This window comes from Pseudophryne corroboree, chromosome 12, assembly GCF_028390025.1.
Source record: "Pseudophryne corroboree isolate aPseCor3 chromosome 12, aPseCor3.hap2, whole genome shotgun sequence".
NCBI classification, from domain to species: domain Eukaryota; kingdom Metazoa; phylum Chordata; class Amphibia; order Anura; family Myobatrachidae; genus Pseudophryne; species Pseudophryne corroboree.
The window spans coordinates 170749724-170893902 of NC_086455.1; the positions used below are offsets into that span (position 1 = coordinate 170749724).

The 144179-nt window shown below is 45.7% G+C and overlaps 1 protein-coding gene across 11 annotated transcripts; it reads right to left on the minus strand.

Moving 5' to 3' along the window:
* Nucleotides 1-12720: 12720 nt before the first annotated feature.
* MARK3 (microtubule affinity regulating kinase 3) lies at nt 12721-119435 on the minus strand. 11 transcript variants are annotated; one of them, XM_063948530.1, is made up of 19 exons: nt 118892-119435; nt 110073-110264; nt 106835-106888; nt 63363-63411; nt 61325-61390; nt 53446-53516; nt 52269-52325; nt 51522-51758; nt 49153-49272; nt 37178-37277; nt 35814-35926; nt 34526-34679; nt 34188-34405; nt 33506-33609; nt 27379-27540; nt 26284-26541; nt 18962-18988; nt 15137-15181; nt 12721-13745 (listed from the first exon to the last, which is right to left on the minus strand). In XM_063948530.1, exons 1-19 carry the CDS (start codon nt 118940-118942, stop codon nt 13400-13402), a joined length of 2424 nt encoding a protein of 807 aa, XP_063804600.1. In that variant the 5' UTR covers nt 118943-119435; the 3' UTR covers nt 12721-13399. The 11 variants fall into 11 exon arrangements, with proteins under 11 accessions (XP_063804600.1, XP_063804601.1, XP_063804602.1 ...); XM_063948531.1 differs by lacking the exon at nt 18962-18988; XM_063948532.1 differs by lacking the exon at nt 15137-15181.
* Nucleotides 119436-144179: the final 24744 nt, after the last annotated feature.

Consider the following 144179-nt stretch of genomic DNA (forward strand, 5'->3'; position numbering starts at 1 on the left):
ATATATGTCTCAGGAAAGTTCTCAGCCTGTGAGCCATTAGACGCGCTCTCTGGAGCCTCCTTGTGGCAGATTTATGTAATTCGCACATTCTCACCACTGATCTGCAGCAAGGGGAGACAATTAGTGGCACTGCAGATGTTGTGGAACTACACACCTCAGCATGCCCTGCCACAGATTTAGCATGGTCTAACAGCAAAACGGTGGCAAGGCATGCTGGGATGTGTGGTTCCACCACATCTACATATTGCCTAACCCTTCTGGACGATGCTGAAAGGTATAGGATACCCATACAAAGCTAGATTATATCTGCCAGATGCTCAGGGCCCTTATGGAGTAAAAAGAAGAGCGTGGCACCAGCATTCCTAATACAGCTACTAGGAGGGGGCAACTATTAAAAGGCAGTCAGACCAATTCCACCACAAGGAGGGTATGAACCCAACATATATCCATCGCTATACAGAGATAATACGTCAAACACACCGGTCACATGCACTGATCACTATCTATACACAAGCCACCATGCTTGCCCTGAGAGTAGGTGCCCATCCCACATCCCGCTGACCAGTGTCGGACTGGGGCATGTAGGGCCCACTGGGGGAATGTAGTGGTAGGGGCCTGTGTTAGGGGTGTGGCCAGTCTGCAGAGGGGGTGCGGCCTGCCACCTCATTGGTTTGACTAACCATTAGAGAGTGCAACATCTGGGCCCCTTCATAAATATATACAGTAATTCAGCTGCTGTATGCATGATAATGTACCAGATTAATAACAGAGTAATAACAGCAATGCACTGTAGAAAATACACCATAGTCCAGTATAAGGTAACATATGTATAATTCAAGTGCACAGTCTGGAACCTGATCCTTAAGTGGGGTACTGCCGGGAGAGATGTGTGCGGAGCGATCTTAACACAGACCGCTCAGCACACATCTCTCCCCCACTCAACACAGCGCGATGTACTGAGCGAGGGGACGGACGGACGGGAGGGGGGTGCTCACTTCACACAACGGTGAAGTGAGCGACCCGCTAGATTGAGCCTGCATGCAGCCTCAATCTAGCCCCGGTGATAGCTATCACTGGGGGGCATACACACGACAGATCCCGGCTTGAAATCTAAGCAATCTAGTCAGATTGCTTAAATTTTAAACACGGATCTCTTTAGAGCAGGAGGTGGGGCCCCAGGTAGTAGGGCCCACCGGTAGTTTCCCTTGTACCCCTGTGGGCCAGTCCAAGCCTGCCGCTGACTTCCTATTGAAATGGCTGCGGAGTATAGTACAGCGAATCACAGGTTCATGTGGTGACAATTCTATGAGAATAGCGTAATTTTAACCGCACCCCCTTATTCACAGACCCGCAATTTGCAGCATTATGTCAGAAGATGATAGGCCTAATGATAAGAGCCGACCTTGCCCCCTCAGTGATCAACTGTCCCTCCCCTCCGGGCGCTCTCCCAGAGCGAAGAAACAAAATCTGTAAGTATGCGCGATCAAACACCTGACGCACTGATCACGCCGGTACCGCACACCTGGCACGCCGGTACCGCACTGATAACGCCGACATCGTACCCCTGACACGCACTGATAACGCCGACATCGCACACCTGACACGCACTGGTCACGCCGATACTGCACACCTGACACGCACCGATCACGCCGGTACTGCACACCTGACACGCACCGGTCACGCCGATCCTGCACACCTGACACGCACCGGTCACGCCGATACTGCACACCTGACACGCACCAGTCACGCCGATCCTGCACACCCGACACGCAGTGATCAACAAACACAGATCACATGGATATTGCACGCTCGATGCGCACGGATAATGCAGAAATAAAACGCCCGATACACACTGATCACCACACACAGATCACGTGGTTATCACACTCAATACGCACTTATCACCACACAGGTCACATGGATATTACACACCTTATATGCACTGATCACACGGATATCACACGCCCGATACGCAATGATCACCACACAGGTCACGTGGATATCGCACACCCGATATGCTCTAAATCACTGCACAGGTCAAGTGGATATCGTGCACCCAATTTGCACTGGTCATGCGGAAATTGCACACCAGATATGCACTTATCACACACCAGATATGCACTTATCACACACCTGATATGCACTTATCACACACCTGATATGCACTTATCACACACCTGATATGCACTTATCACACACCTGATAGGCACTGATCACCACAAAGGTCACGTGGAAGTCTCACACCTGACACACACTGATTATGCGGATATCGCACGCCCGATAGGCACTGATCACCATACACGTCACGCAAATATCGCATACCAGACATGCATTGATCACCACACACAGGTCACGTGTATATAGCACGCCTGATACACACTGATCACATGGGTATCACACGCCCGATAGGCACTGATCACCACACACAGGTCACATGGATATCACATGCCTGGTACGCCCTGATCACCACACACTGGTCACACGGATATTGCACACCTGACACGCACTGATCATGCTGATATCGCACGCCCGATAGCCACTGATCACCACACACCGGTCATGCTGATATCGCACGCCCGATAGCCACTGATCACCACACACCGGTCATGCTGATATCGCACGCCCGATAGCCACTGATCACCACACACCGGTCATGCTGATATCGCACGCCCGATAGCCACTGATCACCACACACCGGTCATGCTGATATCGCACGCCCGATAGCCACTGATCACCACACACCGGTCATGCTGATATTGCACGCCCGATAGCCACTGATCACCACACACCGGTCATGCTGATATCGCACGCCCGATAGCCACTGATCACCACACACCGGTCATGCTGATATCGCACGCCCGATAGCCACTGATCACCACACACCGGTCATGCTGATATCGCACGCCCGATAGCCACTGATCACCACACACCGGTCATGCTGATATCGCACGCCCGATAGCCACTGATCACCACACACCGGTCATGCTGATATCGCACGCCCGATAGCCACTGATCACCACACACCGGTCATGCTGATATCGCACGCCCGATAGCCACTGATCACCACACACCGGTCATGCTGATATCGCACGCCCGATAGCCACTGATCACCACACACCGGTCATGCTGATATCGCACGCCCAATAGCCACTGATCACACGGATAATCATCAAAGTGCTCCTTTTTTGGAGGCGATGCAACCACCCAGCATAAGTGGAAAAAAGGACCAGTGCATGTTTCCCATTTATTAATAATGAATCCCTGTGATCAGCAACATTCGCTTGTTGCCCAAATATCTTTAAAATGAATCTTAAATTCTGAGTATCGCAACACTCATGGCAAAAGGGTCAACGGTCACCCGACCCGCGATTGTTTGCAATCGCAGGTCGTTTGCTGCAGTGTATCCGCGTCTGTGAGCGGACACGTGCGTATGCAACCACTTCCATTGAGAATGCATTGGTGTGTATGAACTTTTAGACTATTAGCGAGTACGTGCAAACAGTCACTACTACGATACATGCGCATGTGCGACCGCGTCACAGCAAGGATAAGAAAGGACCCATCTGTATTTAGCACACCGGTCAGAAGACGCAAAGTAGAGGTCCTTTTCAGATGTTGTGATATCCATCTACATTCATTATCCATCCATTACTCACACCAAAGACTTGAAGATGCTTCATCAACACTAAACCAGTGACGGCCATCCTGCATGGCACGCGAGGATTCAGAATCTTACTTATGGGTAAACCGGCTTCTGATGAAACATACGTGGGCACTAATTTAAACTGGAAGCTGAAATGGGACAGGTACTGATGTGATTCTATGGGGGTCATTCCAACCCCCATATGCATAGTCGCCGCCCACGGGGGAGTGTATTTTCGCTTTGCAAGTGTGCAAACGCATGTGCAGCTGAGCACAGCAAAAACATTTTGTGCAGTTTCAGAGTAGCTCTGAACTTACTCAGCCGCTGCGATCACTTCAGTGTTTTTGGTGCCGGAATTGACGTCACACACCCGCCCTCCAAACGCCTGGACAGGCCTGCGTTTTCCCAAACACTCCCAGAAAATGGTCAGTTGACACCCATAAACGCCCTCTTTCGGTCAATCACCTTGTATTCGGCTGTGCGAATGGAATCTGCGCTAAATCCATCGCCCAGCACCGATCCTCTTCGTACCCGTACGATGCGCCTGCGCATTGCGGTGCATACACATGTGCAGTTTTGCCATTTTTTTACCTGATCGCTGCGCTGCAAAAATCGGCAGCGAGCAATCAACTCGGAGTGACCCCCTATATCCTCTGTACTGCAATACATAATCTGACTCATGCTACATAAATCTCAGATGGGTGGGAGACTGGAAACATACTCCACGAGCCTCGCCCGACTATCTTGCTCTAAGGCACAGACAGTTTGTCATGCTTACGTACACTATATTTTGCCTTTGACTAAAATTCTGATGGGCATTGAAAGGGACACAGGTTCTAGGTGTCAGAAAAACATTGCATAACAATAAACATCAAAATGCTCTATTCTTCCAAAGAGCAGGTGATGTTGCTACAGGCAACCATTCCTTCCTGCAGTCCATATTTATACATGGTGGTCAACAGATTATTGCTAGCAGCACTGCACATCCCAGCATGCCTTGTCACATTCTTATGATCCATTAACAACAAAACTGTGGCTGAGATGTGTGGTTCCACGGTAGCTGTAGAGCCACAGGTTGCCTACCCCTGAAGTACACCATATCAGTGTCTTGTGTATGCATGGCTGATGAGACTAAGGAGGCGGACACTGTGACCCAGTGTTATATATTATTATATATATTTTTTTGGTTTTACATAGAGATTTTGGAAGGTTTATAGTTTAATACGTATAAGGAATGTTTTTATGCAGAAGAGACTTTTACATTCGAAAGGGGTGATTCAGCTTTAATATATCCCCACAAACTAGTTTCAGTGCAGTTTATAAAGCAGACACTAGAGGTCTCTCAAACTACTGCATAAGCACCCACTTGTATGAGAAAAACGTAAAACGACAATGGCTCAAACAGAGACAATGCCTGCAATAAACCTGTACTTTAAATAAGTCATTATATATTTGTGCATTGAGCTCAAGTCTTCTGACATTATCAATTTTAATTAATGTCCCAAGTGCAATATAACAAGGCTCCTCCTGTGCTTGAGTAAATGTCCCAACAAAATATAAAACATGTGAAACAACATGGGTGGAAAACCTGGACTGCAATGGAGTACTTTGAAGAAAACGAATGATCAAGGAACAGAATTTATTCTTTTCTCCTTCAGTACCTCTTAAATTGGGATCCAATCAGGATGCCTCCAATGACTTTTCTTCTTGTATCCCATTCCTACCCTGGGTTTACTCCCTTTCAAGTGTTATTAGAAGGTAGAATGATTGCATCCAGTCCTCCTTTATGAAAACAAGGCATTCAAATTTGGAAACAGGCTTCTGATAGGATAGGAATCCCTGGGCTGCACCTAGACACGGTCTGCATTAACTTTGTCAGTAAAATATTTCCTATCGACTCTTGTCCCCCATAAGTCTCTATCGTATTCATACTTGTGCTTGTTATCTTTCATCATACTGACTGTATATCTAGATGTAAAACTCTGTGGGATGCAGATTTAGCCCCTACTGATGAGTCTTGGCATGCGGCGTTGGAGTCTCCTCAGTATCTATTAAGTTTCAACAAATACAGCTATTTCTTCTGCACCGTACATACTGGATCTTACGCCGGTTTGCTTATTTAAACGTGAGGGTCATTTTACCGATCGCTGTCCTAAATTCTGTACAGAGGTCGGGTCATTTTGGCACTTGCTGTGAAACTATTCTCTAGTTGAATCAGCTTGGGGATCAGGTTAGATTGGTCTTATCCAAGCTGGACATTCCTCATGCCCAACTTACTCCAGCGGTGTTCCGACTGGGCATATTTAACGATGACTTGGTTAACAAAAATTGAAAAGTGTATTTTAACGTGTGCTTTAACAAAAGTCTATATTGCTTGCTCGTGGATGGCTTCTGCAGGACCCAAAATAGCAGCTTAGCTGTCTCTGATCCGAATTACTGCTCAACGTGAAAGATATGTATAATGCTCGTGCGGAGGAGCCTAAATTCAAATTGTATTTTGGGCCAATTGTTGGAATCCAGATTTGCCACTTCCCCTGGGCAGGGTAGAGACTCTCCCGAAGACAATACCATTTAATCTTATATGTCACCATGTATCCATGTCCTGGTAGGATATTTTATTATTCATTTTTTTTTAATATATATATTGTTTTGTTTTAGCAAGCTCTCAAATATTCCTTCTTTTCTTTCGCAAGGGCATATACTGTATCTTACATTGAACCATTGTATCCGCATCTTCATTGACATCAGTATGTGTGATTGGTTTTCTTTATATTACCATTATACTGTCTGTGGCTAATGCCTGCGAACATTTACAAACTCTCTATTCTGTTTTGTGTATTGTTGTGTGATTTTTGTCTTACCAGATCAATAAAAATGACTCAAAGAAAAAAAATGGTATCCAACCAAGTAATGTAATAGGGAGTGCCACAAGAAACAATATATACTTTCTAATCATTTATTTTCATGTATATGTGGAGAACTCACAAACTAAGAAGCAGCAGGACAAAAATCTCAAAGTGATAACTGCTGCCTTGCAAAGTTCTGTTATGAAGACCAGAGACATCTTTGCCCCTTGTGTTGCATCCGTTCAAGCAGACTGGGCTTTTAGTACTACCTATATACAGATAGATCCACAGTTATCTTGGCTTCTTGCTGCACCTAGGCACACCATGGCAATTGTTCTCAGCTGCAATACAATACAGAGAGCAATACAGCAGGGGGTTAAGTCCAACTGCCCAGTCTTAGTTAATCCTATTAAAGGCCAAGATAAACATGGACCCATCTGTATATGCCTGTTAAGATTGCTACCGAGCTATCTGCCACCAACTACTCACTAGTCTCTATGGGGGTAATTCCAAGTTGATCGCAGCAGGACATTTTTTAGCAGTTGGGCAAAACCATGTGCACTGCAGGGGGGGCAGATATAACATGTGCAGAAAGTTAGATTTGGGTGGGTTATTTTGTTTCTATGCAGGGTAAATACTGGCTGCTTTATTTTTACACTGCAATTTAGATTGCAGATTTAACTCACCACACCCAAATCTCTCTCTCTGCACATGTTACATCTGCCTCCCCTGCAGTGCACATGGTTTTGCCCAACTGCTAACAAAAATCCTGCTGCGATCAACTCAGAATTACCCCCTATGTTCTCTGTCCTGGATAAATACACAGTAAACGCTCTATCTAGTGAACTGTTGACAAACCAAGGTGTGGGACAACAATGGTAAAATAACCTCCTGGTTAATATGAAAATGTAAATACTTTTGCTAGGACGACTGTTGCTTAGAACTGCTTTATCCTTGCAGATGGTTAGAATATGGTCATTCCTGCAGCTCTCCAACTCTTCTGGGCTGAAACACCACTTTCAGGGTCATCCATATCGGTATCCGTTTGGATGGTCGACCACTATTGGTCGACACATGAAAAGGTCGACATGAGTTTTTCAAATTTTTTTTTCTTTTGGGGAACTTTTCCATACTTTATCCATCGTATCCAAATCCTCCATCAAGGTAGCCGACCACTTCACTATTGCCTTTACAACCCACGCACTAGCAATAGTGGGACGCAATATTTATTTATTTATTAAGTTTCTTATATAGCCCTGAAGCAATGTACACTGATTTCAGAGTATTATCTATTTTCCTATCTGCCGGCTCCTTTAAGGCGGTAGAACCCGGTACCGGTAAAACCACCTTCTTTGAGAGTCTGGATACAGATGCGTCAACAATTGGCAGGTTTCCCCACTTTTTTTCCTATCCTCCTCAGGGAAAGGAAAAGCCACCAGAATCCTCTTAGGAATCTGAAACTTCTTTTCAAGATTCACCCAGGCCTTTTCAAATATAGCATTCTGCTCTTTTGACGCAGGGAAGGTTAGCGAAGATTTCTTATTTTCAATGAAGAAAGCCTCCTCAACCTGCTCAGGTGTGGTATCATTAACATTTAACACATCCTCTATCAACAACTGTACCCCCCTAGCGAGAGATGCGGACCCCCGCAATACATCCCCGTCACCATCTCTAGTGTCAGACTCGGTATCCGTGTCGTCTTGTGTTACCTGCACAAGCGCACGTTTGTGGGGGTATATCGTGGGGTGACCCGAGGTACCCGACAAGGGTCACACAGCCACAGAGGACTGCAATACCTGGGTTGCCGACTCATTACTGGCAACCCTGTCAGAAATCCAAGTCTTGATAGAGGAAAAGCACTCTGGTTCCCTTGCTGGAATCTGTGCTAAACCCGTGCTAACCTGATTACATGTGACACTGTATCCCTGGACATTGCTGCTGGTGACCACCAAACATGGGATGGGGTAAGACAGAGCCCCCCCCCCCCCCCCCTCAAGAATGGCAAGAGAGAGAGATTGGAGCCAACCCACGCACAGCGCTTTACACAAGGAAAAAAAAACCCTATCAGCGCTGACTTGTGCTCCTTAATAGGACACACAAACAATCAGCCTCCCCTCCCTTCTACAACCTCCTGGTACCGTGTTACAGTAATCTGGAGCTGCTGTGGAGGGACCAGGATCTTCCTTCAGCTATCAGTATGCAGGAAAATGGCGCTGGAACGCTGCAGGGTCCGCTCTGAGAAGCTCCACCCCCTTCATGGCGCTGTCTTCCCGCTCTTCTGTATTTGAAACTGGTCTGAAGAGTTGTGCTGGCTGGGATCCCTGGGGCCCAACAGGCTTGCTGACCAGTGTGAGGGATAAGCGATGGCCCAGGGCGCCCCTCACAGCACGCCTCTGGTACCGTCCGGGAGCGTGGTTAATACTGCGCTCCATCCCCTGTTGCCATCTTCACACCGCCCCCCCGCTTGCTAGGGGGGGGGTCGGTGACTAACTCACCACTACTTCAGCTCTGTAAGAGGTCGGCGGCATGCTACTGGGGTGAGCGGTTCCCCTGCGGCGAAGACCGATCAGTCCCTCTGAAGCTCAGTGTCCAGTCAGCGGAGTCAGTGGCTCAGACCCCGCAGGGTGGACACTGCTTTACCCCTTAGTCCCATGCTGTTGCCAGCAGCCTCCCTGTAAAATAAAAAACTCTAAACTAAACTTCAATTAGGAAAGCTCAGGAAAGCTCCCCTAGCTGTGACCGGCTCCTCCGGGCACATTTTCTAAACTGAGTCTGGTAGGAGGGGCATAGAGGGAGGAACCAGCAACTCCTGGTGGACCCGTCTATACCCCATGGTACTAATGTGGACCCCAGCATCCTCTAGGACGTAAGAGAAAGGTCGACATGGCAATGGTTGACAAACGTTTTCAACCCAAAAAATTTTTTCATACTTTACCATGCACGTTGACTACAACTGGGAATAGTATCCTGTGCAGAGTACAGCCGCTCGGTATGCAAGGAGATGCGGTGCACTAATTGTGGTTCGCAGTAATTGTATGAAGAAAACACAGAAAAAAGAAAAGCCCAAGAAAAATCCATGTCAACATTTTGTCAATGTCCATCTTCTGGTGTTGACCTTTTCAAAGTCGACACATTGATCCATATCAAGGAGACTTTTGGAATTTAAACAAAGCATCAAGCAATACATTGAGGTTAAACTCTGGTATTCCCTTACTTGAAGTAGCAGCCACGTTTCCTCCTCAACCATCTCTCAAGCCACTGGGAACCACAGTAGGGACCAAAATTGCTGATACACGAGTGGAACTGAAGGGACGATATTAGCTAGCTGACAACTCCACGGAACACTTACATTAATAGATTTTGTCCCTGTATCTTCATAAAGAATTTTGAGCACTGTGGCGTCCTCAACTGTTGCCATAATGTCCATCTGAGGAAGATGAAACATTCCAGAGTAACTGGATTTCCTGACATAGCAACGATTCTCCTGGAAACACGTGCCTGGAGCTTATGTAGTTGGCCACTGTATTAGTCCTGTGGAAGATGTGCAATGCTAAAAGCTGTAGGATTCCATCTGCCCCAGGTATTCGTTCTTCTGCTTGCTAGGTGTATATGGCTCTGTCTGTAGCCTCTGATGACTTCTGAAGGTCACCACTGTTTTTTTCTGACAGCACTCCTGAGATGCTTCTCCAGCAATGGCTACTAAAACTTTTGGACTGGTTTCCATAGAGCTCTCACTTCCATTACATATGTATGGAGTTTCCTTTCTTTTTGTTACCAGGGCCCTTGTTTCATCATTGTGGTAAAAAAAAGTTCCAGAATCTGTAACATAATTTATTATGGATATTTGCGGTGTGCAATTCTACCGTAAGAAAGGGGTAGGCAACATGTAGGTGCAGCTAGCTGCTATGGAACTACATATCTCAGAATGCACTGCCAGAGTTTTGCTGTTGGGAATGCGGCGATGCTGGCATGCATACTTCCAACGCAGCCAGAGTGACATTTCCTACATTGGACGTAGAGGTTAAAAAGGCGTTGAAATGATTATAAAGTTCAGCAATACAAAGTGTGGCGCACAATCACTTGTTACCAGAACCTCTAGTGGAGGATAAACTAGGGTCTTACACCAGATGTAGAACATAGCTACAAGACCACCTAAGCAGATTTTCATAGCTTCTCATTTCTCTTCTACCGCTTTCAGTCCAAACCCAGGGCTCCGACCATGCTTTCTCCCAGATTTATTGAACACAGGTTGGACCCCTTTCACACTGCACCCTGGTGTCGGGGTTATTCCTACGTTGACCCCTTTTGCGTCTGCCCTGCATTTCACTGTAGACTCTCCCTTGAGGTGGACCTCTAGCTACACAGCCAATCAGCTGCTTTGAAACGAAACCTGGGTCACCTTTCACAAACCGGATCTTACCTTGGAATAATCCTGGTAGCAACCAGGGTTGAGGCCCTGGCAATTTAGAACCAGGTAGACCTTTCACATAGTGGATCAGTGCAGGTGATCCTTAACCTATTATACTAAGGACCTGGTCTCAACGTTTTAGCTTATTGAAGGTCTATTGTGTGTTGCTGAAGCAAGTTTTTTAACATAGATAAAAATGACTCACATAGGAAAAAAAGTAGACACTGAACGATTACTCTATAGCTTGTAAGGGCTGTAGAGAGGCAAGATGAGTCTTTTATAAGGTTCGATACAGACTGAAAACTTACCAGACATTCAGGAGCAAAGCAATCAGAGATCTGTGTAGCCACTGTACAATGGATTCAGGTTATTATACCGTACCACTAATCTGGCCATGTTCCAATCATCACTTCTTGCATAGACTACTGTAATCTACTTCCCTGTGGCCTCTCGCCTCACTACTCTTTAGTATATCGTTACGCTGCGTGACTCATCGCTGTAACTGTACAGCCCCCCTCTGCCAGTCTCTTCATTGGCGCCCTTTCCTTACAGGATCATATACAAACTTCTCTCCCTGTCAACAAAGCCCTCAACCCCACTACACCCCCCTACATCACCCTATTCGACTACTCCCTTATTACCTCTTCAGTGTTTCTCCTGCACTGAACCCAACCGCCTGGAATACACTGACACATAACGGACATCCAACCTCTTCATACAAACCTACCACCCTCCTCCTAACTCTCCAGCCTCTTTCCATTTATGTGTCCACCTATATTCCCTGAAGAATGTAAGCTCTCAAGAACCCTATCTCCTTGGTTTCACAAAATCTAAATTTCCGACTTAAAAATCAAACTACATTTGTGTACCTCTAGGTTTGTACGTAATGCCATGTTTGTTCTTACTCCTATTTAGAAAAGGTATTACAGTAACACTGCACAAGTTTAAAATAAATATATAAGCTCGTAACCCCACTTCACCGCAGTCTTACTCAAACATTGAGACTCAAATACCAGTAGAAGTCACACAAGATGGTGCAGGAATCCGGTGAATGGCAGCTATCTGCAAGAACACGTTTTGCCTTTCATGTCATGAACAGTCCAAATTAATGTGTACGTTGCAGCAGGAATAGATAACACATATATACCATTAGTAGTCACCACCGATGTAGGCTTCACAAATGCTGTACTAGACCACACAAAAATGAATGTCAACATTCAAGACTGCCAAAATTATCCAGGTGCACAAAGAAAATCCTCCCTCAGATAATTACAGGAGGGAGGGGAACGTTAGGATTAATGACATTATTCCATAGTGGTTTTACAAACCAAAGAACAAATGAAATGCAGTCCTCAGGAATTACCTGTGCAGCAGGTCACCTGAATCAAAACCAAGGCCAGAATAACATTCATTTACAGTTTTAGACCTTTTCCATTCTATACATTGAACAAGTGTTCTAGGGGAACACAAATACAAAGCACAAACCCACATATTAACTTTTTTTTATTATTATATTTAATTTGTTTGCCTGTAAGCTAAACTATGATACTACCCAGTTCTCTTCAATGCCTTACCAAAATCTAATGTATACAGTGGGAACATAATCCATAGCATGGTGCAAAGGGGAATAAGTGAGAGAATATATAAGTGAGGAATTTTTATAGATCAGGATAACAGACCGTGATACCAGTCAGCAGGAATAATTAAGGCAAGCAAAGATATTCTCTTCTAGATTAGTGTACAGTTTAACAACCCATTGTGCACTTCTTAGTATTCCGCACACCACCAGTGGGAAAATCCCCAAGAATAAGAGGAGACTCCAGTTTTGCGCTTCTTCAGCTGGGAAACTGTTTAATCGCTGGCCATGTGGCTTTCATTGTGTTACAATTCTCTCGCCCTTTTCTTACCCTCTAAACAGGACAATGAAAATACTGTCATAACAGAACACGTGGAATCAACATTTGTGCATTATAAAAAAAAAAAAAAATTGTAACAAAAGAAATTTCCTTCAGAAAAACATTATACAGAAAACAAGGGTATTTTCGGTGGTACAGTAGGGTCTGTTAAATAACAGACTTTTTTTTTTTTTTTTTTTTTTTTTTTTTTACACAATTCTGTGTGCCCAGCGCAAACTGAGAACATCCATACTTGCGCACACATACGGGATGGATATCATTAAGGAAATAGTAGGTGAATATCATTGCCATGAACAGAGCACAGAAAAAGCCAAAAGTAAATAATTTACATGGTAGGCAAATTTAATGCTGTAGTGCACTATATATATATATATATATATATATATATATATATATATATATATATAAACAAAAAAAAACAAAACTCTCCCTCCTATTCCAGCAGCATGTTCCGTCTGTTATATAATTCAGGAGATGCAGGAATTATTGCCTAAATAATTCTATACATTAAACCAGTGTTCTTGGGCAAACACTTAGAATTGCTACGTCATTTACAACTTGACCGTTCGCCTTTCCTCCCCCTATATTACAGTTTTAACTCATTGGCAATTTTGGAAGCAATGTTTTTGAAAGCTATTGATGTCCCAGATATCCGCTTAAAGCGGACGCCATTCAAAGAGAGTCTTGGCAGTTTGCACACTTCCATCTCCCACTGGACAAGGTTTTCTGCGTGCCCATCGCCGTGGACGCAGAAGAGTAAGAATCGCTCTCTCTGCTCATAGTCACAATTGTTGGCGTCTAGGACCTTGCGGATCTCGCGCATCATGTCATTGGGATCCATGGAACTCGTCGTTTTCATGCTCCAAGTAAATCTCAGCGACCGTGGTTTTGATTCCTTGTTTTCATCTTTCTGGTCCCCTGACACATTACGACTAGAAGAAAAGAGAAGTTACTCTATTGTAATCAGTCAGTCCAGGGTGATGATTTAGATGACCTAGTATATGATACAATAAAAGTATTTCTACCAATGGTGTCTTAACCTCATCGCTACTACATTTTAACTACAGCTTCCACTGCCAAAAATTAAGGGGTAGAAACCGCTATCCACATCAAAAGTACCCAATTTGACCAAATCTACAATTATAGATGACGCTCTTTCCTAAAACAGAATAGGGGTGATTCAATTCAATGAGATATACCACACAGAATTTGCGAAACGTACGTGATGATTTTTTGTGGCGATACCCAATAGGAGGTGCGCAGGGAAACGGGCAAAGACTTGTAGAATTGCCCAGTGGCATATCACGTAGAATTGAATTTCATCTACTAAGTCTATGCGGTGAATGCACTTAAACAGCTATCAGTGCTCACTGACCTCTACACACAGGATCTGGTATGAGTATGGGAGGATTCAGGCTGCCGTGTGAATCTCTTGCACGTTTCGCCTTTTTAAGCTCTAAGGAACGTTCATTGAAATATTAAATTTGAAATGTGGAAGGCACTTAATGTTTGAAGATAGAAATTGTGTAAAATCATAATCCGTTTAAAGATTATGGGGCAGATTCTAAATTGGGAGCAAAGCAAGTTTGCACCTGGAACAAACCATGTTGCACTGCTCGGGATGCACAACACATTTTTTGCATGCAGGGTAAATGCTGGCTGATTGTGCCTGGACAGCTTTATTTTTACATTGCACTTTAAATTTCATGGGGCGTGTCCAAATTTTAATCTAAATATCTGCTCACTTTGCATTTGCTCCTCCCCCTGCAGTGCAGCATGGTTTTACCAAGGTGCAAAGTTACTTTCTATTTTTGATTTTACTCCCAAGTCAGAATCCGCTCTGTAGGTGACTTTCTTAAGAGGGTAAAAACCAGTAAATTATAACACAACCACGCATGTAGAAATGTATGGCCAAATAATGTGTGTGGTCTAGCACAAAGGCTATAGATTGGCCATCCTTCCTCTAGGACCTAGTTTTGTTTTATTACGGTTTCCAATTGTAAAGCGCAACGGAATTTGCTGCGCTATATAAGATACTATTAATAAAGACTACTTCGGTTGGAGAAAGCTAAAAGGCAGTCAATTCCGCTGATAAGCGGTAACCCCCCCCTCCCCCTCCCTTGTATACTGCACTGCTGCATCATTCATATCTAGTTCTATGCACTATATTATGAAGAAACAAGGGGTGACATGCAAACATTCACAAACAAAAACTTCAGCATAAAACAATTTTAAGCTAGCAGGAGTGGCATGCAAGACATTTTCAGAGGGTTAACCGGATGCTTGTGGGTGGTGGTTAAGGTAAAAATATGTTTGCCCTCACCTTGAGCCCTCATATCTCCCGTTTCTCTCAGATTCAGTTGGGAGCCTCAATGAAAACAATGCGGAGAGCAAAAACAAGCAGAGAGAAGAGAAATCTTACACTGGTGCACTTCTAATGACAGCACTGAGCTTGCTAATCAGATTTACAAAGCTTTTGTTGCATCGCAATGTAACTATATCAAATATACTGTGATAATGCAGAGAGTGGCGACATCACAGACTAGTTTATGCCGGCCCATTTAGAATATTCAAACATGGCTATCAAATACATGTAACCCTTGAATGCACTTGTCTAATGTACACAGGGTTTTTATTAAGCCTAAACATTCCCGAATTTGTGACAACACTTAAGCCCTTGTAAGAGTAAAGGGGAGATACTGTATTATATACGGGCTATCTGAAGTAGAATAAGAGCTTCCACTCTTCCGGATAATGCAAAATTAATGGCAAAATGCAGTTTCAAGAGTATTTGTGCTGAAAACCTTGTACATACATGTTCTGTGCACATTTAGAACAATCAAGTTTGTTTTGGCTTTAAGTTTTTAATATTTCCAGAGTACGTTTCTGCCATTGCCTAGAACTTCTAAATGATATGAACTAGGAGAACAGATAGTCATGCATTTAATATCAGGTAAGGGAGAGTTTATTTTGATTTCTCTGGGATACAAAATATCTCTGCTGTGCTCTTTCCACTGGAAATAATAAACTACAGAGCAGCTTTGTACTGTATCCCAGGGCAACAAGTATAAACGTTTCATGCCGATCAAAAGTCATAGTTAAAAGCACAGAAACAGCATGGGAGGAGGTGGGATGTTTGTAGCCGGCATAAACATTGAACATTGCTACCTGTACTAGTTCACAATAAAAAGTCAGTTATAACCCTTCTCCACGCTGGTTATTCATTTTTCAATAATGTCAAAAATATTTTACTTTCTAGTAAAAAAAAAAAAGTGAAAAAAAAAAAAAAAGGATAATTCCTTGGCAGCCCCCGCTACTCCGGTCAGAGGTTTTTCCCATTCATCTTAAAGCCCGCACTGCCGCCATGTAAAGATGGTGACCTCTATTTGCTGGTTCTAATTTCAGAATTATAGAACCAATGGAATCCGATAACGGCTCTAGGAGGAGGGGGCAGAACAGCTTTAGCATGCAAGTTGAATCAATTCCCAAAATTCGATGCTCAGCTTATTCTGTATTTTAAGGCTCACTCAAACTTTAGGTCACAGATACTGCAAGGTAGGGTATATCTGGCAAAAAGTAACCAAACTGGCAGACTGTCCTCACCAGTCTGACCAGCAGTACCCACTTTGGGTTTCAGTTGGAAATGAGTCACATCTTCCTAAAGAGGATGATTAAATACATGTTAAATTGTAAAACTAATGTTCTAAACGCCTATAATTTGATGCTCTGAAAACAATATTTAATCCTATTATACTCTTATATGCCCATTATCTAACAAGAGGCATTTATATATAAGTAGTATTTTGAGAGTATCATTTCTATTAGAAACATTGAGTGTTTTGTGTAACTGGATAATTCAAATACAAGACCTCAAAATTCTTTCCTTTAAATCTGTTTGGTAGTGGATAGAATTTAACACTTACAACATATGACCACTAGAGGCACCATTTCATTGCAGAGTAAAAAGGAAAGTTCGGATTATTTGCTCCCAGTGTAGTGACTGACATTAAACACGTTTCATTATTTAAAAGGAATAACGTCGTTTAAGATGCCATATATACAGCTAATCTTCATAATTTACAAGTAAATAAAGTTATATGTAATGTTCATTGCATATATTAAATATTGTAATAGGTTTTAGCTTGGCTTATACTGAATATATCCATGATACAACACTGTTTGGGAATTGCTGGGCCAGACCAAATAACATTCTTCTGTTGTACCATGGGGGCGATAAGCTGTGACAGACTCTGTACAAATTAAGACTACTGGACACAACTATCCGATTGGTTAAGAACAACAAATTTGCACCATACCCATTACATAAATATTGCACTTTGCTCGCAGGGGTTATTTTTCAATTTAATAAACTTCTTTAAAAAGTAGATGGCAACACATGAACAATGCAGAAGGAGTACTTACTACAATAATAGATCAAATGATTCTCAAATAAGTGGAAACATTTTAGTATAACAATTTATATTCAGATTCTCCTCTTAAAAAGGTGCAATTCACAAGTGTTCAGTTAGGGCCAGTATACTTCCTGCTGCAAGTCTGCTTCTGTACACTCTCAACCATGTCTTTATACGAGCAGAGAACGGTGTAAGACGGTAACTCTGGAACATTACACCTCTCTGGGTTGCATTCAATAGCTGGCAGAAGCTGCAGTCTTGTCTGAAACAGCAGTTTCCGACACGTTTAGGTCGGAAGGGGTTCCGACCTACTCAATGCCAGTTGATATTCCCGACTTGTCGGAAAACACGTGGATTGTCGGATTAGCTGCGGATCCATGTGTACCGCGCCAAATCAGACAGGTTTTGGCCCCGGTTTAGACAATGTCAATTCAACTTTTTTTTTTTTTTTTTTTTAAAGTCAGATTGACACTGTCGGAACTGGAGAGATGAGACGGGGGAGCAGGGACGGCGAGCACGTGAGGAGCAGGGACGGGTGAGTATTGGCAGCAGCCCGGCAGTGGCGGCAGCAGCACGGGCACCAGCGCTCAGATGAGCCGGGGGAGTGGGGACAGCAAGCATGCGAGGAGAGGAGCGGAGCGGGGAAGGGCGAGAATTGGCAGCAGCAGCACGGACACCGGCGCTCAGATGAGCCGGGGGAGTGGGGACAGCAAGCATGCGAGGAGAGGAGTGGGGACGGGCTAGTATTGGCAGCAGCAGCACGGACACCGGCGCTCACCAGACCCGGCCGCCGGATGAGACAGCAAGGGGTTTGAGCAGCTCCCCACCCGCTTCCGTTGACAGTTGTTGGGAGCGGGCAAATCAGACAGTCGAATTTGTCTGCCCACTTGAATACTGATCTGTCGGGTTCTTTCCGTCGGATAGGACCCGACAAGTACACCCCTCTGTCTCAAACTACGTAAAAAGCAGTTTATACTTTTTGGGCAACCAAAAGGGTTATTATCTAGTGATGTAAATCCATGGATATAAATGCAGAGAAGGAAGCCCTACATAGTAATCAATACATTTAACAAACACTGTAGGTGGGTGTGAACAAGCGAATACATTTTCTGAAGCTTGAAAACCTTTCAAAAGCCACGGCTGGCCTAGCGTATATCCATGGAATTCGCTAGAGATATAGACGTGTTAGTAAGTATCATTTGGCTTTATTAGAGGGGGCAAGAATTGAGGGAGGGACACGACCATATGCTACATTGAAAGGAAGGGTTTCCCAAAAGCGGAATTTAAGTACACATCTTGTCTAATGTGCTCAATCAGTAGGAGGGGAGAAAACTTTTTTTTAAATATACTGTATACAATACATATATATAATAAAACAAAAAAGGAAACAAACTAAATAAGCAAAAAGAAAACCGAAAAACAAAAAACACACTTACCTTGACCAAAAAATAAATACAAAAATTAACACCACAAGCCTTCTGCTGTAAGCATGCCAAGTGTGTATTAGTAAAAATGAGACATGAAGTTTATGACTTATGGTTGCAGTGCACAGGGCATGCTCAGCTGACAAAGGTATAATTCAGTGAAGAGTATGGAAGTCTGTATACTGGACTAAAATTTAGTTTTCAGCAGAAAGTTTAGTATTCAGAATATAAAAATCAGATCCAGGAAGAATAAAATGCAGAGGCAACTATATAAAGAAAAAAAAATATATGCATAGACAACTTAAATCCTACCTTTTTATAAATCTGAATGACATGTTTCTAAAAACAAAACAAAAGTTCAAAGTAAAATATTAAAAATGTGCAAACTTACAGAAATAAAAACCAGTCTTGTGCATTTGTGTGCAAAACATAATAAAAAAATAAAAAAAACTGTCAAATGTCCCACTAGTGAATACGGACTTGCAGGATGAAACACCTATCTCCAATGACAGAGAAGGTACTTGGACAATCTGTTTGTTAATCATCTCACTAACATACATCTACAAACCCTTATTTACTCTGCTCTGGAGGGGGACAACCTTCTAACGCCTGATTTCAGTATGGTCTGATCCATGTCATCATTCAGAAATGGCTGACCACACGCTGCCTTGTGGGTCTCCATCCCAAATCAGTGACTGGGACAATGTAACTGCATGTGTACGTATCTTCTCCCAGGACTAGCACTGAGCATTCCTTATGGCAGAAAGTATCAGCATAGCTGGAGAGGCTAGAATACTACGGTAGGTATTCAATTGGGTGCGAAAAGTGGGGAAGGGGGTGCTTCGTGTTTTTTGGCTAATTAGATACTGCCCTTTATTATTATGAACACTCAGGAGGAGATGTACTATGCCTGGGCCGAATTTACCGCAGGTGGACTCCAATTAAGCTGCAGGAACGTCTCAAGGATGGTCAGTGGAAACAGGATGCACCTGAGCTCAATTGTGAGCTTCATGGCAAAGGCTGTGAATACTTTTGTACATGTGATTTCTTAGTTTGTTATTTTTAATAAATTTTGGGGGGGGGGGGGGGGGGGGGGGAGGACAAAAAAAACTTTACGTTGTCATTATGGGGCATTGTGCGTAGAATTTTGAGGGAAAATAAGAATTTATTCCATTTTGGAATAAGACTAACATAACAAAATGTAATAAAAAGTGAAGCGCTATGAATACTTTCCGGATGCACTGTACATACACACACTAGTGTGCAAAAGTCATTGGCCAAAGCTTATATGTTTACTTATATTGTACTCCCAATGAATATCAACTTTAATTGCTCCCCAAAATCATAATGATTAGGAATGAGACTTTAAGACGTTACTTCAAAATGTACTAAACTTAATTTACCATATTATTATTTAAACAACCATATTCCATTTTCATTGCAGTCCCAAGAGTTTATTTATGTGCTAAAGTACGTACTTTAGAGCTGGTCATTAATAAATCTGGTATATATGTAGATTCATTTTATTAAATAATATTTTTTTTATATAAAATACATTTTTATTAATTGAATAATTTAAATATTAAAATTTTAAATTAAAAATGTTTTCTGTAATGTGTTAAATGTCAATAACCATAACTTTTTAAAAATTAAAGGAGAGATGTGAATATTCAATTGAATTGTGTGGCAACATTCAAACCCTTTCTAAAGGAGGCTATACTCATCGACAAAGTGCTTAAAAAAAATAAAAAAATAAACCCAGACTACTGTGACGTATACATTAGCTCGATACAAATGTGACTAAAAAACGTTGTAGATGACCCAGGTGTAAATAAAAAGTGAAGATAAATACATTATCGTAATGAGTAAGAACTCAAAAAATTAGACCAACTCCAGTATCAGTTGATAGCTAAGTCTGTGTAATGTTGTTGAGGTCTGTACATAAAGTAAAATGCCTTTGATCTGCCAAAGAACACCGGTATTGGATACTGCATCAGTAGAAAAAGTATTTTGGCCAATGAGTAAAAATTTGAACTTTTTGGAACCAGAAGTCTTCCGTATGTTCAACGAATGGTTGGAGAATGTATTAGATAACTGTATAAAAGTCATACAGTTAAACATGGGGGTGGTTATGTCATGATTTGGGGTGGTCTTGGTGGAGAAAAGGGTGAAAATTTAGTTCAAACATCTATGGATAAGAAACAATACCACAGTATTTTACTACATCACGCTGTTCCAAGTGGAACTTGAAATATTGGAAAGGGGCAACAATACGACTCTAAACAGACATCTAAACCTTGTATCAATTATTTGAGAAGTAAAGGAAAGCAGAAAGTCTGAAAAATGATGACATGGCCTCCTCGGTCACCTAACATCAATCCCATGGAGAAACTCTGGGATGAATTAGACAATAGTGTGTAATGGCTCCAAATACTAAAAACTTATGGGAATTTCTGAATGAGGCCTGGAAAGGCATAACGTCCGAAAACTTTAGAAAAGGTGGTGTATGGGTGCCAAAGGAGGACACATTGAGGAAAGCCAAATTTAATCTGAAATTGATGCTACACTACAAAATTCTAAAATTTTTTGCTAATATCTAGCTCAGAGGTTCCCAAACTGTGTGCCGTGGCTCCCTGGAGTGCCTCGGGACACTTGCAGGGGTGCCCTGGGTTGGTGGTCCAGGACCAATTCAAATGATGCATGGTCAATGTAATAGGCAAAACTAGTTATATTGGCTGCCGGTCATAAAATATGTGGCCAAACAGAAGCAAATCCTGTCCCTCACCCCACAACTGACCCTAAGGATGGCATAAAAACGCGATCTACTTAATGTAATATTTCTTTCCAAATTTCTCAATAAGAAATTTTTGGCCTAGGGGTGCTGTGAAAAAAATTCTGATATTCTAGGGCACCGTGATTCAAAAAAGTTTGGAAACCACTGGTCTAGCTACAATATCATGTGAAACATTTCAAACAAATATTTTAATTATTTCACTACATTGTCTTTTATTAACAATTATTTTCCTTGGCCAAAGACTTTTGCATGCTAAAGTGTGTGTGTGTGTGTGTGTGTATACATATGTGAGTGGCACCAGAGTTGGCGAGTGTATTTTCGCCCGGCTGTCGCTACTTATACTATACTTATTTAAAGTGCACAAAATTTGCACAGCTATTTGAGAATAGAGCACAAGACTAATCACGCAGATCACTATTATATACATGATTTTTTTTTTCCAAGCCCCATTGCTAGAAATACAGACAGGCAGCAATATTGATTAGTCTGAACGCTCGTTACTACTTTTCCACTAACATACTACTCTATCATTCATTTAGTACAAATGTCACGCAACTGAAAGTGCTATTTTCTTGCATATTTCATAGAGGAACAGGCATGTTTTAATTAGAGATGAGCGGATTCGGTTTTACTCGGTTCTCAAAACGGCATCTAATTGGCTCACGGATGTCACGTGTTTTGGATAGCCAATAAGATTCGGTTTTGAGAACCGAGTAAAACCGAATCCGCTCATCTCTAGTTTTAATAGAACATTATGAACGGGCCACAACGTGGTTGTTACGTAATAGGCTACAAGTCTTCCTGATTATATTTAACAGAGTGCTATGCAAACTGATGGAAATGAGTGCAGCTTCCCAGGCGGGCTACTGCCGGGCAGTTACGTGCAGCTTCCCAGGCGGGCTACTGCCGGGCAGTTACGTGCAGCTTCCCAGGCGGGCTGCTGCCGGGCAGTTACGTGCAGCTTCCCAGGCGGGCTGCTGCCGGGCAGTCACGTGCAGCTTCCCAGGCGGGCTGCTGCCGGGCAGTCATGTGCAGCTTCCCAGGCGGGCTGCTGCCGGGCAGTCATGTGCAGCTTCCCAGGCGGGCTGCTGCCGGGCAGTCATGTGCAGCTTCCCAGGCGGGCTGCTGCCGGGCAGTCATGTGCAGCTTCCCAGGCGGGCTGCTGCCGGGCAGTCATGTGCAGCTTCCCAGGCGGGCTGCTGCCGGGCAGTCATGTGCAGCTTCCCAGGCGGGCTGCTGCCGGGCAGTTATGTGCAGCTTCCCAGGCGGGCTGCTGCCGGGCAGTTATGTGCAGCTTCCCAGGCGGGCTACTGCCGGGCAGTTATGTGCAGCTTCCCAGGCGGGCTGCTGCCGGGAAGTTATGTGCAGCTTCCCAGGCGGGCTGCTGCCGGGAAGTTATGTGCAGCTTCCCAGGCGGGCTACTGCCGGGCAGTTACGTGCAGCTTCACCCCATAGCCCGCTAGTAAGCACACGGTATGTCTGATGTAATGTATCAATGACAGGTCATGCATTCACATATTCTCCCAATGCAGATTTATAGCATCAGTGATCATTAAGCACCAAAAGCATATATTTGGGGACGTGGGAATATTTGTATCGGATCCTTCTGATACAATGCAAAACTATCAATCTTAATATAGTCCGTGTCTCTGCTCCCTACCGGAATACACAGGAGGATAGGAACAGTAGTTCAACAGCTGGAGAGTCACAGGTTCCAGATAACTCATCTTATACCCCCTAAGCCAAGGTCACATTAGGACCAAGCCGCCTGGAAGGACATGTATGTATGTATGTTATATTCAACTCCACTCAAAACCCCACATTTAAAAGAGAAAAAGGAAACTGGATATTGACGCAGTACTGGTGCGACTTAAACTTTTCCACTTACTTTCTATGTAACTGTGTAAGTATTTCACACAAACAGGGTATTTCTGAAAGTTTTATTTAACTTTTATACAAGCAAGTTAGGATGGAAACTAAGCCAAAAAAATGTACAGACATCTTCATTCAAGCTGGTTAATTGAACCTCAGCAGCAGCAGGAGCAGGATTAGGCGTTTCAATGACGATTTCTGGACCTGCCAGATGTCAGACCGCTCTGACCAAAGGGTCTTAATTTGGAACGTAATTTAGAGTTGATTATTTGGCCCTGAGAAGATTTGTCCTGTTAGAGAGTTCATGTAATTCAGTGAATACAACACAGAACATTAACATTATTGTATTGCTGTTAACAGATTGGTGTAAACTAGATTCACTAGAGACAATTTGCAGTATACAGTCCAAATTTAAAAAAACAAAAAACATTTCCTGTGGTTTCACACGCTTCCACAACTGGTTAAATGTTAGTCAAATCACTGTTTGCCAAGGGACTATGGAAAATATATATTTTTTTTAAACCAAAAATGAACATTAAGGCAGCATTAATACTTTCAAAACGGTGTACATACATTAAAGCATAACAATACAAGTTGTTCCTTGTTCAAGGTCTGGACACACAGCAAAACAGTCATTTCAGAAGTCCTAGCATTACAAAAGGCCGGTATTCTAAAAATGTTTTTTCTTTTTCTTTTTATAAAGTATAGCCATTAATTCCAGTGAATTACATAACCATAAGCATTCTTTTATATGTAAAAAGTAACTTGAATATAAACAACATTTTTGCTAAAGGGAAACCACTGTGAAACTTTAAAGTGTGACTGGAACCTACAAACACACACACTGGGGAGGAAGCCATTTTCTCTCAATATGAACAGAGCATAGAAAATGGCTGCCTCTGTGTGAAAGTTCCATGGGCATGTAACCTGTATGTGGCATGAGCTTTGTCAAATAGATCCTTGTGCTATTGTTTTGTGTGTGTTAAAATCGAAACTTTTTTATTTTCTTAATTGTTCTCAAGTCAATCGTTTCTGGGGACAAGCGTATTTATGTAGGTGAAGTGATTTTTGTCACCGTGAGTCTGTTGAGATAAGTATCAGGATCTTTAGCACACATTAAGTGAATCTTAAAAAAAAAAAAAAAAAAAAAAAAAAAAGGCAAAATAAGCTGAAAAATTCTAATTGACCCTCAGAATTTTTTATTTTTTTTGTCAGACCATTTATTTATTTTTAAAGGATCAGATTTGTTTCCCTAATACAAAAACTTTTCATGACGAGAATGTGCGTCATACCAGACTACATTAGAGCGAGACTTGGAGGTAGACTTAGTGTTGAACAATACAAAATAAAACTTTTCTATCAATAAGCCAAGCACTAGAATTTCTATTCTTAACGTAAACTACTATAAAGTAGTGAAAACAGCAAGGGATTTCTTGCAGACATTAAACCTTCGCATGGATGTGCCGCCCAAGATTTTAAATTAAACACATTGATTATATATATATATATATTTTTTAATCTAGCAAAGCTCTATTCTAGACATAGAGGAACAGTACAATGATACTTTACAGTGTCTCAGCAGGCAGCCCTTTCATGCCTGGTCCAGAATAGGAGGAGATAGAAGGCATCTGGTTTAATATTGCACTGTGATAAACACACTATCAGCAAAACAATTAACAAGCAGTAAGCATACAGGCCCAACATATATGAGAAGGCCGATTCACCTAGCTAGATGCACAACTGCCTTGGAGGTAAACACATGCACCACGCCTAACACATATCAATGGGGCAGCCTATCATAGGGGGTCATTTCGAGTTGATCGCTCGCTATTTTTCGCAGCGCTGAGATTAGATAGTCGCCGCCTATGGGGGAGTGTATTTTTGCTTTGCAAGTGTGCGAACGCCTGTGCAGCCGAGTGGTACAAAACAGTTTGTGCAGTTTCAGAGTAGCTCAGAACTTACTCAGCCACTGCGATCACATCAGCCTGTCCGGGGCCAGAATTGACGTCAGACACCCGCCCTGCAAACGCTTGGACACGCCTGCGTTTTTCCAACCACTCCCAGAAGACGGTCAGTTGCCACCCACAAACGTCCCCTCTTCCTGTCAATCTTCTTGCGATCGGCTGTGCGAATGGATTCTTCGTAAAATCCATCACCCAGCACCGTTCCGCTTTGTACTCGTACGACGCGCCTGCACATTGCGGTGCATACGCAGTTTTGCCGAGCTTTGACCTGATCGCAGCGCTGCAGGACACATGACCTTTCCGGGTACTAGAGGACTGCAGTTGAGAACCACTGGTCTACCCACATCGCAACATAGTTCGCTATCCTAGGCACTTCTGTGGGGGTATAAAGTAAAATTGCCAATACTGGAGCAGTCGTTCCAGCCATCCCACGGGCAATCTGTAGACATTACCTGCAACTGTTTAAGGCAAACCATACTTACTGCTTGTTAAGTGTAACCGGGCTATATACCCCCACATTTTGCTGGCAGCACACAATATCTTCTATGTATTACACTGCACATCCTAAGTACTGTAAACTTGTTCCCCTCTACTAAACATTGCTGTCAACTTTCACATAGAATTGTCGCCACCCCAGTATAAGAATTTGGTACATTACACCCTATCAAATGATGGATTAGAGGTTGAGACCTGTGACGCTCCAGCTGATTTTGATCTACAAGTCCCACATTGCCTTCCTAGTATAAAGGTTCCCTAGGACTTAGAGTCCAGCGCAGAGCTGCAAGTGGCCAATGGAAACTGCTCATTGACGTTTACATTTTCTATGAAGTACATTTACAGGGGGGGGGGGGGGGAGGGGAAGGGTGTAACCCAATAAATATGGCACAAAATACAGAGATACTGGGAGAAAACTGCAACAGGAGTGTAATTCCACAACTGGGTGTTTGGGAGTGATGGCAAGCAGCGAGTGACTGTTGAAGAAAGGCCAAACCACCAAAACTTACCTTCTAGTTAATTTTGAAGTTAATTTACTAAAAAGATTTGTGGAGCCTCTACTTCGAGTCTGTGACAGAGGTGTGGCTTCATGAGATAAGCTGGGCGAGGCGGGCGGGCCGTTGTAGGTAGCAGTTCGTCGCTCACGGAGTTGGCCATGGAAAGTGCTTCGGCTGGGGGTTCCTCTGGGGAAGCGCATGCGGTCTGGCGTAGTGGTGCTTGTTATGCTGTGCGTTGAGGCCACCGACGTCCTCTGATCAGGGATTGTGCTGCGATGAAAGAAACAGTTAAAAGGACTCTTGCATACAGTCCGTAATATACAAGGGAGCGGGGAGCTGCTACAGCTGTATACAGAAAGTCTACCAGCGACATTCACAAATGTATCAAATATACAAGCTTTCAGGAACTTGGAATTCAAGATAATGAGACGTGATTAACGGACAGACTGTTACTTTAGCACTGACGCCGTGTACCCTACCCAGCTCAATGGGAGCCTAACATGGCTGGAAACACTGCAATCCAAACTGTGGTGTTACCAACGCAAGATCCCTGATGCAAAGCATTTGCCCCACGTCAATCAGGATGAGAACTCAAAACTTCTCTAAAATCTTGGGGCGTCTACAAACATTTGTGAATATTCCCAGTAGCTCTTGTATAAAGCAATTAACACGTTAGGTTCAGCCGTCCACATCAGAGCTTGTTAAGACGGGTACTTTTTATGCACAATGGCATGAAAAGTGCCGTAAACGCAGAACACATTACTTTCATCGGTGCCAATCACACTCCATTGTGACATTTTAATGCTGCATTGACCATTTTAGAGCTTGGTTATGCGTCACTTTACCTTACTTTGCATTAAAATAACCGAAACACCATCAAGACGCACAGAACATCACATAGGATCAAGGAGATCATCTTACACGGGGAATCACAGATGACAAGACCATTAAGGACATAGATTTTAAAAAACACCTTTAGCAACAAGAAACAATGATTCCATGGACAACACAAATTGGTATTGTGTTACAACTGGTGGACAGTGAGAGGAGCATATTAGTGTGACGGTACTTTCCGAAAGTTATTTTTTTGTGTTAGAATGTTCTTACACAGGCCCGAAGTTAACGGCTTCAGTGGTAATTGGCGGTAACATCTCGGAGTGCCGGGAGGCTGACCTGGACATAGATTTCGGATGCCGCAGTCGAGCAAAGATGGAAGATATGGCGCATACTGAGGCGGGACTAGTTGCGTAAGTGAATATTCCTGTCAGGCTATGATGGGGGAAGAAAGGCGAGGGGGGAAAGGGATAGGTTTGGGCAGACAGAACGGTATAATGGACCAATAACACAGGCGCAAATGATAAAAGAGCAGAAAATGCTATAGGTTAAATTAAAAAAAGAAAGAATACTGCATTTCCATACATAATAGTCTAAAAAAATAATCCACAGGCTCTAAACAATAATAGCTCCAAAGTCGCTATGAATGCTTTAATTCACTCATTTTACACATATACTATAAAAAGACACTATCGCAGTAAGAGCAATTACAAGAAATAAGTATCATTGGTGCTAATAGTTAATAGATTAATTTTTTTTTATAAATACTAGTTAAAGAGAAGTTCTACTTTAAACACATTTAAGTATAGCGACAGTAGCAGGTTCTAAATGTCATTAGGTGAAAAAACCACGCGCAAGAAAAGAACAAGAAGAAATCTGGATCTGCGCTCATCAATAAATACGCAGAAACAACTCCGAGCAGTAAAGCGGCCCAGACACTACATTTTTTTTATGTAATATCAATTATGAAACATCATAATAGTTAAATATAAGGTTATACGGTCACAGATAAAAACATGGAGTGGTGGGTATTTATCAAAGCTCAGAGATGATTAAATTGTGCGAGATAAAGTACTAGCTGATCAGCTTCTACTTTACATGTTACCGGCGGTTTGAAACACGACAGTTGGAAGTGGATTGGTTGATACTTAATCTCTCACAATTGTATATCTCTCAAATCTTTGATAAATACCCTCTTTGGTGACAAAAAATAAATAAAATAATATACTACCATTACAGGATAGTCACGATAATATAGTTGATAAAATATCAACTAGTTACCAGCCCATCAAAATAACGGGTTATAACCGTAATGTCCGCACCAGCGCCTGTGAGGGCCTGAATGGAACAACACTTGAATTGATCTATTAGCCTATTGCTCTATTAGCCTATTATAAAGGATAAGCCGCTTGAAATTGTGATGTTAATAGCTCCTGAAGAATGCAGTACTGAGCTGAACTCTCAAATCGAAGTATGGCGTGTTGTGGAACCACAAGACCCAAACAAATGGATAAAGTCCGGGAAGAGGGAATAAAGGGAAGTGACCAATTACCAGATGGTCCGGATAACACGGATGTTCCCAGGTCCAGCCTACAGAAGAGTGGCCACCCGGTGAGCAGATCTCCACCGCCGCTCACCATGTGGATCTTCTACCTCAAACGGACAAGTGGTTAGAGTCTCGCCACCACTGATGAGCTACACACCGGGAGGAGTTCTTCCATGACAATGCGGCTCAGTATACATATGTAGCCATGCACATCTTTGCTGCGATGCAGCATGCTGCAACATGGCTTTCCAAGCTGCGACTATTTGCAATCTCCGGCTGAAAATACTGAGATGCTGCATGGCGTGCCAGGCTCTGACTAAGATAGACATGGCTACATCTGTAAGTATTATAGCACAGTTACATTGCCCGACGCATTTCACCAATAGAGATGGAGCCACGCTCACCTAGGCTTCTCTGCTGCACCAAGGTTTATTCGCATAAGCCTTTTATCTATTGTTCTCAGCTGCAATACAATACAGAGAGAACAATACAGCAGGGGATTAAGTCAGACTGCCCTGGCTCACTTAATCCTATTAAAGGCCAAGATAAAGATGGCTCCATCTGTACATTCCACAGGCTGTCTCAATTTCAAGCGGCTTATTAATATTCAATCAACTATATCAGCGTGACTACCTCGTATATCTGAGACCATGTTTTTATCTGTGACAACATATCCTTACATTTAAGGATTATTACTGTGGCCACGGTACAGAGCGTGTTAACACTCGTGCTTCGGCTTGATTTTTGTAGGAGGAATGAGGCGCCGCTGGTAAGGAGCAGTACTGCAGCCAGGCTGCGGTGAAGCTCTGGCCTCTGCATGATACCGAGACATGGCATAGACAAGTTCCAGTGCTACAATAAACCGGAATACCATATAAATTGCTGAAGAGCACTGCAGCTGATCTGCAACGCATTGCTGTAAAAAGCAGAGTATATTTAAGTAGTCTGACATGTTTAATAGAATTTATATTTAAGATGTATTTGTATATTAAAGGTAAAAAATGGACTTCTGATATTTATTCGGTATTTGACTTTAGAAGCCATCTTCTGTTTCCTCGCAGAAGGTCTGGTGATGCCTCTGATTTCAGTCAGTGCACAGCAGGTAAAGTGCAAGGATTTTGCAGTACCTGTGGGAAAGGTGTAAAAGACGGGGGACTTGTGTGTGATTCTATGTAAAGTGTCAAGTAGGTTTGGAATCAATGATTTCTTGCACATTTGTTACAGATATACTGTATGAAGGGAGGAACGACATTGGGTAGACTCTTTTGAAATGTAATCTGTATTTATTTAGGTGTTGTAAGATAGCTGGTCTGATTGATATACAAATCCTAAAAAAGGTATATGGGAGAGGATCTGACCAGGCTATTGTGTCCTCTGACTGTATAAAGAGGTCTGTGAGCCCCGGGTTGTGTGTAGAGCGTTATCTTCTGACAGCTTTCTGCTGAAAACATCTTGTATGCTATACCCTCCTCTGAGCAATGCTTATAAAGGAGAATGGTGTTTAAGACTTTGAGCAATAAACATCTTGCCTTCAAGACGACTGCCTTCATCTTGCAAGCAAGAATGCGATACACACAGTCACATTCTCTGCCTGTTCTGGTGAAGGTAGCAGCCTGGTGGTGGCAGCAAAGTACCTGCACAGTGGGTGGAATCCATATCATGTGGTTACTGACTGTTAGGGTGTGTACACACGGTGAGATTTTTTCTTAAGATTTTGACTATATAGTCAAAATCGTAAGAAAAGTTAGTGCAGATCGCAAGGTGAAAGTCACCTTGCGATCCCGATGCGCGGTCCCGCCAGGTCGGCATCACAAGAAAAGATAGGCTGTGCAGGCAAGTCAATCCTTGCTAGATCGGTGTCCTATCTAGTTCATCTCACATGTCAATGACATCTCACATAAGCCAAAATCTCACATAAGCCAAAATCGTAAGCACACATAGTCCATATCTCAAGAAAAGTTAGTCAAAATCTGTCCTATCTGGCCTCCGGGGAGTTCAAGGGAAATCGCAAGTAAAAATAGGACATAGCAAGGATCTCACCGTGTGTACACACCTTAAGAGAGAATTCCCTATTGGTCCAGGTCCCGTGAGACCCGAAAACCAATCTGTAATCGCTTGGCACAGGCAGCGAGGACACATCCGGTCACAATGATTATTCATAATTGATATTAAATGAAGACTTTTTATTAGCGTGTCACTTATTTTATTTACTGATGAGTGCAGCAACTAAGCTTCAAGCGTAAATACAGATTTCAGGAGAAAGCTCCTGGAAGTAATACACCGCCAATGCCGAATCCCAACCGGGAATTGGAAACGGGTCCTTTCCGGGTGGGATCCGGCATTGGCCGCTGCTGCAGGCTTTCCCGACACGGCAATATCCCTGGCGGGTTGCCATAGAGTGGGGGGGGGGGGGGGGGGGGGGGGGTGAGCTGCACTGGGAGACGCTTTTTTCTCTCTGCTGTAGTAAACGGGTCACCGGTGGCATCGACCCGGGAGCCCGCTTACGCAGCCACTGACCCGGTATTCAACCCTGGTATAATACGGCTTCATTCCCGGGTTGAATCAGGCGACCCGCGATTTTCGGCTATGCCCCTTTCACACCGCAATATGTCGGGTCGATACCGGGTTATTTGTGCGGTGTGAAAGGGGTATAAAAGGAACACGTGTGCCTGCTGATTGCTATAGGCTATGCAACACACTGCATCAATTCAGTGACACCTCTGTGCCACGCCACGTGACACTATGCAGACCTTCACTACAGCAGCGCTACCTATTTCAACCATTATATAACACTACGGTCTGGCTCATGGACAAGTACTATAACCTAAATACCTGCAACATCCTAGACTTACCGGCTTTTAAGAATCTTTCTGTCCAGAATACACATTATCCCTACAAATGGAATATCACTTATTGGGGAATCCGTTTTATCAAGTGGAACAGGACAGACATTGAAGAGTATACATTAACAGTGCACTGATGCGGGGAAAGGTGGCCGTATAAAGAACTGCCGACTGAGATCAAGTACAAGATAACACGTCGGCACTCATACGGTGTAAATGATATGCCCACCTCCGCCATACCCCACATCATTCTGTTCAAAAACTATTTTCTAGGCTCTTAAAAAAAAAAAAGCGGCGGCATAATATTTTAGATCAACATTAAAGACCACAACAACTATCAAAGTCACATTGAAAACCAAAATGTTCTAACGCAAAGCAGACTTCCAATTGCTGGCGCTAGGACCCGTCACAGCCTGTGATCCCGCTACTAGCTCATAGGGAAAGCATTAATTACGCGGGACACGCAATCATTTTACCAGCGTGTCCAGAACGCGCAGAGCAGAATAACCTACTAAATCTCTTACTCCTCCTAGACCTAAGGGTTCTCTCTCAGAACACAACAGTCATTTTACATGGACACATGAAATATAGCTAGGTAAGTGGTCACCAAGATAAATCTAAATTCTAATTTAAGACAACAACAAACAGCACTTAGCAAAATTCAGAGAAACCTGGCTAGAAGCCCCCTTACCATCCAATACAATATAGCAGCCAGCGTCAGGTTCTGGCAGACTGTATTTCACATACTTCTCACCAACTACTTTTAAAACTAATAAAATAGGTAAAACATTAAAATTGGATTATGATTTAGTAAAAATGTGCAAACACTGCCAGGCTATATTGTAGGTTTACTGCACTTTATAAAAGAATAATGTGAACAAACAAGACCAAACCACCAATTCTGTACTTTCCAATCATTTACAGGTGACATAAAACATTCAACTAATGAAGAATTCTAGCCAAAATGGACAATCCAATTTTTGGGAGGAATATCTTCAATAAACTAGGTTCCAAAAATTGGCTTACCTGGGGTACAGTGTTTAAGCAGCCCATTGGAGTCCCAGTGGTCTTGTGCACGTGTTGGAGACATCAGTCTCCTGACTGCTGCACAGTTGACCCCCACGCCTTAAAACGTGCTACTGTGACCTATAGGTGCTATGTATGCAAGCAGATATGCGAGGCACTATATTATCACTGCTCACAACTTTGTATCTTGGCAGTGGCCTCATAGCCAACACACCATCTGCAAATGTAGTACGAGGTTTCCCACATTGTCCGGTAGGAAAAAGCTCACCAGGCCTTCAAGTGCACTGTAAACCGAGCGAAAACCTGACCTGCCTGATGTAAGGCTCTGTTAGTCCTTATTAGATATAAGCGCTGCTTACCATACAGGGCCATATGATGCAGGAGGGGGGGGGGGACTGCTACGGTTAGATCTGCCAACCACTTACTGGATGGCTCATTCACTTGGGTGGATGAAGTGAACGGAAGACAGACAAATGTCTTTTTTATGAAACATTTCTAAAACATTCTTGGAGAAGAGAAGAAGAAAGCGGTCCCTTTAGCCGCACTTACTAAATGCTATGCAGTAGTAAGAAAGAATAATTCTGCCTTTTATAAAGTGACTTCACCTGTCGTTATCCCTTTCACCTGAACTGGGGGAACCCTGATCTGGGATCTAATCCTTTGTACTGTTCAGTGCCTTAAATAAAGTATCAATACAATGAGCTATATACATGGGAGGGGAACACATACGAGTTAGCGAGTATTTTAGCTGCATCCCGTTGGAGGCACTGCCATGATCACCCAGACACCTGGATTACAAATTACTCTATGTAGCTGTGCCTACAATAGGACTGACCCATGCTCTCTCACATCGGCAGAGGCTGGGCCCCTTATACCTGAGCAACCCTAACAACTGGAGGTGGAGATGAAATGTGAGCACTGCTCTCTCAAATAATACCTAGGTCTACAATAAGACTGTCACAACAAAACAAAGACCAAATGATACCTGTTCTCTTTGCCATTTTGAATGACTGAGTGCCGGTCAGTGGAGGCGCGCTCACTGCAGACGTAAGTATTTCGACGGGTCATCCCGCTGGACGTAGAATTATTCTGCAATGAGAGAAAGCAGCGAGATGAACTGCGGTTCTTGTGAAAGGAGATAGATCACACCTTTAACATTTATTAGTTTCTAAGAGGGCTTGTGGCCTCCCGATTACTGGACTCTCCACAGTTCTGTGACATTCCAAACCTACCAAGTCTCTAGCATGGGCAGTACAGTAATTCCATAGCAGCATAAAGATCAACATATTTCCAGCGACATGACACTGAACAAAGTGGCAAGTGACAGGGGATGCATTCAATTTCCCGGCTGTCGGGGTCCCGGAGGTCAGCATACCGGCACCGGGATCCCGACACCTATGCTCCTCTTGGGGTGTATTACTCCATGTTCTAGAGGGCTACATGTACATCTATTGTGTGAAGACCTCTTTAGGCTAAATAAGAGAATGAGCAAGTTCATTATATTGTCCTTACTACTTTATTATCCTATATTTATAGTGTCAGAAATGTTTTTATCGTATTACAATTGGAAAAGCAGTATTAAAAGGAGACTGGGTAATACACAAATCACCAATTATAATTAGTAAACATTAAACCATGGAACAAGATACTTAGTAACGTATACTTACACTGGGAACAACAGAACTCTTCTTCCGGTCGGGTATATCCGCCTTATTTGGGTTGTTTGCATTTCCAAGCATGGGGCTAGGAGGCGCTACTCCTCTCCCGCTAACCGCACTGCTACTAGATTTCCGCGACTGCACCCCCTCTTCTTTAAGATCATTATCCGTGGTGCTTGTCTGGCTTCGTTTTGGGTAAGCTGTAACTGCAGGTATGGCAGGGCCAGCTATAATAGAACATATGTACATTATTTTTCTTTCATTGCACAAAACACAAAAATAAACCCCGTAGGAAATCCAGAATGGTGCCCCATTTCCAGGCTGGACACAATGATGGATCTACTCACCGTGGTCACTGTACCGCCTCTGTTTTTGGCTGGAAGAGATGCTGCGTTGCACCTTGTGGTGCGGGGACTGTCCAGTGCTATTGTTGAGGTCGCTGCTCGGTCTGACTTTAGCAAGTGACAAATTGCTGCTAGAGCTGGAATCGCTGGCATCCAACTGTATACAGGAGAAAGAAAACTATTCACTGATCCAGAGAGCTACACTGCTATTTCCTTCTGTGAACCAACACCAGTACATGGAGGCTGGCAAACTCCAACAAGAACAGTCTGTGTCATTATAAGCAGAATGTCCTTGTCAGTAATTCCCGAGTCCTTACGCTCGGACATCAATAAGGTTGCCAAATAAAGTCTTTCAGGGCCCAAAACTTAGCTGAACAAGTGACGGGATAATTTTCTGGCATCTGTACGGGTAGTTGGCAGACGACTACTCAGGTGCAGTTAGCTTTAGAAGCATTGTAGACATATAAAGGCTGCCATAGAACTATAAATATACTAAATGAAATAATAGTCGCCTTCATGTTTTATCAGTTAATGCAGCCCACATTCAATAATGCTGTTCTAAAGCAGTGTTCCTCTAACTCAGTCCACATGGAACTCTAATGGTGCGTGTTTTCAAGGTTTCCTCTGGAATAATTAGTACCACCTGTAGATCCATTGTTAGTCAATTAACACACCAGTGCTCCAGCTAGATGATCTGGAACACAGCACTGTTAGGGTTCCATGAGGCCCAAGGGGCTAATTCAGACCTGATCGTAGCAGCAAATTTGTTAGCAGTTGGGCAAAACCATGTGCACTTCAGGGAGGGGGCAGATGTAACATGTGCAGAGAGAGTTAGATTTGGGTGGGTTAAATGGTTTCTGTGCAGGGTAAATACTGGCTGCTTTATTTTTACATTGCAATTTAGATTTCAATTTGAACACACCCGACCCACATCTAACTCTCTCTGCACATGTTACATCTGCCTCCCCTGCAGTGCACATGGTTTTGCCCCCCGCTCACTCTGCTATCAAAAGCCATAACCGTGCCCCATCCCCTGCAGGCACTGTAGCGCCCCACCCCCACCCACCACAGTTAGAACCCTTTATGATACAGAGATGTACTTTTGCATTACGGAAATAACACCTACACATTTTATGCTAACGCTCAAATACAGGCCCTTTAATCTGCTGAGCGCGGTAGGTAGTGCTGACTTTTGCAAGAACAATCAAACCAGACCCTTTAACTCTGTGACCTGAGATACGAGTCAATATACACAAAGCTTTTATAGAAGGTATGACGACATTTCTTTTACCTCTGTTGATTTTCTTCCAAGTAACAGGTATGTAGCGGTGATCTCATCGTATTTCATTTTGCTAAGGGATTCTTGTATCTCTTCCCTCGAATATCCCATTCCAACCATTATATCTAAAAGCAGACAAACACCAGATTGAAGCTATTCTCCTGGATTTACATTCCTATACAAAACCCCTTGACAAAAAAGAAACAAACATACACACACACACACATTATATACACACACATTTATTGGAGGCCCCGACACATAGTAATGCATATTAATCCGGAATTTCCGGGCTCAGTACGTGAAGACGGGACAATTTGGTCCAGACTGCCACTTGCATCGCCATCAGTTTCCCACTTTCCAGTAAGCCACCCTAACTGTTATTGTTGCGTTCTTGGCAAAATCTTGTCCCAGACCATATATGTATTAGAATATAAAGTTACCGCAGAGGTCATGTGACCAGCACAAACCCTTTCTATAGTCCACTGGTCACTGCTCACACAACTTGTGAAGCCTCTTCAACGTGTCCAGGGATCTGCAGCCGAAATATTGAACATAAGCAATTTACATATATTTGGATATAGTATTTATTTGTACCTAATAAAGATGTTTCACCCATGATTTACTCCAAAGGCCCCTTACCACCAATCCGCGGTACTGAGTGGGGTCCAATGTCTGGGGTCTACATAGAACTCAACTGTAAAAACTACACTGGGTTCTCTCTCTGGGATAGCGCCACAAGAAATGCCAAATTCTAACACCGCTGTCTCTTGCCGATCGCTGCCAACTGCACGGAGCTACCGTGAGAATTGCAAACACAGCGCTGCCTTCTGTTCGGGTGTGGATCATAGCATAGACAGTCACTAGGTCGACACCTGAAATAGGTCGACATGGTCACTAGGTCGAAAAGAGTTTTTTAAAGTTTTTTTGGTGTCGTTTTCTTCATAAAGTGACCGGGAATCCCAATTTGTGCACTGTGTAGTCCACGTGGATCGTAAAGTATGGAAATGCTCAAAAAATAAAAATGTGAAAAACGCATGCAGACCTTTTTACATGTAAATCTATAGACCATTTTGACATATGCAGGTCGACCAGTAGTACCGTCGACCTAAGTACCGGATACCCTTCAGTTCACCCTGCATACACGCATCACAGTGCAAGGCTAACGAGGCCGTGTGCTTCTGACCTGGGGACCCTACAGTTCTGCTCATTAAAGCTTTGTGTATAAAACGTTAGATCCGCTGTTCCATGTACTAGTAACAAGGCTTTTCTCTGCTCTTTCATCTTCTAATAAAAAAATAAATGAACGGATTTATACACAAAACACATTCTAGAAGCGCTTCTGACATTGGACTTGTCCCCATGCTATTGATTACCTATTCGTTTCTGGTCCGCAATATCAAGCTCTGGCTCCACAAATGGTTTCAGCTCATCCTCTTCGTGTCCCGCATTGATCCATCTGTCCTTCATTATTTGCTGGGTTAGAAACAGACAACAGGGTGGCAGGAGAGGAAACAACATGGCTCATTTAACACAGATAACAATGAAAAAAAATAAGAATTTACTTACCGATAATTCTATTTCTCGTAGTCCGTAGAGGATGCTGGGGACTCCGTAAGGACCATGGGGTATAGACTGGCTCCGCAGGAGACATGGGCACTCTAAAGACTTTAGATGGGTGTGCATTGGCTCCTCCTTCTATGGCCCTCCTCCAGACCTCAGTTAAAGAACTGTGCCCAGAGGAGACGGACAGTACGAGGAAAGAATTTTTGTTAATCTAAGGGTAAGATACATACCAGCCCACACCATACAACATGGAATATAGGAACCAGTCAACAGTATGAAACAAAACAGCATCAGCCAGAGACTGATCAAAACTGTAACATAACTTATGTAAGCAATAACTATATACAAGCCTTGCAGAATTTAGTCTGCACTGGGACGGGCGCCCAGCATCCTCTACGGACTAGGAGAAAAAGATTTACCAGTAGGTTTAAAATCTTATTTTCTCTTACGTCCTAGAGGATGCTGGGGACTCCGTAAGGACCATGGGGATTATACCAAAGCTCCAGACCGGGCGGGAGAGTGTGGACTACTCTGCAGCACAGATTGAGCAAACATGAGGTCCTCATCAGCCAAGGTATCAAACTTATAGAATTTAGCAAAAGTGTTTGAACCCGACCAAGTAGCTGCTCGGCAAGTTGTAATGCCGAGACACCTCGGGCAGCCGCCCAAGAAGAGCCCACCTTCCTAGTGGAATGGGCCTTTACCGAATTTGGTAACGGCAATCCAGCCGTAGAATGAGCCTGCTGAATCGTATTACAGATCCAGCGGGCGATAGTCTGCTTTGAAGCAGGAGCGCCAACCTTGTTGGCTGCATACAGGACAAACAGTGCCTCTGTTTTGCTAACCCGAGCCGTCCTGGCTACATTAACTTTTAAGGCCCTGACTACATCAAGAGACTTGGAATCCTCCAAGTCACCCGTAGCCACAGGCACCACAATAGGTTGGTTCATATGAAACGATGAAACCACCTTAGGCAGAAATTGAGGACGAGTCCTCAACTCTGCTCTATCCACATGGAAAATCAGATAGGGGCTTTTGTGAAACAAAGCCGCCAATTCGGACACCCGCCTTGCAGATGCCAAGGCTAACAACATGACCACTTTCCAAGTGAGAAATTTTAACTCAACTGTTTGAAGAGGTTCAAACCAGTGTGACTTAAGGAACTGTGACACCACGTTTAAGGTCCCATGGCACCACTGGGGGCACAAAAGGAGGCTGGATGTGCAGCACTCCCTTTACAAAAGTCTGGACTTCTGGGAGAGAAGCAAATTCCTTCTGAAAGAATATTGACAGGGCCGAAATCTGCACCTTAATGGAGCCTAACTTCATGCCCATATCCACTCCTGTCTGTAGAAAGTGGAGAAAACGGCCCAGATGGAAATCTTCCGTAGGAGCATTCTTGGCTTCACACCAAGATACATATTTCCTCCAGATACAGTGATAATGTTTTGCTGTCACCTCCTTCCTAGCTTTTATCAGAGTAGGGATGACATCCCCCGGAATACCTTTCCTAGCTAGGATTTGGCGTTCAACCACCATGCCGTCAAACGTAACCGCGGTAAGTCTTGGAACACGCAGGGCCCCTGCTGCAACAGGTCCTCCCTGGGAGGAAGAGGCCACGGATCTTCTGTGAGCATTTTCTGAAGATCTGAATACCAGGCCCTTCGAGGCCAATCCGGAACAATTAGTATTGTCTGGACTCTTTTTCGTCTTAGGATTCTCAGTATTTTTGAGATGAGTGGAAGAGGAGGGAAGACATAGACCGACGGAAACACCCACGGTGTCACCAGGGCGTCTACCGCTACAGCCTGAGGGTCCCTTGACCTGGAACAATACCTCCAAAGTTTCTTGTTGAGGCGTGACGCCATCATGTCTATTTGAGGAAGCCCCCAACGACTTGTCATCTCTGCAAAAGCTTCTTGATGAAGACCCCACTCTCCTGGATGGAGATTGTGTCTGCTGAGGAAGTCTGCTTCCCAGTTGTCCACTCCCGGAATGAAGACTGCTGACAGCGTGCTTACGTGATTTTCCGCCCAGCGAAGAATCCTAGTGGCTTCCGCCATTGCCACTCTGCTCCTTGTCCCGCCCTGGCGGTTTACATGAGCCACTGCTGTGACGTTGTCCGATTGAATCAGAACCCAGTCTTGAATGCCGAACCTGTGACCCTCTAGAAGGTGAGCACTCTGCAGCCACCACAGGAGAGACACCCTGGACCTGGGGGACAGGCTTATTTTCTGATGTATTTGTAGATGGGACCCCGACCACTTGTCCAGAAGGTCCCACTGAAATGTCCTCGCATGGAACCTGCCGAAGGGGATCGCCTCGTAGGCCGCCACCATCTTTCCCAGTACTCGAGTGCATTGATGAACTGACACTCTTTTTGGCTTTAACAGGTCTCTGACCATGCTCTGCAGTTCCAGGGCTTTTTCCGTTGGGAGAAAAACCCTCTTCTTTTCCGTGTCCAGAATCATGCCTAAAAATGATAGCCGAGTCGTTGGAATCAACTGCGACTTTGGCAGATTTAGGATCCAGCCGTGTTGCTGCAGCACTCTCAGGGAGAGTGACACGCTTTTCAGCAACTGATCTCTCGATCTCGCTTTTATCAGGAGATCGTCCAAGTATGGGATAATTGTGACTCCTTGCCTGCGTAGGAGCACCATAATTTCCGCCATTACCTTGGTGAAAATCCTCGGGGCTGTGGACAGCCCAAACGGCAACGTCTGAAACTGGTAATGACAATCCTGTACAGCGAATATCAGGTACGCCTGATGAGGAGGATAAATGGGGACATGAAGGTATGCATCCTTTATGTCTAGTGATACCATAAAATCCCCCCCTTCCAGGCTGGAGATCACTGCCCGGAGAGATTCCATCTTGAATTTGAACCTCTTTAGATACAGGTTTAGGGATTTTAGATTCAGAATGGGTCTGACCGAGCCATCCGGTTTCAGGACCACAAATAGGGTTGAATAGTACCCTTTCCCCTGTTGTATTAGGGGAACCTTGATAATCACCTGCTGTCGACACAGCTTTAGTATTGCAGCTAAAACTATTTCCCTCTGTGGGGTAGAAGCTGGCAAAGCAGACTTGAAAAATCGGTGAGGAGGCAATTCTTCGAATTCCAGTTTGTAGCCTTGGGATACAATTTCTATCGCTCAAGGATCTAAATCTGACAGAACCCAGACCTGGCTGAAGAGTCGAAGACGTGCCCCCACCGGCGCGGACTCCCGCAGTGGAGCCCCAGTGTCATGCGGTGGATTTTGTAGAAGCCGGGGATGACTTCTGTTCCTGGGAACTAGCCGTAGCAGGCATTCTTTTCCCTCTACCCCTACCTCTGGCGAGGAAGGACGAGCCCCGACCTCTTCTGGACTTATGCGACCGAAAGGGCTGCATCTGATATTGAGGTGTTTTCTTTTACTGTGGGGGAACATAAGGCAAAAAAGAAGATTTACCCGCGGTAGCTGTGGAAACCAGGTCCGCGAGGCCCTCACCAAATAAAACCTCACCCTTGTAAGGCAAAGTTTCCATATGTCTCTTTGAATCGGCATCCCCCGTCCATTGGCGGGTCCACAGGGCTCGCCTAGCAGAAATTGCCATGGCATTGGCTCTTGAACCAAACGTCTCTCGCAGCGTCTCTCATATATAACGCTGTGTCTTTAATATGACCCAAGGTCAATAAAATGCTATCCTTATCTAGGGTGTCAATGTCAGATGACAAGTTATCTGCCCATGCTGCTATTGCGCTACATAACCATGCAGACGCTACTGCCGGTCTGAGCAAGGCACCCGTATGTGTATAAATTTATTTTAAGGTAGTCTCCTGTCTGCGATCACCAGGATCCTTGAGGGCTGCCGTGTCTGGAGACGGTAGCGCCACCTTTTTGGACAAGCGCGTCAAAGCCTTGTTCACCCTGGGCGAGGATTCCCACCGTAACCTGTCCTGTGCGGGGAAAGGATACGCCATAATAATTCTCTTGGGAATCTGCAGTTTCTTGTCCGGAGTTTCCCAAGCTTTTTCAAATAATTCATTCAGTTCATGAGATGGAGGAAAGGTTACCTCAGGTTTCTTTTCCTTAAACATGCAGACCCTCGTGTCAGGCACCGAGGGGTCCTCTGTGATATGCAAAACATCTTTTATTGCAATAATCATATAATGAATACTTTTGGCCACCCTTGGGTGTAACTTCGCATCATCGTAGTCGACACTGGAGTCAGAATTCGTGTCGGTATCAGTGTCTGCTACCTGGGACAGGGGACGTTTATGAGAGCCCGAAGGGCCTTGTGACACAGTCAAAGCCATGGATTGACTCCCTGCTTTTTCTCTAGACTCTGCTTTGTCCAATCTTTTATGTAATAAAGACACATTTGCATTTAAAAACATTCCACATATCCAACCAACCAGGTGTCGGCGTCGCCGACGGAGACACCACAATCTGCTCTACCTCCTTCTTAGACAAGCCTTCCGCTTCAGACATGTCGACACACACGTACTGACACTCCCACACACACTGGGATATACAATTATGGGGACAGCCCCCCAATAAAGCCCTTTGGAGAGATAGAGAGAGTATGCCAGCACACACTCAGCGCCACTGGAATAAAATCCCAGACTGTACAGCGCTCTTTTATAGAATAAATAATACACTCACTGCGCCAATTAAATGTGCCCCCCCCTCCTCTTTTTTGCCCTCTGTACTTGCTCAGCATGGGAGAGTCCGGGGAGCAGCTTCTCTGCAGCTTGCTGTGGAGAAAAATGGCGCTGGTTAGTGCTGGAGGATCAAGCTCCGCCCCCTCAACAGCGGGCTTCGGTCCCGCTCAAATGCTTTATACTGGCGGGGGTTTTCAATATACTGCCTCCGCAGTATCTAATATATTAGCCAGTGTCCCTTGAGGTGAATATTGCTGCCCAGGGCGCCCCCCCTGCGCCCTGCACCCGTACAGTGAAGATCTGAAGTCTTCTGCCGCCTGTGAAGACTTCTTTCTTCTTATACTCACCCGGCTTCTATCTTCCGTCTCTGTGAGGAGGACGGTGGCGCGGCTCCGGGACGAACAGCGAGGACGACACCTGTGTTCCGACCCTATGGAGCTAATGGTGTCCAGTAGCCTAAGCAGCAGAGCCTATCAGTTAAGTAGGTCTGCTTCTCTCCCCTCAGTCCCACGATGCAGGGAGCCTGTTGCCAGCAGGGCTCCCTGAAAATAAAAAACCTAACAAGTCTTTTCAGAGAAACTCAGTAGAGCTCCCCTGCAGTGCACCCAGTCTCCTCTGGGCACAGGATCTAACTGAGGTCTGGAGGAGGGGCATAGAGGGAGGAGCCAGTGCACACCCATCTAAAGTCTTTAGAGTGCCCATGTCTCCTGCGGAGCCCATGTATACCCCATGGTCCTTACGGAGTCCCCAGCATCCTCTAGGACGTAAGAGAAAATAAGATTTTACTTACCGATAAATCTATTTCTCGTAGTCCGTAGTGGATGCTGGGACTCCGTAAGGACCATGGGGAATAGCGGCTCCGCAGGAGACAGGGCACAAAATAAAAGCTTAAGGATCAGGTGGTGTGCACTGGCTCCTCCCCCTATGACCCTCCTCCAAGCCTCAGTTAGGATACTGTGCCCGGACGAGCGTACATAATAAGGAAGGATATTGAATCCCGGGTAAGACTCATACCAGCCACACCAATCACACCGTACAACTTGTGATCTGAACCCAGTTAACAGTATGATAAACGCAAAGGAGCCTCTGAAAAGATGGCTCACAACAATAATAACCCGAATCTTTGTACCAATAACTATATACAAGTATTGCAGACAATCCGCACTAGGGATGGGCGCCCAGCATCCACTACGGACTACGAGAAATAGATTTATCGGTAAGTAAAATCTTATTTTCTCTGACGTCCTAGTGGATGCTGGGACTCCGTAAGGACCATGGGGATTATACCAAAGCTCCCAAACGGGCGGGAGAGTGCGGATGACTCTGCAGCACCGAATGAGAGAACTCCAGGTCCTCCTCAGCCAGGGTATCAAATTTGTAGAATTTAGCAAACGTGTTTGCCCCTGACCAAGTAGCTGCTCGGCAAAGTTGTAAAGCCGAGACCCCTCGGGCAGCCGCCCAAGATGAGCCCACTTTCCTTGTGGAATGGGCTTTTACTGATTTTGGCTGTGGCAATCCTGCCACAGAATGTGCAAGCTGAATTGTACTACAAATCCAACGAGCAATCGTCTGCTTAGAAGCAGGAGCACCCAGCTTGTTGGGTGCATACAGGATAAACAGCGAGTCAGATTTTCTGACTCCAGCCGTCCTGGAAACATATATTTTCAAGGCCCTGACAACGTCAAGCAACTTAGAGTCCTCTAAGTCCCTGGTAGCCGCAGGTACCACAATAGGTTGGTTCATGTGAAATGCAGAAACCACCTTAGGTAGAAATTGAGGACGAGTCCTCAATTCCGCCCTGTCAGAATGAAAAATTAAGTAAGGGCTTTTATATGATAAAGCCGCCAATTCTGACACACGCCTGGCTGAAGCCAAGGCTAACAGCATCGACACCTTCCATGTGAGATATTTTAAGTCCACAGTGGAAAGTGGTTCAAACCAATGTGACTTTAGAAAACTCAACACCACATTGAGATCCCAAGGTGCCACTGGAGGCACAAAAGGAGGCTGTATGTGCAGCACCCCTTTTACAAATGTCTGAACTTCAGGTACTGAAGCCAGTTCTTTCTGGAAGAAAATCGACAGGGCCGAAATTTGAACCTTAATGGACCCTAATTTTAGGCCCATAGACAGTCCTGTTTGCAGGAAATGAAGGAAACGACCCAGTTGAAATTCCTCTGTAGGGGCCTTCTTGGCCTCACACCACGCAACATATTTACGCCAAATGCGGTGATAATGTTTTGCGGTTACGTCCTTCCTGGCTTTGACCAGAGTAGGGATGACTTCTTCTGGAATGCCTTTTTCCCTCAGGATCCGGCGTTCAACCGCCATGCCGTCAAACGCAGCCGCGGTAAGTCCTGGAACAGGCAAGGCCCCTGCAGTAGCAGGTCCTTTCTTAGAGGTAGAGGCCACGGTTCGTCCGTGAGCATCTCTTGAAGTTCCGGGTACCAAGTCCGTCTTGGCCAATCCGGAACCACGAGTATAGTTCTTACTCCTCTCCTTCTTATGATTCTCAGTACTTTTGGTATGAGAGGCAGAGGAGGGAACACATACACTGACTGGTACACCCACGGCGTTACCAGAGCGTCCACTGCTATTGCCTGAGGGTCCCTTGACCTGGCGCAATATCTGTCCAGTTTTTTGTTTAGACGTGACGCCATCATGTCCACCTTTGGTTTTTCCCAACGGTTTACAATCAGGTGGAAGACTTCTGGGTGAAGTCCCCACTCTCCCGGGTGAAGGTCGTGTCTGCTGAGGAAGTCTGCTTCCCAGTTGTCCACTCCCGGAATGAATACTGCTGACAGTGCTATCACATGATTTTCCGCCCAGCGAAGAATCCTTGCAGCTTCTGCCATTGCCCTCCTGCTTCTCGTGCCGCCCTGTCTGTTTACGTGGGCGACTGACGTGATGTTGTCCGATTGGATCAACACCGCCTGACCCTGAAGCAGAGGTTTTGCTTGACTTAGGGCATTGTAAATGGCCCTTAGTTCCAGAATGTTTATATGAAGAGACGTTTCCAAGCTTGACCACAGGCCCTGGAAATTCCTTCCCTGTGTGACTGCTCCCCAGCCTCTCAGGCTGGCATCCGTGGTTACCAGGATCCAATCCTGAATGCCAAATCTGCGGCCCTCTAGTAGATGAGCACTCTGCAGCCACCACAGGAGAGACACCCTTGTCCTTGGCGACAGGGTTATCCGCTGATGCATCTGCAGATGCGATCCGGACCATTTGTCCAGTAGATCCCACTGAAATGTTCTTGCATGGAATCTTCCGAATGGAATCGCTTCGTAAGAAGCCACCATTTTCCCCAGGACCCTCGTGCACTGATGCACTGAGACCTGTCCTGGTTTTAGGAGGTTCCTGACTAGCTCGGATAACTCCCTGGCCTTCTCCTCCGGGAGAAACACCTTCTTCTGGACTGTGTCCAGAATCATTCCTAGGAACAGTAGACGTGTCGTTGGAATCAGCTGCGATTTTGGAATATTTAGAATCCACCCGTGCTGACGTAACACTACCTGAGATAGTGCTACTCCGACTTCTAACTGTTCCCTGGATCTTGCCCTTATCGGGAGATCGTCCAAGTAAGGGATAATTAAAATGCCTTTTCTTCGTAGAAGAATCATCATTTCGGCCATTACCTTGGTAAAGACCCGAGGTGCCGTGGACAATCCAAACGGCAGCGTCTGAAACTGATAATGACAGTTTTGTACTACAAACCTGAGGTACCCTTGGTGAGAAGGGTATATCGGGACGTGGAGATAAGCATCCTTGATGTCCAGAGACACCATATAGTCCCCTTCTTCCAGGTTTGCTATCACTGCTCTGAGTGACTCCATCTTGAATTTGAACCTTTTTATGTAAGTGTTCAAGGATTTCAGATTTAAAATTGGTCTCACCGAGCCGTCCGGCTTCGGTACCACAAACAGCGTGGAATAATACCCCTTTCCTTGTTGCAGGAGGGGTACCTTGATTATCACCTGCTGGGAATACAGCTTGTGAATGGCTTCCAAAACTGCCTCCCTGTCGGAGGGAGACTTTGGTAAAGCAGACTTCAGGAAACGACGAGGGGGAAACGCCTCGAATTCCAGTTTGTACCCCTGCGATACTACCTGTAGAATCCAGGGATCCACTTGCGAGTGAGCCCACTGCGCGTTGAAATTCTTGAGACGGGCCCCCACCATATCTGAGTCTGCTTGTAAAGCCCCAGCGTCATGCTGAAGACTTGGCAGAAGCAGGGGAGGGCTTCTGCTCCTGTGAAGCGGCTGCATGGTGCAGTCTTTTTCCTCTTCCTCTGCCCCGGGGCAGAAAAGAATGGCCTTTTGCTCGCTTGTACTCATGGGAACGAAAGGACTGAGTTTGAAAAGACGGTGTCTTTTTCTGCTGATGTGGAGTGACCTGGGGTAAAAAGGTGGATTTTCCAGCCGTTGCCGTGGCCACCAGGTCCGATAGACCAGCCCCAAATAACTCCTCCCCTTTATACGGCAATACTTCCATGTGCCGTTTGGAATCCGCATCCCCTGACCACTGTCGCGTCCATAACGCTCTTCTGGCAGAGATGGACATAGCACTTACTCTTGATGCCAGGGTGCAAATATCCCTCTGTGCATCACGCATATATAGTAATGCATCCTTTAAATGTTCTATAGTTAACAAAATATTGTCCCTATCCAGGGTATCAATATTCTCGGTCAGGGAATCCGACCATGCGACTCCAGCACTGCACATCCAGGCTGAGGCGATTGCTGGTCGCAGTATAACACCAGTATGTGTGTATATACTTTTTAGGATATTTTCCAGCCTTCTATCAGCTGGTTCTTTGAGGGTAGCCGTATCAGGAGACGGTAACGCTACTTGTTTTGATAAACGTGTGAGCGCCTTATCTACCCTAGGGGGTGTTTCCCAACGCGCCCTAACCTCTGGCGGGAAAGGATATAATGCTAATAATTTTTTAGAAATTAGCTGTTTTTTATCGGGGGAAACCCACGCTTTTTCACACACCTCATTTATTTCCTCTGACTCAGGAAAAAATATTGGTAGTTTTTTCTCACCCCACATAATACCCTTCTTTGTGGTACTTGTAGTGTCAGAAAGGTTCAATGCCTCTTTCATTGCCGTGATCATGTAACGTGTGGCCCTACTGGACATTACGTTTGTCTCGTCACCGTCGACACTAGACTCAGTATCTGTGTCAGGGTCTGTGTCGACCCACTGAGGTAACGGGCGTTTTAGCGCCCCTGACGGTGTCTGAGACGCCTGGACAGGCACTAATTGATTTGCCGGCTGTCTCATGTCGTCAACAGTTTTTTGCAAATTGCTGACATTATCACTTAATTGTTTAAATACAATCATCCAGTCAGGTGTCTACTCCCTAGGGGGTGACATCACCAACACAGGCAACTGCTCCGCCTCCACATCATTTTCCTCCTCATACATGTCGACACACGCGTACCGACAATGCTCTGATAGAGGACAGGACCCCACTTAGCCCTTTGGAGAGACAGAGGGAGAGTCTGCCAGCACACACCCAGCGCTATATATATATACAGGGATAACCTTATATAAGTGTTACTCCCTTATAGCTGCTGTTAATATATTTATTTGCTGCCAAACGTGCCCCCCCTTCTCTTTTTTACCCTGATTCTGAAGCAGGACTGCAGGGGAGAGTCAGGGAGCCGTCCTTCCAGCGGAGCTGTGAGGGAAAATGGCGCTTGTGTGCTGAGGAGATAGGCTCCGCCCCTTCACGACGTCCTTATCTCCCGCTTTTTTGTGTAAAATGGCAGGGGATTAAAATACATCCATATAGCCCAGGAGCTATATGTGATGTATTCTGTTTTGCCACCTAAGGTATTCTGTTATATTGCGTCTCAGGGCGCTCCCCCCCCAGCGCCCTGCACCCTCAGTGACCGGAGTGTGAAGTGTGCTGAGAGCAATGGCGCACAGCTGCGGTGCTGTGCGCTACCTTAGTCTGAAGACAGGATGTCTTCTGCCGCCGATTTCACCGGACCTCTTCGTCTCTTCTGGCTCTGTAAGGGGGACGGCGGCGCGGCTCCGGTGACCGATCCAGGCTGAACCTGTGATCGTCCCTCTGGAGCTAGTGTCCAGTAGCCTAAGAAACCCGATCCACTCTGCACTCAGGTGAGTCCGTTTCTTCTCCCCTTAGTCCCACGATGCAGTGAGCCTGTTGCCAGCAGGACTCACTGAAAATAAAAAAACCTAACTAAACTTTTATTCTAAGCAGCTCAGGAGAGCCACCTAGATTGCACCCTTCTCGGCCGGGCACAAAAATCTAACTGAGGCTTGGAGGAGGGTCATAGGGGGAGGAGCCAGTGCACACCACCTGATCCTTAAGCTTTTATTTTGTGCCCTGTCTCCTGCGGAGCCGCTATTCCCCATGGTCCTTACGGAGTCCCAGCATCCACTAGGACGTCAGAGAAACAAGGCTGTTCACATTCTCCTGGCATGTCATACACCTTCTCTTTACACACAGGCAGCACACACAAATTAGCAATGAGTACACAAACCATCAGTGGCCCCTTCTGCACTAAGCACGGGGGGTAGGTGTCCATGACGTTACTAGTGATAAATGCTGCTCTAGTGGCTGGAGGATGGGGAGTGATTTGATTTTAAATGTCTTCAGTTTATATTCTGAAGGATATACTATCAAATTGTACAGAACCATTATTCCCTTATGTGGTCGACCAGAAGTAACAACTCCTACTCCATACAGCAGTGATACACTAGCCACATGGGATCCTGCTTTGAAGTAATCCGTCTTCAGCACAGGAGTAGCAGGTTGTGGGCAATGCATGCGTGTCCCCCCAGTAGGTAAATCACGAATCTATAATGGTTACTCTGGCCGCACACAGCGCTGGCTTGTGCAGAAAACCGCGTGCTCAGTGCAGCTGCGGAGTAAGAACAGACGTGAGCCCCCGAATACCTGGCAACCCCTTCTTCTGCATATCAGATTAGGAGCGTGCATGCAATGAAAACTGCACGGTTAAAGATAAAACTAGGAGAAAGGCAGGCAAAAAAAACAACACGCAAGTAAGGAGAGGGTACACAGTAACTGGCAGGACATTTTGGAGCTTGGATAACGCACAAGGTGTGGCAGCTGGTACATACATTACAGCAGCTTACCTCTAGAGTGCCTCTCTTGGTTGGGTTTAGCACCAGGAAACGCTTGAGAAGATTTTCACAGTCTGTAGACATGTAGAAGGGAATTCTGTATTTCCCTCTCAGCACTCGTTCCCTTAATTCCTAGAGATAGGGGATTTTATTCCAAGATCAGGAAACAATGGGATGAAAGTTGAGGCAACAGGATAATAAGGAACGCTATTTGTATAGCGCTTTTCTCCAAAATGACAAAAAAAAAAACCCGCTTAAAATGTATTGTCTTTTACATGAATGGAGGCAGCCACTGTGCGCGGAATTAGTATATAGGTAAAGATGCCTTACACACTATGAGCCAGTGGTACCTAATGAAGGGATACGTTGCATCCTGGTGCAGTCTGGCTCAGCCCACAAACTAACTGTGCAATCATTCCCCACCTTCCATTATCAAGCAGCCAGCAAACCTTAAATCCCTCCATACATCAGCAAATCCATTGGGGCAATTTGCAGTTTTGCAGATGTTTATGCAAATAAATCTGCAATGTGTGTATGGGATTGGGGCTGAAATGCCGGCGGCCGGGCTCCTGGAGGGCAGTATACTGACCCCGACGCCAGAATGGCTTGCCACGGGTTTTATTCCCACTCAATGGGTGTGGTGGACACCCACGAGTGGAAATAACCAGTTAGCTGGCATTGTCAGTGGTCAGAATTCCGGCGTCGATATCCTTACCGCCGGCATATCAACCGCATCTCGTATGTATGGGGTCCACAGATTCAGACCAAAAATCAATTGGGATTGTTAAATCATGTTCTTCAATATGCTGGATTTTACAGATCAGTTGGGGCTGTAGATTGCTAGCGTATGGTAACAATCAGATCTGCAGACCGTTACTACTACACTGATGAGCCTTTCCAGATTGTCACATCTGTATTTGCTGAAAATTATCTGTAAATCACCGAACAATATCTGTCATGTATGGGAGCAGATTGGGGGATTGGCGACTCTTTACACCTGGGAAGAAATCAGGATCTGCACATTGTTATGTTGTGATTGCTGATGTATGCGGGCGCCGGATATCTACCGTGCTTGTAAACAGTCTATAACAAGCTTCATATCACACGTTTCCAGCTTTTACTGCCAAACCACTGATGAAAACCGAAACCAGCTACACTGAGCAGGTAACAGTCACCTCAGCCAGCGGTCTGGCAAACTCCCACATCTCAAGGACACAGCAAATGCCAAAGTACTGGAGAACAGCAGCAACAGATTACATCTGGCAGCCAAATTTACACTGGAACATTAACACAAGAGAGGACATTGTCAAGAAAGAGCTAGAGGGTCATCAGACGGCAGAGCTTTCCCGACTGGCAGACCGCAGCATTCTACACCGATGTGACATTATGAGGCCGGGCAATACCATCCGCACAATGTAAGAGGCTGGAGGATTATATAAACATAGTATGAAACGTGCTTCATTAAGAAACAAATGCATACAATCAGCATCGTAGCTACATTTTCTTAGTACTAGGTTCCAACGCCTGAATTCAGCCTGGCGCTACTGCGCTCCGTCTCTCTGAGGTACGTTATACGCCAAGTGACCGGTCTCTGCTAGGGCGCACATCACATACCGCGCTAGACCACCGGAGACATAGCAGGAGTAGGGCAACAGTGGGAGGGAAACGTTTTAATACATAGAAATGGCTACATACAACTTTTAAGTGGATTTGAACTGTGCAACAGTTTAATTTCCCTTTCACTACAAATGGCCCTTCCACAGAGTGGACCGCGGCAGGAGAGTCACGTGGAGCAGTGCACAAACCCAAATTGCTGAACATTCATTTATCTCTCGTTTTCTTCAGTATTCGTGTAAGCTAATAATCGTACAGAGGGACAAAGATCTAGAATTGCATTAAGCCATGGGGAACGTACAGTCCAGTCATTCTTGTAAAAAAATTATATATTTATATATATATATATATATATATATATATATATATATATATATATATATATATATATACACATATATACACATACATACATACACACGTAAATACACACACACACAAACATATCTATAGACACACATACATGTATATATGTGTGTACACAAGGAGTTCAGATAGCACGTGGATGCAGCATATTTCCAAGTACTCCAGGGGATGCAAATATTTTCCATCTCCTCAATAAAACAAATATCCCTTTTTATAGGTGCCCCATATACCCCTAATATCAGCATCCTTCCTTACTGCCAGGGATCACGTGCTGCACACTCCATATCTCATGTCATTTAGGACATTACGCAGGGAAGCAGTGACCGCGCATATCTAAGTCACGCTAGTCTCACATGCTAGGCAACTACATTAGCAGGATTTGGAAGGCGAGGTAAACGTACCTTTAAATTTTGACCATCGAAGGGTAAGGAACCACTGACAAGAGTGTAGAGAATAACCCCTAAGCTCCAAACGTCCACCTCGGGCCCGTCGTACTTCTTCCCCTGGAAGAGCTCCGGAGCAGCGTAGGGTGGGCTGCCGCAAAACGTGTCCAGTTTGTTGCCCACAGTAAATTCGTTGCTAAACCCGAAGTCTGCGATCTTAATGTTCATGTCTGCATCCAGTAGAAGGTTCTCTGCCTGTAAAATTGTGGAGTGCAGTTCCATAAAAGCTAAATCTTAAAAGCAGATCTCCCCTTGTTAGGGGAACCCATTCTGCAACGGAAGTCATACAAAAATAACCATACGTGAGACCATAAACATCTTGTTCTTAATATCTAAACCTCTCTCTCTCCAGCAAGTTCTGAATGACTTGTGTGTGATATCTGATGTGATGTCCCATGCCACAGATTCGTTCTAGAGTGTGTACAAAGACACACCACACGTTCTTGTGACAATCAGTCTGGCTAGACAGCACTTCTGTCATCTTTTATTGGGAAGAAGGGAGAGACGATACAAATCCCAGCATAACACAGAAGGTACCACAAAATAGCTATAAATACATATAGATACATAACTATTTATATTAGTCAGGTACTGGAGAATGCACTTGTAGAGCCATGTTCTATAATGTACGCACTTGAATAATGTTTGCAGTAAATGATACTAAAGTGATGTTGGTCCAATAAGGAGTTACATAATGTTACTTACCTTAAGGTCTCTATGCACAATGTGTTTCTGATGGCAATATTGCACTGCAGATACAATCTGATAATAAAACCAAACAAAACCGTTTTATCATTTAACCAATCACTGAGAGAAGAAAGCGATGTTTATCAATAGTTCCACGTAACAAACCATTATATAGTTATTTTATATGGAAATTGCAGCATGAACAGTTCCAAAGACATCAGACCAGTTCTAACGTATAAGCAGAGACGGCTGCTTGGTGAGGGTGAGCAAAGACCATGTGTAGCCTCCTATGTGGTCGTTCTACAACCAGGATAACCGTGTAGATGAGAAAGCAGGCGACATACCACAGTAATGGAATCGCAGTGCGCTATATAAGAAGTCAGCGGTAGTACACACTGCTTGTAACAGGGTAGATGATTTATACCTTTACCTACAGATATTTAAGGGATTGATTTTCAATTGCTTTCGTTTGACTTCTGCCCAGATGGTTCAACATGACATGATTGAAACTACAATACAGCACATTTCCATCCATATTACAACCTGAAGCACAAAGGAATATAACCTACAGAAACGTTACAAGTAAGGAAGAGGATTATGGGTACACCAGCGAGCCAATATCACCACCACTGTACAGCAGACCATGCACCAAATGACCAGATCACTGTGACGGGGTAGAACCTATAGTTTGTGGGTTGTATACACACTGTACAGTGAGAGGAAAATGTGGACATGAACAAAGCACATGGTTGGGTTCCCCTATTCTCCTATACATTATAACTACTTTTCATTTGCAAATATAATTGGAGGCGGCCATTTTGTAGGCTGAACCCACATTCACAAGGACGTTGCTCAATCGATTCATTAGGAACGCAACAAGTGCTCGAATATCCACAAGCTGAACATTAATGCAGCACAGCTTCCCAGTCCATGACAGAGGGGCATCTATCACATGAACACTGGGGGTATACAGTATATAAAAGGATGAACCCCAGTGTGCCTGGGATTTACAGCTGCTACAACCAGACTACAGGAGCTTGTCCTTCACGTTTTATCATTCACTTCAACATAAAAGTATAGGACTCTCGGTAGCGTATTTAACAAAAACACACAAATATTTCCAAACCCATTTTGGATAGCGTATGAATAAGATAATTTATTATGTTTTCTAAGGAATATGTCCCACATTACGCACCTGCCGGAATTTGGCTCTTGCTTCCTTTTCCTTCATTCTTCCATGTGCAACTAAATAGTCAAACACTTCCCCTGCAGAGGAAACCAGGAGGAAAGGAGAGAGATGAAATGTGAGAAGAGGAGGGTGATCAGACTCCATACCAGAACAACGCACATTAACACGGCCCACGTAGCTGCTTCAGGACGAAATAGAAATAAATGGTTTATCTGTACACATAACACACTTATACGTTACACTAGTTTCAGGACATTCTCAGCATGTTGTACAGAGTTCCAGTAGAACGTGGCGGGACTATCCCAAACCTGATACAATATTGTGCAGGGACCAGCAAGGTATGCATACAAGATAACGGCTGTACACTCAGCTAATCGTTACCATTTCCGTAAGGGAAGAGTCACGACATGTTGGGTACGCTAAAAAGGTATTGTACAGATTATTTCACTAAACCCCCCCCCCCAAAAAAAAAACAAAAACCACGAGCATGTAATAGTTTCTAACAATGATGAGGAGTAGAGTATATTGCATCACTGGATATGCAAGTGATTTTACTGTTCACAAGAACACACATGAGCGATTACATATTCTCTGTACAGTGCACTATGGATTAGGCCTGTACATGACAGTATCTGTAAGGATTTCCTCTGATTTATGCTCGTGGCCAGCAAGGCACCCTGCTGCACATATAGTGCACTTGCACTAAAATTCGCATCTGCTGGAAAAACATCCATGACCTCTGAGGAATTCTTGCTATCACCACCCATTGCTCAGATCTGGCAAATGGCTTTACAGTGGTAAGGGATGGAGTACCCCCTGTCACTTAGCACAAACTGTGACGTGGGAGGCATTACCATCTGCTCATACGACATCCTTGAACACAAGACTATGCATTGAGGTCGAACTGCCACCGGCTACAGCAGCCACACCTCACCTCCTTTTCCTACAGGACACATCGCTACCATCTAGATATTTCAGGATTCCGGTTTTCATTACATAACAGTGTCTCTACGTTCCAAATGGCGCTTGGTTTGCAGACATTTTTTTTTATAGTATGCGGTTATACTAGTACCGGTCACCCTTGTGTTTCTCTTTCCCACTCCTTTTTATAGATTCCAATTATCCTGTCTTTACTTTTAAGATTTTCTACATTGTATCTTCTCCCATGTCTAACATTTAAAATAAAAAAAATCTTTACAACCACTGGACTTAGGCTGGGTACACACTTGCTGATGTCAGTGACATTGCGCAAGATCCCCCCGCAAAGAATATCATTCATACACACTGAACGATATCGTCTGCGTCTCGTCAGTGACGGCATACACCCACATCCAGGCTAAGTGCACGCCGTCTCATACAATATCTTTAGATTTCAAGTTGAAAACTAAAGATATCGTACATCGTTAACGTCCCGCGGGAGTGAGCTTCTTTAACGATATAGCATTTGCCGATTTATACGATATATCTTCTAATCCGCCGGTTCGGACGATTTATCGGGTGCACATCGGCAAGTGTGTGCCCACCCAGCCTTAGACATCCCAACTAGTGTTAGGGCTCCACGCACTAATATCTGCAATCCATGAAGGTTAGAACATAGTACAACTGATTTCTACGTCTAATTTACAACGTCAATCTTTATTTATTTATCAACACAAAAATGTAACACTTCGGTATAATCCAGAAAGCAGTGTTCTAAGGATGTGCAGGGAATGCAATATTCATTTTATAAAGGGCAAGTGGGACTAAAGCGAAAATCTGACGCAAATTTAAAAAAGGTCAAAAGTATAAAATAAGAAAAGTATTAAGCTTAGAAACTGCTGCCGAGTTTTCAGTCACCAATGGATTGATATCCGTCCAGAAAGATGGAGGGTATTTTTACGTGCTGCACATTAGCCAAAAAGGGTCAAGTTCCTATTGGATCAGTATATACTATAGGTCATTCCTGTCACATCAACACACTGAACACGGAATGATCAGAACAAGCCATGAGTGTAAGTAAATCATGTTGCATAACGGTCAGCAACAAATAGATTACCAGACTAAACGTAGTAAAAGCCACTGTTCTAATCTTGCAGGCAATACTCTCATGCAATGCAAACAAAATTCACAGGAACCCCCCCCCCCCCCTTCCCTCCCCACCACACACCAAACCACCACCCTAGGTTTGTAACGTTAAGATCATTCGTCTGCAGTATGTCAACATATCAAACAAGACCATAATAAGAACATCTGAGGTTACGCCAAAAAAGCTCCACATGTAGAACATGAACTCTTGCTCTGGCACTTTCCTCTGTAAAATAAACTTCCCCTCCCTGTACTTCATTCACACCGCTGACCACACGCACACCGCGCTGCTGCCAAAATACTAACACTTGTTCTAGAATGACATTTTAAAAAGGGGCAGAGTACTTATTACCAGAGAGCACCAATGGAAATATAAAGGCTGCCTGCTGATACAGACGGGGCTTGTGGAGCAGACCTCACGGAACACGAGAGATGGACTTCCGGGAGCTGGGAAAACACTGCCCAAACTGAGCGGCCAGTCTCACACTGGCTCTATGGGGGTAATTCAGGTCTGATCGTGGATGTGCTAAATTTAGCACATTATCATCAGTTTCTCCGACGTGTGTGTGTGTGTGTGTGTGTGTGTGTGTGTGTGTGTGGGGGGGGGGGGGGGGGGGGGGGGCGCCCAGCTCAGGGCTAGTCCGCCCCAGTTGTCAGGTCCCCCACCCCACCGCACAACGGTGCAAAAGCATTTTGCACCCGGCGAGTAGCTCCCTGCCTGCGCAGCCTAGCTGCGCTGGCAGGCAGCTATCCGCCGTGTCGCGGGTCGCAGCTGCTGAATGTGACATCATGCAGGCGCCACAGCCCTCCCCTGGAATGGTCCGGACACGGCTGCGTTGTCCAGACTGCGCCCCACTAACGGCGTTCTAACACAGTTGGCACCCCCTCCCGCCTCTGCCTGTCAATCAGGCAGAGGCCATCGCAGCCCTGAGATGCTGCTGGGCTCTCGGGGTGCGCACCCGCACTCTGCAAAGGGCTTCAGACTGCGATCGCTGCCGCGATCCAGTCTGTATTAGGCCCCATGTTCACGCCCTACTCCAAACTTTGTTTTCTTCACAGATACTTGGCACTCAGATGTTCCCACATTCAGTGGGACAGGAGCGTCTCATCGCCGAGCTGTTACTGGGGATTCGGTAAGAAACACTGGCTGTCAGGAGATTGATGCCGGAATCCCGACATTGAGCGCAGGAAACCTGCTCGCCACACTTCGTGCCCGGAGGCAAGCTTTGCTTAGCCCTCCACACTACTATATTCCCCCTCAGGTGGCGACGTGGACCATCACCCGAGTGGTAATATGGGGGCTTGGTTCGGGACCCCGGGTGCCGGTACTTCAGCGGGATTCTGGCGTCTGGATACTGAACGTCGGTATCCTAACAGCCAGGTTATTAACCGCATCTCATTGCTGGGTATCCTGCTACTTCTATCATTACATCACATAAATGGACAGGTCACCGCCTCCTGGTAACACAGCGCACTCATCCATTGCTGGGTATCCTGCTACTTCTACCATTACATCACATAAATGGACAGGTCACCGCCTCCTGGTAACACAGCGCACTCATCCATTGCTGGGTATCCTGCTACTTCTATCATTACATCACAAATGGACAGGTCACCGCCTCCTGGTAACACAGCGCACTCATCCATTGCTGGGTATCCTGCTACTTCTATCATTACATCACATAAATGGACAGGTCACCGCCTCCTGGTAACACAGCGCACTCATCCATTGCTGGGTATCCTGCTACTTCTACCATTACATCACATAAATGGACAGGTCACCGCCTCCTGGTAACACAGCGCGCTCATCCATTGCTGGGTATCCTGCTACTTCTACCATTACATCACATAAATGGACAGGTCACCGCCTCCTGGTAACACAGCGCGCTCATCCATTGCTGGGTATCTTGCTACTTCTATCATTACATCACATAAATGGACAGGTCACCGCCTCCTGGTAACACAGCGCACTCATCCATTGCTGGGTATCCTGCTACTTCTATCATTACATCACATAAATGGACAGGTCACCGCCTCCTGGTAACACAGCGCACTCATCCATTGCTGGGTATCCTGCTACTTCTACCATTACATCACATAAATGGACAGGTCACCGCCTCCTGGTAACAGCGCACTCATCCATTGCTGGGTATCCTGCTACTTCTACCATTACATCACATAAATGGACAGGTCACCGCCTCCTGGTAACACAGCGCACTCATCCATTGCTGGGTATCCTGCTACTTCTATCATTACATCACATAAATGGACAGGTCACCGCCTCCTGGTAACACAGCGCACTCATCCATTGCTGGGTATTCTGCTACTTCTATCATTACATCACATAAATGGACAGGTCACCGCCTCCTGGTAACAGCGCACTCATCCATTGCTGGGTATCCTGCTACTTCTACCATTACATCTCATAAATGGACAGGTCACCGCCTCCTGGTAACACAGCGCACTCATCCATTGCTGGGTATCCTGCTACTTCTACCATTACATCACATAAATGGACAGGTCACCGCCTCCTGGTAACACAGCGCACTCATCCATTGCTGGGTATTCTGCTACTTCTATCATTACATCACATAAATGGACAGGTCACCGCCTCCTGGTAACACAGCGCACTCATCCATTGCTGGGTATCCTGCTACTTCTACCATTACATCACATAAATGGACAGGTCACCGCCTCCTGGTAACACAGCGCACTCATCCATTGCTGGGTATCCTGCTACTTCTATCATTACATCACATAAATGGACAGGTCACCACCTCCTGGTAACACAGCGCACTCATCCATTGCTGGGTATCCTGCTACTTCTATCATTACATCACATAAATGGACAGGTCACCGCCTCCTGGTAACACAGCGCACTCATCCATTGCTGGGTATCCTGCTACTTCTACGATTACATCACATAAATGGACAGGTCACCGCCTCCTGGTAACACAGCGCCCTCATCCATTGCTGGGTATCCTGCTACTTCTATCATTACATCACATAAATGGACAGGTCACCGCCTCCTGGTAACACAGCGCACTCATCCATTGCTGGGTATCCTGCTACTTCTATCATTACATCACATAAATGGACAGGTCACCGCCTCCTGGTAACACAGCGCACTCATCCATTGCTGGGTATCCTGCTACTTCTATCATTACATCACATAAATGGACAGGTCACCGCCTCCTGGTAACAGCGCACTCATCCATTGCTGGGTATCCTGCTACTTCTACCATTACATCACATAAATGGACAGGTCACCGCCTCCTGGTAACACAGCGCACTCATCCATTGCTGGGTATCCTGCTACTTCTATCATTACATCACATAAATGGACAGGTCACCGCCTCCTGGTAACAGCGCACTCATCCATTGCTGGGTATCCTGCTACTTCTATCATTACATCACATAAATGGACAGGTCACCGCCTCCTGGTAACACAGCGCGCTCATCCATTGCTGGGTATCCTGCTACTTCTATCATTACATCACATAAATGGACAGGTCACCGCCTCCTGGTAACACAGCGCACTCATCCATTGCTGGGTATCCTGCTACTTCTATCATTACATCACATAAATGGACAGGTCACCGCCTCCTGGTAACACAGCGCACTCATCCATTGCTGGGTATCCTGCTACTTCTATCATTACATCACATAAATGGACAGGTCACCGCCTCCTGGTAACACAACGCACTCATCCATTGCTGGGTATCCTGCTACTTCTATCATTACATCACATAAATGGACAGGTCACCGCCTCCTGGTAACACAGCGCACTCATCCATTGCTGGGTATCCTGCTACTTCTATCATTACATCACATAAATGGACAGGTCACCGCCTCCTGGTAACACAGCGCACTCATCCATTGCTGGGTATCCTGCTACTTCTATCATTATATCACATAAATGGACAGGTCACCGCCTCCTGGTAACATAGTGCGCTCATCCATTGCTGGGAACATTCCTGGTCTGATTAGCTATGCTCGGGGTAACACTGAATGAGATTAGCCCCAAAACTGCTCCCATACAGCCAATGTTTACAAGTGTCCCCCACCTAAAAATGCCCCAAAGTATTTACAGTATGTTTAAGGCAATTCGCTACCCTTTTTACTGGGCAAATATCAAAATTAAAGATTAACGTCTAACACAGGGGTGGGCAAAGTATGGCCCGCGAACTGAACCTGCCCGGCCCCCTACCTCCCATTAGTGTGCAATGACAAGCGGCCCGAATGGCTGAGCTGCTTGTCATTGCACTGCATTGCCTTCCAGCCGTCGGTGCCACTGAGGAAGCTTGGTCACGTTGGGTACCGCTGGCCGGATTACCGTGACCTCAGGTGCTGTTGGGGGTGGAGCCAAAGGTAAAACCTCAGCGTCTATGTGGGTGGCGTGCGGCGGGCAGTTTGAATACATGCAGCAGCACTGGCACAGCACCTTCTGTGCTCGGGAAAGTGCACCTAAGTAAGGTACATGCTTGGAGGGAGGGGATAAACGGGAGGGAAGATGATAACTGTTATATAGCCCATACACTTGTGTGATATCAGGTACAATCCTTCAATTTCGACTACATCTGTGAGATAAATCGAAGGATTGTATGCACATTTTAGGTACCATGCGACGCGATGCGTGGTCACGATATTTTCTGTGCGGCCCTCGAGTATTCGCTGGAAAGTGTAAGTGGCCCCCCAGCTGAAATAATTGCCCACCCCTGGTCTAACATGTCTACATAACTAGCTCAGGTGTTACATTAGTGTACCAGGAAGGCCTTCAAAATTACAGTTATATGCACGGAAATACTTCCAATTTCATAGCACATCACGGGTATTCAGGTGTGTGTGTGTATATATATATATATATATATATATATATATATATATATATATATATATATATATATATATATATATACATATATATATATATATATATATATATATATACATACATACATACACACTATATATATATATATATATATATATATATATATATATATATATATATATATATATATATATATATATATATATATATATATATACATATACACACACACATATATATATACAAAATGGGCGGCACTCAGAGTCTTATCTTCAATAGTAAAAGTGCAGTGACTTTATTGTCAACAGACTTCAACGTTTCAGGGTCGCATCCTGACAACGGGGCTGCGACCCCGAAACGTTGAAGTCTATGTTGACAATAAAGTCACTGCACTTTTACTATTGAAGATAAGACTGAGTGCCGCCCATTTTGTCTTTCTATATTACTGGGCTGCAACCCTGAGGGAAGGCACCGTGAGCACTATACTTTTCAACAAGGGACTAAGAGTGCCGGGTCGTTTTGCTATATTATATATATAATTTTTGAAAGTCATTACAGGGAGACCAGACTGGTTCAGTTTCCATTCCTTGGATAACACACCTCAGACACGCTTGGTGATTGCATTTGAACCAATGAGCAGATTAGTTTCAGTTCACAGAAATAACTCTAAGCCCCTACAACGCACAAGCAAACCAACTGCAGTTTCGCAGCATGAGCCGCATAATATCAGAGGACTCCGCAGAGCACAATGTGCATCACAAATCATCATTACAGAAACGTGGAGCCCCCACTTTATCTATGACAATGTCTCTGTATTATCCCTTCTACATCGCACAAATAACCCGGTATCGGCCCGGCATACTGCCGGGTCGGACGGCCAGCACTAGTCTCCAATGCCGGATCCCACCCTGGAAGGACCCGTTTCCAATCCCTGGGTGGGATCCAGCATTGGAGATGTGAAAGCGGTATAAGTAGAAAAGCACTTACCTCCACTCGCATATTCCATTATTAAGTAGAGAGTTTTTTCTGTTTCAATGACTTCAAATAATTTAACTACAAGGAAAAAAAAGCAGAAAAAGAAGGTTAAACACCAAAGCTGCATTTTCCTTATTATTCTGGTAATTACTTCCCATAAACACTTGTGCTCTACCAATCGAGCACAACGCGCAGGCCCCAGCGCGAGTATTAGGGGAGTATCTGTGCACCTATTCCGCATCATACCTATAGTACGGACACTTCTGGGGCAGGTTTGTCTACAGAAATACAGGACGCAAAATCCTGCAGCATCCGGGGGCTTAAAAAAAAGTAAGGGAAATTACGAGTGAGGGATTTCATTATTCCCCTGTGCTAGTAGAATGCGATTTCCAGGAAATGCTGTGAACACATGTAATGTCAGACGGACGATAAAGGGAAAGCACTAGTGTTATGACTACACGGCGTTGTTGAACTTCAGTTTATACAGATGTACACTCTATAGCGTTACGGGGATTTACATTAAAGGATTTTCCCAGGAAGAAATACATGGAGTCACCTCTTGTATCTAAGTATGTCCTGGATCATCATAAACAGTGGTGACCCAATTACAGGCAAAAGGCATTAAGCACGACAATTACTAACATGCTTATAGAGGAAACAACAGGAGCCCGGAAAGATCTCAGACAGGTGGCAGAATTAGGACAGTCATTTCACAAATCAGGAGCCTGGTAGGGGAAGGCGTGGAGTCTAGCGAGACACACACACACACACACACACAGGGTTCTGGCCTGACAGCGCTGGGGCTCCAACACACAAAGGTTCCTATAAAACGTGACAATATTTAAAGAAAAGGATCCTTTCATTAAGTGGCTTGCTCACACAGAATTATGAAAATCTGTTAAACTTAATACATAAAGCACTTACTGAAGAGATCCCTTCCCGTACACACAGTGATCTGTCCCTATGTACTGTACAGACATGAACATATACATTAAGCGCATACGATAAACATTATTGCTAAACGCACCATGATAACTGTAAAACAGAACCTCGTATGACTGCACTGCAAGGAAATCCTGTTTGCGGCCATGAAAACTGTATTTGTATTAAATGTCCACTAAAACCAAACTGTTCATTGTGTTATGACAACACAAAATAAAAGGGAAAAATGACCTTGAATATCCTCAAAGAGCGCTGGCAAGGACATTAGTCAGGTGGTTAATGTGGGGCTGTTGACGAACACCCCATGAGGTCATATTAACAAGGACGGGCTGTAATTGCGGTCACGGGGCTCTCCAGACCTGGCTTGTGGATTAAAGGAACTACGTTCAGAGAATGCTCACATAAAGACGACCTCAGAAACCCGGCAGGATTATAAAGCGTTATACTGGGAGTTCAGAAAGTCCCTCTGAGGTGACTGTGCGCTATACAAGTTCTCGCACAGATATTGTGTGCCAAGTAATAGGACAACCAACACTTTGCTAACATTCATTCCAAAATTTGTTACGTACTTAACCACATTATATGGGGGGGGGGATGATTCACTAGGGCGGCAGTAAATTGCAGCAGACAACTCAATCATGGGGGGTGTAACTCAATCATCCCTGACTGCTGGAGGCAGGAGAAACAAAATTCCCAATAAGTTGCGCATTTTCGCAGTGGCGGGGGGGAGGGGGGGGGGGGGGGATTGGGGTAATTTAATTACCCCAAAGAGATATCACGGTAGAAATATTTTACCACAAAAACAGATTGCGGGTAACCGATTTCCCCCCTTGAGTGGAAAAATCTTGTCCCTCTCTGGCATCTCACAGCTGCAGAAGAAATTTGCAGGCAGGGACCAAACTCACTGCGGAGGGACTTTTTGAACTCCCTGTATATGGTTTTCCCTTGAGTTACTAAATCTACCCAGGACATAATTAATGTAGCAAGCAACAAACGGATGTAAGCTGTAGAGGTATAGAAAGAAAACATTCTAATTACCTTACTTAGCAAATAGGGGCATACAATTCTTCAATACAACACAAAAAATATACACAACACTTTATTTTACCTATATTAGGATGATTTAAAATCTTCATTATTCGTACTTCCCTGAAAAGCTAAAAGAAAAAAAATGTTTGAAATACATAAATGCATTGGAAACGGTACAATGTTTAACGTAGTGTAATTTATGCAAATGATTTAATACATTAGTGCAGTGGTTCACAAACTGTGTGCCGTGTCAGAAACACTTGCAGGGGTGCCCTGGGTTGGTGGTCCAGGAACAATTACAATAATTTCTGGTCAATGTAATAGGCAAAACCAGCGCTGGTGGCTGCCAGTTATAAATATGTGGCCAAATAGAAGCAACTCCTGTCCCCCACCACACAACTGATCCCAAGGAAGACATACAGTACGGTATAAACACAATTTACTTCATTTAATATTACCTTCTACATTTCTCAATTAAAAAAAAAAAAACTTTTGGCCAAGGGGTGCCGTACAAAACATTCTGATACTCTAGGGTGCCGTGATTGAAATAAGTTGGAAGATAAGGTGAAATAAGTTGGTAGACTGGATTACAGTATTGTCGCGGAACATACAATGTATAATAATTCAGAAAGAAAAAAAGAAAATAAATAAATAATAATAAAATATATATATATATATATATATATATATATATATATATATATATATATATATATCTAAAATAATCAGGAAATAATTAAATATTGCACAAGTTCAGTGACCATATGTATATTCTATACAGATATAGTACCGGGGGCTGAAGGAGGATTACTGAACTCTGATTAGGTGACCAGGGTTTGGAATGTGGGAGAACCTACAAGTACAGTGTAAGTTGACAACCCAGAATTATACGGTACCAGGTCAGTCGGGCCAGAGCCCAAGTGTCAAGTGGAGCTCAGTGGAAATAGATTTTAGTTACTGGTTCTGACCTAACTGGGCATCCCCTGCAAAACCGCTCATGCAGAACAGGGGTCTGTGCAGCTCACAATACATTCCGTAAAGTTATCTGTAACATGAACTCAAGGAATAAGAAAGACATCCAAAGCCGGTCTTGGACTTCTGAAAATAATTTAGAACGTTAGGCACTGCGGCACAGATGATGGAACACAGCCCTTAACCACTTGCCTGGCATGGTGGCATCAGATGCGACCACACCTGACATGGTCACATCTGATGCGACCAGTCAGAAAGCTCACTGTGCAGCAACAGGAAGCAAAGTCTCCTGCAACTGCTGCTCTCACAGGGACCACGGTCCCTCTGCTCCCTGGTTCCCTCCCCTCCAGTCCCTGCCGTGCTGCCGATCACTCAGCCCGGCAGCACCCCCTATGCAGCGGCTGCAGACACTAGCAGCCGCTGGGGAAATGTAAAAAAATCACAGCCCCTCACCTACCTGAAGGGCTCCGAAAGCTGGATGCCAAAAAACGGGAAGTAGCGATGTCCCGATAATCGATGGTCGCGATGTTTCGATAAAAGTTTTTCCGATTTTTTTTTATTTTTTATTCCAGGCCCACCCACATAACCTTCAATGCTTCCCTATCCAGTTACACCCTCTCTGTACAGTCCACATAACATCACATCTTGTCTTCCAACATCGCAGGGTGATCAGATCATACAACCCATTAAGAACCTAGCAATCTGGTGGACCATTATGCAACAGGTAGCATCTATCCTTGTGTATCTATGCCTATTTCCCTATAGATTGTAAGCTTGCGAGCAGGCCCCTCCTACCTCTATGTCTGTGTCTTTGCCCAGTTTTGTTCTATAACTGTTGTTCTAATTGTAAAGTGCAACGGAATATGCTGCGCTATATAAGAAACTGCTAATAAAACTAAAACAATTATTTGATTATTAGGAATATCATTTTGAATAATTTAACTTAACTATTCTTTACCAAAATCTATCATTAAAAAAAACAAAAAAAAAAACACCCTGACAATTTTGGAGCGGTTTTTGGAGACAAAAATGTGTCAGTTAAGTGATTACACAGTATATCTGCAATTCCCAAGCATGGAGGACTGTTTTACAAAAAGTATTACCTAGAAATCCATGCAACAAATTGCTAATTTAGGACACAAAACATATGGATACTAGTATGCATTTATTAGGTCACTGTTAAACGACTGCCTCTTCCAAATGAAAACAAGATGCAATCTCAACATTACGCCAAATGGGGATCACAGCCACTACATTGTCTAGTAACCACGTGGGGAAATTTACTGAAACCTCCTACATACAACCTCTAATAGTGAACTGGAAAGACACAAACATATTGTCCCCTGCGTGTTCCTCACGCCTGACAATATTACATTCTCTCAGACTGGAAGGAAACAAGTCTTACAACATGACATTTGCATTGTGAAAGAACTAGGCTGCATCAGAATCCACATTTAGCACAAGAAGCATCATCTCCATTATCCGTCAGCTGATTGATGCAAGATATAAATTATAAATGGGATTCCGAGCTTCCTACTCCACCCAGGCAGTCTGAGAGCCTACAGTGCACACGGGGCTAACGTGTGATATATCAGAGGAAGCTAGCTCCAGCGAGGCACAGGAAGCACTGACACCAGGATGTTTTATCTCAGCATGTTAGCAAGGCCTCCTCATTAATAATACAAATAGTCCAGATAAAGATTTGTACATGACTACGATAAGATGCTGATCAGTCTGAGGGAGGATAACCGAGCAAACTTGCAGCTCATGTAAGAAATGCTTTATTCTAATCTATGCTGTAAGTCTACAGATAGGCTGAGTATATCCATTCACTAGGAACATCACTGAAAAGGTGACCAGCCCTAGTGATGACACTTAGGGGTATATTCAATAAGTGTCGGAAGCTGCAGTCTTGTCAGAATGACGGCAGCTTTCAAACAGATTTAGGTCGGAAGGGGTTCCGACCTATTCAATAGGGAGCCGTTTTTTCCGACAAATCGGGAATTCGATAATGTTAATCCGACTTTTAAAAAAGTGGGATTGGCAGTGTAGGAACGGGCCAAACCTGTCGGGACAAATCCCAGGGGCCAAGTCGCCATGGCCCCTAGATTTTGCTGTCTGGCTACCAAATTATGAAGGGGAGTGGGAACAGGTCATCATCAGCCCCAACGGAGAATTGTAAGCGTGCCTGTACTGTGGCGGCCATTTCATGTAAAGGGGTGCATGTGCTGCCTGCCCGTCCCAGCCTGCGCTGGCTGCAGTGCCTGCCCGTCCCAGCCTGCGCTGGCTGCAGTGCCTGCCCGTCCAAGCCTGCGCTGGCTGCAGTGCCTGTACCTGGTATCTCCCCCAGATGTTGGCTTGTAATAAAAATGATAAACGTCCTATGAGAAAAATGGACAATGTCATACGAGATCCTATGGACATCATACATTTTCTAATAGAGTCCTGAATGATTGGGGGAGGGTATCGTCAGGAAATTGGGTGGGCAAGGCATGCCTGAATTCTAGAGACCTGAAGAAGTGGACAGATGAAAAAACTAAACACCTGTCACAGTTGAATAAAAGATTTGAGAACCCCAATTCTTACAAATACGTAATTCTCACTCATCTGTAAAGCAGAGGCTTTGCTTCAGACCCATCACTATTTCTGAAACGCCATGTCTCAGATAATCCTACACTAGGGGCCTAGTGTCCACTTTGCATGGGGAGTTCTGCTTGCTTACTTCTGCAGACAGAGAGCCACATAAGAGGGCGTGAGGGACGTTGGGGAAGATCCCCTCACAACATCCAAAGACTTTGAAGTAGCAGATGGGTCGGTAAAAACCGGAATAGGCTGGTTGATGTGAAACGCAGACACTACTTTAGGAAGAAATGGCTGACGAGTTCAGAGTTCAGCTCTGTCCTCATGGAAAATTAAAGAGGGACTTTTGTGAGACAAAGCCATCAGCTCCGACACACGTCTTGCTGAAGCCAAGGCCAACAGCGTGACGGTCTTCTACGTAAGATATCTTACGTCCACCGCCTATGAAGGCTCAAACCAGTCAGATTGGAGGAACTGCAATACCACAATGAGAGCCCAAGGTGCCGTGGGAGGCAGAAAGGGCGGTTGGATGTGCAGAACACCTTTCAAGAACGTCTGGACCTCAGGGAGAGAAGCCAATTGTTTCTGAAAGAAAATGGACAAAGCCGACATCTGGACTTTTATGGAGCCCAGACGCAGGCCCACATCCACGCCTGCCGAAAAAGCAGGAAACGTCCCAGATGAAATTCCACTGCAGAATAATTTCTGCTCTCACACCAAGAGACGTATTTCTTCCAAATACAATTGTAATGCTTAGACGTTACCCCCTTCCTGGTTTGGATCATAGATGGGATAACCTTGTTAGGGATCCCTTTCCTGGGTAGAATTAGCTGTTCAACTTCCATGCCGTCAAACGTAGCCGCGGTAAGTCCCGATAGACGAACGGGCCCTATTGCCGAAGATCCTCACGAAGAGGTAGAGGCCATGGATCTTCGAGGAGCATCTCCAGGAGGTCCGCGTACCAGGCCCTTCTTGGCCAGTCCGAAGCAATGAGTATTGCTTGAACCTTTACCCATTTTATTAGTTTTAGAATTCTTGGGATCAGAGGAAATAGAGGAAACACACCATCTGATAAACCCATGGAGTTGTCAGGGCATCTATCGCCACCTCCAGAATGTTGAGTGGAAGGATGACTTCCTGACTTGATCATGTTCCCTGAAACTGCACCCCCCCCGAGTGACTGCTCCCCAACCTCTCAGGCTTGCGTCTGGTTAACAGAATCCAGTTCTTAATTCTGAACCTCTGTCCTGTGACGAGGTGAGAAGATTGTAGCCACCACAGAAGGGAGATCCTGGCCTTTGGCTATAGATGGATCCTCTGGTGCATGTAAAGATGTGATCCAGACCATTTGTCCAACAGATTGAGCTGGAGGGGTCTTGCGTGAAAGCTTTAAGCTCCAAAAACGAAAGAAATGCGTTAGAGGACACCGGTGACATTGCCACCAGCAGCTGTGGACATCTTTACATAGGCACCACATCGAGCAGCAGATGCCAGCCTTCTATACAGCGATTACTGGACACGTGCCGTTCATCTTGGAGGACGGAGACGTCCGGCGCCTCCTAGCCGCATCTTTCCACTCCAGCACGGGATGCCCACAGCCGGACTCGCCTACTAAACACAATTGGATGGTAAGCTTGCTACTACATATAGGCAACTGCCTACCAGTTTTTGTGAATATACCACAAACGGGCTGATTATTGGTACGGGAGACTAACATTCCATAAATACAATTGTGGCCGTCAGGTCTAGCACCATAAATATACCCAGCAACAGAACTGCATCAGGAATACAATTACTCCAGCCTTACGCAAACAAAAGACAGTGGCTATTTAGCATATTGTTTGCACATAATTAACTGAATTTGGTTTGGTATATATTTTTTAATATTTGACAATTGAATATATATATATATATATATATATATATATATATATATATATATATATATATATATATATATATAGTGTGATATAAGTAAATTTATCTGCATAGACATATCCGAGTCAATTTTATAAGGTACCTTGATTCTATTTGCGCACTGTTCAAAGTGATTTATATAAAACACACACACACATATATATATATATATATATTTGTGTTTTTTTTATTAGTATATATATATATATATATGTGTTATAAAACCCCTGATAATGTGTTGCTTTGGGAAAAGATAAATATAAAAATGAGTCTTGTGATTAATTAGAATATAGCCCGTTGTAACACTATAAGAGGATAACACTATCCAATAAGAGGAAATTGGTTCTATATTTAGGTCGTTTTCTTCTTTTATATGGTATTCTTGCTTTAAAATGTATATATTATATCAACTTCAACTGTCACTAGTAAAGGTAGAATCTGATTTTGTGAAGTGAAAGGTGTCAATCCCGCTTTCTGCTTTCGGATGAATAGCTGTGGTTAATTGTTTCTACTAGCATGCAGCTAGATTGTGGGAGACCGTTTTTAACTATTTAGTAAATCTGGATACTTGTAATATAATAAAATATGAATTAAATTATGTGGATTGAATGGGATAGACACCTCTTGCTGAAAATCCTGTATAGATATTCTGTCTCTGGTGAGTTTTATCTTTGTTATATTATCACCAAGTGTGAATGCATTACTAATTAGTATAAGTAATGAGTAACAGCTGTTTTGAATCGGAATGGGTATATAACTCCTCGCCTATGCACATCAACCACATCCCCTGACGAAGACTGATTGGTCGAAACGCGTTGGGCGTGGCTACTTGCTGAGGACGTTGTGACGTCACCCGCCGGGTCCGGAGCCGACGAGACAGTTCCAGCTCGACTGAGCACAACACTGACAGTCTTGTGAATTTCACAGAGCTTGGAAGTTTTAACTGCAATGTATGTGGATATTGCTTTTTTCTATATAAAGTGAATGATTTTACATTTACCAGTGCGCTCTCCTGATTTGTTTCTAGCACCAATACAGTTTGCTCCCTGGCTGTGAGCTGGATTGAGCAGCACTGGGACAATAGTTTCAAAGAGACTCTGGAAAACACGGACATGCAGCGCAGGTATTGAATATATATATACATAACATACATACATACATACATATGACATCACTCATTTGAAAACCTGAGATAAAATATCAATAAGAGCAGAGAGACCTTGAATTTATAGAACAATCTAAGGGCCTAATTCAGACTTGATCGTAGATGTGCGTAAAAATGCAATTCTACGATCAATGGGGTATATTCAATAAGTGTCGGAAGCTTCCGACAGATTTAGGTCCGAAGGGGTTCCGACCTATTCAATAGGGGGCTGTTTTTTCAACAAGTCGGGAATTTGACAATGTCAATCCGACTTTTAAAAAAGTGGGATTGGCAGTGTTGGAACGGGCGAAACCTGTCGGGTTTGGCTGCGGCACTGCTGGGGACCAGCTGAGACTTTTGTGGAGAGGTGGTGTGCACAGGCTGTCCAGCTAGTGACCAGCAGTCTGCAGCTGACAGGCAGGAAAATGGCAGCTCCCCGCTCCGGCGCCAACACTAAAGCATCTGCAGAGACACTGGGCTCAGTCTTAGCAGCACGGCGAGATGACAGGAGCACCGGGAGGAGGTCAGAAGAAGCCGGTGACGTGCTGATTGCTCCGTCCCGCCCCCCAACTCTGGCCGTGGGGTCGCAGACTTTCAGATCCTTTCAGACTGTCAATCCGACAGAAAAGACGGATTGGCATTGTCGGGAATAGTGCTTTTAAATGGGTGGTATTCAGTATGCCGGCTGTTGGGATCCTGGCGCTCAGTATACCGGCGCCGGAATCCCGACACCCCAATAACTATTCTCTCTTGGGGGTCCATGAACCCCCATGGAGAGAAGAAAGCGTGGCGCGACACCGTGCCCGCAGCGTGGCGTGCGGAGCGAGCCCACAAGGGGCTCATTGCGCTTGCCCTACTGCCGGCATGCTGTCCATCAGGATCCCGATCGCCGGCCACTCATACTACACCCTTTTCGAATAGTGCTTTGTCGGATCCTTTACGACAGGGATGGGGAACCTTCGGTCTTCCAGCTGTTGTTAAACTACACATACCAGCATGCCTTGCTACAGTTTGCTATTTGGCCATGCTAAAACTGTTGCAGGGGATGTTGGGATGTGTAGTTCAACAACAGCTGGAGGGCCGAAAGGTTCCCCATACCTGTTTTACGACAATGCCTATTGGAAAGGATCCAACTCTTAATGAATATACCCCTTAATCATACCAGAGGCTTGCTCAACTGGAAACCAGGGGCTGATATACAGCTGACTCCATTAGAATTTAGGTCTGGATATACAGACTGAACCACTGGAATCCAGGGGCAGATATATAGCAGACTCTATTGGAACCCAGAGGCGGATCTATAGCTTGCTCCATTGGAATCCGTGTGTGTGTGTGTGTGTGTGTGTGTGTGTGTGTGTGTGTGTGTGTGTGTGTGTGTGTGTGTGTGTGTGTGTATGTATATATATATATATATATATATATATATATACACATACACACATATATATATATATATATATATATATATATATATATACACACACACACATATACATATATATATATATATATATATATATATATATATATATATATATATATATATATACACACACACACATATATATATATATATATATATATATATATATACACATACATACATACATATGGCTGGCATTCCTGTTAAATATGAAGCAACTGCCCCGGTGCCATCCAGAAAAGCTATGCCATACACTTTTGTGATTTCTCACTAAAATTTGCCTTTTTGCACAAGTCCTCTGAGTGCCGCCTGGTTCTTTTTGCCATTGGGAGAGTGCCATATCCTCCCTAGGAACCATTAGTGCATATATATATATATATATATATATATATATATATATATATATATATATATATATATATATATATGTATGATTTTAGTCAACTGTAAATCTATTTCTCGTAGTCCGTAGTGGATGCTGGGGACTCTGTAAGGACCATGGGGAATAGACGGGCTCCGCAGGAGACTGGGCACTCTAAGAAAGATTTAGTACTACTGGTGTGCACTGGCTCCTCCCTCTATGCCCCTCCTCCAGACCTCAGTTAAGGAAACTGTGCCCGGAAGAGCTGACATTATAAGGAAAGGATTTTGGAATCCAGGGTAAAACTCATACCAGCCACACCAATCACACCGTATAACTTGTGATAACTTACCCAGTTAACAGTATGAACCACAACAGAGCATCAACAATGGATGCCCACATAACATAACCCTTTATTAAGCAATAACTATGTACACGTATTGCAGAAAGTCCGCACTTGGGACGGGCGCCCAGCATCCACTACGGACTACGAGAAAATAAGAATTTACTTACCGATAATTCTATTTCTCATAGTCCGTAGTGGATGCTGGGAACTCCGTAAGGACCATGGGGAATAGCGGCTCCGCAGGAGACTGGGCACAAAAGTAAAGCTTTAGGACTACCTGGTGTGCACTGGCTCCTCCCCCTATGACCCTCCTCCAAGCCTCAGTTAGGATACTGTGCCCGGACGAGCGTACACAATAAGGAAGGATTTATGAATCCCGGGTAAGACTCATACCAGCCACACCGATCACACCGTACAACCTGTGATCTGAATCCAGTTAACAGCATGATAACAGAGGAGCCTCTGGAAAGATGGCTCACAACCACAATAACCCGATTTTTGTAACAATAACTATGTACAAGTATTGCAGACAATCCGCACTTGGGATGGGCGCCCAGCATCCACTACGGACTATGAGAAATAGAATTATCGGTAAGTAAATTCTTATTTTCTCTGACGTCCTAGTGGATGCTGGGAACTCCGTAAGGACCATGGGGATTATACCAAAGCTCCCAAACGGGCGGGAGAGTGCGGATGACTCTGCAGCACCGAATGAGAGAACTCCAGGTCCTCCTCAGCCAGGGTATCAAATTTGTAGAATTTAGCAAACGTGTTTGCCCCTGACCAAGTAGCTGCTCGGCAAAGTTGTAAAGCCGAGACCCCTCGGGCAGTCGCCCAAGATGAGCCCACTTTCCGTGTGGAATGGGCTTTTACAGATTTTGGCTGTGGCAGGCCTGCCACAGAATGTGCAAGCTGAATTGTGCTACAAATCCAACGAGCAATAGTCTGCTTAGAAGCAGGAGCACCCAGCTTGTTGGGTGCATACAGGATAAACAGCGAGTCAGATTTTCTGACTCCAGCCGTCCTGGAAACATATATTTTCAGGGCCCTGACTACGTCCAGCAACTTGGAGTCCTCCAAGTCCCTAGTAGCCGCAGGTACCACAATAGGCTGGTTCACGTGAAACTCTGAAAACACCTTAGGGAGAAATTGAGGATGAGTCCTCAATTCCGCCCTGTCTGGAAGATCAGATAAGGGCCTTTACAGGATAAAGCCCCCAATTCTGACACGCGCCTGGCCGAGGCCAGGGCCAACAACATGACCACTTTCCATGTGAGATATTTTAACTCCACAGATTCAAGTGGTTTAAACCAATGTGACTTTAGGAACCCCAAAACTACATTGAGATCCCAAGGTGCCACTGGAGGCACAAAAGGAGGCTGTATATGCAGTACCCCCTTCACAAAACGTCTGAACTTCAGGAACTGAAGTTAGTTCTTTCTGGAAGAAAATCGACAGGGCCGAAATTTGAACCTTAATGGACCCCAATTTTAGGCACATAGACACTCCTGTTTACAGGAAATGCAGGAATCGACCTAGTTGAAAATTCCTCCATCGGGGCCTTACTGGCCTCGCACCCCGCAACATATTTTCGCCAAATGCGGTGATAATGCTTTGCGGTTACATCCTTCCTGGCTTGATCAGGGTAGGGATGACTTCATCCGGAATGCCTTTTTCCTTCAGGATCCGGCGTTCAACCGCCCTGCCGTTAAACGCAGCCGCGGTAAGTCTTGGAATAGACAGGGTCCTTGCTGGAGCAGGTTCCTTCTTAGAGGTAGAGGCCACGGGTCCTCCGTGAGCATCTCTTGAAGTTCCGGGTACCAAGTCCTTCTTGGCCAATCCGGAGCCACGAGTATAGTTCTTACTCCCTTCCGTCTTATAATTCTCAGTACTTTTGGTATGAGAGGAAGAAGGGGGAACACATACACTGACTGGTACACCCACGGTGTTACCAGAGCGTCCACAGCTATTGCCTGAGGGTCCCTCGACCTGGCGCATTACCTGTCCAATTTTTTGTTTAGGCGGGACGCCATCATGTCCACCTTTGGTTTTTCCCAATGGTTTACAATCATGTGGAAGACTTCTGGGTGAAGTCCCCACTCTCCCGGGTGGAGGCCGTGCCTGCTGAGGAAGTCTGCTTCCCAGTTGTCCACTCCCGGAATGAATACTGCTGACAGTGCTATCCCATGATTTTCCGCCCAGCGAAGAATCCTTGCAGCTTCTGCCATTGACTGCTTCTTGTGCCACCCTGTCTGTTTACATGGGTGACTGCCGCGATGTTGTCCGACTGGATCAACACCGGCTGACCTTGAAGCAGAGGTCTTGCTAAGCTGAGAGCATTGTAAATGGCCCTTAGCTCCAGGATATTTATGTGAAATGATGTCTCCAGGCTTGACCATAAGCCCTGGAAATTTCTTCCCTGTGTGACTGCTCCCCAGCCTCGCAGGCTGGCATCCGTGGTCACCAGGACCCAGTCCTGAATGCAGACTCTGCGGCCCTCTATGCAACTACCACAGGAGGGACACCCTTGTCCTTGGTGACCGGGTTATCCGCTGATGCATCTTAAGATGCGACCCGGACCATTTGTCCAGCAGGTCCCACTGGAAAGTTCTTGCGTGGAATCTGCCGAATGGCTTTGCTTCGTAGGAAGCTACCATTTTTCCCAGAACCCTTGTGCATTGATGCACTGAGACTTGGCTCGGTTTTAGGAGGTTCCTGACTAGCTCGGATAACTCCCTGGCTCTCTCCTCTGGGAGAAACACCTTTTTCTGAACTGTGTCCAGAATCATCCCTAGGAACAGAAGACGAGTCGTCGGAACCAGCTGCGATTTTGGAATATTGAGAATCCAATCGTGCTGTCGCAACACTACCTGAGATAGTGCTACACCGACCTCCAACTGTTCCCAGGATCTTACCCTTATCAGGAGATCGTCCAAGTAAGGGATAACTAAAACTCCCTTCCTTCGAAGGAGTATCATCATTTCGGCCATTACCTTGGTAAAGACCCGGGGTGCCGTGGACCATCCAAACGGCAGCGTCTGAAACTGATAGTGACAGTTCTGTACCACAAACCTGAGGTACCCTTGGTGAGAAGGGTAATTTTGGACATGAAGGTAAGCATCCTTGATGTCCAGAGACACCATGTAGTCCCCTTCTCTTGAATTTGAACCTCTGTATGTAAGTGTTCAAAGATTTTAGATTTAAAATCGGTCTCACCGAGCCGTCCGGCTTCGGTACCACAACAGTGTGGAGTAATACCCCTTTCCCTGTTGCAGGAGGGGTACCTTAATTATCACCTGCTGGGAATACAGCTTGTGAATGGCTTCCAACACTGCCTCCCTGTCTGCTTGTAAAGCCCCAGCGTCATGCTGAGGGCTTGGCAGAGGCGGGAGAGGGCTTCTGTTCCTGGGAACTGGCTGATTTCTGCAGCCGTTTCCCTCTCCCTCTGTCACGGGGCAGAAATGAGGAACCTTTTGCCCACGTGCCCTTATGGGAACGAAAGGACTGCGCCTGATAATACGGCGTCTTCTTATGTTGAGAGGCGACCTGGGGTAAAAACGTGGATTTCCCAGCTGTTGCCGTGGCCACCAGGTCTGAAAGACCGACCCCAAATAACTCCTCCCCTTTATAAGGCAATACTTCCATATGCCATTTGGAATCCGCATCACCTGACCACTGTCGTGTCCATAACCCTCTTCTGGCAGAAATGGACAGCGCACTTACTCTTGATGCCAGTCGGCAAATATCCCGCTGTGCATCACACATATATAGAAATGCATCTTTTAAATGCTCTACAGGCAATAATATACTGTCCCTATCTAGGGTATCAATATTTTCAGTCAGGGAATCCGACCACGCCAACCCAGCACTGCACATCCAGGCTGAGGCGATTGCTGGTCGCAGTATAACACCAGTATGTGTGTAAATACATTTTAGGATACCCTCCTGCTTTTTATCAGCAGGATCCTTAAGGGCGGCCATCTCAGGAGAGGGTAGAGCCCTTGTTTTGACAAGCGTGTGAGCGCTTTATCCCCCCTAGGGGGTGTTTCCCAACGCACCCTAACCTCTGGCGGGAAAGGATATATGCCAATAACTTTTTAGAAATGATCAGTTTTTTATCGGGGGAAACCCACGCTTCATCACACACCTCATTTAATTTCTCAGATTCAGGAAAACTACAGGTAGTTTTTCCCTCACTGAACATAATACCCCTATTGGTGGTACTCGTATTATCAGAAATGTGTAAAACATTTTCCATTGCCTCAATCATGTAACGTGTGGCCCTACTGGAAGTCATATTTGTCTCTTCACCGTCGACACTGGAGTCAGTATCCGTGTCGGCGTCTGTATTTGCCATCTGAGGTAACGGGCGCTTTAGAGCCCCTGATGGCCTATGAGACGTCTGGACAGGCACAAGCTGAGTAGCCGGCTGTCTCATGTCAATCACTGTCTTTTGTAAAGAGCTGACACTGTCATGTAATTCCTTCCAGATGAACTGCTGGATGTCACCCTAGGGGGTGACATCCCTATTACAGGCAATTTGCTCCGCCTCCACATCATTTTCCTCCTCATACATGTCGACACAAACGTACCGACACACAGCACACACACAGGGAATGCTCTGATAGAGGACAGGACCCCACTAGCCCTTTGGGGAGACAGAGGGAGAGTTTGCCAGCACACACCAGAGCGCTATATATATACAGGGATAACCTTATATAAGTGTTTTTCCCCTTATAGCTGCTGTATTGTTTATACTGCGCCTAATTAGTGCCCCCCTCTCTTTTTTAACCCTTTCTGTAGTGTAGTGACTGCAGGGGAGAGCCAGGGAGCTTCCCTCCAACGGAGCTGTGAGGGAAAATGGCGCCAGTGTGCTGAGGAGATAGGCTCCGCCCCTTTCTCGGCGGCCTTTTCTCCCGTTTTTCAGTGTAATCTGGCAGGGGTTAAAATTCATCCATATAGCCCTGGGGGCTATATGTGATGTATTTTCGCCAGCCAAGGTGTTTTTATTGCTGCTCAGGGCGCCCCCCCCTAGCGCCCTGCACCCTCAGTGACCGAAGTGTGAAGTGTGCTGAGGAGCAATGGCGCACAGCTGCAGTGCTGTGCGCTACCTTGGTGAAGACAGGAGGTCTTCTGCCGCCGATTTTCCGGACCTCTTCTTGCTTCTGGCTCTGTAAGGGGGCCGGCGGCGCGGCTCTGGGACCGGACTCCATGGCTGGGCCTGTGTTCGATCCCTCTGGAGCTAATGGTGTCCAGTAGCCTAAGAAGCCCAATCCACTCTGCACGCAGGTGAGTTCGCTTCTTCTCCCCTTAGTCCCTCGATGCAGTGAGCCTGTTGCCAGCAGGTCTCACTGAAAATAAAAAACCTAAAACTAAACTTTTCACTAAGCAGCTCAGGAGAGCCCCTAGTGTGCACCCTTCTCGTTCGGGCACAAAAATCTAACTGAGGCTTGGAGGAGGGTCATAGGGGGGAGGAGCCAGTGCACACCAGGTAGTCCTAAAGCTTTACTTTTGTGCCCAGTCTCCTGCGGAGCCGCTATTCCCCATGGTCCTTATGGAGTTCCCAGCATCCACTAGGACGTCAGAGAAATAGATTTACTGGTGAGTAAAATCTTATTTTCTCTAACGTCCTAGTGGATGCTGGGGACTCCATAAGGACCATGGGGATTATACCAAAGCTCCCAAACGGGCGGGAGAGTGCGGATGACTCTGCAGCACCGAATGGGCAAACACAAGGTCCTCCTCAGCCAGGGTATCAAACTTGTAGAACTTAGCAAATGTGTTTGTACCCGACCAAGTAGCTGCTCGGCAAAGCTGTAATGCCGAGACCCCTCGGGCAGCCGCCCAAGAGCCCACTTTCCTTGTGGAATGGGCTTTCACTGATTTTGGATGCGGCAAACCAGCCGCAGAATGAGCCTGCTGAATCGTGCTACAGATCCAGCGAGCAATGGTTTGCTTTGAAGCAGGAGCACCCAGCTTGTTGGATGCATACAGGATAAACAGCGAGTCAGTCTTCCTGACTCCAGCCGTCCTGTCTACATAGATCTTCAAAGCCCTGACTACATCAAGCAACTTGGAATCCTCCAAGTCACGAGTAGCCGCAGGCACCACAATAGGTTGGTTCAAATGAAAAGATGACACCACCTTCGGCAGAAATTGCGGACGAGTCCGTAATTCTGCCCTGTCCATATGGAAAACCAGATAGGAGCTTTTACATGACAAAGCCGCCAATTCTGACACACGCCTAGCCGAAGCTAAGGCCAATAGCATGACCACCTTCCACGTGAGATACTTTAGCTCCACAGTCTTAAGTGGCTCAAACCAGTGGGATTTCAGGAAACCCAACACCACGTTGAGATCCCGAGGTGCCACTGGTGGCACAAAAGGGGGCTGAATATGCAGCACTCCCTTTACAAACGTCTGAACTTCAGGAAGAGAAGCCAGTTCCTTTTGAAAGAAAATGGATAGGGCCGAAATCTGAACCTTTATGGACCCCAACTTCAGGCCCATTGTCACTCCAGACTGTAGGAAGTGCAGGAACCGGCCCAGCTGGAATTCCTCTGTAGGGGCCTTCCTGGCCTCACACCAGGCAACATATTTTCGCCATATACGGTGATAGTGTCTTGCTGTCACGTCCTTCCTAGCCTTTATCAGCGTAGGAATAACTTCCTCCGGAATGCCTTTTTCCGCTAGGATCCTGCGTTCAACCGCCATGCCGTCAAACGCAGCCGCGGTAAGTCTTGGAACAGACAGGGCCCCTGTTGCAACAGGTCCTGTCTGAGAGGCAGAGGCCATGGGTCCTCTGTGAGCATTTCTTGCAGTTCCGGGTACAAAGTCATTCTTGGCCAATCCGGAACAATGAGTATTGTTCTGACTCCTCTTTTTCTTACGATTCTCAGCACCTTGGGTAGGAAGAGGAGGAAACACATAGACCGACTGGAACACCCACAGTGTTACCAGTGCGTCCACAGCTATCGCCTGAGGGTCTCTTGACCTGGCGCAATACCTTTGTAGCTTTTTGTTGAGACGGGACGCCATCATGTCTACTTGTGGCAGTTCCCATCGATTTGTAATCTGAGTGAAGACTTCGTGATGAAGTCCCCACTCTCCCGGGTGGAGGTCGTGCCTGCTGAGGAAGTCTGCTTCCCAGTTGTCCACGCCCGAAATGAACACTGCTGACAGTGCTTGCACGTGATTCTACGCCCAACGAAGAATCCTGGTGGCTTCCACCATCGCCACTCTGCTTCTTGTGCCGCCCTGGCAGTTTACATGAGCCACTGCGGTGATGTTGTCTGACTGAATCAGCACTGGTTGGTTGCGAAGCAGAGGCTCCGCTTGACTCAGGGCGTTGTATATGGCCCTTAGTTCCAGGATATTTATGTGCAGACAAGCCTCCTGACTTGACCACAACCCTTGGAAGTTTCTTCCCTGAGTGACTGCCCCCCACCCTCGGAGGCTCGCATCCGTGGTCACCAGGACCCAGTCCTGTATGCAGAACCTGCGGCCCTCGAGAAGGTGAGCACTCTGTAGCCACCACAGAAGAGACACCCTGGCCCTCGGGGACAGGGTGATCAGCCGATGCATCTGAAGATGCGATCCGGACCACTTGTCCAACAGATCCCACTGAAAGATCCTCGCATGGAACCTGCCTAAGGGAATGGCTTCGCATGATGCCACCATCTTTCCCAGGACTCGCGTGCAGCGATGCACCGACACCTGTTTCGGTTTTAAGAGGTCTCTGACTAGAGTCACGAGCTCTTGAGCCTTCTCCGCCGGGAGAAACACCTTCTTCTGGTCCGTGTCCAGAATCATGCCCAGAAAAGGCAGACGCGTTGTAGGAATCAACTGCGACTTTGGGATATTCAGAATCCAGCCGTGCTGTTGCAACACTTCCTGAGAGTGTGCTATGCTGATCAGCAACTGCTCTCTGGACCTCGCCTTTATGAGGAGATCGTCCAAGTATGGGATAATTGTGACTCCTTGCTTTCGAAGGAGCACCATCATTTCTGCCATTACCTTGGTAAATATTCTCGGTGCCGTGGAGAGCCCAAACGGCAACGTCTGGAATTGGTAATGACAGTCCTGTACCACAAATCTGAGGTACTCCTGATGAGGTGGATAAATGGGGGCATGCAAGTAAGCATCCTTGATGTCCAGAGACACCATAAAATCCCCCTCTTCCAGGCTTGCAATGACCGCTCTGAGCGATTCCATTTTGAACTTGAATCTTTTCAGATAAATGTAGACAAAAAAATGTAAAGATGGCGCTTAAGTTCAAAAGGTGCTGCAGTCCACCAGCCGGGATGGTCAACTAAATCCCAAAAAGTCACAGTTTATACAGTCAAATTTGCTGTGGTGCGCTCCCTGGGTTACTAGGGCAATATTCAATCTTCAGACGTGTTAGGCTCTGGTGAGTATATTCTTAGTTCGACAACGATTCCCCACTCCAATTCACACGATTTTACCCAAAAAATAGAAAAGAGAGCGATATAGTGAAGTATAGTCAGATTCAGTTATATTAATATGAATGGGATTATTCAAACGTATGGAGTCCTAATGAATGGGCGGACCCACGTACCAGATTTTTTGGGGATTTTGGAACCTTCCAACAGCAAATCAGTGATTGTCTTTTGGACAATCACTGATTTGCTGTTGGAAGGTTCCAAAATCCGTTTTTTCATAGATCATTTGTATGCATGAGCTCCATTTTTTAAGCTGACCTTTGAGGTTCTTTTGGGTTGGAATTAGCCGACTTCATCATCCTTTTTGAACCTGCTTTATTGATGGTTTGAATTTGGGTAGTCGACTCTAGAGGTTGGAGTGATATTACCACAATAGAAACATAGAAACATAGAATTTGACGGCAGATAAGAACCACTTGGCCCATCTAGTCTGCCCCTTTTTTATTTTATCCTTTAGGCAATCTCAACCCTTTTTTAACCTTGATTCTTTGTAAGGATATTCATATGCCTGTCCCAAGCATGTTTAAATTGCCCTACAGTCTTAGCCTCTACCACCTCTGATGGGAGGCTATTCCACTTATCCACTACCCTTTCTGTGAAGTAATTTTTCCTTAAATTTCCCCTGAACCTCCCCCCCTCCAGTCTCAATGTATGCCCTCGAGTTCTAATGCTTCTTTTCCTTTGAAGAATGTTTCCCTCCTGAACTTTGTTAAGACCCTTTATATATTTGAAAGTTTCTATCATGTCTCCCCTTTCCCTTCTCTCCTCCAAACTATACATGTTAAGATCTTTTAGCCTTTCCGGGTAAGTTTTGTGATGTAGGCCATGCACCATTTTAGTTGCCCTTCTTTGTACACTCTCTAATGTATTTATATCCTTCTGGAGATAGGGTCTCCAGAACTGGACACAGTATTCCAGATGGGGCCTTACCAATGACCGATACAGTGGCATTATCACTTCTTTTTTCCTGCTACTGATTCCTCTCCCTATGCAACCAAGCATCTGACTTGCCTTTCTCATTGCTTTGTTGCATTGCTTTCCTGCCTTCAAGTCACTTGAAATAGTGACTCCTAAATCTCTTTCCTCCTCAGTAGTTTCCATTATAGTACCCTTGATACTATACTTAGCCTTTGGGTTTTTGAGACCCAAGTGCATGATTTTGCATTTTTTAGCATTAAACTGTAGTTGCCACGTTCTTGACCATTTCACAAGCCTACCTAGGTCATCAATCATTTGTTTGACCCCTCCCGGTGTGTCTACCCTGTTGCATATCTTTGTATCATCTGCAAAAAGGCATATCTTCCCTTCAATACCATCTGCAATGTCACCAACAAAGATATTAAAGAGAACTGGACCAAGTACAGATCCCTGGGGTACTCCACTGGTAACATTTCCCTCCATAGATTGCACTCCATTAACTACAACTGTCTGTTTCCTATCCTGCAACAAGGTTCTTATCCATTTCACTAATTTATAATCCACCCCCAGGCTTTCAAGTTTATTTAGCAGTCTGTGATGTGGGACAGTGTCAAATGCCTTACTAAAGTCTAGATATGCTACATCTACAGCTCCCCCTTGATCTATTATTTTCATCACAGAGTCAAAAAAGTCAATAAGATTTGTTTGGCATGATCTCCCACCAGTAAATCCATGCTGTTTTGGATCCTGTAAGTTGTTTGATTTAAGATATTCCACTACTCTTTCTTTTAATAGTTTTTCCATTACTTTCCCTACTACTGATGTAAGGCTTACTGGTCTGTAGTTACTTGCTTCTTCCTTGCTTCCACTTTTGTGCAGTGGAACTACATTTGCTCTTTTCCAGTCCTCTGGAATATCACCTGTATTTAGTGACTGGTTAAATAATTCTGTTAAAGGTGTAACCAGGACATCTTTTAGCTCTTTGAGTATCCTTGGGTGTATTCCATCTGGTCCCATTGATTTATCCACTTTTAGTTTTGAAAGTTCTGTTAGGACCTTCTCCTCTGTAAATGTATTTTCATCTACCTTATTTTTATGAATGTCCTTGCAATTTAACTGTGGCCCCATCCCTTCTTCTGTAGTAAATACTGAGCAAAAATAATTATTTAGGTGATCTGCTATTGCCTTGTCTCCCTCCACCAAATGCCCACTCTCTGTCTTAAGTCTTATTATTCCTCCATTTGATTTTCTCCTTTCACTTATATACTTAAAAAAAGTTTTGCCCCCTTTATCTACTGACTGGGCCATTTTCTCCTCAGCTTCTGCCTTTGCACGTCTGATCACTTTCTTAGCATCCTTCCGTCTGTCCAGATACTCCTCTTTGTCGTTATTATTTTGAGTCTGTTTGTATTTCCTAAAAGCCATCTTTTTTGCTTTCACACTAGTTGATACTACTTTTGTGAACCACACTGGCTTCCTTTTCCTGGTGCTTTTCCTAACCATTTTGATACAAAAGGTCTGTTACACTTAGTAATGCACTTTTAATTTTTTTCCACCTCTCCTGCACCCCTTCCAAGTTCCTCCAGTCTGCCAATGAATCACTTAAACAACTCCCCATTTTTGCAAAGTCTGCATTTCTAAAATCCAACACCTTTGTTTTTGTGTGAGAGGAGTTGGATCCTGTCTTTATACTAAACCATACTGCTTGATGATCACTGGATCCCAGGTGCTCACCCACATATATATCAGATATTCTATCACCATTTGTAAGAATTAGATCTAATATTGAGTCTTTGCGAGTGGGCTCCCTCACCAATTGCTTGAGAGATGCTCCCTGTAAGGAATGTAGAAATTTGCCACTTGTAGCTGAACTTGCAAAAGACCCCTCCCAATTTACATCAGGTAAATTAAAGTCTCCCATGATTATGACTTCTCCCTTAAAAGCCATTTTAGAGATGTCCAACAATAGGTTCCTGTCCAAATCCTGCCCCTGGCCTGGTGGTCTATAGATCACCCCAATGCGAATAATGTCCTTCTTCCCAGTTTCTATGGTGACCCAAAGGGCCTCAGTTTTGGCTTCAATATTTTGTATTAAAGTGGCATTTATGCTTTTTTTCACATACATTGCTACCCCTCCTCCTATTCTTCCTATTCTATCTTTCCTAAATAAATTGTATCCTGGTATAGTTAAGTCCCAGTCATGATTCTCATTGCACCAAGACTCTGTAATAGCCACAAAATCCAGGTTATCCCTTGTCATTATCGCAATTAGCTCTGGAATTTTGTCCACAATGGTGGCTATCGAACTCTCCTTATGAATATCCTTGATTGATTGTCTGGGTTCATCAAAATAGTTCTTTTTTTGTCATTATTTACCAAAGATCAGAGGTGAATTGGTGAAGAATCCTTGAGGAAAACTACCAGAGAGCAGTGGAAGTAATACCACAGGCGTATTTGGGTGGGCACTATTGACACCCCAAAAAATCTGGTACGTGGGTCCGCCCATTCATTGGGACTCCATACGTTTGAATAATCCCATTCATATTAATATAACTGAATCTGACTATACTTCACTATATCGCTCTCTTTTCTATTTTTTGGGTAAAATCGTGTGAATTGGAGTGGGGAATCGTTGTCGAACTAAGAATATACTCACCAGAGCCTAACACGTCTGAAGATTGAATATTGCCCTAGTAACCAAGGGAGCGCACCACAGCAAATTTGACTGTATAAACTTTTCAGATAAATGTTCAGGGACTTTAAATTCAATATGGGTCTGACCGAACCGTCCGGTTTCGGTACCACAAACATTGTGGAATAGTATCCTCTTCCTTGTTGAAGGAGGGGAACCTTGACCATCACCTGCTGGAGATATAACTTGTGAATTGCCGCTAACACTACTTCCCGTTCCATGGGGGAAGCTGGCAGGGCCGATTTGAGGTAACGGTGAGGGGGCATCACTTCGAATTCCAGCTTGTATCCCTGAGACACAATCTGTATAGCCCAGGGATCCACCTGTGAGCGAACCCACTGGTGGCTGAAATTTCGGAGACGTGCCCCCACCGCTCCTGGCTCCACCCGTGGAGCCCCAGCGTCATGCGGTGGATTTAGTGGCAGCTGGGTAGGACTTCTGTTCCTGGGAACTAGCTGTATGGTGCAGCTTCTTTCCTCTACCCCTGCCTCTGGCAAGAAAGGACGCACCTCTGACTTTCTTGCTTCTTTGTGAACGAAAGGACTGCATTTGGTAATACGGTGCTTTCTTAGGTTGTGAGGGAATATATGGCAAAAAATTTGACTTCCCAGCCGTAGCTGTGGAAACTAGGTCCGAGAGACCGTCCCCAAACAATTCCTCACCCTTGTAAGGTAAAACCTCCATGTGCTTTTTGGAGTCGGCATCACCTGTCCATTGCCGAGTCCACAGGACCCTTCTGGCAGAAATTGACATTGCATTTATTCTAGAGCCCAGTAGGCAAATGTCCCTCTGGGCATCCCTCATATATAGGACAGCGTCTTTTATATGCCCCAGGGTCAGTAAAATGGTATCCTTGTCTAAGGTATCCATTTCCTCAGACAGATTATCTGTCCATGCTGCTACAGCACTACACATCCAGGCCGACGCAATTGCCGGCCTCAGTAGAGTACCTGAATGTGTATAAACAGACTTCAGGATACTTTCCTGCTTCCTATCTGCAGGATCCTTTAGGGCGGCCGTATCCTGTGACGGCAGGGCCACCTTCTTAGATAAGCGTGTCAGAGCTTTATCTACCCTAGGGGAGGATTCCCAGCACACCCTGTCCGTTGGCGGAAAAGGGTACACCAGAAGTAACCTTTTGGAAATCAGCACTTTCTTATCGGGGGAATCCCACGCTTTCTCACATAATTCATTTAACTCATGTGAAGGGGGAAAAGTCACCTCTTGCTTTTTCTCCCCATACATATAAACCCTCTTGTCAGGGACAGGGTTTACCTCTGATATGTGCAAAACATCCTTCATTGCTATAATCATGTAGCGGATGGCTTTAGCCATTTTAGGCTGCAATTTTGCATCATCCTCATCGACACTGGAGTCAGAATCCGTGTTGATATCTGTGTCAACAATTTTGGATAGTGGGCGCTTCTGAGACCCTGACGGCCTCTGCGCTGTAGGATCAGGCATGGGCTGAGACCCCGACTGTCCCAAGGCATCAGCTTTATCCAACCTTTTATGCAAGGAGTTTACATTATCATTTAACACTTTCCACATATCCATCCAATCAGGCGTCGGCGGAGACACGTCATTCATCTGCACTTGCTCTGCCTCCACATAGCCCTCTTCGTCAAACATGTCGACACACGCGTACCGACACCACACACACAGGGGATGCTCTATATGAGGACAGGACACCCACAAGGCCTTTTGGAGAGACAGAGAGAGAGTATGCCAGCACACACCCCAGCGCTATATGACCCAGGAATCACACAGTAACTTAGTGTTTACCCAGTAGCTGCTGTATATATGATTAATGCGCTAAATTTATGTGCCCACCCTCTCTTTTTACCCTTTCTACCGTGAGTCTGCAGGGGAGAGCCTGGGGAGCTTCCTCTCAGCGGAGCGGTGGAGAGAAAATGGCGCTGGTGAGTGCTGAGGAAGAAGACCCCGCCCCCTCAGCGGCAGGCTTCTGTCCCGCGATTTTGTGTGAAATTAATGGCGGGGGCTCATGCATATAACAGTGCCCAACTGTATATATGCTGCTTTTGCCAGGAGGTACTTAATTGCTGCCCAGGGCGCCCCCCCCCCCTGCGCCCTGCACCCTACAGTGACCGGAGTGTGTGGGTTAGTGTGGGTGCAATGGCGCACAGCTGCAGTGCTGTGCGCTACCTCATATGAAGACAGGAGTCTTCTGCCGCCGATTTTGACATCTTCTTGCTTCAACCCGCCGGCTTCTGTCTTCTGGCTCTGCGAGGGGGACGGCGGCGCGGCTCCGGGAACGGACGACCAAGGTTAGGTTCCTGTGTTCGATCCCTCTGGAGCTAATGGTGTCCAGTAGCCTAAGAAGCGCAACCTAGCCGCAGTTAGTAGGTTTGCTTCTCTCCCCTCAGTCCCACGTTGCCAGCAGAAACTCTGAAAATAAAAAAACCTAACTAAAATACTTTTGTTATTAGCAAGCTCAGGAGAGCTCACTAAAATGCACCCAGCTCTGTCCGGGCACAGATTCTAACTGAGGTCTGGAGGAGGGGCATAGAGGGAGGAGCCAGTGCACACCAGTAGTACTAAATCTTTCTTAGAGTGCCCAGTCTCCTGCGGAGCCCGTCTATTCCCCATGGTCCTTACGGAGTCCCCAGCATCCACTAGGACGTTAGAGAAATATTATATATATATATATATATATATATATATATATATATATAATAAGAATTTACTTACCGATAATTCTATTTCTCGGAGTCCGTAGTGGATGCTGGGGTTCCTGAAAGGACCATGGGGAATAGCGGCTCCGCAGGAGACAGGGCACAAAAAGTAAAGCTTTAGGATCAGGTGGTGTGCACTGGCTCCTCCCCCTATGACCCTCCTCCAAGCCAGTTAGATACTGTGCCCGGACGAGCGTACATAATAAGGAAGGATTTTGAATCCCGGGTAAGACTCATACCAGCCACACCAATCACACTGTACAACCTGTGATCTGAACCCAGTTAACAGTATGATAACAGCGGAGCCTCTGAAAAGATGGCTCACAACAATAATAACCCGATTTTTGTAACTATGTACAAGTATTGCAGATAATCCGCACTTGGGATGGGCGCCCAGCATCCACTACGGACTCAGAGAAATAGAATTATCGGTAAGTAAATTCTTATTTTCTCTATCGTCCTAGTGGATGCTGGGGTTCCTGAAAGGACCATGGGGATAATACCAAAGCTCCCAAACGGGCGGGAGAGTGCGGATGACTCTGCAGCACCGAATGAGAGAACTCCAGGTCCTCCTTAGCCAGGGTATCAAATTTGTAGGATTTTACAAACGTGTTTGCCCCTGACTAAATAACCGCTCAGCAAAGTTGTAAAAGCCGAGACCCCTCGGGCAGCCGCCCAAGATGAGCCCACCTTCCTTGTGGAATGGGCATTTACATATTTTGGCTGTGGCAGGCCTGCCACAGAATGTGCAAGCTGAATTGTATTACACATCCAACTAGCAATAGTCTGCTTAGAAGCAAAAGCACCCAGTTTGTTGGGTGCATACAGGATAACAGCAAGTCAGATTTCCTGACTCCAGCCGTCCTGGAAACATATATTTTCAGGGCCCTGACAACATCTAGCAACTTGGAGTCCTCCAAGTCCCTAGTAGGTGCAAGGCACCACAATAAGCTGGTTCAGGTGAAACACTGACACCACCTTAGGGAGAGAACTGGGGACGAGTCCGCAGCTCTGCCCTGTCCGAATGGACAAACAGATATGGGCTTTTTTGAGAAAAAACCACCAATTTGACACTCGCCTGGTCCAGGCCAGGGCCAAGATCATGGTCACTTTCATGTGAGATGCTTCAAATCCACAGATTTGACTGGTTTTAAACCAATGTGATTTGAGGAATCCCAGAACTACGTTGAGATCCCACAGTGCCACTGGAGGCACAAAAGGGGGTTGTATATGCAATACTCCCTTGACAAAATTCTGGACTTCAGGAACTGAAGCCAATTCTTTCTGGAAGAAAATCGACAGGGCCGAAATTTGAACCTTAATGGACCCCAATTTGAGGCCCATAGACACTCCTGTTTTCAGGAAATGCAGGAAACGACCGAGTTGAAATTTCTTTGTGGGGCCTTCCTGGCCTCACACCACGCAACATATTTTCGCCACATGTGGTGATAATGTTGTGCGGTCACCTCCTTTCTGGCTTTGACCAGGGTAGGAATGACCTCTTCCGGAATGCCTTTTTCCCTTAGGATCCGGCGTTCCACCGCCATGCCGACAAACGCAGCTGCGGTAAGTCTTTGAACAGACATGGTACTTGCTGAAGCAAGTCCCTTCTTAGCGGCAGAGGCCATAAAACCTCTGTAAGCATCTCTTGAAGTTCCGGGTACCAAGTCCTTCTTGGCCAATCCGGAGCCATGAGTATAGTTCTTACTCCTCTACGTCTTATAATTCTCAGCACCTTAGATATGAGAAGCAGAGGAGGGAACACATACACCGACTGGTACACCCACGGTGTTACCAGAACGTCCACAGCTATTGCCTGAGGGTCTCTTGACCTGGCGCAATACCTGTCCCGTTTTTTGTTCAGACGGGACGCCATCATGTCCACCTTTGGTATTTCCCAACGGTTTACAATCATGTGGAAAAAACTTCCCGATGAAGTTTCCACTCTCCCGGGTGGAGGTCGTGCCTGCTGAGGAAGTCTGCTTCCCAGTTTCCATTCCCGGGATGAAACACTGCTGACAGTGCTATCACATGATTTTCCGCCCAGCGAAAAGTCCTTGCAGTTTTTGCCATTGCCCTCCTGCTTCTTGTGTCGCCCTGTCTGTTTACGTGGGCGACTGCCGTGATGTTTTTCCCACTGGATCAATACCGGCTGACCTTGAAGCAGAGGTCTTGCTAAGCTTAGAGTATTATAAATTTACCCTTAGCTCCAGTATATTTATGTGGAGAAAAGTCTCCAGACTTGATCACACTCCCTGGAAATTTTTTCCTTGTGTGACTGCTCCCCAGCCTCTCGGGCTGGGCTCCGTGGTCACCAGCATCCAATCCTGAATGCCAAATCTGCGGCCCTCTAGAAGATGGGCACTCTATAACCACCACAGGAGAGACACCCTTGTCCTTGGATATAGGGTTATCCGCTGATGCATCTGAAGATGCGATCCGGACCATTTGTCCAGCAGATCCCACTGAAAAGTTCTTGCGTGAAATCTGCCGAATGGAATTGCTTCGTAGGAAGCCACCATTTTTACCAGGACCCTTGTGCAATGATGCACTGTTTTTAGGAGGTTCCTGACTAGCTCGGATAACTCCCTGGCTTTCTCTTCCGGGAGAAACACCTTTTTCTGGACTGTGTCCAGAATCATCCCTAGGCACAGCAGACGTGTCGTCTGGATCAGCTGCGATTTTGGAATATTTAGAATCCACCCGTGCTGTTGTAGCAGTATCCGAGATAGTGCTACTCCGACCTCCAACTGTTCCCTGGACTATGCCCTTATCAGGAGATCGTCCAAGTAAGGGATAATTAAGACGCCTTTTCTTCGAAGAAGAATCATCATTTCGGCCATTACCTTGGTAAAGACCCAGGGTGCCGTGGACAATCCAAACGGCAGCGTCTAAAACTGATAGTGACAGTTCTGCACCACGAACCTGAGGTACCCTTAGTGAGAAGGGCAAATTTGGGACATAGAGGTAAGCATCCCTGATGTCCCCGGACACTATATAGTCCCCTTCTTCCTGGTTCGTTATCACTGCTCTGAGTGACTCCATCTTGATTTGAACCTTTGTAAGTGTTCAAAAATTTTTTTAGAATAAGTCTCACCTAGCCTTCTGGCTTCAGTACCACAATATAGTGTGGAATAATACCCCTTTTCCTTGTAGTAGGAGGGGTAATTTAATTATCACCTGCTGGGAATACAGCTTGTGAAATTTTTTCCCATACTGCCTCCTTGTCGGAGGGAGACCTTGGTAAAGCAGACTTCAGGAGCCTGCGAAGAGGAAACGTCTCTACATTCCAATCTGTACCCCTGGGATACTACTTGTAGGATCCAGGGGTCCTGTACGGTCTCAGCGCCATGCTGAGAACTTGTCAGAAGCGGTGGAGCGCTTCTGTTCCTGGGAATGGGCTGCCTGCTGCAGTCTTCTTCCCTTTCCTCTATCCCTGGGCAGATATGATCTTATAGGGACGAAAAGACTGAGGTTGAAAAGACGGTGTCTTTTTCTGCAGAGATGTGACTTAGGGTAAAAACGGTGGATTTTCCAGCAGTTGCCGTGGCCACCAGGTCCGATGGACCGACCCCAAAAAACTCCTCTTCCTTTATACGGCAATACACCTTTTTGCCGTTTGGAATCTGCATCACCTGACCACTGTCGTGTCCATAACATCTTCTGGCAGATATGGACATCGCATTTACTCTTGCTGCCAGAGTGCAAATATCCCTCTGTGCATCTCGCATATATAGAAATGCATCCTTTAAATGCTCTATAGTCAATAAAATACTGTCCCTGTCAAGGGTATCAATATTTTTAGTCAGGGAATCCGACCAAGCCACCCCAGCTCTGCACATCCAGGCTGAGGCGATCGCTGGTCGCAGTATAACACCAGTATGTGTGTATATACTTTTTATGATATTTTCCAGCCTCCTGTCAGCTGGTCCTTGAGGACGGCCCTATCTATAGACGGTACCGCCACTTGTTTTGATAAGCGTGTGAGCGCCTTATCCACCCTAAGGGGTGTTTCCCAACGCGCCCTAACTTCTGGCGGGAAAGGGTATACCGCCCATAATTTTCTATCGGGGGGAACCCACGCATCATCACACACTTTATTTAATTTATCTGATTCAGGAAAAACTACTGTAGTTTTTTCACATCCCACATAATACCCTCTTTTGTGGTACTTGTAGTATCAGAAATATGTAACACCTCCTTCATTGCCTTTAACGTGTGGCCCTAATAAGGAATACGTTTGTTTATTCACCGTCGACACTGGATTCAGTGTCCCTGTCTGTGTCTGTGTCGACCGACTAAAGTAAACGGGCGTTTTAAAACCCCTGACGGTGTTTTTTGAGACGTCTGGACCGGTACTAATTGTTTGTCGGCCGTCTCATGTCGTCAACCGACCTTGCAGCGTGTTGACATTATCACGTAATTCCCTACATAAGCCATCCATTCCGGTGTCGACTCCCTAGAGAGTGACATCACCATTACAGGCAATTGCTCCGCCTCCTCACCAACATCGTCCTCATACATGTCGACACACACGTACCGACACACAGCACACACACAGGGAATGCTCTGATAGAGGACAGGACCCACTAGCCCTTTGGAGAGACAGAGGGAGAGTTTGCCAGCACACACCAAAAACGCTATAATTATATAGGGACAACCTTATATAAGTGTTTTCCCTTATAGCATCTGTTTTATATATTTCTAACGCCAAATTAGTGCCCCCCCTCTCTGTTTTAACCCTGTTTCTGTAGTGCAGTGCAGGGGAGAGCCTGGGAGCCTTCCCTCCAGCCTTTCTGTGAGGGAAAATGGCGCTGTGTGCTGAGGAGATAGGCCCCGCCCCTTTTTCGGCGGCCTCGTCTCCCGCTTTTAACGGATTCTGGCAGGGGTTAAATATCTCCATATAGCCTCCGGAGGCTATATGCGAGGTATTTTTAGCCAAAATAGGTTTTCATTTGCCTCCCAGGGCGCCCCCCTCCCAGCGCCCTGCACCCTCAGTGACTGCCGTGTGAAGTGTGCTGAGAGGAAAATGGCGCACAGCTGCAGTGCTGTGCGCTACCTTTAGAAGACTGAGGAGTCTTCTGCCGCCGATTCTGGACCTCTTCTTACTTCAGCATCTGCAAGGGGGCCGGCGGCAAGGCTCCGGTGACCATCCAGGCTGTACCTGTGATCGTCCCTCTGGAGCTGATGTCCAGTAGCCAAGAAGCCAATCCATCCTGCACGCAGGTGAGTTCACTTCTTCTCCCCTAAGTCCCTCGTTGCAGTGATCCTGTTGCCAGCAGGACTCACTGTAAAATAAAAAACCTAAGCTAAACTTTTCTAAGCAGCTCTTTAGGAGAGCCACCTAGATTGCACCCTTCTCGGCCGGGCACAAAAATCTAACTGGCTTGGAGGAGGGTCATAGGGGGAGGAGCCAGTGCACACCACCTGATCCTAAAGCTTTACTTTTTGTGCCCTGTCTCCTGCGGAGCCGCTATTCCCCATGGTCCTTTCAGGAACCCCAGCATCCACTAGGACGATAGAGAAATATATATATATATATATATATATATATATATATATATATATCTTGCGCCATTGCAACCCAGGGGCGGATATATAGCGGTCCTTACTGGAACCAAGTGGCGGATATACAGCTTGTTCCACTAAAAGGTTAGGGGCGTGCATAGCTTGACCAGCAAGTGCCATAACCTATACTATATTATATGCAGCGGGAATGTTCTCTGTGCAGATGTACTTCCATGTGCGTTATTGCAGATTAACACACACAAAACAAAAGGTAACTACTGTGATTATATCGCCCAATTTCCATTAAGCACTTTTTTATACAAAGCACATACGTGTGTGTGTGTGCGCGTGTGTGTGCGCGTGTGCGTGTGTGTGACACCATTTTTAAAAACCAGATGCCATTTACAAATCTAGAACACAAGACAATCCTTACATTATAAAAGGTGCATATTTATTCTCACATGACACATGCCGGAGCAGGGCTCACACCCAGCCTGACATGTAACGTGTATTCCGGCTTACCCATTACTCCTATGCAGCACAATGCCACGGAAAGACCGCGGCTGTACATGCCATAGATCAGGAACAATTACCTTAAGATCTACAGATCATTTTAGAATTAGTTTTTATATCTAGAACATTCATAGGATAAACAATGTTTACTGAAGAAAATACAGTTCAAGCTTCTTTCTACCGACTGGGGATATTTACTAAAGTGCGGGTTTAGAAGTTGAGATGTTGCCCGTAGTAACCAGATTCTAGCCATTATCTTCTCGAAGATGCTAGATAAATGATACGTACAATGCGATAGGTTGCTGTGGGCAATAGCTCCACTTCTAAAAACCCGCACTTTAGTAAATACACCCGAGACTTCACGGACAATGACCATCATCAACCCACAAGATGGCTGCTACTGTCTGCAGGCTACAGGTGCATGTCCCAGACTACAGTACTGCTGTGCACATGCATTCAGTCACTCCACCGCTGCTCACACAAGCCTGGCCAATCAGGTCATTAACATCAAACTACCAATAACACATGACCCTCCATACTAGAGTCATCAGTGACGGCAGTACTACTGTAACCCACTCATTGGCCGAGATGCCGGCAGCCAGTAGATAGCACCCAATGGAGTTATTCAATTGTTGCTCTGTTCGGGCGCGTTCAACTGTTGGCACCAGTATTTCAGCTTGCACCTCCCAGGGATTGAAATGAGCAAAGGAGTGACCCCGTTTGGACATCTAACCGTGGCTTTTCACGCTGCGCCCATCACTATGGTCGGGTTTAGTTTCTCTATGCGGCTAAACACAAATTCCTTTGGCACACTTAAACTCTTATATCCCCAGTCTCTCGTCACTTCGGGGGGTGATCTGGAACAATAAACAATTGAATCTCATCCATTGAGTTGCAACTGAGCAAGAAATGATAACAAGGTAATACAAAGTGCTATGATAGAGCTCTCAGCTCCCGTTATGCAGTAAGCCCCGAGGCTACATCCTCCTGAGGTGCAAACAGCAATCCGCTTGACTGCACCCGCCAGGCTTACCGCGGGCAGTAATGAAGTAGCTCCGGACTCTTAAGCAGGGAGTTAAAAGCAGGACCAAGTCCCACAACCTAGTATATTCCCCCCCAAGGAAAGGCCAGCGATTTCTATTCCGTGTGACAGGAGGGAAATTAAAACATTAAGTAAAATGAGATGGGAGGCTGCACTTACATTATTTCCTGCTAAAATAATTCACACTACACTAGTTACCAGCCCGTCGTCATGACGGAACATAACAGCAATGTCAGTACCAGCTGCTGTGCGCGAGTGAAGCAACACTTGAATTGCTCCATCAGGTCTGCCATCTAGTGGCCGCTGGCGTGCAAAACACTTGAATCCCCCCCCCCCATAGTGGCGAGGAGCAGCATTAGCCTTTTATTATATAAGATTTTCACATCCCCAACATACTCCTTGTAGTATTCACGCTCACCATTACACTGGACCCCAAGCAGGTTTAAAATGCAGTGGAAATAGTTGTATATTCAATTAAGGTCAAAACTGCCATCTTGTCGAAAAGATGGCAATTTTTCGACTTTTTCAGGTCAGAAGGGGTTCCGACCTATTGAGTCCCCAGCATTTTTATTCGACAAGTCGGGGAATTCAACCTGTCAAATAGTACGTGAATCGGCGGTATAGCTGCCTATTCACGTGCTTCTGATGGAAACAGGGCCAAATTTGAGAGGTTTTGGCCCCGTTTACGACCATCTCAGTTCGACTTAAAAGAAAATAAATCAAAAAAGTCGAACTGAGATGAGGGACCTGAGGAGGAGAGGGGGGGGGGGGGGGGGGGGGGGGGGGGGGAGCCGCGGGCAGACAGGGGGGAGAGCCGCGCTACAGCACAGTGCTGCAGGAGGATGTGTCATAGCCGCCGCTCACGACCGCGTCCACCCGGCTCCAGCAAGTGAGGTCCCACTTGCTGGAGCTGGGTGGACACTGCCGTGAGATCTGGCGGCTGTGCCACATCCTCCTGCAGCGCCGCTGTCCCCCGTCTGCCCGCGGCTCCCCCCCCCCTCCGGTCCCACATCTCAGTTCGACTTTTTTAAAGTCGAATAGAGATGGGCATTGAATAGCCCTTGTCGGATCCATTGCGACAAATGCATGTCAGAAAGAATGGATCCGACCCTAATTGAATATACCCCTATTTGAGCTCATGGATTAAAATTATTTTAAATGTTGTAAGATTTGAAACCGCAAGTAATGTGTCAATAACAGATCATTAAGAGACTATCTGAAATAACGGTGTTGCGTCATAATGTGCAAATATAAATAGTGTTAATTCAAAAATAAATATGCAACTGCATGCATACACCATGTTACAAAAATCGCAAAATGCGGCATACATCACATACTAGTTTTAACCATTTATTTTCCTTGCAAAATATACTCATTTACAACTCTGTTTCAATGAACCTAATAGCAACCTAAAATAGTGCAGCATGTACAACAATGTCTCTTGTAAGAAGAGAAATGTAAAAAATAAAATAAAATAGAAAAACAAAAAAAAATATATGCATGAGCAAGGAAGGAAGCCACTATGATCCTCAGAAAGATTTGCCATTCGACAGCAAACTGGGGGCTTTCAGAGGAGGCTTTAATGGGTTACTAATTAGAAGAGAGGAAATAAAGACTAACAAAAATAAGAATTTACTTACCGATAATTCTATTTCTCGGAGTCCGTAGTGGATGCTGGGGTTCCTGAAAGGACCATGGGGAATAGCGGCTCCGCAGGAGACAGGGCACAAAAAAGTAAAGCTTTACTAGGTCAGGTGGTGTGCACTGGCTCCTCCCCCTATGACCCTCCTCCAGACTCCAGTTAGGTACTGTGCCCGGACGAGCATACACAATAAGGGAGGCATTTTGAATCCCGGGTAAGACTCATACCAGCCACACCAATCACACCGTACAACCTGTGATCTAAACCCAGTTAACAGTATGACAACAGAAAGGGCCTCTTAAAGATGGCTCCTTAACAATAACCCGAATTAGTTAACAATAACTATGTACAAGTATTGCAGATAATCCGCACTTGGGATGGGCGCCCAGCATCCACTACGGACTCCGAGAAATAGAATTATCGGTAAGTAAATTCTTATTTTCTCTATCGTCCTAAGTGGATGCTGGGGTTCCTGAAAGGACCATGGGGATTATACCAAAGCTCCCAAACGGGCGGGAGAGTGCGGATGACTCTGCAGCACCGAATGAGAGAACTCCAGGTCCTCCTTTGCCAGGGTATCAAATTTGTAAAATTTTACAAACGTGTTCTCCCCCGACCACGTAGCTGCTCGGCAGAGTTGTAATGCCGAGACCCCTCGGGCAGCCGCCCAAGATGAGCCCACCTTCCTTGTGGAGTGGGCTTTTACAGTTTTAGGCTGTGGCAGGCCTGCCACAGAATGTGCAAGTTGAATTGTGTTACAAATCCAACGAGCAATCGACTGCTTAGAAGCAGGTGCGCCCAACTTGTTGGGTGCATACAATATAAACAGCGAGTCAGATTTTCTGACTCCAGCCGTCCTTGCAATGTATATTTTTAAGGCTCTGACAACGTCCAACAACTTGGAGTCCTCCAAGTCGCTAGTGGCCGCAGGCACCACAATAGGTTGGTTCAGATGAAATGCTGATACCACTTTAGGGAGAAAATGCGGACGAGTCCGCAGTTCTGCCCCTATCCGAATGGAAGATTAGATAAGGACTTTTATAAGATAAAGCCGCCAATTCAGATACTCTCCTGGCAGAGGCCAGGGCTAGTAACATAGTCACTTTCAATGTGAGATATTTCAAATCCACCTTTTTCAATGGTTCAAACCAATGGGATTTGAGGAAATCTAAAACTACATTTAGATCCCACGGTGCCACCGGAGGCACCACAGGAGGCTGTATATGCAGTACTCCCTTGACAAAAGTCTGGACCTCAGGGACAGAGGCCAATTCTTTTTGGAAGAATATTGACAGGGCCGAAATTTGAACCTTAATGGATCCCAATTTGAGACCCATAGATAATCCTGATTGCAGGAAATGTAGGAAACGACCCAGTTGGAATTCCTCCGTCGGAACCCTCCGATCCTCGCACCACGCTACATATTTTCGCCAAATGCGGTGATAATGTTTCACGGTGACTTCCTTCCGTGCCTTAATCAAGGTAGGAATGACTTCTTCTGGAATGCCTTTCCCTTTTAGGATCTGGCGTTCAACCGCCATGCCGTCAAACGCAGCCGCGGTAAGTCTTGAAAAAGACAGGGACCCTGCTGTAGCAGGTCCCTTCTCAGAGGTAGAGGCCACGGTTCGTCCGTGAGCATCTCTTGAAGTTCCGGATACCAAGTCCTTCTCGGCCAATCCGGAACCACTAGTATTGTTCTTACTCTTCTTTGCCGTATGATCTTCAATACCTTTGGTATGAGCGGCAGAGGAGGAAACACATACACTGACTGGTACACCCAAGGAGTTACCAGTGCGTCCACAGCTATTGCCTGTGGATCTCTTGACCTGGCGCAATATTTGTCCAGTTTCTTGTTGAGGCGAGACGCCATCATGTCTACAATTGGTCTTTCCCAACGGTCTATTAACATGTTGAAGACTTCTGGATGTAGACCCCACTCTCCCGGATGAAGATCGTGTCTGCTGAGGAAGTCTGCTTCCCAGTTGTCCACGCCCGGGATGAACACTGCTGACAGTGCTATCACGTGATTCTCCGCCCAGCGAAGAATCTTGGCAGCTTCTGCCATTGCACTCCTGCTTCTTGTGCCGCCCTGCCTGTTTACATGGGCGACCGCCGTGATGTTGTCCGACTGAATCAACACCGGCTTTCCTTGCAGGAGAAGTTCCGCCTGGCTTAGAGCATTGTAGATTGCTCTTAGTTCCAGAATGTTTATGTGAAGAGACTTTTCCAGACTCGTCCATACTCCCTGGAAGTTTCTTCCTTGTGTGACTGCTCCCCAGCCTCTCAGGCTGGCGTCCGTGGTCACCAGGATCCAATCCTGAATGCCGAATCTGCGGCCTTCTAATAGGTGAGCCTTCTGCAACCACCACAGAAGTGACACCCTTGTCTTTGGTGACATGGTTATTCGCAGGTGCATCTGCAGATGCGACCCTGACCATTTGTCCAACAGATCCCTTTGGAATATTCTTGCATGGAATCTGCCGAATGGAATTGCTTCGTAAGAAGCCACCATTTTTCCCAGGACTCTTGTGCATTGATGTACTGACACTTTTCCTGGTTTTAGGAGGTTCCTGACCAGATCGGATAACTCCTTGGCTTTTTCCTCTGGAAGGAAAACCTTTTTCTGAACCGTGTCCAGAATCATTCCTAGGAACAGCAGACGAGTTGTCGGGATTAAATGGGATTTTGGAATATTCAGAATCCACCCGTGTTGTCTTAGCACCTCTTGAGATAGTGCTAAAGCTGTCTCCAGCTGTTCTCTAGACCTTGCCCTTATTAGGAGATCGTCCAAGTATGGGATAACTAATACGCCTTTTCTTCGAAGAAGAATCATCATCTCGGCCATTACCTTGGTAAAGACCCGAGGCGCCGTGGACAATCCGAACGGCAGCGTCTGAAACTGATAGTGACAGTTTTGAACAATGAACCTGAGGTACCCCTGGTGTGCGGGGTAAATCGGAACGTGTAGATACGCATCCTTGATGTCCAAGGATACCATAAAGTCCCCTTCTTCCAGGTTCGCTATCACTGCTCTGAGTGACTCCATCTTGAACTTGAACTTTTTTATGTAGAGGTTCAAGGACTTCAGATTTAGAATAGGCCTTACCGAGCCATCCGGCTTCGGTACCACAAATAGAGTGGAATAATACCCCTTTCCTTGTTGTAATAGGGGTACTTTGACTATCACCTGCTGAGCGTACAGCTTGTGAATGGCTTCCAACACCCTCTCCCTTTCGGAAGAGACGGTTGGTAAGGCAGACTTCAGGAAACGATGAGGAGGATCCGTCTCTAATTCCAACCTGTACCCCTGAAATATTATCTGCAGGATCCAGGGGTCTACCTGCGAGTGAGCCCACTGCGCGCTGTAATTTTTGAGACGGCCCCCCACTGTCCCCGAGTCCGCTTGAGAGGCCCCAGCGTCATGCTGAGGTTTTTGCAGGAGCCGGGGAGGGCTTCTGTTCCTGGGAAGGAGCTGCCTGTTGGTGTCTCTTCCCTCTTCCTCTGCCTCGTGGCAGGTACGACAAGCCCTTTGCTCTCTTATTTTTGTAGGAGCGAAAAGGCTGCGGTTGAAAGGTCGGTGCCTTTCTCTGTTGGGGAGTGACTTGAGGTAAAAAAGTGGATTTCCCGGCAGTAGCCGTGGCCACCAAGTCTGATAGACCAACTCCAAATAACTCCTCCCCTTTATACGGCAAAACCTCCATGTGACGTTTTGAATCCGCATCGCCTGTCCACTGTCGTGTCCATAAGGCTCTTCTGGCTGAAATGGACATAGCACTCACCCGAGATGCCAGTGTGCAAATATCCCTCTGTGCATCACGCATATAGATAAATGCATCCTTTATTTGTTCTAACGACAGTAAAACATTGTCCCTATCTAGGGTATCAATATTTTCAATCAGGGATTCTGACCAAACTACTCCAGCACTGCACATCCAGGCAGTTGCTATAGCTGGTCGTAGTATAACACCTGCATGTGTGTATATATTCTTTTGAATAACTTCCATCTTTCTATCTGATGGATCCTTAAGTGCGGCCGTCTCAGGAGAGGGTAACGCCACTTGTTTGGATAAGCGTGTGAGCGCCTTGTCCACCTTAGGGGGTGTTTCCCAGCGCGCCCTAACCTCTGGCGGGAAAGGGTATAATGCCAATAACTTTTTTGAAATTATCAACTTTTTATCAGGAGCAACCCACGCTTCATCACACACGTCATTTAATTCTTCTGATTCAGGAAAAACTGTTTGTAGTTTTTTCACACCATACATAATACCCTGTTTTACGGTATCTGTAGTATCAGCTAAATGTAACGTCTCCTTCATTGCCAAAATCATATAACGTGTGGCCCTACTGGAAAATACGTTTGAATTTCTACCGTCGTCACTGGAATCAGTGCCCGTGTCTGGGTCTGTGTCGACCGACTGAGGCAAAGGGCGTTTTACAGCCCCTGACGGTGTTTGAGGCGCCTGGACAGGCATTAATTGATTTTCCGGCCGCCTCATGTCCTCAACTGACTGTTTAAGGGAAGATAAACCATCACGTAATTCCACAAATAAAGGCATCCTGTCGACCCCCTGGGGGGTGACATCTGCATATTTGGCAATTGCTCCGCCTCCACACCAATATCGTCCTCATACATGTCGACACCACGTACCGACACACACCGCAAACTCACAGGGAATGCTCTAATGAAGACAGGACCCACTAGCCCTTTTGGGGAGACAGAGGGAGAGTCTGCCAGCACACACCACAAAGCGCTATATATACAAGGGATATCCTTATATTAAGTGCTCCCTTATAGCTGCTTTAATATATATATATATAGCCATTAATGTGCCCCCCCTCTCTGTTTTACCCTGTTTCTGTAGTGCAGTGCAGGGGAGAGACCTGGGAGCCGTTCTGACCAGCGGAGCTGTGACAGAAAATGGCGCCGTGTGCTGAGGAGATAGGCCCCGCCCCTTTTTCGGCGGGTTCTTCTCCCGCTATTTTTCCAGTCAGGCAGGGGTTAAATATCTCCATATAGCCCCTATGGGCTATATGTGAGGTATTTTTAGCCTTGTATAAGGTTTATATTTGCCTCTCAGAGCGCCCCCCCCCAGCGCTCTGCACCCTCAGTGACTGCCCAGTGAAGTGTGCTGAGAGGAAAATGGCGCACAGCTGCAGTGCTGTGCGCTACCTTATGAAGACTGAGGAGTCTTCAGCCGCCGGTTTCCGGACCTCTTCACGCTTCAGCATCTGCAAGGGGGTCGGCGGCGCGGCTCCGGGACCGGACTCCACGGCTGGGCCTGTGTTCGATCCCTCTGGAGCTAATGGTGTCCAGTAGCCAAGCAGCAAATCCACTCTGCATGCAGGTGAGTTTACTACTTTCCCCCTAAGTCCCACGTTGCAGTGATCCTGTTGCCAGCAGGACTCACTGTAAAGAAAAAAACCTAAACTAAACTTTCTCTAAGCAGCTCTTTAGGAGAGCCACCTAGATTGCACCCTTCTCGTTCGGGCACAAAATCTAACTGGAGTCTGGAGGAGGGTCATAGGGGGAGGAGCCAGTGCACACCACCTGACCTAGTAAAGCTTTACTTTTTTGTGCCCTGTCTCCTGCGGAGCCGCTATTCCCCATGGTCCTTTCAGGAACCCCAGCATCCACTTAGGACGATAGAGAAATATGTGCTAGAAAGTGATCTAGAGAGATTTACAGGGCATATAAATTTACCCTCAAGGTTCCTAGTGCAGTTGCGATTTACATTCGCAGTACAAGCCACTAGGTTAATCTCGGTCTGTAAATCTTGCCTTCAGGGTTGTGGGGGTTACCTCAAGTGCTAATTCCGAAGCATCTTTTCCATATAAAACAATGATCCAGTGTCTGCTTGCAAGAATGGGTTCTGTATGTCAGGCTTTCACCAGTGAATCATCTCATCCTGCCTATACTGGTAGCTGCCAAATCACCTTCTGTTTCCTCACTCAGCGCAGAGATGAACAGTAGCTGCAGCATATGCTTACAATGGTGAATCAACAGCGCTTTGCAGACACTATATTCTGCTACTACTGCAGATGTAACACGCATCATACTGTTACATAGAAGTCGTCACAACAAAATTGGGGTTACAAAAAAGTAGGGAAGTAACCGTTATATTAGACTGTGTCTTACATTTTTGTAACACCAACCCTACCAGTAGCTGCAAATAAAGAAACCTTACAATGAGGTTCTCTGGCCTAAATAGTTGTTCCTCTAGTTTATCCAAGAGTAGAGATCATTAAGTGTTAAAAGGTATTTGTAGTCAGCTTCTGCTTGACATGCTATTAATTGTCGCTGCATAGTTAAATACAGGGTGAGGCAAAAACTTTAAAAAAAACTCCCAGATTTTAAAAGGGTAACATAAATACATGGTAAATACTACTCAAAATTTTAGTACATAATGTAAAAGTGCGTGGAATACAGTTTATTTTTAATTGGTATTGAAGGCATCGTCATCTTTTGCCGTTTAGCAGCCTTCGGTTCACTAATGGTTCTTGGTGGATGTCTGTAGACCTCAGCTGTCAGATAGCCCGGTTGGCTGTGTAGAGGCCTCTCATTAAGCTGGTGAGGATTGTTTTCTGCTCGTACCCCTTTCACATCGCCAATGCCGGATCCAATCCGGGAATTGGAAACCGTTCCTACCCGGGTGGGAATCGGCATTGGACGCTACTGCTGGCTTCTCCAATCCAGCAATATGCCGGGCTGGTTGCCATTGCAGCGGGCGGCGGAGGCGGCGCTGGGAGATGAGATCATCTGCACGCCGCCTCTCCCTGTTGTAGTGAACGGCCGGGAGCCCGTTTACGCTGCCACTGACCCGGTATTCAACCCGGGAATAACACTGCTTTATTCCCGGGCTTAATTACCGGGTCAGGCGAACTGGGATTTTGACTATGGCGCTTTCACACCACATGCCGACCCATGTCAACCCGGCAATACGCAGCGTCGATACCAGGTTATTTATGCGGTGTGAAAGGGGTATTCGTATCGAATACTCTGCTTGGTAACGTAGCCAGACAAATGACAGTGCGCTTCATCAGGAAATTACAGCGATAACTTTGGGAGTGACCCGCCAAGTGATACGGGACTTCAGAAACAGACTACACGTGTATGACGAATGAAGGCGCCATCTGGACAATATATTCACAACCAGCTGAAAATGAACCGTATTCCAGGCACTTTTACATTATGTACTAACATTCTGAATAGTATTTACCATGCCTTTTTTGTTAACCCTTTAAGATCCGGGACTTTTTCTGCCTCACTCTGTATAATAAAGTTTGCCCAATCCTACACACAACAGAGGCTGCAATTATGAGGGCTGGATACATAGAAAGTGAATCAACTGGTATTTGGGTGCTTGACGGCAACAATTAAATTGTTCTGCTGTCATGGTGTGGTCACTGCCGGTACCTGCATTTCTGTTCGCAGCCTCCTGAGGTGGCGACCAGAGACGTGATTAAAGTATCCTGCTTGGACGCCCAAACGGCATATTTTGTGGTGCAGGCAGAACTTTAGTGAAGGTTAGCCAGGTTGTGTGGCTAAACCTGGTGCTTTTGGGCATATTAGAAGTACCGGCCACCCAATCAGAGCAACAATTGAATTGCTCCGATCTGCACCCAACAGGCTGACAAAGATCCAGGGGGCTTTAAGACCCTTTTATGGACAATATTTGTGCGACAATGGTTCCTCATGATTAGATAATCTGCATTTTCAGGAATATCTGTTTAGCACACAAAATCCACTGCGTGTAAATGGACAACATAAAATGAACCAGTGCAATATGTCTGACATGCAACAGATTTCAGGTTACAAGAGCAGAATTGTCTAATAGATCTAAATCTTGATTTTCCACATTACCTCACATCCTGAAATAGCGTTCTTTATCTGCTCGGTCAGGCAATAGTAAATGGCCATCTTATCAAATATTAAAGAGGCAATAGAAGGAAGATTGCAAACTACAAATGAGTGCCTGCACTTTTATTCCCAAGTGTAGTCTAAAAGCTTCATGCGTCTCATTATTTTATTATTCCACACAACACATGTAATTCTGTTGCAATGTGTACGCCATATCCCAGTCTTCACTAGTGTAAAACTAGTGGCAGTCACCCTAAAGTCCTGTGGTTATTTTAGGTGCCTGAACATAAAAATAATAATGACATTTTTATATTATATATATATATATATATATATATATATATATACACACACACACACACACACACACATATACACACTTTTTTTTTCATTTTTTCATATTCAATTGCTAACTACAAGGAGACGTCTACAGAACGTTATACCTGTATTTAAATTGTCATATTTAAGGACATCTCTATTGGTGTTCATTTAGAAGATAGGGATTTTCAACTGCAATTAAAACATCAATGATTAGATCCTTTTTCCTTTCAAGTATCACAGTATTTCCCAAATAAGCATAAGGCTATCAGCCATTCAATATAATGCCATCACACACAAGAGACCTGCAATCACAACATGCTGCTTACTCCAACACCCCCCCCCCCCCCAACACAACTTCTGCAGAGCGCTCTGCAGGATCAGGCTGTTCACTTACATCCATTCCAACAGGAAACTGTTTTGCACTGTACCAAACACTACAGAAATATGAGCTTAATCCAGGGCACTGCTGACCGAGCAATCTGCAACCGTCCTGTAACGAGTCATGGGGGTGTGCAGATTTCATTACGCTGTCCAGCTACCACAGACTTACAGTAGGCGACATTAGGCTACCAGTAGTCAAGTGACAAGACAGATGGTCTTCGAACATCCAGGAAGGCAGAGCTAATTTGCAGACAAGTGTACGGATCTTGGAAAATACACAGTGGATACGAGAGGTTTATTTTCACAAAAACATATAGAATTCAATTGTTTGAAAAGTTGGTTGGGTGTCTGATTTTTCCTATTACAGAGGAAAAAAGACAGACTCTTAACTGACTTTCCAAACAATTGAATACCCCCCACTGGACTGCATTACCTGCATTTACTTTGGGAGGAATTTAATTCAGAGGAATGGCAGCGCAATGTGCTATTCCGGAACACCACATCACACCGGCCACCATCACAAATTTTCCCTCGCACCCTACTGTATGCGTGCAGCCACTGTGTATTGCACATAAGTCCCCCCTTAGAGTTGAAGCTTCCGTATTATTTGTATTGCATATGAAATATGAGATTCTTCAATTACACAATGGAGCAGTAGAACAGAGGTCAACCAACCATGTCACAATGTGAGTGTCTTTAGTAAAGAAAAACCATTAGAAAACCAGACCTTCATACACAGAAGTAACCCATTATATAGTGTATACGTATAATGCCCTCTGCCAATTCCGGATACATTTTCTACTAACAGGAAGGGGGATACATGAAAATACGTATATAGATACCACCCATATAAAGCTCTGAGTTGAGGCGTTCAGACAGTGCAGGCTAGATGGAAGATAACCGTCCTGGGGTCTGTGGCACGATGGCATGAACAGGACTTTTGTCTGAGTGGCATTCCTTTCCCCATCCCCCCTCTCCCATTCTTGAGGATTATGTGGCCGATAGCAGGACAACAGGAGCAGGGAGGAAACTGCTGCCTATGGGAAACGGTCTTCCTACCTTCCTTTATGGGGATGGAAAAGACAGCTGACCGATGACCCCACACTGCCTACTGTCATTTGCAATACGATACATGTCTGGGCCACAGTTACAATAAAAATGTATTTTAGAAAAACAGGTTAGAAAGTTTACGTTTGCACACGGATCATGTTTCACACTGAACACGCTGCTGGGAAATAGTCACCATCTGTTACACAGCAGTGTCGGGAAATGTGGCGTTTTATCCAACTCTTCGCCTCATTAAGTGCCATAATCATTGGCGCAATATAGCCGTTTGGGAACTTCAGATAACAATCTAGACGGAACAATTCAGTGGCCAGAGAATCAATGAGGATGTCATTGTCTCAGGGGACTGCGCAGGCGTTACCTTTCCTATATGTGCAAATGATGAGCAGGGACCCTTCACAACTACCAAGAAAAGTTTCAACTTGAGAACCAGGTGGCAGAGTCTGGTAGGGTGTGTGTGATCGGCGGTCTCACCATACCGACGCCGGGATTTTGACATCGAGACAGCCGGCGGGAAGGAGGGCGCAGACGCAACAAGCCCCTTGCAGGTTGGCCACGCTGTGGGTTCTATTCCCACTCTATGGGTGTAGCGGACACCCACGAGTGAGAATAGTCCCTGCTGGTCGGGATGGTACCTACATCCCGCAGAGTCATATATGGCACAAGTCTTCCCTTGTTTCTCCTTAGTGCGCACCAAGTTGCAATAAACCTTACACAGCATTATGTGGGCGAGATTCAAATCTCCGCGCCCCCCTATCGCACCCGCCAGCAGTATTCTAAAGCTGCTGCAGACGGGCACGATAAGTGCATTTCAGCTCGTTACACCAGGGGTAGCAAGCTGAAATCAGCGTAAAGAGACCCGTTTGGGTGCCCAGAGCAAAAAGTGGGGGCATTTGAATATCGCCCCACAATCTCCCATCACTTTAGACGGGAGATTGAGGGTGCGATAACGCTTGAATCCCCCCCTGTAAGCCTCCCCATGTTACGTATTATTCTATAGAACAAACGAGTTACTCTCCACCTAAAGCAAACCTTATTTTCTTCTTAGGGAATAGAACTGTAGTCTACGGAGGACAACTAATGAAATTCTAGTATGGCGTACCGTCTTTATTCCTTTACTGGCTCGTCATTTCTTTTATTTTCCCTTTAATATTAAACAGACTCTACTCACTTTCCAATATCAGGGTTAGTGGTTTTCCCAGAGTATATCTAATTAGTACTATAAAAGAACCTTCCAAAGGAACAGGAATAGCAGATTTCCATACGTCACCACTACTAAATTTAGTAACACAGTTGCTACTCTGCATTGACACAGATTCTACCCACCTATACAGCTACAGACATATACAGATCTGTAGCAGAGCTTAAGTCCTTACTGAACCTTTTACATCTGTGTGTAGTATTAGTGTGTGTTAGACGGCAACTTGTGTTTAAGACATAAGTGATATTCTTGTTATCACTCGTTACTAATCGTAAATGGTATTCCAAACAATCAGCTCCTGACGTGTTTGAAAAATAAGTTAGGAGCTAATTGGTTCAAGCAACATTTAATATTAACAACAAGTGATAAGAATATCACTTGTTAGTAAATATGTCCCTTAGTTGTCCTAGCAGAAACCACCTGCTCTGTATTATACAAACAGATGAGGCGGCTATTCTAGAGAATACATGAGCCAGCTTGCATGCAGGAATTATACACTTTAATCTTACCTTTTGCAGACTAGTTGGATTTAGCTGGGTTTTATCAATTATTTTTATTGCCACCTAAAGAGAAAAAATAAAATAAAAACGTAAGTCCTTGTGTGACATTGTGCGGAAGTGAGCATACGACGACAACCACAGATATGAAACGGGTAAACAAGGTGCTCCTGAATATTCGCACGTTTCCTGGGAATGTAACTAGATACCACAACAATTAGCAGGGCACACAATGACATTTCCCAGAACGCATTGTTATTGAGATGTTCTTCAAAGCAAACTGCACTCAAAGTAACTGGATCAGACAATGGTCTGTGCATCCAGGGACAGTCGTTGACTCCTTAGCAATCCCTGGCCTAGGTTGTTGACAGCAAAGACAAAATACAGGAGTCAGATCATTTATATTTCTCAGCTTCCCATGCAATTATACATTAGAGCAGTGGGCCTCAACCCTCAAGTTCACAACAGGTCATGTTTCAAGGATTTCTGCCTGTGGAAGCAGGTGGGGAAAGGACTGACCCAGCAAAGTAGAATAAGTCACCTGTGTTGGTTAAAGACATCCACAAAACATGGCTGGTTGGTGGCACTTAAGGACCGGAGTTGAGAACCGCTGCATTAAAGTTTTTAAGCTGGGTACACACATAACGTTGAGTGTTCCCAGCAGACGGCAGATAGAGCGATATCTTTCACGACTGCATTCACCTGTATCCCGTCATTTGCTGGATCGTCCTGTCAGGCCTGCAGCATCTCCTGACCCGGCAAACAACCCGCAGGAGCACGCAGTAGCGGGCACACACACTAAACAATGTTTCTGATAGGTCAGTCCGATCCGCCAGGTCGGAGTGTACTCGGGTTTAAGGGGAATAGTCATCTCGCAGGACTGAGGAGAAACATTTTCAAATGCACTCTTTTCAGAATGAGTGGGTGATAGTGACCCACAGTGTAACAGCTTATTAAACGGACTCCTCAGCATTTGCAATTTGAAGACGTGTTTACCCAAAATAATGCCTTAATAAATGAAACTGAGAGGTAGAAAGAAGCAGAAAAGAATGCACCCACTTTGCAGCAATGTAATAAAGATCACAGGTGTAAGCTATTACAGAGCAGCCGAGGTACAGCTTGCACTGACTACACCTGCAGGTCCTTACATCAGCTTCCTGCAGCAGATTCGTATCTATAGGACGCCGTGCACGTCATCTACTGCCCACAGGAGGGATTCCCAACCATGGTCACCAAGGCACACTAACAGTCCAGGTTTTAAGGATCACCATAATTGAGAACAGGCGACTTACCATTTGTGCTCAAGCATGATATCACTAAAACCTGTACTGTTAGGGCAGTATTCAATTCTCCTTCTCTACCCCCAACTGCTGGCAGCTATTCAATGGTTTCTGTCAACGGGGGTGATATAATTTTAGCTCGCCACACCCAGGTGCGGAGAGCTGAAATGCGGAAAGTGAGCACCCAAATAAGACTTTTTGCAATCGCGCCCATTAGTTTAGTTGAATTTATGTGCTTTACGCAGCTAAACCAGACTGCTGTAAGTGCGATAACTGGTATTAATTGAATATCGCCCCGCAATCTCCGGCCACTTAAGATGGCAAATCAGGCGCAATGTAACAACTGAATATTGCCCTAAGTGTGCCTTGAGGACTGTGGTTGGGAAACACTGCCTACCTCAAATCTGTCTGTAGCAAATTGCTGGTAACTGCATGTCAAGTGTAACGTTGGTGATCATTTATCTAGTCACTTTATCCTATACCCATTGACTTTTTAATTAGCGCTGAGTAATTATTCAGTCCTTACTGCAATTTCCTATTGACAATACTGAACTACATATTAACCAGCTTTTACCACAGATATGCTGATATAAAGGTTATTATTGCACGTGTAATAAACATGTTTATGTCAGTTTTGCTAGTGATTTATTATTGTCCACATGAGGGATTTCAATTTTTTGTCCGCTACTATAATTAATAGACACCTGACTGAGCAATTCAATTGTTAGGTACGCATATTAATTATTGCACCCATATAGATGGGGTTTACCAGATAGCGGCTACACCAATCTCTAGTCCTGGTTAGGGTGCCAAAACCACCGACTTATCTCACATTTCTGCTCGCCACCTCCGAAGGCGGCAAGAAGAAATGTGTCCCCCACTGCACTAATGCCCAATTGAATTGCTGTCAGGCGCCATCTAGCGGCAGCCATGGGGAAGACGTTTTGGCGCTGCTTTTAACTATATTAAAATAAAGCATTTGGTGTAAATAATTCAATTACATTACCAGCTAATAAGATACAGCAGTCACAACAGTTAATTATCAATATATTTGCACTTAGTGCCTTTCCTTTTCTTACTTACACTCATACTCTCTTTGATAGCACCTAACTCCGTGTTTTCTATACCGCTCCCAAAGTGTCTTGAACTGTAAGTGATGTTTCCTTGTTTGCTCACTTGATTATGTACTGTGTAATAGGCGCTGAGGATCCTTTGTGGCGCCATATAAATAAAGGATAATAATTAATGTGCGGTTCTCCAGGATGGAGAGAACAGCGACCACTAACAGAGGCAGCAATGAGCTTCATGTATAATGCTGACGGAACGCTCCAGCTCTGCAAGTTAAGGCGCTAAACAGCAATGTCGCCAACTCATTAAATCAAATCTAAATAAAAATTGCCTGTGTTCTGGTTTGTATGGTATTTCTGTATAGTTACTGGCTTAGAGTGATATACAAGATAGCAGAACTACAACGTAACATAATTCCAGACGCTGTTTGGCATGCAAGATCACATTTGGGTTTCTTTGATTACAGACGCCGCTAAGGAAGGTCAGATGCTCACAACACGTCAAATCACAGTAAGCGTGTTTCTACAATTTCAGCAGGCGACTTCAGGAAGAACCATTTCCAGCACCAAGATTTATTTTAGTACACTGTAATGCCTGCAGCAACATCATTTTAATGTGGAGTTACCCTATAATGACAAGACCGAGTCTACCCATGACCTTTAATGCAAAAATGCTCATTGTGAACTGGAGCGCGTTTAACATAGGGAAGGAAAGCTTTTCGCTAATGCGCAATGAGGACTCAGAGATACACGCTTCTATAACATCCCAGCACACACATGAAATATGCATGCAATCTGCTCCATGTTACGCAACACGCCATGCACTGGGGAGGAAGGCAAATTAAACATAAAGACTCCAACAAATTGGCGCCAATATTCTCCTTTTACATGCTGTAAGGTTACCTCTCTGCCGGTGAGAATATGCCGGGCCAGTTTCACTTTGGCAAAATTGCCTTTGCCGATAGTTTTGAGAAGTCGATAGTTTCCAATATGCGGCTGTTCATCAGCGCAAGAAGCTATTGAATTCCTGTTTCGAGCTCCAGAACGTCCGGAACGAGCAGGGACATCTTGCCGCCCGTCTCCGAGAGAAGTATGCTGAATAAGAGAGAAAAACCGAAATAAACAAACTTGCTGTACATTTAATGCTAAACAACAAACAAAACGATTCTATCATTAATGCTTCAACTGTATACAGGTTGCTTTTATCCTGGCACACGACCTCTGCTAGGGGAACAAATACAACTGGTAGAGCAACTCTAATTCAACGCACCTAAACATAAAACACCAGACCAGCCAATTCTTTATAAGAATTCACCAAGTTCACCCAAATATGGATTTTAATCACCTGATTTACACCAATTCATGAAATTCAGATGTTTGTTCTGTTTTTATGTTTTTTAAGCCTATTGTAATAAAAATTCAAGTTAAAATACAATAAAGGGCATGTGACAATGGGGTCGATTCAATTTGGCAACTTATGAATAGCGCCGGGAATTAGCTCCCGACGTTATGCAATTCAGCTGCTAGTTACCCGCAATTGTCGTGAATTCTTCTCTCATCCCCGGGGGATGAGAGAAGAAACCCGACAAAAGTGCTGCCTCGCGGCCGGCGCGAGGCTGATTCTGTTGGGAATCAGCCTCGCGCCGGGGAGTTAAGTCGGAGTATGCCCGTTCTCTCGACAAAACAACCTGTTTAGTCGGCGAGAACGGGCCATCGCCGACTTAATTGGAGCCAAATTGAATAGCGTCGGGAGCTAATTCCCGGCGCTATTCATAAGTTGCCAAATTGAATCGACCCCTATGTGACTAGTGTTTAGGACTTTGGAAAACAAATTGTTATTTGAGTACTATAATTGCAAATTACACATTAATACCCCTTTAAGACTGTATTTTTCGCAGGTAGCTGTACGCTGGTGATTCCCGGGTGCGACACGCTCAGGCTCCTTTCACACTGGCGTCCCCAGTCCGGCATATTACCGGGTTGGTGACGTCAGCAGTGATGCATGCGGAAGTGGCGTTTGGAGATCAGATGATCTCCACTTGCCGCCCGTACATACATTGTGAACAGGAAACGTGTTGCATCGACCTGGCAACCCGTTCACGCCGCACCCGGGTTGAAAAACCTGGGATATTTCCCATGGAACCTCACAGACGGCACAGCAAACTGGACTACTGCTAAGCAGTCAGGTTGTTGGGGAATAATGTATGACATTCATGATTGTATTCCCATAGAAAAAGCAGAGAGGACAGGGGGGGGGGTTATAGGAACTTTATTGCTCTATTTAAAGTAATGGTTGGTTTTCCATTCTCTAGTGTACGCGGATTTACCATGTTTGTTACTGCCCATTTCACTACCCGGACATTAAAAATCACTATTTAGAATCGTGCGCGCGCACGCACGCACGCACGCACGCACACACACACACACACACACACACACACACACACACACACACACACACAACACATTTCTATCAAGCATATTACGTAGTAAGAAGAATGGGAGAGAAGAGAAACTTCAGTCCTTTACTACACAACACAACGAAAGCATTTCTATGTAACTAAACCTGCAGAGCACACTCTCTCTCCCTGATACTGTCTCTGTCCCCGACACTCACTCTCTAACCTGCAGAGCACACTCTCTCTCCCCGATACTGTCTCTGTCCCCGACACTCACTCTCTAACCTGCAGAGCACACTCTCTCTCCCCGATACTGTCTCTGTCCCCGACACTCACTCTCTAACCTGCAGAGCACACTCTCTCTCCCCGATACTGTCTCTGTCCCCGACACTCACTCTAACCTGCAGAGCACACTCTCTCCCCGATACTGTCTCTGTCCCCGACACTCACTCTCTAACCTGCAGAGCACACTCTCTCTCCCCGATACTGTCTCTGTCCCCGACACTCACTCTCTAACCTGCAGAGCACACTCTCTCTCCCCGATACTGTCCCTGTCCCCGACACTCACTCTCTAACCTGCAGAGCACACTCTCTCTCCCTGATACGGTCTCTGTCCCCGACACTCTCTCTAACCTGCAGAGCACACTCTCTCCCTGATACTGTCTCTGTCCCCGACACTCACTCTCTAACCTGCAGAGCACACTCTCTCCCTGATACTGTCTCTGTCCCCGACACTCACTCTCTAACCTGCAGAGCAACTCTCTCTCCCTGATACTGTCTCTGTCCCCGACACTCACTCTCTAACCTGCAGAGCCTTGTATCCCACCGGAAAATGCTGATGCGCTATTCTGCCGCCTTAAAGTGGTTAGCTTACAATATCACATGTAACAAATGCTGTACGAATGTATAAACTCAAATTCAGGGGGGGTACGGGTCGTTGTGTCGACTCAACTTAGGTCGACACGGGCACTAGGTCGGCATGAGTTTTTTTTTTACTTTTTTTGATGTAATTTTCTTCATAAAGTGACGGGGAACCCCAATTAGTGCACCGTGTCCCCTCGCGTTGCGAGCGAAGGGCAAGGCCAGGGGTATGGGTCGTTGGGTCAACTCAACTTAGGTCAACTACCGATGGTCAACATGGGCATTAGGTCGACAGGTGAAAAGGTCGACATGAGTTTTTGGACCGTTTTTGGTGTCGTTTTCTTGATAAAGTGACGGGGAACCCGAATTAGTGCACCGTGTCCCCCCACATGGCGAGCAAACTTCGGGCAAGGATCCTCGCTTCGCTCGGCACAGATTACCGTTCCAATCGTAGTCCACAAGGAATAAAAAAAAAAAAAAAGTGAAAACCGCATGTTGACCTTCAGTGGTCGACCGAAGCTGTGTCGTCCTAACGACAGTATCCCATTCAGGGACACGGCCAAAGACATAAAAACAAGCATAGTTTAAACTTTTCTTCCGATGTGGTCCCCCTTAAATGTGAATATATTTTGCCATGTGCACGCGTGTAGTACACTGGCCTTTTAAACAGCGCCGCAAAGGAATTTCAGGGTAAGCCTGAAGGGTGAGCGCATGTTTTCACCTTTCTCCTTTATAGAGATTATCTGTATGCATAAAACGGACAAGCATTGTTTAACTCAATCTCAGCAGGACACAACCAACTCCTCATTATTGTAACTGTTTCAATTGCAGACAGGCGTTCAACACCTATTGATTCGGCCTATGAATCACTTATATTGGCAAGTTGAGACTGGTCAGTGGTAAGAGGACCACCGCTTGGGAATAGTGCAGGAAGCGACATCTGCTGTGATGCATCAAAATTAACGTCACTTCTTGTACTCTTACCGGAATCCTGTATTCCTTTATCAAAATGAGCTATGGTGTGACAGTCAGATCAGACATAGCGAGACCATGGGAAAAAATATCTAAAAAATGTCTAATGTGTAATATTCCAGCGTCCTCTTTAGGTGAACTCATTAGTTCTTTTGACTTCTTACAATATCATCTCTATGCTGAGGACACTAAAATCTACCTTTCTTCCCCTGACCTCTCCCCGGCTCTCCTCACTCGTACCTCCAACTGTCTCTCTGCTATCTCCTCCTGGATGTCCCAGCGCTTTCTTAAACTCAACATGTCTAAGACCGAGCTGATCATCTTCCCACCCTCCCGCATAACCTCACCTCCCACAATCTCATTATCCATTGATGGCACTACTGTCTCCTCTAGCCCCCAGGTACGCTGTCTTGGAGTAATACTTGACTCCTCCCTCTCCTTCAAATCACACATTCAGCACCTCTCACAAACCTGTCATTTTCACCTATAAAACATTTCCAGGATCAGACCCTCTCTCTCACCCATGATGCCACCAAGACCATTATTCACTCACTGATTATTTCCAGACTAGACTTACTCACCTCCTCACTGGCCTCCCTGACAATTACCTCTCTCCACTCCAATCTATCCTCAATGCTGCAGCCCGGCTGATCTTCCTCACAAAACGCACTACGTCCACCTCCCCTCTCCTACAAGCCCTTCACTGACTTCCCTTCCCTTTCAGAATCCAATTCAAACTTCTCACACTCACTTACAAAGCCCTCACTCACTCCTCTCCCATCTACATCTCTGACCTTATCTCCCTTTACTCTCCCACCCGTCCTCTTCACTCGGCTAATGCACGCCGACTCTCTTGTGTTCTGATTACTACCTCCCACTCCTATCTCCAAGATTTCTCACGTGCTGCTCCCTTTCTCTGGAATTCTCTACCTCTCCCCCTCAGACTCTCCACCTCTCTACAGAACTTCAAATGGGCTCTTAAGACCCACTTCCTACTCAAACCCAGCCAACTCTCCTCCTAACACACTGTCCCATGCTTGGTCTACCCCATCTGTGTCACCCCTGTCTGTCTACCCCTCCGCTTTAGAATGAAAGCTCTCACGAGTAGGGCCCTCTTCCCTCATGTGCTTATCCTTTTCTTAGGGTGTATACCATTATGCAATAGGTAGCATCTATCCTTGTGTATCTATGCCTATTTCCCTATAGATTGTAAGCTTGCGAGCAGGGCCTTCCTACCTCTGTCTGTCTGTTTTTACCCAGTTTTGTTCTATTACTGTTGTTCTAATTGTAAAGCGCAACGGAATATGCTGCGCTATATAAGAAACTGTTAATAAATAAATAAATAAATAAATAAATAAGTATACACACGGTGAGATCCTTGCTATGCCTGATTTTCACTTGCGATTTCTCTTGAACTCCCCAGAGCCCAGATAGCACAGACTTTGACTAACTTTTCTTGAGATATGGACTATAGGGGTCGATTCTATTCGGCAACTAATGAATAGCGCCGGGTATTAGCTCCCGACGCTATTCAATTCAGCAACTAGTTACGTCTGCGATGGCCCGTTCTCGCCGACAAAACAGGTTGAATTGTCGGGAGAACGGGCATTCTCCGACTTAACTCCCCGGCGCGAGGCTGATTCCCGACAGAATCAACCTCGCGCCGGCCGCGAGGCAGCACTTTTGTCGGGTTTCTCTTCTCATCCCCCGGGGATGAGAGAATTCCCGACAATTGCAGGTAATTAGTTGCTGAATTGAATAGCGTCGGGAGCTAATTCCCGGCGCTATTCATTAGTTGCCGAATAGAATCGACCCCTATGTGTGCTTACGATTTTGGCTTATGTGAGATGTCATTGACATGTGAGATGAACTAGATAGTACACCGATCTAGCAAGGATTGACTTGCCTGCACAGTCTCTCTTTTCTTGCGATGCCGACCTGGCAGGACCGCGCATCGGGATCGCAAGGTGACTTTCACCTTGCGTTCTGCACTAACTTTTCTTGCGATTTTGACTATATAGTCAAAAGTGAAAGAAAATCTCACCGTGTGCACACACCCTTACTTTAATAAACCTCAACTGCCCAAATCCTGCAGTTTTTTGGCCACCTTGGAAATTATCTCTATGTCGTTTACTGGTGTAGTTATGCTTAGTTACCCTGTACTTGTCCTATATTGTCTTCAACTGTAAGTCACCGTTTTCCTGTTTTGATTATGTGCATATGTACTCTGTAAATGGGCGCTGCAGAACCCTTGCGGCACCATAAATAAAGGATAATAATAATAATAATAATAATAATTATTATTATTATTATTAATAGTTCACAACCATCATTTTTGGTATATTGTACCTCATAAGGTCACAAAAACTAAGGTTTTTGAAAAGGATAACTTCAAAGATTTGTACATTAACAAGTGTTCAGCTCTCCATACAAGGCCATCTGAAAAGCGTTCCTGACTTCTAGACCTAAGTAACCCCCAATTCATCCCATACACGGCCCTGAAACAGACCTGCAGTACCAATTACTGATTTAGAGAACAGAATACAATGGTTCTTCTGGAAGTTTAGAACAAAAGTATAGAAGAAAGCATTTAGCAGTGATCTAAAGAAAACCATGGTTTTCAAAATATGTTACCCCCAAAACATACAAGGAAAGAACCCCCACTTTAGCTAGGAATTAGTTACCCAAGAGAGCCTAGAAAATATTTACATGGTCTCTAGTGCAAAACTAATTACTGTATGTTGCTGCATCAATGATGAACGAGCAATACCAACACCCTCCAATTAACTTCCAGGTCAGTCAATATCTGCCAAATGGCTATAACCACCAACTACTGCCTCTACCGATTCTACTTCTCTCCAGGGAACGCCAACCATTGGCTACCAGGGGCTCAGTATAAAGGGTTAAGTAGAGCCTACTCTATCACTGTGGCACTCTCTTATTGTTAACAGCCCCCGATACTACTGTGCCGCAGATTGCAAGCAGCATGCCATTGTTCAGTGCTCTATATCTTCACAACCACTGCTTGTCGGTGTGTATGAAACACAAGGTTACACAGAACAGAGGGAGAACGTTATGAAGGCAGTGCCCACTCCAGTCTGTGGGATGCATAACTGACATCGTCATCTGCCGGTCTCTCCCCACAAAGCACTGACGCATTTCCTGACAGGCATTGTAACCGGAGATTCTACAGCAGACCTAAACATGTACCCCACTGCCACTTATCAGTAATGCATATGGGATTTTTCCTCTCATTTTCATAAAGGCAATAAATGACCAGATGGATCCAAAACCGGCAACCAATAATAAAATGCTTCGCCAGTACCACAGGAGTCAGAAGTAACAACATTTTGCAGGACACCACAGTGACTATCACAGACCATGTCTAATTGTGACAATGACGCATTCATGTTTGTGACCACGGAAATGTATTTATCAAAATGTAAATATCTAATGAACTTTATATTCAGTAAACTGGATAAGGAAGAGTCCACATACCAATAATTGCTAACATGTCACATTCAGCAAAGCATTTTGTAACATTGATGCAATTATACATGTGGTGATGGAGCAGGTAGTTCTGTGGCTGAAATACGTACATACAGAAATGCGATTATACAACTACTATTAGTGGTGTCAAGCTATGGACGGGAAAACAGGGGTCTTCAGGCTCACCCCTTAAATTACCACTGTAGGTATAGAACTATACACCGGTGAAAGCACTAATTCAATAGGTAACAAAAACAAATCACAGCCACACAAATCAGATATAAATGCCATCGTAAGAGACGCCAAAAAATGCGTTTCCATTGATTTAAAGGACGGCATTCCAAACGACACAAGAGGATACACTTATCATATACAAAGCTCCATTGTCATTTACACAGAAAGCTTGGTACTGTGAAAATACATCTGGAACCAAAATGAAAGCACTTAATTGCTTATTAAACAAGTCATGATTATGCGAGAATATACGTACAGTGCCAATGCCGAAAGTGCCAATGAGACTGTAGGATTATCGGCGCGTCCGTGACCTCCAACATCGAACATTTGTCCTCACATACCATACATATGTAAAGGAAAATGTGTGATGTTGGGGTACAGCAAACTGTGCCATACGCACCACACTACATGGAAATCAGACATCACACAGTTCCCTTTCTACAGACTGGTCATCTCTCAGTGAGGTATGGATATAAGGGGGGGATTAAGCCTTGAAAAGTGATAAAGTACCAGACAACCAGCTCCTAACTGCCATGTCATAGGTTGTGTTTGAGAAGTGACAGTTAGGAGCTGATTGGATGGTAGTTCATCACTCTATACTTTCTCACTTTTTAAGGCTTAGTACATCTGGCCCAAAGTGTGTATAAATAGATCTCAAACTTACGCCGTAGTGCTTTAAAATTGTGACAAAGCTGTAATCAAACAAGACAAGGTACTGCGTTAGCAAGCATTCAGCGTTTATATTACAGAGAAGGAAGGTACAAGACTTTTGGGCGACAAACCTTTCAATAGCAACAAACATCCCAGAAAGATGAAACCAGCTTGCAAAACACCACACTGAAGCGAGAATGTAGCAACAACGCATAAAACAAGACCCTCGCCGCGCCACCCGGGTACCGGATATTCTCACAAAATTTCCCGTTCTCGCTTTTCTCACAACAGAAGGCGCACACAGTAGACAACAAAATGGTTTGTACAAAAAAACTTATTTAAAGATCTATCTGCAATTCAGATTAGTACATCAGTCTCTATGTATAAAGGGAGGCTGGCATGTAAAAGGTGGATGTTACAAAACAGATACAATGTGTGTGCAGGAAAAAGCTTATTACACTGTATTTCCCGACCTCAACAATATGAGGGGCACAGGGGGTCTGTGACACCCAGTCACATGAGCAACTGCTGACTATAGGGGGGGAGGGGGTCTGCTGTGGAACTACAGATCTCAGCATGACATGCCACAACTATGGCAGGGCATGATGGCACGTGTAGTGCCCCACTGGCTGAGCTAGATAATATACTGTGCAGCCAGGCAGGCACATGGGAGGAGGTGGGGTAGGGGGCAGATACCCGGGAGGAGGGCTGCAGACCCCTGCTACTACACAGGGCAGATGCCCGAGAGGAGGGTACAGGGGGGCAGATACCCGGGAGGAGGGCTGCAGACCCCCAGCTGCTACAGGAGGCAGATGCCCGGGAGGAGGGTACAGGGGGGCAGATGCCCGGGAGGAGGGTACAGGGGGGCAGATGCCCGGGAGGAGGGTACAGGGGGGCAGATGCCCAGGAGGAGGGTACAGGGGGGGGCAGATGCCCGGGAGGAGGGTACAGGGGGGGGCAGATGCCCGGGAGGAGGGTACAGGGGGGGGCAGATGCCCGGGAGGAGGGTACAGGGGGGGGCAGATGCCCGGGAGGAGGGTACAGGGGGAGCAGATGCCCGGGAGGAGGGTACAGGGGGAGCAGATGCCCGGGAGGAGGGCTGCATCATCCACTTACGTTCTCGGTGTCCCGCTCGTTCACCGTGGGCAGGGGAGTCCGGGTGGACATTGTGGCCCCTGTCTGGGCGCCCTGCAGCGCAGGGAGAAGTCGGGGCGCTGAGCCTGGGAGCGGGCGCTAGTGGTTACGGTCAGATCCTCCAATGTGCCGTCCTTCACTGACGCCCTCCGGCCTCCCGGGGGCTCATCATGTACAGGCGGCTGCGGAGGGTCAGACACCGGGCTCCATCGTCCGCGTACAGGGGGAGGAGGAGGGCCCGGGCACCGAGCAGCCAGTCACACAGGCCCCGAGTCACAGGAGATGTCACTGGGGCGAGGCTCATGGGTTACCGCGGCCTCACACGGGGCGGCTGGAAGGCTGCGCCGCCGACACTGCACACAGGGCCCGGCTCGCTCCCCGGACTCCCCCGGGCATTTGGGGGCGGTTTCTGCGATAATTTCCACCCCTCCACACAGGACCGCTCTGCCCCCTCCGTGCTGCTCCTACACCATCCAAGATGGCCGCCCCGCTTCCTCCGGACGGATCCTGATAGCCCAGCCCCGCCGCCGCCGCCGGAAGTGACGTCAGTGCCCGGCCGCGGCCGTGATTGGGCCGGGAGGGAGCGCAGGCTGCTTATTGTTGCTAAGGGCGACTCTGCGTGTTCCTATGGGGCCGGTGCTAGTACTGTCTGTCACTGTGTATAGTGGGGTGTCACTCTGTATAATGGGGTGTCACTCTGTATAGTGGGGTGTCACTGTGTATAGTGGGGTGTAGGCGCGTGTCACTCTGTATAGTGGGGTGTAGGTGCCTATCACTCTGTATAGTGGGGTGTTACTCTGTATAATGGGGTGTTACTCTGTATAGTGGGGTGTCACTCTGTATAGTAGGGTGTATTTGCCTGTCACTCTGTATAGTGGGGTGTCACTCTGTATAGTGGGGTGTATATGCCTGTCACTCTGTATAGTGGGGTGTTACTCTGTATAATGGGGTGTTACTCTGTATAGTGGGGTGTTACTCTGTATAGTGGGGTGTTACTCTGTATAGTGGGGTGTCACTCTGTATAGTGGGTGTATATGCCTGTCACTCTGTATAGTGGGGTGTTACTCTGTATAGTGGGGTGTTACTCTGTATAGTGGGGTGTTACTCTGTATAATGGGGTGTCACTCTGTATAGTGGGGTGTAGGTGCCTATCACTCTGTATAGTGGGGTGTTACTCTGTATAATGGGGTGTTACTCTGTATAGTGGGGTGTCACTCTGTATAGTAGGGTGTATATGCCTGTCACTCTGTATAGTGGGGTGTCACTCTGTATAGTGGGGTGTATATGCCTGTCACTCTGTATAGTGGGGTGTTACTCTGTATAATGGGGTGTTACTCTGTATAGTGGGGTGTTACTCTGTATAGTGGGGTGTCACTCTGTATAGTGGGGTGTATATGCCTGTCACTCTGTATAGTGGGGTGTTACTCTGTATAATGGGGTGTTACTCTGTATAGTGGGGTGTCACTCTGTATAGTAGGGTGTATATGCCTGTCACTCTGTATAGGTGTGTGTGTGTATATGCCTGTCACTCTGTATAGTGGGGTGTTACTCTGTATAATGGGGTGTTACTCTGTATAGTGGGGTGTTACTCTGTATAATGGGGTGTTACTCTGTATAGTGGGGTGTCACTCTGTATAGTGGGGTGTATATGCCTGTCACTCTGTATAGTGGGGTGTCACTCTGTATAGTGGGGTGTATATGCCTGTCACTCTGTATAGTAGGGTGTAGGCGCCTGTCACTCTGTATAGTGGGGTGTTACTCTGTATAATGGGGTGTTACTCTGTATAGTGGGGTGTCACTCTGTATAGTGGGGTGTTACTTTGTATAATGGGGTGTCACTCTGTATAGTGGGGTGTATATGCCTGTCACTCTGTATAGTGGGTTGTCACTCGGCATAGTGGGATGTCACTCTGTATAGTGGGGTGTATATGCCTGTCACTCTGTAAAGTGGGGTGTCACTCTGTATAGTGGGGTGTAGGCGCCTGTCACTCTGTATAGTGGGGTGTCACTCTGTATAGTGGGGTGTCACTATGTATATTGGGGTGTAGGCGCCTGTCACTCTGTATAGTGGGGTGTCACTCTGTATAGTGGAGTGTAGGCGCGTGTCACTCTGTATAGTGGGGTGTTACTCTGTATAATGGGGTGTTACTCTGTATAGTGGGGTGTCACTCTGTATAGTGGGGTGTTACTTTGTATAATGGGGTGTCACTCTGTATAGTGGGGTGTATATGCCTGTCACTCTGTATAGTGGGTTGTCACTCGGCATAGTGGGATGTCACTCTGTATAGTGGGGTGTATATGCCTGTCACTCTGTATAGTGGGGTGTCACTCTGTATAGTGGGGTGTCACTCTGTATAGTGGGGTGTAGGCGCCTGTCACTCTGTATAGTGGGGTGTCACTCTGTATAGTTGGGTGTAGGCGCCTGTCACTCTGTATAGTGGGGTGTCACTCTGTATAGTGGGGTGTATATGCCTGTCACTCTGTATAGTGGGGTGTAGGTGCCTGTCACTCTGTATAGTAGGGTTTCACTATGTATAGTGGGGTGTCACTCTGCATAGTGGGGTGTAGGCGCCTGTCACTCTGTATAGTGGGGTGTCACTTTGTATAGTGGGGTGTTTACGTCTGTCACTCTATATAGTGGGGTGTCACTGTATAGTGGGGTGTAGGTGCCTATCACTCTGTACAGTAGGGTGTCACTCTGTATAGTGGGGTGTATATGCCTGTCACTCTGGATAGTAGGGTGTCACTCTGTATAGTGTGGTGTATATGCCTGTCACTCTGTATAGTGGGGTGTCACTCTGTATAGTGGGGTGTATATGCCTGTCACTCTGTATAGTAGGGTGTCACTCTGTATAGTGGGGTGTTTAGGCCTGTCACTCTATATAGTGGGGTGTAGGTGCCTATCACTCTGTATAGAGGGGTGTTACTCTGTATAGTGGGGTGTAGGCCCCTGTCACTTTGTATAGTGGGGTGTCACTCTGTATAATGGGGTGTCACTCTGTATAGTGGGGTGTAGATGCCTGTAACTCTGTATAGTGGGGTGTCACTCTGTATAGTGGGGTGTATATGCCTGTCACTCTGTATAGTAGGGTGTCACTCTGTATAGTGGGGTGTAGGTGCCTGTCACTCTGTATAGTGGGGTGTATATGCCTCTCACTCTGTATAGTAGGGTGTCACTCTGTATAGTGTGGTGTAGACGCCTGTCACTCTGTATAGTGGGGTGTCACTCTGTATAGTGAGGTGTAGACGCCTGTCACTCTGTATAGCGGGGTGTATATGCCTGTCACTCTTTATAATGGGGTGTCACTCTGTATAGTGGGGTGTAGGCGCCTTTCACTCTGTATAGTAGGGTGTCACTCTTTATAATGGGGTGACACTCTGTATAGTGGGGTGTAAGCGCCTGTCACTTTGTATAGTGGGGTGTCACTCTGTATAGCGGGGTGTATATGCCTGTCACTCTGTATAGTGGGGTGTCACTCTGTATAGCGGGGTGTATATGCCTGTCACTCTGTATAGTGGGGTGTCACTCTGTATAGAGGGGTGCAGGTGCCTATCACTCTGTATAGTGGGGTGTAGATGCCTGTCCCTCTATATAGTGGGGTGTTACTCTGTATAGTGGGGTGTCACTCTGTATAGTGGGGTGTAGGCGCCTGTCACTCTGTATAGTGGGGTGTCACTCTGTATAGTGGGGTGTCACTATGTATATTGGGGTGTAGGCGCCTGTCACTCTGTATAGTGGGGTGTCACTCTGTATAGTGGGGTGTCACTATGTATATTGGGGTGTAGGCGCCTGTCACTCTGTATAGTGGGGTGTCACTCTGTATAGTGGAGTGTAGGCACCGGTCACTCTATATAGTGGAATGTTACTCTGTATAGTGCGGTGTAGACACCTGTCCCTCTATATAGTGGGGTGTTACTCTGTATAGTGAGGTGTCATTCTGTATAGTAGGGTGTTACTCTGTATTGTGGAGTGTCTGTATAGTGGGGTGTAGGCGCCTGTCACTGTATAGTAGGGTGTTACTGTGTATAGTGGGGTGTAGGCACCTGGCACTCTGTATAGTGGGGTTTCACTCTCTGTGATGGGGTGTTACTCTCTATAGACTCTATACATTGTAACACATTGTTGCAACAAAGTAAAACTTCACATCTTTCAGGGGTGTAGGTGCCTATCACTCTGTATTGTGGGGTGTTACTCTGTTTTATGGGGTGTTACTCTGTATAGTGGGGTGTCACTCTGTATAGTGGGGTGTATATGCCTGTCACTCTGTATAGTGGGGTGTCACTCTGTATAGCGGGGTGTATATGCCTGTCACTCTGTATAGTGGGGTGTCACTCTGTATAGAGGGGTGTAGGTGCCTATCACTCTGTATAGTGGGGTGTAGATGCCTGTCCCTCTATATAGTGGGGTGTTACTCTGTATAGTGGGGTGTAACTCTGTAGTGGGGTGTAGGCACCGGTCACTCTATATAGTGGAATGTTACTCTGTATAGTGCGGTGTAGACACCTGTCCCTCTATATAGTGGGGTGTTACTCTGTATAGTGAGGTGTCATTCTGTATAGTAGGGTGTTACTCTGTATTGTGGAGTGTCTGTATAGTGGGGTGTAGGCGCCTGTCACTGTATAGTAGGGTGTTACTGTGTATAGTGGGGTGTAGGCACCTGGCACTCTGTATAGTGGGGTTTCACTCTCTGTGATGGGGTGTTACTCTCTATAGACTCTATACATTGTAACACATTGTTGCAACAAAGTAAAACTTCACATCTTTCAGGGGTGTAGGTGCCTATCACTCTGTATTGTGGGGTGTTACTCTGTATTATGGGGTGTTACTCTGTATAGTGGGGTGTCACTCTGTATAGTGGGGTGTATATGCCTGTGACTCTGTATAGTGGGGTGTTTCTCTGTATAGTGGGGTGTAGGCGTCTGTCACTCTGTATAGTGGGGTGTTACTCTCTATAGTGGGGTGTTACTCTCTATAGTGGGGTGTAGGCGTCTGTCACTCTGTATAGTGGGGTATATCTGCAGACTGCCCGGACACTGGCTGCAGAGGTTACCGGTGACTGACAGCTAAACTGGACGGGCACATGTAAATGCTCGCCCACTTTGACGTCAGGCATGACGCATCAGGCAGACGATTGGTAAGTGTGTATGCACTTACCAATTGTCAGATAGATCTGCCGATCCGTCGTTCTAGTGTGTACCAAGAATTACCCCACGCCACACCTTGTTCATATACTAAAGCTGTAAGAGGTAAACAAAATGTGATAATGAAAAAATACATTGTAACACATTGTTGCAACAAAGTAAAACTAAACATCTTTCAGTATTCTGTTATTAGTGGGAGATCTGTTATTAGAGGGGCATAGAGGGAGATCTGTTATTAGAGGGGCATAGAGGGAGATCTGTTATTAGAGGGGCATAGAGGGAGATCTGTTATTAGAGGGGCATAGAGGGAGATCTGTTATTAGAGGGGTGTAGTGGGAGATCTGTTATTAGAGGGGCATAGAGGGAGATCTGTTATTAGAGGGGCATAGAGGGAGATCTGTTATTAGAGGGGCATAGAGGGAGATCTGTTATTAGAGGGGCATAGAGGGAGATCTGTTATTAGAGGAGTGTAGTGGGAGATCTGTTATTAGAGGGGCATAGAGGGAGATCTGTTATTAGAGGGGCATCTGTTATTAGAGGGGCATAGAGGGAGATCTGTTATTAGAGGGGCATAGAGGGAGATCTGTTATTAGAGGGGTGTAGAGGGAGATCTGTTATTAGAGGGGCATAGAGGGAGATTTGTTATTAGAGAGGCATAGAGGGAGATCTGTTATTAGAGAGGCATAGAGGGAGATCTGTTATTAGAGGGGTGTAGAGGGAGATCTGTTATTAGAGGGGCATAGAGGGAGATCTGTTATTAGAGGAGTGTAGTGGGAGATCTGTTATTAGAGGGGCATAGAGGGAGATCTGTTATTAGAGGGGCATAGAGGGAGATCTGTTATTAGAGGGGCATAGAGGGAGATCTGTTATTAGAGGGGTGTAGAGGGAGATCTGTTATTAGAGGGGCATAGAGGGAGATTTGTTATTAGAGAGGCATAGAGGGAGATCTGTTATTAGAGAGGCATAGAGGGAGATCTGTTATTAGAGGGGTGTAGAGGGAGATCTCTTATTAGACGGGCATAGAGGGAGATTTGTTATTAGAGAGGCATAGAGGGAGATCTGTTATTAGAGGGGTGTAGAGGGAGATCTGATATCAGAGGGCCATAGATGGAGATCTGTTATTAGAGGGGCATAGAGGGAGATCTGATATCAGAGGGCCATAGAGGGAGATCTAATTGCCCACACAACTGTGTTTTTAAACTCATGTAGGTCACAATCTCCAGTAAAAAAAAGTTAATAGGTTAGAAGCTGCTTAAACAAGTATTTTTGTTTTCTGCCAAGTTAGCAACGATCATTTGTAAACACTTATATTACATAATAGAGGAGTTTTAATCAAAACTAATTGAAGCCAGGATCTCAGTCAAATAGCACCGCAGTACCTGATACATATATGAAAGGGCAGATACAGAGATGAATACAATAATGCAGCTGCTGTGCATATGTAAAAGCAGCAGATGTGTTGAGTAGAATTACGCCCAATGACGGCTTTTGTGATCTGGTGCCGCGTTACACAGAATCGGGTTATCTGAGGACACAGGATTGCCATGATATTCACGCTTACAGGGACAGTAAAGCTGCCTCGGAACAGTGGCGGCACCAGAGTTGGTGACACCCGGTGCGGCCAACGGCCCCACCCCCGCATAACATTTCCCTCATGGGAATAGGCTTGGTCTCATGGAAGTCCCACTGACATCACTACAGGGGCGTGGCCTAACTGGAAGTCTACCCTGCCCAACATTGCTGGAGCCTTCTCAGTGTCAATAGCCAGGCGCTGCAGGATAATGTCACACAGCAGCACCCGGTCACAGCAGAGGAGCTGGCATTGTGGTTTCACCCCCTGCGAGGGTGACACCCGGGTGAGGTCCGCACCTCACTTGTGACGCCTCTATGTCAGAAGATGCAGACGCTGGCCTTTAAGAACGCTACCTGTTGCCGCCCCATCCACGCCCCCAAATGGCCACCGTATGTCAATTATCAACCATGCTACATCCTATGGGGCACTGCGACCATCACTGCATCCTCAGATCATAAATCATTGGAGATGTGCACACAGTAAACATCATATTTATGTACAACTCAGACTCAGGCCCCATGTTCAGTATTATCAGTAAAGGAGCTTGCGCGTGATATTGTGATGAAAGCTAGTAATTCAGCTATAAACCAAAAGGTACAATGGTTGAAATGTCATTTACTAAACGTAAAGTCAAATGTAAAAATTTATAGCACATCCCCTTAAGTCATTTCACAGTTTCGTGTTTGCAAACATTTTGCAACATTGTGTTTTAAGTGCTTTAGACTTGGGCCACACATAGCGTTTGCGCCAGACCCGTTTCGCAGGACCTGGGTCTGGCGAAAGCGCTATGTGGATTCACACATAGTCTTTTCGCCAGATGCCGCAGAATGGCATCCGGCCAGTGCCATGACCGGATTTCAAGGAGAACACTGGGGGACCATTCCGAGATGATCGTAGCTGTGCTAAATTTAGCACAGCTACGATCATTCACACTGACATGCGGGGGACAGGGCTATCCCACCCCACATGTCAGTGCCGACCCCCCCCCCCCCCCCCTGCAGAAGTGCAAAGGCATCGCACAGCGGCGATGCCTTTGCACTTCAAAGGTAGCTCCCGACCAGTGCAGCTTTAGCGTGCTGGCCGGGAGCTACTCATTGCTCCCTTGCCCACAGCGGCTGCGTGTGACGTCACGCAGCCGCCGTGGCCTGCCCCCCCGTTCGGTCCGGCCAAACCGTGCCCACGAAACGGCGGCCAAACGCACTGTGGCGCCGGCGCATACGCAGTTCTGATCCGATCGCACCGCTGCAATAAACTGCAGCGTGCGATCGGGTCAGAATGACCCCCACAGTGCGGCACAGCAGCACTGTGTGAACACACACATTCATATGTATGTGTTCTCCTTGAAATCCAGTCGTCCTGTCATCCGGCTCAACCTCGTGGATGCAGCGCCACCGCCACCGCATATGTGTTGGTGTCCTCATAGGAGCCCGTGTGCAGGCTCCTTCTTGCCAAGCAGGTCCCGCTGTACCGCTATGTGTGGCCCCAGCCTTGTGTTATTTTGTTTATGTTTTATACAAAAATATATAATAAACATGATTCAGATGAGTAATTAAAAATCTATATCAAGGTAACTATTTGCCTCTGGAGGGAATAACCGCTATACTCCTAAAATAAGTCCATGGCACCAACTCTTTTTTCCTGTGACTTTAGGATACTTCCCAGTCTCCACCCTGACCTCCCATGGATTGCACAAGCCATCTCAAGTAATAGCGATGTTGTATACAAATGCCTATGCCATCAGACTCTGTTTTTCACACGTGCGCAGTAAAGATTTCTATGGGACTGTGCATGTGCAATTTTCTGATGATCACTTCTACCCTGCATTCTCTCAACTGCGTCCACTTCTGTGTCCGGACTTTAATGTTTGATTACTGAATGGAGAACACGTGTCCTGTTAGGTGAGCCATTATTAAATCTAATTAGACCAGGGGTGTCAAATTCGCGACCCCTACTGCATGATTTTGCGGGCCGCAGGCAGGGGTCCTTTTGCGGCCCATTGGCGGGTCGGAACGGAGCAGTACAGCGTCCCCAGCATTCTGCCTCCGTCCACTTAACGGTGACGTTGCCCTGTTGCCTTCACCACCCACCGGCGCCCATGCGGTGGTGTGAAGCGGTCAGCAGGGAGCCGGGAAGCCCTGACAGGCAGCTGCAGCCCTGACCGCCAGAGCCCTTAAAGCCACAGCCCTTACAGCCGGAGCCCTGACCCCTGAAGCAGCATCCTGCTAATGTGTATGGGGCATAATCTAATGATCATAAGGGAAATGATCTAATAGGTATTCTCAATCTAAGGGATGACAATCCGGAGTGAGTGGACAACCTGTCTTTTTAAAAGAAAAGGGATCTATCAAAGTCTGATGTCACAACACATGTTTGTGGAGGTGTATTAGGCCACGAACAATGGAGTTTTCTGATGACCTTAGACGAAGAGTTGTTGATGCTCATCGGGATGGAAAAGGTTACAAAACCATCTCTAAAGAGTTTGTACTTTACCAATCAACAGTTAGATTGTGTACAAATGGAAGAAATTCCAGACCATTATTACCCTCCCCAAGAGTGGTTGACCCACAAAGATAATGCCAAGAGCAAGGCGCCTAATAGCTTGCAAGGTCACAAAGGAACCCAAGGTAACCTCTAAGCAACTGAAGGCCTTTCTCACATTAGTTAATGTTCATGAGTCCACCATCAGGAGGACACTGAACAATGGTGTGCATGGCAGGATTGCAAGGAGAAAGCCGCTGCTCTCCAAAAAGAACATTGCTGCCCATCTGCAGTTTGGTAGAGATCACCTGGACAAGCCAGAAGGCTATTGGAACAATGTTTCGAAGACAGATGAGTCCAAAATTGAGGTTTTTGGATTAAATGAGAAGCGCTATGTTTGGAGAAAGGAGAACACTGCATTCCAGCATAAAAACCTCATACCACCTGTGGAACACCGTGCTGGTGGTGTCATGGTTTGGGCCTGTTTTGCTGCATCTGGCCCAGGACAACTTGCTATCCCCCTCCCCTTTAGAATGTAAGCTCTCACAAGCAGGGCCCTCTTCCCTCATGTGCTTATCCTTTTTCTTACTTTAATAATCTTCAACTGCACCAAATCCAGCAGTCTTCTGCCACCTGATACTTATTCCAGTGTCATCTCCTGACGTAGCTATGTTTAGTTACTCTGTACTTGTCCTATATTGTCGTCAACTGTAAGTTGCTGTTTTCTTGTTTTGATTATTTGTTTATGTACTCTGTAATTGGGCGCTGCGGAACCCCATGTGGCATTATATAAATAAATATCCCTGATACTGTCTCTGTCCCCCTGACACTCTCTCTCCCTGATACTGTCTCTCTACCCCTGACACTTTTGGTCTACCCCCTGACACTTTCCGTCTACTTTCAAGATTTTGCTATGGGGCCTACTAACTTCTAGTTACGTCCCTGCTTTAACAGTTCCCATCTCATCACAGAAATTAATATTTTGGCATTTATATATAGCCATTTGTCAGTGCAAGAAATAGCACCGGCGTGCCCCCCCATATATACAAAACAGGGTCAATGCGCATGCCAAAAATATAGGCGCGTGGCTTCATGGGGAAGGGATTTGGCCACAGAGCTCCCTTTTACAGATTACGTTAGGCAGAGCCCCTTTTACACAGTACGGCAGGTATAGTCCGCTTTTTTTTACACATTAGGCAGGCAGAGTCCCCCTTTTTTACTCATTACAGTAACAGAGTCCCCCTTTTTACACATTAAGCAGGTAGAGTCCACCTTTTATTTAACACATTCCATCAGCAGAGTATCCATTTTTTACACATTAGGCAGAGTCCCCCTTTTTTACTCATTACAGTAACAGAGTCCCCCTTTTTACACATTAAGCAGGCAGAGTCCACCTTTTTTTTTTAACACATTCCATCAGCAGAGTCTCCATTTTTTACACATTAGGCAGCATAGTCCCCCTTTTATTACATATTACATCAGCAGGGACCCCCTTCTTATATTTTTACATATTACATGAGCAGAGTCCCCCTTTTTTTACACATTAGGTATTGTGTGCATTACAAATTAGGGGTGTGTGTGTGTCTCTCTTACTCACCAGGCCAGGTCTACACGATCCGGCATAGAGAGGAGGGAGAGACGCAGGTCATCAGGTCCGGCCGGCTGCGGAAACACTACAGATCCCTTTACTGAGGAGACAGCACTCAGGAATGGACGGAGTGGAGGGATGGCTGCTGTCAGATGGCGCCTCCAGCACAAAGCCAGCGGGACTTAGGGACAGTGGCGCAGAGACTCACGGGGGCGGCAGATGCAGAACTCAAGGATGGCAGGGACGGCGTGCCACGGGACTCAGGGACGGAGCAACGGGACAGGGGGAAGGTGTGTGCTGCCAGATGGCGGCTACACCAGCGCTCCCGTCCCTTGCAGAGGCTGAAGACAAGCGGCGCCAGCGGCACTTTCCGAAATGACTGACTGGAGATGTCTGCCGTGCGAGGGGGTGTGCTGCCAATGGTGCGCCTTCAGTGCATTTGCGCTGTGGGCAAGGCACCATCGGCACACACCTAGTTACGGAGCGATCACTGCTTAAAATCTAAACAATCTGACTAAATTGCTTAGATTTTAAGCAGCGATCACTCCGTGTGTACCCCCCACAGCGATAGCGATGCGCAGCCCTGCGCATCGCTATCACTAGATTGGCCTGCATGCAGGCCAATCTAGCATTTCGCTCACTTCACCCACTGGGTGAAATGAGCGCCCATCCCCCGTCTTCCCCCGCACGCTCAGCACACATCGCGCTGTGCTGAGCGGGAGGAGAGATGTGTGCTGAGCGGTTCGCTGAGCACACATCTCTCCCCAAATTGGGCCGTCAATACGGCCCTTAAGTTACATATAATCTAGATGTTCTTGATTTATGATTTTGATGCAGCAAAGGAATATAGAAATACATAGTTATTCTTTTTTTTTTTTTATAATCTGACTTTTATTGAAAGAAAACAAAGTACATTGAAATCACCGTGCACAAATACAATATTCACAGTAACCTAGACCGGAATGACACTATACTAATTGTGAAGAAGTTGAGTTGAGCACTGCCAGTTGAATATCCAGCAAATTTTAAACAATTGTCATTCAATACCAGAACACATCGCAAATTACACCATAAAACTTTATATAGAAAATAAAAAAAAAAAAGGAAAAAGAGAAATAAGGGAGAGAGAGGAAGGAAAGGAAAGAAAGAGAAAGGGAGCACACTGGGAAGGGTACTAATGTCAAGACGTAAACAGTGTCAGGAAACCTCTATTGCAACAGTGTTACGAGATGTAAAGTTTATAAACATCTGTAGTTTTAAAATCAAGCCAGGGAGCCCAGGTGGTCCTAAAATCTGATGATCGGAGAGTGGAGGCAAGGAGTAAATCTTCCATAATCATATAGCTATCTACTCTGCGGAACCAATCCCTCCGAGTAGGTGGGAACGAGGACTTCCACAGCACAGGTATAACTGCACGAGCTGCGTTACAAAGATGTTTCAGCAGAGATTTCTTGTAACTGGAAACAGAAATCAAGGAATGACCCAATAGCCAGAACGCTGAGTCTTCTGGCAGTTGAACACATAAGATCTCGGTGGAGATCTTTATTACCTCATTCCAAAAGGGTCTCAGGCGTGGGCAATCCCACCATATATGAATCATCGTACCTATTGTTGAAGAGCAACGCCAATATTTGTTTGAGGAAGCAGGGAACATTGTGTGAAGAATGGAAGGGTATCTATACCATCGGGTAAGTATTTTATATTGGGTCTCTCTAATCTGAATACATATAGAGCTAGCGTGCGTTTTGAGAAAGATAGATTCCCATTCTTTCTGTGAAAATGTTAAACCAAGATCTTTTTCCCACGCGAGGGCAAAAGACGGTTTGGTGTCAGATTGGGAGTTCTGTAGCATTTTATATAGAATAGAAACCGAATGGTCTAGGGATTGGGGGGACGCGCACAGCTTTTCAAATGGAGTTAGTTCGCGGGAAAATGCCAATCGTGCAGAATTAGTTAATATAAAATGTCTGACTTGCAGAAACTTCCAAAAGTCCGTCTGTGGGATGTCCCAAGTTTGCCTAATCTCGGAGAACTGTTTCACCTGAGACGCTGCGATCAGCTGAAGACCCTAAAGAGCCCCGCCTCAGTCCAATGAGAAAAATTATTAGGATTAAAGCATGATGGAAACTCATTATTAGCTAAAAAAGAGGTCAGTGGGCAAGAAGGGGAAGAAATGGAGGGCAGACGTCGTCAATTTTTCCAGACAGCTATCGTTGGAGAGATCGTCGGGTGAGGAGGGGAGAGCTTTGCAATTCGGGGTAACCAAGGGAAAATCTCAGGATGTTGTGACATACAAGACCCTTCAAGTTTCACCCATTGGCCCTCATTCCGAGTCGTTCGCTCTGTATTTTTCATCGCATCGCAGTGAAATTCCGCTTAGTGCGCATGCGCAATATTCGCACTGCGACTGCGCCAAGTATCTTTGCTATGAAGAAAGTATTTTTACTCACGGCTTTTTCATCGCTCCGGCGATCGTAATGTGATTGACAGGAAATGGGTGTTACTGGGCGGAAACACGGCGTTTTATGGGCGTGTGGCAGAAAACGCTACCGTTTCCGGAAAAAACGCAGGAGTGGCCGGAGAAACGGGGGAGTGGTTGGGCGAACGCTGGGTGTGTTTGTGACGTCAAACCAGGAACGACAAGCACTGAACTGATCGCACAGGCAGAGTAAGTCTGAAGCTACTCTAAAACTGCTAAGTAGTTTGTGATCGCAATATTGCGAATACATCGGTCGCAATTTTAAGATGCTAAGATACACTCCCAGTAGGCGGCGGCTTAGCGTGTGTAACTCTGCTAAATTCGCCTTGCGACCGATCAACTCGGAATGAGGGCCATTGTTTGATATCCCCATTCTTGGTCCAATCGAGCACTCTATTCAGTAGTACCGCATGATAATAATTTTTGATGTTAGGTAGTTGAACACCACCGGAACTAGTAGATCTAGAAAGAGTGGCATATCCGATTCTGGGTCTTTTACGGAACCAGACAAACTGTTGAATCAGGTGCTGAATAGACTGGAACCAAGAATTCGGGATAGAAATCGGTAGAGTTTGGAAGAGGTACAGCAGCTTTGGGTGAGTATTCATTTTAATAACATCAATTCTCCCAAGCCAAGACAGGCGTTTGGAGTGCCATCTGCTAAAATCGTTACGAATTAGGGGTAATATTGGCGCAAAATTCAGGGTGAACAATTGGGAAAGATTATTTGTTAATTTAACTCCTAAATAGGTGATGCAATTAGAGTTCCAAGAGAAGGGGAATGCTTGTTGAAGGCCCCTAATCGCAGCGGGGGGGGGGGGGGGGGGGGGGGGGGGTGGCGATATGACCGCTAGGAGGTCGTCAGCAAAAAGCGCCAATTTGCATTCCTCACCATCCACCTGGGGGCCAGAAATATTAATATTTTTCCTAATAGCTCTCGCTAACGCCTCAATACACAATACAAGAATCAAGGGGGAAAGGGGACAACCCTGTCTCGTGCCGTTAGTAATACTAAAGGAGACCGAAAGAGTACCATTAATCCTGACCCTGGCAGTAGGAGAGGTGTATAAAGCCATGATTCTATGGAGCGCGATAGGTCCTAGGCCAATATGCTCCAGCACAGACCTCATGAAATCCCAGCTGATCCGATCAAATGCTTTTTCAGCATCCGTCGAGAGCAATATTGTGGGTAATTGCCTCAAACAAGCCAAGTGTATCAGATTCAAGACCTTTGTGGTGTTATCTTTAGCTTCCCTACCAGGGATGAACCCCACTTGATTCCTGTGTATTAGGGAGGGAAGAAAGTTATTCAGTCTAACAGCCATGAGTTTAGCGTACAGTTTTAAATCAACATTCAACAGTGAAATAGGTCTGTAGCTGGAGCATAACGCGGGATCCCTACCTTGTTTAGGAATTACTGCAATATGTGCCTCTAGGGATTGAGGGGGAAAATGTGAGGTAGCAGAAATAGCGTTATAGGTACGAAGCAGCAAAGGAGCCAAACTATCCTTAAATGTTTTGTATTATGCTATAGTAAAACCATCCTGGCCAGGACTTTTACCGGACGGAGTCAACGAGATAACATGGTCTAATTCTTGCAAGGTGAACGGACGCTCTAGCAGCTCTATATCTGTCGTTGAAATGGTAGGGAAATCCGTAGCTAATAGATAGTTCCGAATCTGAGGTAACACTATCGATGGGTTGGGGTTATTCGAGGATGTAGCTAAATTATAAAGAGTCAAGTAATATTGTTTAAAACAAGAGGCAATGTCTGGGGTCTTAGAGTGAAGAAGGTCATTAGCATCTTTCATTGAACTAATAAATGAGGCAGAATGCTGTGCACGTAAAGCACGTGCCAACAGTCTGCCAGGCTTATTACCCCATTGGTAAAATCGATTTCGACATTTACGCATGGAGTGTAGCGTGTTATCAGATAGCACTTTATTCAATCGGGCTCTGACATCAATTAATTTTGCGTAAATTTCTCCAGACAGAGAAGTTTTATGATCAGATTCTAGGGTGTGTATCTGTTGTAAAAGGGTATCTATAAGGGCCTTTTACTGTTTTTTTTCACATGTGTACCCAGCTGAATCAGTTTACCCCGGATAACACATTTATGTGCCTCCCACACTACAATTTTGGACACCTCGGAAGTATCGTTCAGGTCAATATAATCAGACAAGGCCTTTTCGAGTTCCCCTTTACAATAGACATCTTGCAAAAGAGATTCATTCAAACGCCAAGACCATTGACCTAAAGTGGGTGCTTGGAACGAAAGAGTCATAGAAATAGGAGCGTGATCTGACCACGTGATTGGACCTATATCAGCATCTAAGAGGAGGGGAAGATGTCTGTGGCTTAAAAATAGATAATCTAAATGTGAATAGACCTGGTGGGGATGAGAATAAAAAGAGTAGTCTCGAGCAGTAGGGTGCAGGACTCTACAGGAGTCGGCCAGCTGAAGCTCGTGAAAAACTTTCCTAACTTGGCAATGCTTGCGCTTTGAAAATCTAGGGGCTGCGTTGGAAGTATCTACTGTGGGATTTAGGGATCAATTACAATCACCTCCCAATACAACTATGCCCTGCAAAAGGGAATCAAACTGAGAGAGGAACGAAGCAAAAAACAGAGGTTGGGCTTGATTGGGAGCGTACAACACAATAAAAGTGAAAACTTGTTGAAAAATTTGACAATTTAGCAAGAGTAGTCTACCTGGAACCAGCCTGTGGACAACCACGTCCGTCACACGGAGTTTTTTGGAAAATAGGATTGCTACCCCTTTTGTTTTACCTTCCGGATTGTTGCTGAAGAATGATAAAGGAAAGTGGCGGTCCGATAAGGAGGGAAGCCTCGGGCCTGTCTTAAAATGTGTTTCCTGAATTAAGGCTACATCTACCTTATCCATCCATAATGATCTAAGTAATTTAGATCTTTTTTTCAGGTACATTAAGCCCTTTAACATTAAACGAGGAGATTTTAATTCGGGTAGGAACACTCATGAGGTCCAAAGTAAGGGAGTCGGCAGCATGGTTCCCAGGGAAACTACCAAAGAAGATAGACAGAGATATAAAAAGAGGAAAGAATACTTAGAACAAAAGAAAAGAATAGAAAAATGAACCATAATAAAGCACCCACCGTGGAGGCCGCGTCCCAACTGTAGGATCACAGCTCCAAGTAATAGTACTATACTAAGCGGGTAAGGGGACAAGGGAGTCGTCGTCAGGGGACGCAAAACATATAGATATCTAGCACCCGAATACAAGGAGTAACATCTAAAGACCATAACCACCACACATGTAGAAAAAACATTGCAAACTCAATCAAAGAACCAGGAGAGAAACGTAGAAGGATCTCAGCCCCACCGAGAGGCGGAGCAATTCACGAACTGAAAAATCAAAACAGTAGAGAGGACCCAGTCAGGTATCATCCGTGACAGAGGACACTGCGACAGCGGTCGGAGCGTTCTTGGCATAACGGACTGTCTGCCAGGGGGGACCTCTTTGTTTGTGTTGAGGCAGTTTCAGCTGCGGGATTTCCACCTCCCAGGCCGGGATGGCCAGCTCCGGAAGCCCCAGCGTTGCACAAAAGGATGGCAAATCGGAAGAATTCTGCAGGAAGAGTACTTTCCCAGAATAAGAAACTTGTAGGTTAAAGGGGAACCCCCAGCGATATTTTAGTTGCCGCTTGCGAAGTTCGTCCGTCAAAGGTTTCAATGTCTTGCGTAATTGAAGTGTATGCCAGGACAAGTCTTGATAAAGGAAGATCGGCGTTCCATTGAAAGCCACTCCATCTAACTGGCGTACCTTGCGCATAATTTCTTCCTTTTGCATAAAATAATGCAAGCGGCAAATCACGTCGCGGGGTCGGTCTGAGGAGAGTCCACGAGGCTTAAGAGCACGGTGAGCCCTATCAAAGACAATCTCGGTGTCAGGCTCATTTCCCAGCAGTTCGGAAAAGATCTTCGTGAGAGCGTCGATGAGACCTGATTGTGGGAGGCCCCTTATACGAATATTATTCCGACGTCCCCTATTGTCCATATCCGTCACCCTATTTTGTAGGGAACGTATTTCCATGGTTTGGGCCGTAAGGATATCTTGTAAGGATCGGAAAAGGGTATCGGAAGTATCTTGGGTCTCCTCAACAGCTGTCAGCCTGTCCGATAGTTGTGAGATGTCCTTCTTAACAGTCGCCATTTCCTGTCTAATCGTATCCTGAAGATCCTGTTTAGTGGGGAGTGTTTTAAGGAACGTAAATATTTCCTTGAGTTCGTTCCTCTCCCAGGATGGAGGGAGAGCAGGGCCGCCTTTGGACAACGATACAGGCGAGGAAGAGGGAGAAGAAGAAGGACTGGCCGCCATTGATTCTTGATCCGTCTCGGCCGTCGCCGGTTGGAGATAAGGCCTTATGGTCGTTTGAGATGAAGAGCTCTTTGGTCGAGGTGTGGAATTGGTCTGAGATGATTTCCTGGATTTGGTTCTAACCATAGTGTAGGAATATAGCAATAAAAGCGTAGTTTGGTCCAAACTGTAGAAAGGTATAGGTGCAGAGCTACATTAGAATGCGTCTACCCAGCAACGACTCCCACCAGCCTGGCATTAATATATCATTGAGCAGCCAGCATCACATCAATGCGTAGAAATACAGAAGTCTCACAAGAATCGCCATCTGCAGTCGGCAAATAGTCACATCTCTAAACAATTCTTGCCGATCGTTGCACATACAGAGAAGCAGGGTAGCTATGTTATGAAAATGGCCACTGTAGCTCAAATCCCCTTCAGCTTGAGGACCAGACACTTTAACTGCAGACAGCTCCTCTGCAAAGAGCAATAAAAAGGGTGGGGGGCACCACCACAGAGGATCCCCAGAGACCGACAGCAAAAGAATGTAGGGTGAGGAAGTCTGTAAGGGGGGGGCCTGTGTAGTCCCTTACCCCACAAGCCAGGCACAGCGTTATTATAAATACACTGGGGAATCCAGCCCCTTATAGTGAGGCCAGGACTCACCAAATCCGTCAATCTTGGAGGGCTATTCAGGCAGGGGGGCTCCAGGTACCAGCAGAGTGAGCAGGGCAGCCGGGGAGGTCCGTGTCCGCGATTCGCGGGAGAAAGCAGCCACTTTTGTGGAGCTCCGCGCCGGCCGCAGGTCGCTTCCGGGATCGGCCTGGCACTCGAAGCCGCGGCTTCGGCGGGTGGTGAAGGCCGCAGTCGGCGGCTCGCAGCAAACTGGTCCCCGGGTTCCATGAGGGCTACGGGGAGCGGCAGGAGAGTTCCCAGCAGCCGGGCAGGGGAGCAGGGTCTCCGGCAGAGAGGGCGAAGGGTGCAGTAGTGGGATAACAGCAGGAGCTGATGAGAAGCTGGACTCCACCATTAACCAGCCAGGCCACGCCCCCATAGTTATTCTTTATGTCAAACATTTTAAAAGAGTTCGCTGCTTTGCAATGACTTAAGAATAATTACTCTCGTTTAAAATATTTCTTACTTGCAGGTAACTTTTTTTTTTTTTTTTAACTGTAGATGTGTTGAAGTGCCCCAAAAAGCACAAAAACAAAATAGATGAAAGCATGCGATTATAAAAAGATTAACATGGCAAGAAAATAATATAGGAAAAAAATGAAAGCGCAAAATATGTTGAAATATTTATTATTTTATTTACAATTTCTTATATAGCGCAGCATATTCTGTTGCACTTTACAATTGGACCAACAGTACTGGAACAAAACTGAGTAACTGCAGACAGACGTAGTGGTAGGAAATACAATGTACTGTAGCTAACGTTTCATAGGCCACTGAATATCTGATGTTGTTGATAAATAATAAGGCTACATGGCACATTGGGGCTCATTCCGAGTTGATCGCTCGCTATTTTTTGCAGCTCTGCGAACAGATAGTCGCCGCCTATGGGGGAGTGTATTTACGCTTTGCAAGTCTGCAAACGCTTGTGCAGCTGAGCGGGACGAAAAAGTTTTGTGCAGTTTCTGAGTAACTCTAGACTTATTCAGCCGCTGCGATCACTTCAGCCTGTTCGTGCCCAGAATTGACGTCAGACACCCGCCCTGCAAACGCTTGGACACGCCTGCGTTTTTCCAAACACTCCCAGAAAACGGTTAGATGACACCCACAAACGCCTTCTTCCTGTCAATCTCCTTGTGATCGGCTGTGCGAATGGATTCTTTGTTTAATCCATCGTTCAGCAACGATCCGCTTTGTACCCGTACGAGGCGCCTGCGCATTGCGATGCATACGTATGCGCAGTTATGCTGAGTTTTGACCTGATCGCACCGCAGCGGAAAAACCTAGCGTGCGATCAGGTCGGAATGACACCCATTATACGTGAACAGTAAAGGAGTGTAGCATGACTAGGAAGACCATTCTATCCGGAGTTTATGGTGTGATTGGCAGATCACCCCTCCCCCAGTGATTGAAGAGCATAATACTACGGCAGAGTATTCAAGGTGCGTGGGTATGTGAGACAGTGTGGGGGGAGTGGAAATGTGTGACAGTGACATTTTTAAACTACTGTACCCCATCCCCGATTAGCAGGTCCCACGTCCCATTACTTATACAGCGCCAGCGTATTCTGTTGCGCTTTACAATTGCACTATATTATTACACACCCCTAAGATAGATCAGGAACAAAAATTTAGTGCTATTGATTGTTTGAGTAAGGGGGGGGGGGCCTAAATTGGTGTCTTGCTTAGGGCCCCATGAGGTCTAAATCCACCTCTGGGCTGATTCAGTTGTTTCTTGTGCCCCCTGCTGGGAATTTATAGGAATGGACGTCTGTAGGAGATATTCAATAGATGCTCCATTCATTCGCCCATTAGCAGAGGCAGACACATTTTTTCTTGCAGCAACAAGTACGAGAAAAAATGAGATAAAAAGTCTGTAGTGTGGATGCCCAAAGCACCCAACCCCGGACTTTAGACGCCCCCAGTCAAGCTCTATAGACAGGTTTAGCCACTTTGTGAGGATAAACCCAGAGCTGTCAGGTGCCTTAACCACTAATGGGCTTCTGATCGAATCAACAATTGAATAGCTTTGATAGACGCCCATTCCTATAGACACCCGGCAATTGAATCGCCCATGTAGACTGGATCACAAAATATAGTGGGTCATTCCGAGCTGATCGCACGTAGCAACTTTTTGCTGCTCGTGTTATCAACCTGACGCCGCCTATGGGGCGAACGCTTGTGCAGCCCTGCTATGCTAAAAAAGTTTCAAGTAAAACAAGACCAGGGCTGCAGTTACTCACCCAGTGCGATGGATACAGCGATGAAGGTCCAGGTCCTGACGTCAGACATCTACCCTCAAAACGCCTTGACACGCCTGTGTTGGACTCACCACGCCTGGAAAATGGTGAGTATCCGCCCCGGACTGCCTCACTCCTGTCCGTCTTCTTGCGACCGCCGCTGCAATCACATTTCTCGCTGGCGGCGTTGTTGCCCAGTGATGTTCGTCGCCAGGCAACGATGCACATGCGCAATGCGACCACCGCGCATGCGCATTTCCGACCCGTTCATGAGCTCATCTCCGAGCGCCAGCCCGCCCCCGCTTTCAGCTCTGCCCCTCGATCCAGCATATTGCCGAGTCGGGAAACCTGCTATTAGGGCCCAATGCCGGATCTCACCTGGGAAGGACCCGTTTCCAATTCCCGGGTGGGACCGGCATTGGAGATGTGAAAGGGGTATTACTATGAAAGAAACACAGCCACAACAGAGATGCAGCCTTTATACTTTTCCTCCATACTTATACAACAGATGCAAATATTCCTTGTAAGGCTCCCCCATTTCTCTAAAGACCTTTATAACCCCACCCCCTTCTATAAACACTAATAAATAATTGATATCCTGGAAACTACATATCATGCAATAGTTCAGACATTGATGATCCCAGCCAGGCTCCTCTGTTATGTACCATCCCAATATGGGTCCAGCCAGGCTCCTCTGTTATGTACCATCCCAATATGGGTCCAGCAAAATAATTTTTACAGAAACACGAATCCTTGTATAGAGAGGGAAGGAAGCAGAAATACCTAATGAAATCCAGCAGAGGTTAAGGTCGTCAACGGGATTTATAGGTTGCCTGGAATTAGAAAGTTATGCATTATTCACGTGGACAAATGTTGGTTTCTACCTAAAGTCAATAAAATATGGGTAGATGTGGAGAATACTGTCCCTGTCCCTCCTATGTTGGACACCTTGACCCTTTACTCCTGCCTAGCTAGATGTTACCCAAGCATCATTTTTGAGGTGTCACTGTCTATTAGGGATCAAACTATTAAGTTAAAACAGCTTCTAGGTTTTCTCATCACAAAATCTCCCTCTAACAATGACAAAGGAGCAAAATGTAAACCTCCAGCTTCATATCCTGGCAGATGTTGCGATTTAAAAACTGAGGGATCTGTCTATGGGTTCATGGGTTTTACTTTAGCAAGTTTTAAACAACGCAGCCTCAAATTTAATTTTCCAAATAGAGAATGTCAGAAATAGCTCCAGAAGATTAGACATTTGATTAATGACTGGCTGTCAACCTGGAACCTGGCCAGATGCATTACCTCCCCTGAACTTGGCTTTAGCTCTGCAGCTGGCAAGAACTCCTTATGGCATAAGAAATGTTCAGGCCCAGTTACTGGTAACAAAACTGCTGTATGATGTTGATCATTTATATTAGCAAGACGGATCAACACAACTGCTTGTTATTTGCCCCCAGTGGTTCAGGACTCTGTAGAACCTCCTGGCTAGGGATAGCCACCAGAAACCGATGATTGACAACCATTGATAAATCCAATTCATTGGCAAATGTTTCTCTATTCCATTCCATGAGGGTGATGGTTGCAACCATGACCAACTATTTCTGTCCATTGAGCATGCATACAAGCAGACCATTGATGGTCCAAACCAGTGGCGGAAATAGCAAGTGGTGGGGCCATGTGCGACAAAATGTTTTGGACCCCCACTCATTCCGTCCAAGTCCACCCCCTCACCCCTGGAGAGGATCTGGTGAGGGGGACCTGCTCAGGGCCAGGGAAATGGATACCTAGCAACAGTGCCGTAACGACATTTTAGCGCTGTGTGCAAGAAACAGCATCAGAGCCGCCCCCCCCCCCTTCATGTAAAAAAGGGGCGTACTGGGGGAGGGGGTTTAGGGTTGGGCACTAGAGGGAAGGTTACGGATAGGGATAGGCAGGTATACTCACTGGAATGCCATTCCGACAGATGCAAGAACTGTCATATTCCTACTGAGACCTGGTAGACAACAATGGAGCCGCTGCAGCCTGCCGACGCAAGTAAGTCACCACTGTGCCACCAGGACGATATGCTGACAATCTATCATGAAGACATTTCATCAGTGTCTACAATTCATACCACACCCCTTTGAAAGACTTACAGAGTTCAGTGGCTGAGAATGGAGTTCATCAGTCAGCTACATTAAGAGCTCCTCTACGGATAGAAGCCATTACTCAAAAATAACCAGCACAAAACTATTCTTGAGTTTGCCAGACAACAAAAATAGTGATCTAGATTAGATTTGGGAAAAGTTCTGTTGTCAAATAATGATAAAATAGATGAAGTTAAAATGAAGAACTCTTGAATGCAAACCTAATTATGACAAAGGTCCAAGGAATACTAGCCCAGCGTAGAGTGGACAGGTGACAGGTACTTGCTGTGTGAATGCTCCTCATTGGCAGGTACTGGGAGTCTCGTAGGAATTTAAGGAAAAAATGGCTGGTGAGATGTACAAGGTAATTACAGCTAATGAACTTGTTTAATTTTGCTAAAAATTGTACCTTGTGCAAAAGGTATTTAAGTGAACATTACATTTTTTTCAAAGTATTCGCCAGAGGAGTCTATGCAAAGTTGCGTCCACTCAAACCACTTTGACTAGACCAGTCCAAAGCAGGTGTGTCTTCTACATGCAGGATGAAGGTCTCCACTGCAGCTACCGGTGACACAAAATGAATCACATGCATCTTGCGCTTGACTTGTGGGAACATGAAGAAGTCGCAGAGGGCCAAGTCTGGACTGTACGATAGAAGACCAAGCTCCTGTATGCGCTCATTGGCCCACCACTTTTCTGAACTTGCGGGCATGTAAATGGTTGTGATGGATAAGGGCACCACGAGCGCAAGTTCTTTTTGGGAATTTGTAGTCTAATGCTGGGTGCACACGTAGTCAACTGAATGGCGTTGACAGAGCAGACCACCCGTACACACAACCAGATGCACCGATATAGCTACAGATATAATGACCATCGATTATGTTGTACAGCTGATGCGATATGTCTGTGAATGACGTTGTTCACCAACATATCAGGTGTATGCACCTGCTGACATGCTACTAATATATCGTCTGGTCGCTCGAATGGCCGATATATATCGCCCACTGTGTACCCAACTTAAGGCAGATAATAGGATTTTAATTACCTACCGGTAAATCCTTTTCTCGTAGTCTGTGGAGGATATTGGGGTCCACATTAGTACAATGGGTATAGACGGTTTCACTAGGAGCCATGGGCACTTTAAGAATTTGATAGTGTGGGCTGGCTCCTCCCTCTATGCCCCTCCTACCAGACTCAGTTTAGCAAACTGTGCCTGAGGAGACGGACATACTTTGAGAGGATATAAAAGGATAGTGGTGAGATTCCGAACCAGCACACACAAACTAGAGGAAAGCCAAGCTAACCAAACTTTAAACCAGGAACAGCAACCGCTTAACCAACAATACTTAATCAAGTAACAGTGCAGTAAGAAACGAAGCACTGGGCGGGCGCCCAGTATCCTCTACGGACTACGAGAAAAGGATTTACCGGTAGGTAACCAAAATCCTATTTTCTCTTACGTCCTAGAGGATGCTGGGGTCCACATTAGTACCATGGGGATGTACCAAAGCTCTCAGAACGGGAGGGAGTGCATGTAGGATCCTGCAGAACTGATTGACTGAACTTCAGATCATCAGAGGCCAAAGTATCGAACTTGTTCGACCCAGACCAAGTTGCAGCTCGGCAAAGTTGTAACGCCGAGACACCCCGGGCAGCCGCCCAGGAAGACCTCACCTTACGAGTAGAGTGGGCCTTGACAGACGTAGGACACGGCAGCCTGCCGTAGAATATGCATGCTGGATAGTGAACCTGATCCAGCGAGAGATCGTCTGCTTAGAAGCAGGACACCCCATTTTATTGGGATCATACAGTACAGAGATTCCGATTTTCTGTGACGAGCAGTCCTCCTCACATAGATTTTCAGAGCCCTTACAACATCCAAGTACTTTGATGAAATTGAGGAGTCATTAGCCACTGGCACCACAATAGGTTGGTTGATATGAAATGCTGACACAACCTTCGGAAGAAACTGCTGACGTGTCCGGAGTTCAGCCCTATCTTCATGGAATATCAAGTATGGGCTATTACAAGAAAAAGCCCCCAACTCTGACACACGTCTAGCAGAAGCTAAGGCCAACAAAGTGACAGCCTTCCATGTAAGAAATTTGACCTCAACCTCCTGTAGAGGCTCGAACCAGTCCGATTGGAGGAACTGCAACACCACGTTAAGGTCCCAAGGCGCCGTGGGTGGTACAAAGGGAGGTTTGATGTGCAGAACTCCCTTCAAAAAGGTCTGAACCTCAGGGAGGGCAGCCAACTGTTTCTGGAAGAAAATGGATAGGGCCTAAATCTGGAGCTTTACGGATCCTAATCTCAGGCCCATATCCACACCTGCTTGCAGGAAGAGGAGAAACCGTCCCAGTTGAAACTCCACCGCAGGAAATTTCTTGGACTTACACCAAGATACATATTTTTTCCAAATTCGATGGTAATGTTTAGACGTTACTCATTTCCTAGCCTGTATCAGGGTAGGAATAACCTTGCTCGGAATGCCCTTTTCGAGCTAGTATCAGGCGTTCAACCTCCATGCCGTCAAACGTAGCTGCGGTAAGTCTTGATAGGCGAACTGCCCCTGCTGCAGCAGGTCCTCCCGAAGAGGAAGAGGCCTCGGCTCTTCTTGCAGTAGATCCGCG

Excerpts from the sequence above, each read along its gene's own strand:
- MARK3 (XM_063948530.1), bottom strand. The coding sequence starts at position 118,942 with ATGTCCACCCGGACTCCCCTGCCCACGGTGAACGAGCGGGACACCGAG. Across the intron at positions 34,680-35,813 it reads TTGGAAGAAAATCAACAGAG|TTGGATGCCAGCGATTCCAG; the intron begins GTAAAAGAAATG and ends TCCTGTATACAG. Across the intron at positions 15,182-18,961 it reads TCATTCAGATTTATAAAAAG|GCTCCCAACTGAATCTGAGA; the intron begins GTAGGATTTAAG and ends GTTTTCATTGAG.